The sequence below is a fragment of the Bombina bombina genome, chromosome 1 (genome assembly GCF_027579735.1).
Source record: "Bombina bombina isolate aBomBom1 chromosome 1, aBomBom1.pri, whole genome shotgun sequence".
In the NCBI taxonomy this organism is placed as follows: Eukaryota; Metazoa; Chordata; class Amphibia; order Anura; family Bombinatoridae; genus Bombina; species Bombina bombina.
This window is the reverse complement of record NC_069499.1, coordinates 1,507,663,621-1,507,807,799: the sequence shown is the minus strand read 5'-3', so window position 1 is coordinate 1,507,807,799 and position 144,179 is coordinate 1,507,663,621. Positions and strand designations below refer to the sequence as shown.

Genomic DNA, 144,179 nt, shown 5'->3' with positions numbered 1-144,179 from the left:
ACATCTTCAGCCCCCGCTTGGATGAAGACTTCAGCCGGATGATGGACCTCTTCAGCCTCCGCTTGGATGAAGACTTCAGCCGGATGATGGATCTCTTCAGCCCCCGCTTGGATGAAGACATCGCCCGGATTGGATGAATAATTCGGCTCGGCTGAGTGAAGACGACTCAAGGTAGGAAGATCTTCAGGGGGTAGTGTTAGGTTTATTTAAAGGGGTTTTTGGTTAGATTAGGGGTATGTGGGTGGTGGGTTGTAATGTTGGGGGGGTATTGTATGTTTTTTTTTACAGGCAAAAGAGCAGAATTCTCTTTTGCCCCGCAAAAGGCCCTTTTAAGGGCTGGTAAGGTAAAAGATCTTTACAATTTTTATTGTAGAATAGGGTAGGGCATTTTTTTATTTTGGGGGGCTTTGTTATTTTATTAGGGGGCTTAGAGTAGGTGTAATTAGCTTAAAACTGTTGTAATATTTTTATAATGTTTGTAAATTATTTTTTTATTTTTTGTAACTTAGTTCTTTTTTTTATTTTTTGTACTTTAGTTAGTGTATTTATTTGTATTTATTTGTAGGTATTTGTATTTAATTTATTTAATGATAGTGTAATGTTAGGTTTAATTGTAACTTAGGTTAGGATTTATTTTACAGGTAATTTGGTAATTATTTTAACTAGGTAGCTATTAAATAGTTATTAACTATTTAATAGCTATTGTACCTGGTTAAAATAAATACAAAGTTGCCTGTAAAATAAATATTAATCCTAAAATAGCTACAATATAATTATTATTTATATTGTAGCTATATTAGGGTTTATTTTACAGGTAAGTATTTAGCTTTAAATAGGAATAATTTATTTAATAAGATTTATTTTATTTCGTTAGATTTAAATTATATTTAACTTAGGGGGGTGTTAGTGTTAGGGTTAGACTTAGCTTTAGGGGTTAATACATTTATTAGAGTAGCGGTGAGGTCCGGTCGGCAGATTAGGGTTTAATAATTGTAAGTAGGTAGCGGCGACGTTGGGGGGGGGGCAGATTAGGGGGTAATAAATATAATATAGGGGTCGGCGGTGTTAGGGGCAGCATATTAGGGGTACAAAGGGATAACGTAGGTTGCGCCGGTGTACGGAGCGGCAGATTAGGGGTCAAAAATAATATGCAGGGGTCAGCGATAGCGGGGGCGGCAGATTAGGGGTTAATAAGTGTAAGGTTAGGGGTGTTTAGACTCGGGGTACATGTTAGGGTGTTAGGTGCAGACTTAGAAACTGTTTCCCCTTAGGAAACAATGGGGCTGCGTTAGGAGCTGAACGCTGCTTTTTTGCAGGTGTTAAGTTTTTTTTTCAGCTCAAACGGCCCCATTGTTTCCTATGGGGGAATCGTGCACGAGCACGTTTTTGAAGCTGGCCGCGTCCGTAAGCACCGCTGGTATTGAGAGTTGCAGTGGCGGTAAATTATGCTATACGCTCCCTTTTTGGCTTACACGCGTAGCTAACGCACCTTTGGCCGCAGAACTCTAAATCTAGCCGTAAGTTTTTATGTGTGTGTTTGTATATATGTGTGTGAGTGTATTTATTTGTATGTGTGTATATGTATTTTATGTCTTTATGTGTGTGTATATGTGTGTATTTGTAAGTGTGTGTGTTTGTATATAAGTACGCTTGTGTGTATTTGTATGTGTGTGAGTGAGTGTATATTGTATTTTTTTTTTATTGAACATTATATCACATCTCACACATGAAAAATGCATTCTCAGTATAGAGTTGAGTATCATAACAGCTTTTCAGATTCCAGTGTGTTTCCTATTTCACAGGTAGTTGTGGAACATTTAAAGGGACAATAAACCCCAAATTATTATTTCATGATTCAGGTAGAGAATACAATTTTAAACAACATTCCAATGTACTTCTATTATCTAATTTGCTTCCTTCTTTAGATATCCTTTGTTGAAGAAATAGCAATGCATATGGGTGAGCCAATCACACAAGACATCTATGTGCAGCCACCAATCAGCAGACACTGAGCCTATCTAGATATGCTTCTCAGCAAAGGATATAAAGTGAATGAAGCTAATTAGATAATAGAAGTCAATTAGAAAGTTGTTTAAAATGGCATGTTCTTTCTAAATCGGGAAAGAAAATAATTGGGTTTCATGTCCCTTTAACTTATATAAAAAAAACTAAATCAAAACAAAATCAAAATTTTGCTTGCTCTCTCTGATAATTGTATTACAAAACTATGTTCTAAGGCAGACCTTTACATTGTTGTTCTTTTAGCGGATCTGTCTTGCTCTATTATTGAGTGTCTTTTGGTTTTCATTGTGAGGCTTGATAGGGGTTGGTACCTGTTAAACAGTCCTAGGCGCTTCTCTAAAGTTAGACCACTCATAATGAACAGTTGTAACCTGCATCTCTCTTCACATAAGAAAGGAAAGTTTAGACGTTAGGGTAAGAGAGGGGAAGTATGGAAATTGGTGGCCCCCATATGGGAGGATTAGATGTAGGAAAGGGTTGGGGAGGACCACTCAGGGCTATATGGGTTTTCATGGTGATTCCAAACTGTTTCTCTCTTTGTGTGTGTATTATGAGGTTTGAATGGATTCTTCCCATATAAATTTTATATCATGAAGGGTGTTCACTTTCTGTTGCATGAGGGAACCATGTTCCTCCAGTGTTAATAAGTCAGATACCTTTTCAGTCCATGATGGGGTGATGGGGTAATTTGTATGTTGTGTATGTATTTTTATGTCTTTATGTGTGTGGGTGTTTGTATGTATTTGTATGTATTTGTATGTGTGCGTGTTTGTATATACAGCATGTGTGTATTTCTTTGTGTGTGAGTGTATAGGTATTAATATTTGTATATTTTTATGTGTGTATTTGTATCAGGCGCTGGACTGGGGAGGACTTAAAGGTGTATTTGTGTGTTTACATAAGTGTATATATGTGTACTTATATATCTATATGTGTGTGTGTATTTGTATGTGTGTGTGCAAGTGTGTATGTGTGTTTATATGAGTGTTTGTGTATACATATATACTGTATATATACAGTATATGTATATATATATATATATATATATATATATATGTGTGTGTGTGTATTTGTATATGTGTGTATGTTTATTTGTATGCTTTTATCTGTGTGTTTGTATATATGTGCCTACAATCAATAAGCTTCTGTACTGTCAGTACTAACTGTTATATCCCTTTATATGCTGTTATCAGCAAGCTGCTGTACTGTCAGTAGTAACGGTTATATCCCTGTATACGCTGATATGAACAAGCTGCTGTACTGTCAGTAGTAACGGTTATATCCCTGTATACGCTGATATGAACAAGTTGCTGTACTGTCAGTAGTAACGGTTATATCCCTTAAGGGTCAAATCACCATGACTTCATTCCCATCTTACCCAATAAAGACAAAGACACATATTTGGAGGTATAAGACCGTGAAGCAAGGTCGCGTTTATGAAACAGAACCAGGCAAACTAAACTTATTAACTTGAGAAGCTTAAGGCTTATATATATAGGTGGCGGCATCTGAGGCTAAACTATATTCTAAGCCTAACCATAATTTAGTATATATATATACAACCAGCATAGTGAGGTCACCGGCCCGGATTGGTTGTTGCAATGCTCCTGCCGAGCATTGCCCTTCAGAGGCTGGCATCATCCACAAGGGGTTTCTAGGTCAGCAGGCCCGCGGGGAGAGGCGTTACAAGCTGCGACTTGCAACATCATGCCCCTCCCATTAGCTCGACCACACCCTCGCGGAAACCATAAAAATTATTCGGCCGGGACCCCGCCAAGCCAGCCGATGATTTCTACTCTTATACTAGCAAATTGCTCCGTACCCATAAAGGTCATCATTTAGACGTAAGACGCACAACATACGCCCATGATGTGGAGCTAAAAATTACCACTTTGGACTTAAGATCAGCTAGCCTGAGTAGGCATGCCCCTGCCAAAGTCCTAACAAAACCACCCTAATGGCAGCTGTTCCCTCAGTGCCGCCCCCCTTCCTGCAACAAAATATCAAACATGTTAACAACAAGGGAGGGATGGGCGGGGAAAAAACCTTTCTCCAGCAGTTGCAGACAAGAAAGAGGAAGTGTTCCAGCATCCATGCACTTTTATAACAGGTAAGAGTCCCCACCCCACATATTGCAACAATTGTTGCAAACTCACACACTGCACAGCTTCACATTTCAGTCAGGCAGCATAACCCTTAAGACGCTACATGCACAAATATGCCTTCCACTACCATAAGGGTCAAATCGCCATGACTTCATTCCCATCTTACCCAATAAAGACACAGACACATATTTGGAGGTATAAGACCGTGAAGCAAGGTCGCATTTATTAAACAGAACCAGGCAAGCTAAACTTATTAACTTGAGAAGCTTAAGGCTTATATATAGGTGGCGGCATCTGAGGCTAAACTATATTCTAAGCCTAACCATAATTTAGTATATATATATACAACCAGCGTAGTGAGGTCACCGGCCCGGATTGGTTGTTGCAATGCTCCTGCCGAGCATTGCCCTTCAGAGGCATCATCCACAAGGGGTTTCTAGGTCAGCAGGCCCGCGGGGAGAGGCGTTACAAGCTGCGACTTGCAACATCATGCCCCTCCCATTAGCTCGACCACACCCTCGCGGAAACCATAAAAATTATTCGGCCGGGACCCCGCCACAAGAGATACCACCCGACTCCCATAATGGAGCTCTTGCCGCCACACCTAGGGATATCTAACTGACATGCCGCCTCAACGCGCCAGCTAGATTAGCCAAAAATAGCTCCAAGCCCTCCTCTGTTAAATGAACCCCGTCCGGCCTGTACAGCCGCTTGCAGTCCCCCAAGATGTTATCGTGCCTGATTACAAAACCACCTTCCTCCACGATCAACCTCCCCACATCCCTGTTCAACTTCTTCCGAATACGGTAGGCTGAACGGTGCACTCTCACATTCCGCCACTGCAAGCGCGCAATCACATTTGACCAGCCCACTCGCACTCCCGGGAAACGCACTTTCAACCAACGTACATCCGATTGAATGATGTTCACCAACTCCAACACAGGCAAACTCCCCACATCCTTTCCTCCCAGCCCCCGCCATTGTCCCCATCTGCCAAGTGCCTGTCCCCTCGAGACCGCTCGGCGCGCAGCCTGTCCGGTGCTGCCCCTCCCGGATCCCCGGGCTCCCAACTCACCTCCCGCGCCGCCATCCGTCGCCTGCACTCTGCCGCGCCCAAAACCGGAAATGACGTCACATGCGCGACGACCGGAAGTGACGTCACCAGCGCGACTACCGAAAGTGATGTCACCCACGTCTACCACCGACCAGAGGACTCCGCCGAGGGATGAACCACCGCCCGCCGCTCCAGCCTGAACCACGCCGCCGGCCGCCGGAACACCCGCCGGACCACCCGCCGGACCACCAGAAATGATGCCGGACTGCTCCACACCCGCCACGACGCCCGGGCCCGCTCCCGCCGAAAGGGCCTGGATTAAGGCCACGACCGCCGCCCGTGCCGCCTCAGGGACAGGTAAGTTAGGTAAGTACCCGTCCCAAGGAGGGGCCGCAGACCCACCGATACCACCACCGACAAAGGGGGCACCATGCGGGCCGCGATCACCGCCGCCTAAAGCCACCGGGGTTGGGGAGGGACCCACTAGGCCACCAGGCGCAACCACGCGGTGTAGGCCTGAAGGCCCCCCGCTCAAATTCAGGCCCACCCGCTCCCCCTGCAAATCAAGGCCCTCACGTTCCCGGGCAACTAGCGAACCTGCAGGCCCAACACACGGCCCGCCTAATTGCCCACGGCCCTGCGACACGCGCCCCCGCTCGGGGCCTACCCACCCCGATACCGCCAGAGGACCCAAGCTAGGCTCCCCGCCCGACGCAAGCTGCTCGGCCCTAAACACCTCCGGGAGGCCGATTGAGCCAACCGGAGCCACTTCCACCCCCCCATCGCTTCCGCCACCCCCTGAGACCAACCCCGAATCCTCCAAATCCTCCCCCTGGGACCCAGGGAAAAGGGAAGGGGAGGAAGACACTCCAGAGGGCTCCCCAGAATCCCGGGAAGGGGTGAGGCCTACCCCTTGAGAAGGGCTAGGGCCTACTACCTCACTGCCTAAACTGCCACCTCTCCCCCTCACAGATACTCGCCGTGCCACTGGCAAAGACTCCCTCATCCGCTTTGGAGGAACCAACTGACGCCTAGGCTGCACCATCTTGCAAGCAAAACAGAAAAAACCTTTCTCCAGCAGTTGCAGACAAGAAAGAGGAAGTGTTCCAGCATCCATGCACTTTTATAACAGGTAAGAGTCCCCACCCCACATATTGCAACAATTGTTGCAAACTCACACACTGCACAGCTTCACATTTCAGTCAGGCAGCATAACCCTTAAGACGCTACATGCACAAATAGGCCTTACACTACCAGTATACGCTGATATGAACAAGCTGCTACTGTACTGTCAGTAGTAACTGTTATATCCCTGTATATGCTGTTATTAACAAGCTGTTGTACTGTTAGCACTAACTTTTATATCCCTTTATATGCTGTTATCAACACGCTGCTGTACTGTCAGCACTAACTTTTATATCCCTTTATATGCTGTTATCAACACGCTGCTGTACTGTCAGTAGTAACTGTTATATCCCTTTATATGCTATCATCAACAAGCTGCTGTACTGTCAGTACTAACTGTTATATCCCTTCATATGCTATTATGAACAAGCTGCTGTACTGTGAGTAGTAACTGTTATATCCCTGTATACGCTGTTATGAACCAGCTGCTCCTGTACTGTTAGTAGTAACTGTTATATCCCTGTTTATGCTGTTATCAATAAGTTGCTGTTTTGTTAATAGTAACTGTTATTACAGCTTGTGCATAGGATAGGGCAAGGATGATAATGAAAGCAATGTAGTCTATGATCAGGAGCTGGGGGGAGGGCTAAAAGGTGTATTCGTGTGTGTACATATGTGTGTATCTATTTGTATATGTGTATGTGTGTATTTGTTTGAGTGTGTGTGTGCATGTGTGTGTATGTGTCTTTATTTGTGTGTTTTTATGTGTGTGTTAGTTTATATGTGTGTATTTGCATGTGTGTGTGTGTATTTGTATATGTGTCTTTATTTGTGTGTTTTTATGTGTGTGTTTGTATATATGTGTGTAAGTGTGTGAATTTTTTTGTGTGTGTGTGTGCATGTGTGTATTTGTATATGTGTGTATGTATGTCTATTTGTATGTTTTATGTGTGTGTTTGTATATATGTGTGTAAGTGTGTGAATATGTTTGTGTGTGTGTGCATGTGTGTATTTGTATATGTGTGAATGTGTGTTTATTTGTATGTTTTTATGTGTGTGTTTGTATATAATTGTGTATGTTTGTGAATGTATGCATGTATTTGTATGTGTGCATGTGTGTATGTGTCTTTGTGTGTTTTTATGTGTGTGTTTGTATATATTTGTGTATGTTTGTGAATGTATGCATATATTTGTATGTGTGTATTTGTGCATGTGTCTTTGTGTGTTTTTATGTGTGTGTTTGTATATATGTGTGTATGTGTTTGAATTTGTGCGTGTGTATGTGTATATTTGTATATGTGTGTATGTGTGTTTATTTGTATGTTTGTATTTATCTGTGCATGTGTGTGAGTGTATGTATCTATTTGTATATGTGTATGTGTGTTTATTTGTATTTTTTATGTGTGTGTTTGTATATATGTGTGTGAGTGTATGTATGTATTTGTATGTTTATGAGTGTATGTATTTGTATGTATTTGTATATTTGAATTAAGTGGTGGACTGGGGCGGGTTTTTTGTGTGTGTTTACATATGTATGTATTTGTATAAGTGTATATGTGTGTATTTATATATCTATATGTGTATGTGTGTATATGTTTTTATATATATATACATATATATATATATATATCCCTATATATTCTGTTATCAACACGCTGCTGTACTGTCAGCACTAACTGTTATATCCCTATATATGCTGCTTGGCTAAAAAGTCCAAACCCTTGATATTTTTAAAGATCCCCTATTGAAAATCATTTGCAATTAATACAATGTTATTTAGTTATTTTTATCAAATGTTTACAAATATGTTATTTTTACTACACATGTTGTCCCCAGCAGAAACTTACCCTAGAATCATATTAAAGACTGAGCAGATAATTATGTCACTGTCATTTATTTAAAATACAAAAATATATTACACTCACTTTCATTGTTAATTTAAAATAAAGGAATGCAACACAATTCTTATTAATTAATAAACAATTTTATTTAATATAATGCAAGTTTAACACAATATAAAACAATTATATTAATGACCCCTTTAGAATCATATTACAGACTGAGCAGATAATTATGTCACTGTCATTTATTCAAAATACAAAAATATATTACACTCACTGTCATTGTTAATTTAAAATAAAGGAATGCAACACAATTCTTATTAATTAATAAACAATTTTATTTAATATAATGCAAGTTTAAAAATTATAATTATGACCCCAAACACGTTTAAAAAAAAAAAAGTCTGTTGGTTCAAAGAAGGCGAAAAACCTTGGGCATAGCACCAAAAGGGAAAAATTCCTTCTTGACCCCCATAAAGAGCGATCGGTTGAAAACCTGAACCAATAGACAAGGATTTTGCATTGTATCCTCTCAACCCTCATTACTCTCTGTATTGAACCCACCTGCTCATCCCACCACCGCCACTGTCTCATCGCATCCCAGGATGGTGAACACGCCCGCCCACCAACCACCACCGCCGCTTTAAATTTGCATTTTATCCCCTCAACCCTCAAATATACAGATTCAGATTAGTCTCATTACGACCCTGTATAGAACCCAGCTACTCGTCCCACCACCACCACTGTATCATCGCATCCCAGAGTGGTGAACCTGCCAGCCAACTAACCACCACCGCCACTTTAAATTTGCATTGTATCCCCAAACCTCAAATATACATATTCAGATTTGTCTCATTGCGCCAAATTGAACCGAATTGCTTGTCCCACCACCAACACATCCCACCACCACTGTCTCATCGCATATTGGAGCATATGAATATTATGTCCCTTTAAAAGTAATTCATTTTTATTTTTGATCATTTCATTTTTTATATTTTGCAATTTAGTGTTTATTTTTTTTGTAATTTAGAAAAAAATTTTTAATTGTGTTAAAGTGGCAGTGCTTGCTTGATAACATACATACATTACAGTATATATATATATATATATATATATATATATTTGAAAGGAAGCTCTTATGTTAATTGGCTGCATTGGATGTCAATCATACTAATGGAGCAACAAGATCACAAAGGGGGGGTGTTAAGACCGGATAACTACTTAGAGCTAAAACTGAAAGTAAAAAGGAGAGGAATCACCCTCACTAATCTGTGTCACTAAAGAGGTGATGTTTTATGTATATGACAAATTATACATGGTCTTTACATAATGATATGAACTTATTTTTTGTTTTACTGAGCTAATTAAAAAAGGTGCTTTATAAAACTTGGGTTTCCACATACTAAGGAGCAGGTTTTCTGTTAAGGATTGTTGAATAAAAAATAAAATCTTTTTGACATTATGCTTTTTTTTGTATTTATTTACTTATTATTTAATAAAGGTTAAAGGGACAGTATACACTCATTTTCATATAACTGCATGTAGTAGACACTACTATAAAGAATAGGATGCACAGATACTGATATAAAAATCCAGTATAAAACTGTTAAAAAACTTACTTAGAAGCTCTCAGTTTAGCTCTGTTGAAAAGGTAGCTGGAAAGCCCACTGCAAGTGGCAAATAAGACACTCCCCCCCTCCCCCTTCTTTTGCATATGAAAAGACCCTTTACATAAACAGGAGCAAGCTGGAGAAGGTAGCTGACGGTATTCACATAAAACTTTGGGGCTTGGTTAGGAGTCTGAAAATCGGAGCAATGTTATTTAAAAATAAGCAAAACTATCGCCTAGATTACGAGTCTTACGTTAGCCTTAAAAGCAGCGTTGAGAGGTCCCAACGCTGCTTTTTAATGCCCGCTGGTATTACGCGTCTTGAATGTACAGGTGTACCGCTCACTTTTTTTTCGCGACTCGAAAATACCGCAAATCCACTTACGCCAATTGCGTATCCTATTTTTTCAATGGGATTTTCCTAACGCTGGTATTACGAGTCTTCCTCAAAGTGAGCGGTACACCCTCTACCTCCAAGATCCTTAACGCTTTTGAAAGTCAGTAGTTAAGAGTTTTATGGGCTAACGCTGTAGTATAAAACTCTTAACTAAAGTGCTAAAAAGTACACTAACACCCATAATCTACCTATTAACCCCTAAAAAATGTAACCCCTAATCTGCAAACCGGACATTGCCGCCACTTTAATAAATGTATTAACCAATAAACTGCCGCACTCCCGCCTCGCAAACACTAGTTAAATATTATTAACCCCTAATCTGCCGTCCCTAACATCGCCGACACCTACCTACATTTATTAACCCCTAATCTGCCGCCCCCAATGTTGCAGCCCCTATATTAAATTTATTAACCCATAGATCTAAGTCTAACCCTAACCCCCCTAACTTAAATATATTTTAAATAATTCTAAATAAAATTACTACAATTAAATAAATTATTTATATTTAAAACTAAATACTTACCTATAAAATAAACCCTAAGATAGCTACAATATAACTAGTAGTTACATTGTAGCTATCTTAGGGTTTATTTTTATTTTACAGGCAACTTTGTATTTATTTTAACTAGGTACAAAAGTTATTAAATAGTTATTAACTATTTAATAACTACCTAGTTAAAATAAAGACAAAAGTACCTGTAAAATAAAACATAAGCTAAGTTACACCTAACACTACACTATAATTAAATTAATTACCTACATTAAATAAAATAAAATAAAATAAAGTACAAAAAAAAACACTAAATTACAGAAAATAATAAAATAATTACAAGAATTTTAAACTAATTACACCTAATCTAATCCCCCTAATAAATAAAAAGCCCCCCAAAATAAAAAAGCCCTACCCTATACTAAATTACAAATAGCCCTTAAAAGGGCTTTTTGCGGGGCATTGCCCCAAAGGAATCAGCTCTTTTACCTGTAAAAAAAAGTACAATACCCCCCCAACATTAAAACCCACCACCACACACCCAACCCTACTCTAAACCCCACCCAATACTCCCTTAATAAAACCTAACACTAACCTCTTGAAGATCACCCTACCTTGAGAAGTTTTCACCCAACCGGGCCGAAGTCCTCAACAAAGCCAGGCGAAGTGGTCCTCCAGACGGGCAGAAGTCTTTATTGAAGTCGGACAGAAGAGGTCCTCCAGATGGGCAGAAGTCTTCATCCAGACGGCATCTTCTATCTTCATCCATCTGGCGCGGAGCGGGTCCATCTTCAAGCCATCCGACGCAGAGCATCCTCTTCATCCGGAATCTTCTTGCAGAATGACGGGTCCTTTAAATTATGTCATCCTTTATTTTAACTAGGTACAATAGGTATTATATAGTTATTAACTATTTAATAGCTACCTAGTTAAAATAAAGACAAAAGTACCTGTAAAATAAAACCTAACCTAAGTTACAATTACACCTAACACTACACTATAATTAAATTAATTACCTAAATTAAATTAAATTAATTAAAATTAAATAAAATAAACCCCCCACTAAATTACAGAAAATAATAAAATAATTACCAGAATTTTAAACTAATTACAACTAATCTAATCCCCCTAATAAAATATAAAAAAAAAAACAACATTAAAACCCACCACCACACACCCGTCCTCCAGACGGGCAGAAGTCTTCATTGAAGCCGGGCAGAAGAGGTCCTCCAGATAGACAGAAGTCTTCTTATCCAGATGGCATCTTCTATCTTCATCCATCCGGCGCGGAGTGGGTGCATCTTCAAGCCATCCGACGCAGAGCATCCTCTTCATCCGGAGTCTTCTTGCAGAATGACGGGTCCTTTAAATTACGTCATCCAAGATGGCGTCCCTTGAATTCCGATTGGCTGATAGGATTCTATCAGCCAATCAGAATTAAGGTAGGAAAAATCCTATTGGCTGATCCAATCAGCCAATAGGATTGAGCTTGCATTCTATTGGCTGTTCCAATCAGCCAATAGAATGCGAGCTCAATCCTATTGGCTGATAGGGTTTATTTTATAGGTAAGTATTTAGTTTTAAATAGGAATAATTTATTTAATTGTGGAAATTTTATTTAGAATTATTTAAATTTTATTTAAGTTAGGGGAGTTAGGGTTAGACTTAGGTTTAGGGGTTAATAAATTTAGAATAGTGGCGGCGACGTTGGGGGCGGCAGATTAGGGGTTAATAAGTGTAGGTAGGTTGCGGCTACGTTGGGGGCAGCAGATTAGGGGTTAATAAATATAATGTAGGTGTTGGCGATGTTAGGGGCAGCAGATTAGGGGTTCATAGGTATAATGTACGTGACGGCGGTGTCCGGAGCGGTAATTTAGCGGTTAATAATATAATGTAGGTGTCGGCGATGTCGGGGGCGGCAGATTAGGGGTTAATAAGTGTAAGATTAGGGGTGTTTAAACTCGGGGTGCTAGGTGTGGACATAAAATGTATTTCCCCATAGGAATCAATGGGGCTGTGTTAGGAGCTGAACGCTGCTTTTTTGCAGGTGTTAGGTTTTTTTTCAGCTGGCTTTGTCCCATTGATTCAGCGCTGATATTACAGTGAGATGTGGAGCTAAATTTTGCTCAACGCTCACTTTTCTGCGGCTAACGCCGGGTTTGAAAAAACTTGTAATACCAGCGTTGTTTGTAGGTGAGCAGTGACTGAAAACTGCACGTTAGCACCGCACAGCTTTACCGACAAAACTCGTAATCTAGCCGTATACATTTAAAAAAAAAAAAAAACATAATTTATGCTTACCTGATAAATTCCTTTCTCCTGTAGTGTAGCCAGTCCACGGGTCATCCATTACTTATGGGATTATATCTCCTCCCCAACAGGAAGTGCAAGAGGATCACCCAAGCAGAGCTGCTATATAGCTCCTCCCCTCTACGTCATACCCAGTCATTCGACCGAAACCAAACGAGAAAGGAGAAACTATAGGGTGCAGTGGTGACTGGAGTTTAATTTAAAAATTTAGACCTGCCGTAAACAACAGGGGCGGGCCGTGGACTGACTACACAACAGGAGAAAGGAATTTATCAGGTAAGCATAAATTATGTTTTCTCCTGTTAAGTGTAGTCAGTCCACGGGTCATCCATTACTTATGGGATACCAATACCAAAGCTAAAAGTACACGGATGACGGGAGGGAAAGGCAGGATCTTTACACGGAAGGAACCACTGCCTGTAGAACCTTTCTCCCAAAAACAGCCTCTGAAGAAGCAAAAGTGTCAAATTTGTAAAATTTTGAAAAAGTGTGAAGTGAAGACCAAGTTGCAGCCTTGCAAATCTGTTCAACAGAGGCCTCATTCTTAAAGGCCCAAGTGGAAGCCACAGCTCTAGTAGAATGAGCTGTAATCCTTTCAGGAGGCTGCTGTCCAGCAGTCTCATATGCTAAACGTATTATGCTACGAAGCCAAAAAGAGAGAGAGGTAGCCAAAGCTTTTTGACCTCTCCTCTGTCCAGAATAAACGACAAACAGGGAAGAAGTTTGACGAAAATCCTTAGTTGCCTGCAAATAAAATTTCAGGGCACGGACGACGTCCAGATTGTGCAGAAGTCGTTCCTTCTTTGAAGAAGGGTTAGGGCACAATGATGGAACAACAATCTCTTGATTGATATTCTTGTTAGTGACTACCTTAGGTAAGAACCCAGGTTTAGTACGCAAAACTACCTTGTCTGAATGAAAAATCAGATAAGGAGAATCACAATGTAAGGCCGATAACTCAGAGACTCTTCGAGCCGAGGAAATAGCCATTAAAAACAGAACTTTCCAAGATAACAGCTTGATATCAATGGAATGAAGGGGTTCAAACGGAACACCTTGCAGAACGTTAAGAACTAAGTTTAAGCTCCACGGCGGAGCAACAGTTTTAAACACAGGCTTAATCCTAGCCAAAGCCTGACAAAAAGCCTGAACGTCTGGAACTTCTGACAGACGTTTGTGTAAAAGGATAGACAGAGCTGAGATCTGTCCCTTTAACGAACTAGCAGATAAACCCTTTTCTAAACCTTCTTGTAGAAAAGACAATATCCTAGGAATCCTAACCTTACTCCATGAGTAACTCTTGGATTCGCACCAATATAAGTATTTACGCCATATTTTATGGTAAATTTTCCTGGTAACAGGTTTCCTAGCCTGTATTAAGGTATCAATCACTGACTCCGAGAATCCCCGCTTTGATAGAATCAAGCGTTCAATCTCCATGCAGTCAGCCTCAGAGAAATTAGATTTGGATGTTTGAAAGGACCCTGAATCAGAAGGTCCTGTCTCAGAGGCAGAGACCATGGTGGACAGGACGACATGTCCACTAGATCTGCATACCAGGTCCTGAATGGCCACACAGGCGCTATTAGAATCATCGATGCTCTCTCCTGTTTGATCCTGGCAATCAATCGAGGAAGCATCAGGAAGGGTGGAAACACATAAGCCATGTTGAAAACCCAAGGTGCTGTCAGAGCATCTATCAGTACCGCTCCCGGGTCCCTGGACCTGGATCCGTAACAAGGAAGCTTGGCGTTCTGGCGAGACGCCATGAGATCTAGATCTGGTTTGCTCCAATGATGAAGCAGTCTGGCGACTTAGGAAATCCGCCTCCCAGTTCTCCACGCCTGGGATGTGGATCGCTGACAGGTGGCAAGAGTGAGACTCTGCCCAGCGAATTATCTTTGAGACTTCCATCATCGCTAGGGAACTCCTTGTCCCTCCCTGATGGTTGATGTAAGCCACAGTCGTGATGTTGTCCGACTGAAACCTGATGAACCTCAGAGTTGCTAACTGAGGCCAAGCCAGAAGAGCATTTAAAACTGCTCTTAATTCCAGAATGTTTATTGGAAGGAGTCTCTCCTCCTGAGTCCATGATCCCTGAGCCTTCAGGGAATTCCAGACAGCGCCCCAACCTAGCAGGCTGGCGTCTGTTGTTACAATCGTCCAATCTGGCCTGCTGAAGGGCATCCCCCTGGACAGATGTGGCCGAGAAAGCCACCATAGAAGAGAATCTCTGGTCTCTTGATCCAGATTTAGCATAGGGGACAAATCTGAGTAATCCCCATTCCACTGACTTAGCATGCACAATTGCAGCGGTCTGAGATGCAGGCGTGCAAAAGGTACTATGTCCATTGCTGCTACCATTAAGCCGATTACCTCCATGCATTGAGCCACTGACGGGTGTTGAATGGAATGAAGGACACGGCATGCATTTAGAAGTTTTGATAACCTGTCCTCTGTCAGGTAAATTTTCATTTCTACAGAATCTATAAGAGTCCCCAAGAAGGGAACTCTTGTGAGTGGCAATAGAGAACTCTTTCTACGTTCACCTTCCACCCATGCGACCTTAGAAATGCCAGAACTAACTCTGTATGAGACTTGGCAGTTTGGAAATTTGACGCTTGTATCAGAATGTCGTCTAGGTACGGAGCTACCGCTATTCCTCGCGGTCTTAGTACCGCCAGAAGAGAGCCCAGAACCTTTGTAAAGATTCTTGGAGCTGTAGCTAACCCGAAGGGAAGAGCTACAAACTGGTAATGCCTGTTTAGGAAGGCAAACCTTAGATACCGGAAATGATCCTTGTGAATCGGTATGTGAAGGTAGGCATCCTTTAAATCCACTGTGGTCATGTACTGACCCTTTTGGATCATAGGTAAGATGGTCCGAATAGTTTCCATTTTGAACGATGGAACTCTTAGGAATTTGTTTAGGATCTTTAAGTCCAAGATTGGTCTGAAGGTTCCCTCTTTTTTGGGAACCACAAACAGATTTGAGTAAAACCCTTGTCCGTGTTCCGACCGCGGAACTGGGTGGATCACTCCCATTAGTAAAAGGTCTTGTACACAGCGTAGAAACGCCTCTTTCTTTATCTGGTTTGTTGACAACCTTGAAAGATGAAATCTCCCTTTTGGAGGAGAAGCTTTGAAGTCCAGAAGATATCCCTGAGATATGATCTCTAACGCCCAGGGATCCTGGATATCTCTTGCCCAAGCCTGGGCGAAGAGAGAAAGTCTGCCCCCCACTAGATCCGTTTCCGGATCGGGGGCCCTCACTTCATGCTGTCTTAGGGGCAGCAGCAGGTTTTCTGGCCTGCTTGCCCTTGTTCCAGGACTGGTTAGGTTTCCAGCCCTGTCTGTAGCGAGCAACAGTTCCTTCCTGTCTTGGAGCGGAGGAAGTTGATGCTGCTCCTGCCTTGAAGTTACGAAAGGCACGAAAATTAGACTGTTTGGCCCTTGGTTTGGCCCTGTCTTGTGGCAGGGCATGGCCCTTACCTCCAGTAATGTCAGCGATAATTTCTTTCAAACCGGGCCCGAATAATGTCTGCCCTTTGAAAGGGATGTTAAGCAATTTAGATTTAGAAGTCACATCGGCTGACCAGGATTTAAGCCACAGCGCTCTACGCGCTTGAATGGCGAATCCGGAGTTCTTAGCCGTAAGTTTAGTTAAGTGTACTACGGCATCAGAAATAAATGAATTAGCTAGCTTAAGGACTTTAAGCTTGTCTATAATCTCATCCAATGGAGCTGTGCTAAGGGTCTCTTCCAGAGACTCAAACCAGAATGCCGCCGCAGCCGTGACAGGCGCAATGCATGCAAGGGGGTTGTAATATAAAACCTTGCTGAACAAACATTTTCTTAAGGTAACCCTCTAACTTTTTATCCATTGGATCTGAAAAAGCACAGCTATCCTCCACCGGGATAGTGGTGCGCTTAGCCAGAGTAGAAACTGCTCCCTCCACCTTAGGGATCGTCTGCCATAAGTCCCGTGTGGTGGTGTCTATTGGAAACATTTTTCTAAATATAGGAGGGGTTGAAAAAGGCACACCGGGTCTATCCCACTCCTTGTTAACAATTTCTGTAAGCCTTTTAGGTATAGGAAAAACGTCAGTACACGCCGGTTACCCGCAAAATATTTATCCAACCTACATATTTTCTCTGGAATTGCAACCGTGTTACAATCATTCAGAGCCGCTAATACCTCCCCTAGTAATACACGGAGGTTCTCAAGCTTAAATTTAAAATTTGAAATGTCTGAGTCCAGTTTACTTGGATCAGATCCGTCACCCACAGAATGAAGCTCTCCGTCCTCATGTTCTGCAAATTGTGACGCAGTATCAGACATGGCTCTATTATTATCAGCACACTCTGTTCTTACCCCAGAGTGATCGCGTTTACCCCTAAATTCTGGCAATTTAGATAGTACTTCAGTCATAACATTAGCCATGTCTTGCAAAGTGATTTGTATGGGCCGCCCTGATGTACTTGGCGCCACAATATCACGCACCTCCTGAGCGGGAGGCAAAGGTACTGACACGTGAGGAGAGTTAGTCGGCATAACTTCCCCCTCGTTGTCTGGTGAAATTTTCTTTACATGTACAGATTGGCTTTTATTTAAAGTAGCATCAATGCAATTAGTACACAAATTTCTATTGGGCTCCACATTGGCCTTTAAACATATTGAACAAAGAGATTCATCTGTGTCAGACATGTTTAAACAGACTAGCAATGAGACTAGCAAGCTTGGAAAATACTTTTCAAATAAATTTACAAGCAATATAAAAAACGCTACTGTGCCTTTAAGAAGCACAAAAAAAACTGTCACAGTTGAAATAACAATGAACCAAATTAGTTATAGCAACCAAATTTTCACAGTAAATGCATTAAGTTAGCAAAGGATTGCACCCACCAGCAAATGGATGATTAACCCCTTAGTACCCAAAAAACGGATAACAATTTAATATTAACGTTTTTATCACAGTCAAAACACACTCTCACAGGTCTGCTGTGAGTGATTACCTCCCTCAAAACTAGTTTTGGAGACCCCTGGGCTCTGTAGAGACGTCCTGGATCATGGAGGAAGAAATAGGAAGACTGTGACTAAATTTTTACTGCGCAATAAAGCGCTAAAATAGGCCCCTCCCACTCATATTACAACAGTGGGGAAGCTCAGTAAACTGATTTTATTCAGAAACAAACGACAGCCATGTGGTAAAAATCATGCCCATAAAGTTTTATCACCAAGTACCTCAGAAAAAAATCGATTAACATGCCAGTAAACGTTTTAAAAATAAAATTATGAAATGTTATTAATAAGCCTGCTGCTAGTCGCTTTCACTGCAGTGGAGGCTCAAATATTACTTAAATTTATACAGTATTTTCTTAGTGAAATTCCATTCCCCAGAAATACCTCAGTGTATACATACATACATATCAGCCTGATACCAGTCGCTACTACTGCATTTAAGGCTGCACTTACATTACATCGGTATTAGCAGTATTTTCTCAGTCATACAACAAAAGAAAAGGGGGCGCCCTTGAGAGTATCTATAAATGGTAATATGTAGTATATGAGGTAGCTTATATGTTACCAATAGAAATGCACTTTCAGTATAAATGATGATACACTGATTCAGTAGTAACTAGTATATATGTTGTGGACAGAGTAAATAGATGTTAACCTATACAATTTGATAATCACAATGTTTAATAGGACAGTTGTATCTCACTCAAAACTAGTATATACGTTTGTGAACAGAGTAAATAGATGTTAGCCTAAACAATTTGATAATCACAATGTTAATAGGATAGTTATATCTCACTCAAAGATAGTGGTTAATGGGTGACAATGATCACTATATTGTCCTTTATAAAGGTCTTGATAGTAGAATACCAAGGCAGCAATCTGTAGTGGTCCAGACCAGGATCCAATTAAGCAATCTAAAATATCAAACAGAGACAGATGCGCCACATGGCCCAATATTGTAGTTTCCAAATTTATGTAGATTTTACTATATAGTTGAACTCACATGTATTGGAGCACCTCAATTGGTGCAAATGACACAGTCTGGGATCTATAACAGTCACCCAGCAGACCGGCCTCTCGAGTTGTTCAGGGTCTGTGTAAAATAGAAAACACAAAAAAGCCTATATGGCCTAGTATTGTATGACTAGAGTGATTTCACACCAGATAGTAGTATAAGATTTTGAACTCACATTTGGTGAAGCATCCCCAATGATGCTATAGAGACAAGCTGGGATTAATTCAGTCACCCAACAGACTTAGCTCGTGGCATACAGCATGCAATAGTCCTCTCAGTGGTCTTTAGGTCAGTGATATCCTCAGATAAAAACCAGTTCATAGGCAGCAAGTGTTTATAGTAAAAGTTAAAATCACTTTAATAAAATAATATTAAATTGCGACGCGTTTCTCAGTCTCAGACTGTTTCCTCAGGCATAATAAAATGGTTTACAAACCCTTGCTATATATTCCTAAACAAACCACTTAACATAATTGGTAACACTTGTTGTGGGTGTGGTTTATGACATCATCAGTATCCTAGCTACTGATATATTTTAGCAACAAATGTGACACAGTATTGTATACTTAAACAATGTACATCAGAGTTTACATTTTATGAGTCAAGTGAAACAATCTACCTCATACTTTGCAGTATGAGGTATTGCTACAATATTATAATATTGATGTGTTTTATGTATTATGATTAATATTTGCACTGCAAAGTATGAGGTAGATTGTTTCACTTGACTCATAAAATGTAAACTCTGATGTACATTGTTTAAGTATACAATACTGTGTCACATTTGTTTCTAAAATATATCAGTAGCTAGGATACTGATGATGTCATAAACCACACCCACAACAAGTGTTACCAATTATGTTAAGTGGTTTGTTTAGGAATATATAGCAAGTGTTTGTAAACCATTTTATTATGCCTGAGGAAACAGTCTGAGACTGAGAAACGCGTCGCAATTTAATATTATTTTATTAAAGTGATTTTAACTTTTACTATAAACACTTGCTGCCTATGAACTGGTTTTTATCTGAGGATATCACTGACCTAAAGACCACTGAGAGGGACTATTGCATGCTGTATGCCACGAGCTAAGTCTGTTGGGTGACTGAATTAATCCCAGCTTGTCTCTATAGCATCATTGGGGATGCTTCACCAAATGTGAGTTCAAAATCTTATACTACTATCTGGTGTGAAATCACTCTAGTCATACAATACTAGGCCATATAGGCTTTTTTGTGTTTTCTATTTTACACAGACCCTGAACAACTCGAGAGGCCGGTCTGCTGGGTGACTGTTATAGATCCCAGACTGTGTCATTTGCACCAATTGAGGTGCTCCAATACATGTGAGTTCAACTATATAGTAAAATCTACATAAATTTGGAAACTACAATATTGGGCCATGTGGCGCATCTGTCTCTGTTTGATATTTTCTCAGTCAATTCCATTCCTTAGAAAATAATATACTGCAACATACCTCCTTGCAGGTGAGCCCTGCCTGCTATCCCCTGTTCTGAAGTTACCTCACTCCTCAGAATGGCCGAGAACAGCAAGTGGATCTTAGTTACGACCGCTAAGATCATACACAAACTCAGGTAGATTCTTCTTCTAATGCTGCCTGAGAAGAAACAACACACTCCGGTGCCGTTTAAAATAACAAACTTTTGATTGAAGAAATAAAAACTAAGTTTAACAACCACAGTCCTCTCACACGTCCTATCTATTAGTTAGGTGCAAGAGAATGACTGGGTATGACGTAGAGTGGAGGAGTTATATAGCAGCTCTGCTTGGGTGATCCTCTTGCACTTCCTGTTGGGGAGGAGATATAATCCCATAAGTAATGGATGACCCGTGGACTGACTACACTTAACAGGAGAAAGAAACTTTATGGGCTATATAATTAGATAATCTACAAAACATTTATGCAATGAAAAAATGAGTGTATGATGTCCCTTTAATAATGATGGGTATGTGTATTTGTCATTTACTCCATAATGCCAGTGGCAAGTTTTCACAAACTCACATGTGAGTGCTTGTGTCTGCTATTACTGCCTGAGTGTGTGTGTGTGCCTATCTATCCCTGCCTGTGTGTGTGTGTCTGCTATTACTGCCTGAGTGTGTGTATGCCTATCTATCCCTGCCTGTGTGTGTGTGTCTGCTATTACTGCCTGAGTGTGTGTGTGTGTATGCCTATCTATTCCTGCCTGTGTGTATGCCTATCTATCCCTGCCTGTGTGTGCATGTCTCTGTCTATTACTGCCTTACCTAATGACTTCTTTGCAAAGTTCAACTTTAAAGTCTATTGGACGTTTTGTAGATACATTTTGGATAAGAATTTAAAGGGATTGATTTGCATTAAACAAATAAATATGCATAGCTATGAGAAAAGTATACATATAATGGCAATTAGTAAAAGATATAAAGATATTTTTAGATAATATCAATATATTTGGAAAAATATTGTAGTAGAAAAAGGGACATATTTAAAGGGATAGGAAAGTCAAAATTAAACTTTCATTAATTCGGGATACACCAACAAAAATTAAGGCAATTCTATTATTCTTGTTCTCTTGGTATCCATTGTTGAAAAGCAAATGTACATATCCTTAGCAGCAGCAATGCACTACTAGGAGCTAACTGGTGGTTGGCCGCAACACACATTTGTCTCTTATCATTTGTTCACCAGATGTGTTCCGCTAGGTCCCAGTAGTGCACTGCTGCTTTGGAGTTGACCTCTAAAGGACAGAGTGACATGCAAGGTCTAGGAGGGGGACTTTAGAATCTTTGAGGGGGGGCACATTTTTTAAATTTTGCCCTGGGAGCCAGATTATCTAGAAACCACCCTGAAATTTGTAATAGCAGTGCTATAGGGAGGTTAAATAACGACACTTTTGTGGCGGTCGTTAATTTCCCTATAGCACTCAAAACTCGTAATCTAGCTGTATGTCTGCAATAAAGTTTTTCTTTCCTAAGAAGGTGTAGTGTATTTTTTCCAGAGAGAGAACAAAGTCAACCTCTCTAATCCATGATAAATATGTGGGGACTTTAGATTGCTTCCAATGTCTTGGAATAAGCCGTTTTGCACAATTTAACATATATTGTATGTGGGTGTGTGTGTGTATTTGTACGTGTGTGTGTGTGTGTGCGTGCGTGCATGTGTATATGTGTGTTTATTTTTTATCGCCTAGATTTAGAGTTCTGCGTTAGCCGTCAAAACCAGCGTTAGGGGGTCCTAACGCTGGTTTTGGCCGCCCGCTGGTATTTAGAGTCAGTCAGGAAAGGGTCTAACGCTCACTTTCCAGCCGCAACTTTTCCATACCGCAGATCCCCCTACGCCAATTGCGTATCCTATCTTTTCAATGGGATCTTTCTAACGCTGGTATTTAGAGTCTTGGCTGAAGTGAGCGTTAGAACTCTAACGACAAGACTCCAGCCGCAGAGAAAAGCCAGGAGTTAAGAACTTTCTGGGCTAACGCCGGTTCATAAAGCTCTTAACTACTGTTCTCTAAAGTACACTAACAACCATAAACTACCTATGTACCCCTAAAACGAGGCCCCCCCCACATCGCCGCCACTCTATTAAATTTTTTTAACCCCTAATCTGCCGACCGCACACCGCCGCCACCTACATTATCCCTATGTACCCCTAATCTGCTGCCCCTAACACCGCCGACACCTACATAATATTTATTAACCCCTAATCTGCCCCCCCCAACGTCGCCGCTACCTATCTACAATTATTAACCCCTAATCTGCCGACCGGACCTCACCGCTACTCTAATGTATTAACCACTAAAGCTAAGTCTAACACTAACACCCCCTAAGTTAAATATAATTTTTATCTAACAAAATGAAATAAATCTTATTAAATAAATTAATCCTATTTAAAGCTAAATACTTACCTGTAAAATAAACCCTAATATAGCTACAATATAAATAATAATTATATTGTAGCTATTTTAGGATTAATATTTATTTTACAGGCAACTTTGTATTTATTTTAACCAGGTACAATAGCTATTAAATAGTTAATAACTATTTAATAGCTACCTAGTTAAAATAATTACCAAATTACCTGTAAAATAAATCCTAACCTAAGTTACAATTAAACCTAACATTACACTATCATTAAATAAATTAAATACAAATACCTACAAATAAATACAAATAAATACACTAACTAAAGTACAAAAAATAAAAAAAGAACTAAGTTACAAAAAATAAAAAAATAATTTACAAACATTATAAAAATATTACAACAATTTTAAGCTAATTACACCTACTCTAAGCCCCCTAATAAAATAACAAAGCCCCCCAAAATAAAAAAATGCCCTACCCTATTCTACAATAAAAATTGTAAAGCTCTTTTACCTTATCAGCCCTTAAAAGGGCCTTTTGCAGGGCATGTCCCAAAGAATTCTGCTCTTTTGCCTGTAAAAAAACCCATACAATACCCCCCCAACATTACAACCCACCACCCACATACCCCTACTCTAACCGAAACCCCCCTTAAATAAACCTAACACTACCCCCCTGAAGATCTTCCTACCTTGAGTTGTCTTCACTCAGCCGAGCCGAATTCTTCATCCAATCCGGGCGATGTCTTCATCCAAGCGGGGGCTGAAGAGGTCCATCATCCGGCTGAAGTCTTCATCCAAGCGGGGGCTGAAGAGGTCCATCATCCGGCTGAAGTCTTCATCCAAGCGGGGGCTGAAGAGGTCCATCATCCGGCTGAAGTCTTCTTCAAGCGGCATCTTCAATCTTCTTTCTTCCGGCTCCATCTTCATCCCGCTGACGCGGAACATCCTTCCTCCATGACGAAGTCCCGACGAATGAAGGTTCCTTTAAGGGACGTCATCCAAGATGGCATCCCTCGAATTCCGATTGGCTGATAGGATTCTATCAGCCAATCAGAATTAAGGTAGGAATAATCTGATTGGCTGATGGAATCAGCCAATCAGATTCAAGTTCAATCCGATTGGCTGATCCAATCAGCCAATCAGATTGAGCTCGCATTCTATTGGCTGTTCTGATCACATTTGACCAGGCCACTCGCACTCCCGGGAAACGCACTTTCAACCAACGTACATCCGATTGAATGATGTTCACCAACTCCAACACAGGCAAACTCCCCACATCATTTCCTCCCAGATGCAGCACTATCAATGAAGGCCGCCCCCAACGACGGAAGGCCTCCTCCAGGAGACCCGACAAATCACTCCACAACATTCCCCTTTTTCCCAGCCATCTAATTGAAACCGCATCTGGACGAAATCCCAGCTGCTGGCCGCCCGGGCGCTTCAAAGCGTGAATGGCCGCCCAGTGAACGTACGAGTGGCCGACTATACACGCTCTACAAGGAGGGGCTCTTACACCTAAAATCAACAAAAATCCACATTACTAAGTCCCCATCCACTTGTCCATACCCCCCCCATTTTCAACTATCTACACTTTACTCTGAAGGGGTCTAATGTATGACCTATACCGCTTGGAACTCCACCTTCCCAATTTCTTAATCTCTCGCTCCGACGCCCCAGCCGCAGCTGCGCTGGTGGCCGCTCCAATGCGAAAGGAGTGGGGGGCGATGAGCCCAGGGTCCAAGCCGACCCTCTTAGCCGCTTCCTCCAACACCCTCCGAAACTGGAATCTGGACAAGTTAGACCCATCCGCATGAATAAAAAACTGCCCTGAACTCCCTGGCCTCTTAACCGAAAATTCAGAAGCGAGCCGGACGGGGCAACACTCCCCAGAGTCCTGCTGCTGTATGGATAACCACACACCTTTCCTTTCTTGATCTGTCTTAGATCTGGGGATGAACAACAATAGCGCCTGCATGTCAAACCTGACATGCTGCGCTTGGACACCACAACCTACCGCCGACCTGGTTGGACTAAATATCTCGCCTACTCTCAAAGCCCCAAAGAAAGCAACCGCAAACGCCGCCCTAAACAAAGCAACCTCATACTCATCCGCGCACACTTCTGGCAGGGCTGCCAATAACGCCCCCAGCCGCTGAATTGTAATGGGCTCATGCCGATCCGCTGACTTAGCCTCTATCCTACCCCAACCTTTCATTACCTGCCTAACCAGGAAAGCATTCGTCCCATCCTGGATACCCCTCCATTTGGCAAAAAAGGATAAAGCAGCTAGCCTTCCCTGCATGGATCCTTTCCTACAGCCACTTTCCTTCAAACACACCATCCACTCAAGCAACAAAGCTGGCGATCCGGATTCCACCGGGACACCCTTACCCTTGAGGAAGACTTCCCATTCCGCCCAGTACTTGCCGTAGGCCTTCCAGGTAGCAGGTGCCAGTGACGCCTGAACCATCGAAGTCAGCACGTCCCCCCTTCCACCACCTGCCAAAGAAAGGAAGGACAAGGAGTACCAACCTTTGCTGCCCTTGGTGCCAATTTTCTGAATGCCTCCCATTGGCCTCGCGACAACGCGTCTGCCAATACGTTATCAACCCCAGGCACATGCCGCGCCATAAAGTCAATGTTGTGCTGCAAACACCGCAGCACCACCCAATGAAGGTAACGCACCACAATAGGGGAAGAGGCTGAAAGATTGTTGATAGCAAACACGACGCTCAGATTGTCGCACCAGAATATTACATTCTGGTTTGCTAATTGCCGCCCCCATAACTCAATGGCTACGACAATAGGAAACAACTCCAGGAGTGTAAGGTTCCTGGTCCATCCCCTCTCAATCCAGGCCCCAGGCCACTCCCCGGCACTCCAGGCACCGTTGAAGTAAGCCCCATAACCCTTTGCTCCCGCCGCATCCGTGAACAGATGCAGAGCCTGGCTAGATGTCCTCACTTGCCTCCATAACAAGACCCCATTGAAATCCTCCAGGAACAACTCCCAGATTCTCAAATCCTCCTTCATATCTGAAGACACCGGACACGACTTGCGGCCTCTGCTATCCCCTCCAACCTCCTGTTGAATATTCTGCCCATCGGGATAACTTTGCACGCGAAATTGAGCAAACCCAGTAAACACTGCAACTCTTTTATCGAGAGCCGGTCAGCCACCGCGGCCGAAGAAACCGTGGCCAGCATTCGAACCACCTTATCCTTTGGCAACCTGCACTGCCTTTCTACAGTATCGATCTCGATACCCAGAAACGTCAGGCAAGTGCATGGCCCCTGGGTCTTGTCCTCCGCCAATGGGACCCCAAAATGTGCAAATAGGGCTCTCATCACTGACATGAGCCGCGCACACTCAGACGACCCAGCTCTGCCGATTAGCAGAAAATCGTCCAAGTAATGGGCTATAAGCCCACCCTGCACTTCCGAAAACACAGCCCAGTGCAGGAATGTGCTGAACATCTCGAAAAATGCGCATGAGACCGAGCAACCCATCGGGAGACAACGATCTACATAGTAAGCACCCTCGAACCAGCATCCCATCCACCGAAAGGATGCTGGATGAATAGGCAACAAGCGAAAGGCCGACTCAATATCGAGCTTCGCCAAGAGTGCCCCAACACCAGCCTGTTGCACCAAAACCATTGCTTGGTCAAACGACTGATAAAAAACTGAGCTATCCTCCGGGTTGATTGCATCATTGACCGAATTACCTTTTGGGTATGATAAATGCTGAATCAACCGGAATTTCCCTGCTTCCTTCTTCGGAACAACCCCCAGTGGGGAGACCACCAAACCCTCAATGGGTGGCTCCCGAAAGGGGCCCACCATACGACCTAAACTCAGTTCTTTGCCCAGTTTATCCCTCACTACGTCAGGATAGTCATACGCTGACTTGAGGTTCTGCTTCTGACGCGCCCCAATCACTGGACCTACCACCGGAATGAGGAAACCCTCGCGCAGCCCGGCCAGGAGGAGCTCCCCGCCCTCCTGTCCGGGTATGCCCTGAGCCATAGCTCAAGGGCGGCCACCCTCAACGGCGTTGGTGCCCTTCGCCCCAGCAGCCCCCCTGCCGGCTCCGCGGCCCCCTGTCTCTTTTCGTCTAGCACATTCAGTCCCTGGGTGACCAGCTCCGCAGTATATGCAGGAGTGTCGAAAGGAGCAGTTCGCTCCTCGGTCACACTTCCCGTCATTAAACTTCCAACACTCCCGCCCTTTTCTCTTGACTCCTCCCATCTGCTTACTCCCCCCGGCCCTTGCACCTGAAGGGGGGGAGGGGGAGCACTCCGAACCCAAACGCTGCCATAAATGCACATCCGTGGTGCCAAAGGTCAGCAAAGGGTTCCCCACCATCTTACATCTATAATCCGCGTCATAAGACCGCCACACCCCCTCCTTATACGTCTTATGGACAAACTCAATAGTTTCCATATATTTTAACACGTCAACACGCAGCTCCGGCTTCGCCTCTACCAGGCAAGAAGCCAAAACCCTAAAGCACGTGCACCACTCGTCCATTGTCTCCGGTCTCTTGACTTTTTTTGGACCGGAGCCGTCCTCGCTCCGCTCCTTGGCCTGATGGGCCTCCAGCGACAAATCGAAAATGTGCACATATTTGCCATCTCTAATTTTTTGATCGTCTTAGCTTTAAGGTGAGAATGCAATGAATGCCCATTGCAGGGGTAAGCATCCCCTTGCAGCGCCATATTCCTGTCTGCCACCGCCAAGCTGACAGCCCCTGACCCTACCTGCTGACCAACACTCACTGAGTCCCCCATCTGCACTCCCCCACCCGGAGCTAGCCTCAATTCCTGCCTCTGTTGCCCGGCTACCAACCTACGCAGATACTTCAATACCCGTTTTTGAGGTTTAGACACTGGCCCTAAGGAGTCGTCACTCTCAGAGCCAGTGTCACTAGATGACCCACCCGCACCCTCCCCCAGCACCCCACTCAATTCAATCTCACCTGCTCCTGTCGCCCTCGGGGGAAGAACCTCCTGGCTTGGTCCGGTCCTCTGAGTCACCTCTCGCCTAGCATCCTGTCCAACTGCCACCACAGCGTCCCCGCTCACCTGGGGAAACAAAACAGAATTGGGAGCACCAGGGATCAAGGAACGGGCACCACCCCCTCCCGCTACAGAACTACCTTGCTGACCACCCACCGGGACCCCAACTCCCAACTGCACCGTTCCACCCGCCCCTGTGTTTACAACCGCTGCCCCATGACCACCCGCCCGCCCCCTGCGCCCAATTCCAACATAACCAGGGTCCAACCCCCCAGCGCTGACCGGCACTGTATGCTGATGCCCCCCACCCCAGAGGGGCCCCCGTGCGCCCCTTGGGCCAAAATTTATGCCAACCTAAAAATTTCCCCCATCACATCCTGCTGTCCTCTCCCTAGAGACTCATGCCCAACTTGCAGCCCGCCAACCATCTGATTACTGCCCACAGCAGGGCCAAACTCCAGTCCACCACTTCCACTCAAACCCGGCACTGCCATAGCTGCCCGACCCTCCCCGCCCCAGTGCCCCGCACCAACAGGTCCCGTGTTACCAGAAACACCAAGACCCACGGAAGCCCCAAGAAAAAGGGTGGGTATGTGGTGTGCAAATCTGCCCCTTGCAATACACACTAATCTGCTCCCATAAAGCAGATAATAAAGGAACTGGTGCAAAGAAAAAAGAGAGAAGTTGTGTGTATGCGCTAAACAGCTATGGGGATGGAATATAATCTGTAAATGATATAATAGTTGGTAGATGTGTTATAAAATTACTTGGTGTGGCATACAAATATTGTATAAGTGTTATAAGGAATAACTTAGCAACTATAATATATAAATATATATCAAAGCAACTGAAATGAATAAAATATCAAAGCAATAAGTATATCAAAATAAAATTTATTTATCACATTTGAAATAACATGGAAATAACTGAATAATGTCTAATAATGATATGACCGGTCATATATAGTAAAAAACTCTACGCTAAAAGTAGGTAAAATATGTTAAAAGTAGCTAAAAAATAGCTGGATATTGCTTGAGACCTTTAGGTCTAAAAAGATATTGGGATGGTTACCCTATATAAAAGTGTAAATCGACCTATGGAATACTGGCTCTTGTGAGATTATATCACAGTAAAAGTTCCGTTTGGAATCAGGTAGGTAATAGAAAGTTCTGCCTGGGGTTGAGATAATGTTAAAGCTCCGTTATAGGAATAAATGGGTGTAAAAACATCGTATGAAGATATTTGTAGTTCCATTATGTTTACATTATATTAACCCCACCGACCGGAGGACTCCGCCGAAGGATGAATCACCGCCCGCCGCTCCAGCCTGAACCACGCCGCCGGCCGCCGGAACAACGGGGTTGGGGAGGGACCCACTAGGCCACCAGGCGCAACCACGCGGTGTAGGCCCGAAGGCCCCCCGCTCAAATTCAGGCCCACCCGCTAGCCCCGGCAAATCAAGGCCCTCACGTTCCCGGGCAACTAGCGAACCTGCAGGCCCAACACACGGCCCGCCTAATTGCCCACGGCCCTGCGACACGCGCCCCCGCTCGGGGCCTACCCATCCCGATACCGCCAGAGGACCCAAGCTAGGCTCCCCGCCCGACGCAAACTGCTCGGCCCTAAACACCTCCGGGAGGCTGATTGAACCAACCGGAGCCACTTTCACCCCCCCATCGCTTCCGCCACCCCCTGAGACCAACCCCGAATCCTCCAAATCCTCCCCCTGGGACCCAGGGAAAGGGGAAGGGGAGGAAGACACTCCAGAGGGCTCCCCAGAATCCCGGGAAGGGGTGAGGCCTACCCCTTGAGAAGGGCTAGGGCCTACTACCTCACTGCCTAAACTGCCACCTCTCCCCCTCACAGATACTCGCCGTGCCACTGGCGAAGACTCCCTCATCCGCTTTGGAGGAACCGATTGACGCCTAGGCCGCACCATCTTGCAAGCAAAACAGAAAAAACCTTTCTCCAGCAGTTGCAGACAAGAAAGAGGAAGTGTTCCAGCATCCATGCACTTTTATAACAGGTAAGAGTCCCCACCCCACATATTGCAACAATTGTTGCAAACTCACACACTGCACAGCTTCACATTTCAGTCAGGCAGCATAACCCTTAAGACGCTACATGCACAAATATGCCTTCCACTACCAGTATACGCTGATATGAACAAGCTGCTACTGCACTGTCAGTAGTAACTGTTATATCCCTGTATATGCTGTTATTAACAAGCTGTTGTACTGTTAGCACTAACTTTTATATCCCTTTATATGCTGTTATCAACACGCTGCTGTACTGTCAGCACTAACTTTTATATCCCTTTATATGCTGTTATCAACACGCTGCTGTACTGTCAGTAATAACTGTTATATCCCTTTATATGCTATCATCAACAAGCTGCTGTACTGTCAGTACTAACTGTTATATCCCTTCATATGCTATTATGAACAAGCTGCTGTACTGTGAGTAGTAACTGTTATATCCCTGTATACGCTGTTATGAACAAGCTGCTCCTGTACTGTTAGTAGTAACTGTTATATCCCTGTTTATGCTGTTATCAATAAGTTGCTGTTTTGTTAATAGTAACTGTTATTACAGCTTGTGCATAGGATAGGGCAAGGATGATAATGAAAGCAATGTAGTCTATGATCAGGAGCTGGGGGGAGGGCTAAAAGGTGTATTTGTGTGTGTACATATGTGTGTATCTATTTTTATATGTGTATGTGTGTATTTGTTTGAGTGTGTGTGTGCATGTGTGTGTATGTGTCTTTATTTGTGTGTTTTTATGTGTGTGTTAGTTTATATGTGTGTATTTGCATGTGTGTGTGTGTATTTGTATATGTGTCTTTATTTGTGTGTTTTTATGTGTGTGTTTGTATATATGTGTGTAAGTGTGTGAATTTATTTGTTTGTGTGTGTGCATGTGTGTATTTGTATATGTGTGTATGTATGTTTATTTGTATGTTTTATGTGTGTGTTTGTATATATGTGTGTAAGTGTGTGAATATGTTTGTGTGTGTGTATGTGTGTATTTGTATATGTGTGAATGTGTGTTTATTTGTATGTTTTTATGTGTGTGTTTGTATATAATTGTGTATGTTTGTGAATGTATGCATGTATTTGTATGTGTGCATGTGTGTATGTGTCTTTGTGTGTTTTTATGTGTGTGTTTGTATATATTTGTGTATGTTTGTGAATGTATGCATGTATTTGTATGTGTGTATTTGTGCATGTGTCTTTGTGTGTTTTTATGTGTGTGTTTGTATATATGTGTGTATGTGTTTGAATTTGTGTGTGTGTATGTGTATATTTGTATATGTGTGTATGTGTGTTTATTTGTATGTTTGCATTTATCTGTGCATGTGTGTGAGTGTATGTATCTATTTGTATATGTGTATGTGTGTTTATTTGTATGTTTGTATTTATCTGTGCATGTGTGTGAGTGTATGTATCTATTTGTGATCCTTACCTTTAATTTAGTACTAGAATTTTCAATACATGACTGACAGGCAATGATTATCTATATATAGAGCTGTCTATTATTGTAATGGTACAATTGCACAAAATGCTGTTAAAACAAGCAGATGTATATGATTTATGTTAAATTCGTTATGTTTTCACATGAAGAAGTGCATAATAAGATATGTATTGTACTAATCTTATGTAGGCTCTACGGTTATGGTTAAAATCAGTAAGCTGTCCTGCATGTGTTCTAGTGGATTATAAGGAGTTAATTTCCAAACAGGGCAATGTAAATATACAAATTGACCCATAGGTGGAGGTGTGTATCAACCACGTAACAATTTTGTTTTTAACCTATCACAGGTGAACTGTTCTTTTAAAAGGCAGGCATAATTCTTACTCTTTAGCTATGATTACGGCTTTTGCCGAAACATGTCAGCATTAGGGTACGTGGGTGACCACTTCTCCACCTAAGCCCTGAGGTTTATGCTTTTCCTAGCATCCATTGTTGTATTGCATTTTAAACACCTGAATAAAGGACATTTGCATTTTGGAAAATCATGCGGTGCCTACGCTTTCTTTCTTTCTTTCTCATTGATACCTTTTGGATATGGTTAAGGCACGGATGGTATTTTGGCAGTAGAACATTCTCCCTACAAGGTGCTACAACACTTTGAAATCTTTTCGTGAAGCTGTGGACTCTCCCCGGTTCTGTCTGGTTCACCTGCTCTACATCGTGACGTCACGCTTCCCCGGATCAGCCGCTCAGACGCTGACACACTGTAGGGATCCACACGGCTGCTCGACCTCCAGGACACTGTTAAACGCACAGATACCTTCGTGAGAGGATCCGGAGCAGGATATTAGAGGTGGGTCCCCAGAATCAGCTGTTGTCAGTAGCGTGCACACCGGAGGTTTATATCATAGACCACACGGATCTCATTAATGGTGGGAGAGATACTTCAAGGCACCTTATATATATGTGGGACTAACGTGAGTTTATAATAACAATACCTTAGCATTGTGACAACAGGTGCTGCATTAACTTTGTTGTGATATATATATATATATATATATATATATATATATATATATATATATATATATATATATAAATAAAAAAAAACATTGTGCTCACTCCCGTGGAGTTATTTAGGAGTCAGCACTGATTGGCTAAAATGCAAGTCTGGCAAAAGAACTGAAATAAGGAAGCAGTCTGCAGAGACTTAGATACAAAAGTATATTAAAGGGACACTGAACCCACATTTTTTTCTTCCGCGATTCAGACAGAGCATGCAATTTTAAGCAACTTTGTAATTTACTCCTATTATCAATTTTTCTTCGTTCTCTTGCTATCTTTATTTGAAAAAGAAAGCATCTAAGCTAAGAAGCTAGACAATTTTTGGTTTAGATCCTGGACAGCACTTGTTTATTGGTAAGTGAATTTATCCACCAATCAGCAAGAACAACCCAGGTTGTTCACCAAAATAGGGCCGGCATCTAAACTTACATTCTTGCTTTTCAAATAAAGAAATTAGAAAGTTGCTTAAAATTGCATGCTCTATCTGAATCAAAAAAGAAAAAAATTGGGTTCAGTGTCCCTTTAATATAACCATGCTGGTTATGCAAAACTGAGGAATTTGTAATAAAGTGATTATCTTTTTCAACAATAACAATTCTAGAGTAGACTGTCACTTTAAGAGTCTTACTAATTGACATTAGTAGCCATAAGCTGATACAAATTGCCACAATCAATACTTTTTCAAAATGATGGGGGCGATTATAGACTCACTCCTTTACAAGATACAAAAATAACAGGCAAGTTATTGCTGTGTTTACTTAGGGCAGGGGTGTATTTTGGCCTAGGTAAACAAGGCACTTGCCTGGGGCAGCAGATTGGAGCACATTTTTGTGGCTATATTTATAAGAAACTTAAAGTTATTTTAGAAGTATTAGACAGACATATAATAGGAGATTTTGTCCAAGGAGCTTACATTCTAGGGGGTATAATAAGTGTCCATGGAGCTTACAGTTTAGAGGTAACTCTGAACCTTTCATATTTTGTTTATGCAAGTGGTTTTCAAGCTTTGGTTGACAATTACTTTGGAAATGCCCTAAAAAATAAATAAAAAAGTCACATTACTCCCTTAGCAAAAAGTATTATAACCAAAAAATACCTAAACCCTTTGCGGGGGGGGGGGGGGGGGAGGCAGCAGTCTTGAGTGCTTAGGGAAACACAAAACCTATATACGCCACTGACTTAGGGCGGAGATCGTACTTGTTAAGGTACTAAAAGGATACTGTCCTCTAAAATGCCTGTCACATATAAAACAGCAATATCTAAATATGTTGGATTACATTTTATTTGCATTAAAAAAGTGTAGCAAAAATGCTATCATGCATAAGAAAGAGCAGAAATTTAATATATTTAAATATTTTATTATTATTTTTGCATGAAAAAGCTCAAGTAAAATCTTCTAATGTTTGAAGTGAAACTAACCGGAAGTTGATGACTGTGTAAAACTAGGAATCTCTTGCTCACTGGCTGACAGAGACAACTCCCCCCCCCCCCTCAAAAAAAAATAAAATAAAGTTGGTTTATTCCATGTATGGTTTCCAATTTAAAAACCCCTGAAAACATTGTGATACATTTTGAAACAGTTGCTTTATGATCGCACAGAGAACATTTTTAATAACATTTATCATATCACTTTAAAGTGGAACTAATACATGAATAATAATTGTATAGTTCTTACTAATTCCCACTGGCTGATAGGAAACTCCTGATAATGCTCATTGGCTGATAGGAACATTCTGCTAATGCTCATTGGCTGATAGGCACATCCTGCTAATGGTTATTAACTGATAGGCACTTTCCGCTAATGCTCATTGGCTGATAGGCACTTCCTGCTAATGGTTATTGGCTGATAGGCACATCCTGCTAATAGTTATTAGCTGATAGGCACATCCTGCTAATGGTTATTGTCTGATAGGCACTTCTTGCTAATGGTTATTGGCTGATAGGCACATCCTGCTAATGATTATTGGCTGATAGGCACATCCTGCTAATGGTTATTAGCTGATAGGCACTTCATGATAATGGTTTTTAGCTGATAGACACATCCTGCTAATGGTTATTGGCTGATAGGCACATCCTGCTAATGGTTATTGGCTGATAGGCACTTCCTGTTAATGGTTATTGGCTGATAGGCACATCCTGCTAATGGTTATTGGCTGATAGGCACTTCCTGCTTATGGTTATTGGCTGATAGGCACTTGGTGCTAATTGTTATTGGCTGATAGGCACATCCTGCTAATGGTTATTGGCTGATAGGCACTTCCTGCTAATGGTTATTAGCTGATAGGTAGTTCCTAATATTACTTATTAAACATTAATAGGAAATGCACAATGATAAATTAAAGGAACATAATACTCATATGCTAAATCACTTGAAAGCAATGCAGCATAACTGTAAAAAGCTGACAAGAAAATATTACTTTATTACTTACTAATAATACTTTATTAAATTACTCCTTCCCCCTCACCACCTGCACTGTTCATCAGCCCATCTCTCTTAATCTCATCTTACTTTTGTATTCATGAACTTCACACATTCCTAAACACTCTCTCTCCCCCTTGCACCACCTCTTATTACTGCAAATCAGCATCTACAGGGAGTGCAGAATTATTAGGCAAGTTGAATTTTTGAGGATTAATTTTATTATTGAACAACAACCATGTTCTCAATGAACCCAAAAAACTCATTAATATCAAAGCTGAATAGTTTTGGAAGTAGTTTTTAGTTTGTTTTTAGTTATAGCTATTTTAGGGGGATATCTGTGTGTGCAGGTGACTATTACTGTGCATAATTATTAGGCAACTTAACAAAAAACAAATATATACCCATTTCAATTATTTATTTTTACCAGTGAAACCAATATAACATCTCAACATTCACAAATATACATTTCTGACATTCAAAAACAAAACAAAAACAAATCAGTGACCAATATAGCCACCTTTCTTTGCAAGGACACTCAAAAGCCTGCCATCCATGGATTCTGTCAGTGTTTTGATCTGTTCACCATCAACATTGCGTGCAGCAGCAACCACAGCCTCCCAGACACTGTTCAGAGAGGTGTACTGTTTTCCCTCCTTGTAAATCTCACATTTGATGATGGACCACAGGTTCTCAATGGGGTTCAGATCAGGTGAACAAGGAGGCCATGTCATTAGATTTTCTTCTTTTATACCCTTTCTTGCCAGCCACGCTGTGGAGTACTTGGACGCGTGTGATGGAGCATTGTCCTGCATGAAAATCATGTTTTTCTTGAAGGATGCAGACTTCTTCCTGTACCACTGCTTGAAGAAGGTGTCTTCCAGAAACTGGCAGTAGGACTGGGAGTTGAGCTTGACTCCATCCTCAACCCGAAAAGGCCCCACAAGCTCATCTTTGATGATACCAGCCCAAACCAGTACTCCACCTCCACCTTGCTGGCGTCTGAGTCGGACTGGAGCTCTCTGCCCTTTACCAATCCAGCCACGGGCCCATCCATCTGGCCCATCAAGACTCACTCTCATTTCATCAGTCCATAAAACCTTAGAAAAATCAGTCTTGAGATATTTCTTGGCCCAGTCTTGACGTTTCAGCTTGTGTGTCTTGTTCAGTGGTGGTCGTCTTTCAGCCTTTCTTACCTTGGCCATGTCTCTGAGTATTGCACACCTTGTGCTTTTGGGCACTCCAGTGATGTTGCAGCTCTGAAATATGGCCAAACTGGTGGCAAGTGGCATCTTGGCAGCTGCACGCTTGACTTTTCTCAGTTCATGGGCAGTTATTTTGCGCCTTGGTTTTTCCACACGCTTCTTGCGACTCTGTTGACTATTTTGAATGAAACGCTTGATTGTTCGATGATCACGCTTCAGAAGCTTTGCAATTTTAAGAGTGTTGTATCCCTCTGCAAGATATCTCACTATTTTTTACTTTTCTGAGCCTGTCAAGTCCTTCTTTTGACCCATTTTGCCAAAGGAAAGGAAGTTGTCTAATAATTATGCACACCTGATATAGGGTGTTGATGTCATTAGACCACACCCCTTCTCATTACAGAGATGCACATCACCTAATATGCTTAATTGGTAGTAGGCTTTCGAGCCTATACAGCTTGGAGTAAGACAACATGCATAAAGAGGATGATGTGGTCAAAATACTCATTTGCCTAATAATTCTGCACTCCCTTTAATCTCATGTCACTCACCCTTTTGCTCATACTAGCTACTGGTGACATCTCCCCTAATCCTGGTCCCCCACAACTTCCTAGCAATGCACAACCATGTGTGCCTTTTAATAGACTTCAAAAACAAAACTCTGGTGACCTTAATCTCATTCCTCTTGCATCTGAAGCCACCACCCCCTTTGCAACAAGCTCACTTATATCCAAGACCTCTTTATCTCCCACTCTCTCAACCTTCTGGCTCTCACATAAACCTGGCTCTCTGCTTCAGACACAGAATCCACTGCTGCACTGTCATATGGGTGTCTCCACTTCAGCCACACTCCTAGGTCTGGTAATAGACAGGGAGGTGGTGTTGATATTTTACTTTCCTCTTGTTGCACCTTTCAACAAATACAGCCCTTCTCTTTCCTCACATTTTCTTCATTTGAAGAACACATGATTCGCTTATTCTCTCCCCTCTCTATACGTGTGGCAGTCATATACCGCCCCCTGGCTCCTTAACTCAATTTCTAGATCCCTTTGCTGCCTGGCTACCTTATTTCCTTTCTTCAGACACCCCTGCTGTAATTCTTGTCAACTTCAACATCCCTCTTGACAATCCCACTGTCTACTCTGCAAAACAACTTCTGCAACTCACTTCCTCTTTCGGCCTGTCAGAATGGACTGACTCTCCCACTCATAAAGATGGTCACTCCCTTGATCTGATTTTCAGCTATCGATGCACTATCTCAAATTTTACAAACTCTCCTTTTCCTCTTTCTGACCATCATCTCCTCACTTGCAACATCACATCCCTCCCTACAACTCTCCCTCCTTCTACCCCTTACACCAAACTTCACATAAGCATTAAGTCATTAGACCAGCAACAGCTCTCTAGCTCTCAAACCTCTCCTCTCTTCCATCCCCTCCTTTTCCTGCCCTGACCAATCTATCTGCCACTATAACTCACCCTTACATCGGTCCTTGATAATCTGGTCCCACCTACCATAGCTCGGAAACCACACTCTCATCCTCAGCCCTGGCATACTCCTCTGACACGGTACCTGAGCAGATGTTCCCGTACTGCTGAGCGACACTGGAGAAAATCTAGGAGTTCAGCTGACTTTCTTCACTACAAGTTCATCTTGAACTCCTAATATTCTGCCCTTAATCTTTATAAGCAACATTACTTCTCTACTCTTTCCTCAAACCCAAAAGTCTTTTCTTCACGTTTAATACTCTTCTCTGCCAACCCCCACCTCCTAATACAACTTTTCTCTCAGCTCAAGATTTCGCCAGCTACTTCAATAACAAAATTGACTCTATCAGAAATTAAATCAGCTCTCAACATACTACCAATCTCCCACCCCCTCAAAAGCTCACAATCATACAAAACCCAAATAGCCATAAATTTGGCTCTTTCGCCCCTGTTACTGAGGAAGAAGTTTCTGCCCTTATACTATCCTCTCACCTCACTACCTGTCCCTTCAACCCCATCCCCTCACAGCTACTCCCCTCCCTCTCTTCTACCCTTACCCCTATACTCACACACATCTTCAACCTCTCCCTCAGTACTGGTATATTTCCCTCATCTCTAAAACATGCACTGGTCATACCTATCCTCAAAAAACCTTCTCTCGATCCAACCTCCCCTTCCAACTACCGCCCTATTTCCCTACTTCCTCTTGCCTCAAAGCTTCTTGAAAATCTTGTATATACACATCTATCTGATTTCCTTACATTAAACTCCCTCCTTGACCCACTGTAATCTGGATTTTGTCTCCATCACTCCACAAAGACAGCAATTGTTTATGGTTACCAACAACCTACTTACAGCAAAATCCAAAGGCCACTTCTCTCTGCTTATCCTCCTTGATCTGTCTGCAGCTTTTAATACTCTCGACCACCCTCTTTTACTCCAAAACCTCCAATCCTTCAGCATTTGAGACACAGCTCTCTTGTGGTTCTCTTCCTATCTATCTAACCATACCTTTAGTGTAGCCTTCGCTGGGGCATCCTATGCCCCTGTAGAGAAACAAATAAATCTGGCACTGTGAAAGTAATATGATAGGAAAAAAGGGATGTAATATTCCCTGGTGCTAACCCTTGTTATAGATACTCGAAGTAGGGATAAGGGGGAGACTGGACAAGAAGGGGTTAATAAGCACTCATTCCTATGATTATTAATAACTTTGTTGAAGTATTCAACTACTGTGAGAGAATATAATTAAGTTAAAACTTATATTTTATTAAACCACTGTTTAAAAAAAGAGAGTGTTGATAACACTCCACCACAACTAGGTTGCCCCACACTACCACTCCACACTATTACCAATGAATGGGCAACCTAGTTGTGGTGGAGTGTTATCAACACTCTCTTTTTTTAAACAGTGGTTTAATAAAATATAAGTTTTAACTTAATTATATTCTCTCACAGTAGTTGAATACTTCAACATAGTTATTAATAATCATAGGAATGAGTGCTTATTAACCCCTTCTTGTCCAGTCTCCCCCTTATCCCTACTTCGAGCATCCTATGCCCCGTCACCACTTTCTGTTGGGGTACCGCAAGGCTCTGTCCTTGGTCCCTATGAGTTTCAATATAATTTGTATGCCGATGACACCCAAATCTATCTCTCTGCACCAGACCTATCTTCTTCCTTGCTAACCCGGGTCACTAATTGGCTCATATTTCATCTTGAATGTCCTCTCACTACCTTAAACTAAATCTCTCCAAAACTGAGCTCCTTATTTTTCCCACTTCTTTCAAAATCTACACCCCCCATTTCTCTATAACTTTTGATAACTCCATCATTACCACGCATGCCCAATGTCTTGAAGTCACACTTGACTAATTTCTTTCTTTCACTCCTCACATTCAGTCCTTGGCTAAAGCCTGCTGCTTCCACCTTAAAAACATCTCTAAAATTAGACATTTCCTTACACAAGACACATCTAAGATTTTAACTCTCTCTCTCATCCTTTCATGCCTCGACTACTGCAACTCCATCCTCTCTGGTCTCCCTAGATGTTGCCTAGCTCTTTCACAATCCATAATGAATGCCTCTGCCAGGCTCATCTTCCTTACACGTCACTCTTCATCTGCTGCACCTCTCTGCCAATCCCTTCACTGGCTTCCTCTTGCCTCAAGGATTAAACACAACATTCTCACTATGACATACAAAGCCCTCAACTGCACTGCCCGCCCCTACATCTCAGATCTTGTCTCCAGATACTCTCCCTCCAGTTAGTTAGTAGGTCTTTTTCAGAGCAATCGGTTGATTAGGTTTTACTTTATTTTTATTTTGTGGATTTGGGGGGTAGGGGTTTGTATACTGTTAGGGGGTGTTTGTTTTTCTTTTGTAGGGAAAGAACTCTTTAGGGTAATGCCCTATAAAAGACCCTTTTAAGGCCCTTTTAAGGGCCCTTGGTAGTTTATTATAGATTAGGGTTTTTTATTTTGGGGTAGGATTTTTATTTTTTTAAAAGGGTATTAGAATAGGAATAATTTTTATTAATTTGTAAAATTTCGTTTGTTATTTTTTGTAATGGTAGGTTTTTAATTTTTTTTAATTTTAGTGTTTTTTATTTTTTGCAATTGTAGGTTTTAATGTAAGTCAGCTTAGGTTTTATTTCACAGGTAAGTTTGTATTTATTTTAACTAGGTAGTTAGTAAATAGTTAATAACTATTTACTAACTAGTCTACCTAATTAAAATAAATACAAACTTACCTGTGAAATAAAAATAAAACCTAAGCTAGCTACAATATAACTATTAGTTATATAGTATCTAGCTTAGGCTTTATTTTACAGGTAAGTATGTATTTAGTTTTCAATAGATATTATTTAGTTAATAATTGTAACTTTAATTTAGCGACAGAGATTGACAAATCTTCTTTTTTGTTTAAAATTGAATTTATTTGTCCTCTTTTTAAGGAAGTATTATTTACTTTAGGGACTGAGGAGCCTAAAACTCCTGATGTTAGACCTAGTAATTGTTTAAATTATGTATTAAAGACTACTGTTATTACTCCTAAAGTATTTCCTATTCCAGATGCTATCTCTAATCTCATTGTAAAACAATGGTCTAAGCCTGGTACTTATTTTAAATATTCTTCTAGGTTTTAAAAATTGTATCCTTTACCTATTGCTAATTTGGAACTTTGGGAAACAGTCCCTTAAGTCGATGGGGCTATTTTCACCCTTGCTAAATGTACTACTATTCCTACAGAAGACAGCACTTCTTTTGTTTCCCCTTTAGATAGAAAACTTGAATCTTATCTTAGAAGGGCATATTTGCATACTGGCTATATTCTTAGACCAGTTATATCTATCGCTGATGTTGCTGCTGCCTCTATATTTTGGTTCGACAGTTTAGCTCAGCAGTTGTCTTTAGACCCAGAATTATCTAACATTATTCTCTGACTTCAACATGCAACTCATTTTATTTTTGATGCTATCTTTTGATGTTGTAAAACATAACATAAAATCTTTGTCTTTAGCTATTCTTACTAGAAGAGCTTTATGGCTTAAATCTTGGAATGCTGACATGGTATCTAAACAAGATTGCCATCTCTTTCTTTTCAAAGTAAATAATCTTTTTGGATCTCAATTGGATTCTATTATTTCCACTATCACTAGGGGAAGGGAGGTTTTCTGCCCCAAGACAAGAATCTAAGGGTAAATTTAAAGCTCCCAATCGTTTTTGTTCCTTTCGTCAGATTATAGAACAGACAACCACTCCTTCCCCTAAAGCCTTTGGCTCTAATTGGAGACCATCTCCGAATTAGAATAAATCCAAGCCTTATAAGAAACCAAATCCTGCCCCTAAACCTCTATGAAGGTGCGGGCCTCAAGCCAGTTCTTCTGGTAGGGGGCAGACGTAAGCTATTTCACAGAGTTTGGACAGACTCTATCCAAAATCAGGGGATTCAGAATATAATTTCTCAGGGATATTGAATAGGATTCAGAATAAGACCTCCCTTCTTCTTTCTTACCCATGTACCAAAAAACCCAGTAAAAGCTCAAGCCTTTCTGAAATGTGTTTCAGATTTAGAACTTTCAGGAGTAATTGTCCCAGTTCCACAGCAGGAACAAGGATTGGGGTTTTATTCAAATCTATTCATTGTACCAAAGAAGGAAAATTCTTTCAGACCAATTTTAGATCTGAAAACTTTAAATCGTTTTGTAAGAGTCCCAACTTTCAAGATGGTTACTATAAGGACTATTCTGCCTTTTGTTCAGCAAGGTCACTTCATGTCCACAATAGACTTACAGGCCGCTTACCTTTACATTCCGATTCATTCAGATCACTATCGATTTCTAAAATACTCTTTTTTAAACAAGCATTACCAATTTGTCGCTCTTCCGTTTGGCCTTGCAACAGCACCAAGAATATTCTCAAGAGTTCTAGGTGACCAAATATCTGTAATCAGAGAGCAGGGTATTGAGGTGTTTCCTTATTTGTACGATTTATTGGTACTTGCTCAATCTTTTCATTTGGCAGAATCTCTTTGTTTCTTCAAAGACATGGTTGGAGGATTGATTTACCAAAGAATTTCTTGATTCCTCAGACAAAGGTCACCTTTTTAGGTTTCCAGATAGATTCATTGTCCATGACTCTGTCCCTAATAGAAAAGAGATGTTTGAGATTGGATCAGCTTGTCTAAACCTTCAGTCTCTATCATTCCCTTCAATGGCTATGTGCATGGAAGTTTTAGGCCTCATGATTGCAGCATCGAACGTGATCCCTTTTGATCGTTTTCATATGAGACCTCTACAACTTTGCATGTTGCACCAATGGTGCAGGGATTATACTCAGATATCACAACTGATATACTTAAATCCCAACACTAAACTCCCTCTGACTTGAGTCACCTTATTGTTCAAGGGGCCTCCTATGTTCGTCCTACCTGGACTGTGATCACAACAGATGCAAGTCTCACAGGTTGGGGAGCTGTTTGGGGGTCTCTGACAGCACAAGGAGTTTGGAATCCTCGAGAGGTGAGGTTACCAATCAATATCTTAGAACTCTGTGCTATTTTCAGAGCTCTTCAGGCTTGGCCTCTATTAAAGAGAGAATTGTATATTCGGTTTCAAACAGACAATGTCACAACAGTGGCATATGTCAATCATAAAGGGGGGACTCGCAGTCCCCTAGCAATGAAAAAAATATCTCTAATACTTTCTTGGGTGGAATCCAACTTTTGTCTAATCACTGTAATTCATATACCAGGTGTAGACAATTGGGAAGTGCATTATCTCAGCCATCAGACTCTACATCCGGGGGAGTGGTCTCTCCATCCAGATGTGTTCTATCAGATTGTGCAGATGTGGGGTCTTCCCGACATAGATCTGATGACCTGTCATCTAAACAAGAAACTTCCCAGATACCTCTCCAGTTCCAGGGATCCTCAGGCGGAATTGATGGATGCTCTAGTAGTTCCATGGTTTTACCAACCTGCTTAAATTCTTCCACCTCTTGTTCTTCTTCTAAGAGTGCTCTTAAAGATTATAATTAAACAATCTTATGTTTTTCTGATAGCACCAGCATGGCCTCACAGGTTCTGGTATGCAGAACTTGTCTGAATGTCCAGTTGCCAACCTTGGTCACTTCCTTTAAGACCAGACCTTCTGTCTCAAGGCCCGTTTTTCCATCTGGATCTCAAATCTCTAAATTTTAAGGCATGGAAATTGAACGCTTGGTCTTTAGTTATAGAAGTTTCTCTGACTCTGTGATTAACACTATGATACAGGCTTGTAAGCCTATTTCAAGGAAAATATATCACAAGGTTTGGAAAACCTATATTTCATGGTGTTCCACTCATGATTATTCTTGGCATTGTTTTATAATTCCTAGGATTCTACCGTTTCTTCAGGATTGTTTGGATAAAGGTTTGTCTGCCAATACTTTGAAAGAACAAATCTCTGCTTTTTCTGTTTTATTTCACAGAAAGATTGCTAATCTTCCTGATGTTTACTGTTTCATACAGGCTTTGACTTGTATCAAACCAGTTATTAAAACTATGACTATCTCTCCTCCTTGGAGTCTAAATATGGTATTAAAGACTTTGCAGGCTCCTCCTTTTGAGCCTATGCATTCTTTGGACATTAAACTACTTTCTTGGAAAGTGTTATTTCTCTTGGCTATCTCTTCTAGAAGAGTTTCTGAATTGTCTGCTCTCTCTTGCGAGTCTCCTTATCTGATTTTTCGATCAAGATATAGCTGTTTTGCTGGACTTCCTTTAAATAAATTTTTGCCTAAAGTTGTGAATTCTAATAGGGAACTTATTGTTCCTTCCTTGTGGATGTGGTAAGAGCTTTGAAATATTATGTTGAGGCTACTAAAGATTTCACAAAGACTATTTGTTATTTTTTCTGGTTCCAGAAAAGGTCAGAAAGCCTCTGCATTTCTTTGGTATCTTGGTTGAAACTTCTGATTAACAAAGCTTATTTGGAGGTGGGGCAGTCTCCGCCTCAGAGAATAACAGCTCATTCTACAAGATCAGTTGCCACATCTTGGGCTTTTAAGAATAAAGCTTCAGTTGATCAAATCTGCAAAGCAGCCACTTGGTCTTCTTTGCATACATTTACAACATTTTACCATTTTGATGTTTTTGCTTCTTCAAAAGCAGCTTTTGGTAGAAAAGTTCTTCAGGCAGCTGTCTCAGTTTAATTCTAATGCCTATGATTTAAGTTTTTTTGAATTTTTAAGGAAACATCATTATTTTTTGGATTTCATTTTTCAGCGGAAATAGCTGTTTTTATTTTATCCCACCCTCTATACTCTATAGTTACTTGTGGACTTCCATATTTTGGGTATTATATCTCATCAGTAACTAGCTTGTGGACTCTCGCCACCTATATGAAAGAAAACATAATTTATGTAAGAACTTACCTGATAAATTAATTTCTTTCATGGTGGCGAGAGTCCACGGGACCCACCCATTTTTGCGGGTTATGATTTTTTGTATAAAGCACATTATTTATCCTGTTCCTCTTTTTTATGCTTTTTACTTTTATACACCTCACTAACTTGGCTATACGTTAAACTGAGGTATGAGTGAGGAGGGAGGTGTATTTATAGGCATTCGAGGTTTGGGAAACTCCTGGTAGGAATGTATATCCCATCAGTAACTAGCTCGTGGACTCTCGCCACCATGAAATAAATGAATTTATCAGGTAAGTTCTTACATAAATTATGTTTTTGAAAAAAATGCACTTTTCTGGGATTTTTTTGTGCTTTTACTCATTGGAATTCCTTTGACTGATTTTATATTGTGTATACATTACATACATTTTTATATACATATTTATCCTGTTGTACCTGTTATGTGGTGCTCTTCTGCTACACCACCCCAATATTAGATCACCAATTTTCCAACGCAAATGGTTTAGATGATATGGACAGTACAGCCCCCCTATTCCCCCTTCTTTTTTTCTCTCTTCTCCACCTCTCTTTTTCTACCTGCTATAAACTTTCAGTTTATTTTTTTTTATTAATGACAAATGGATATGTTATATATTATATTTCTTACTGTATAGTTACTGTTTGATTTAGTTAATATTAAAAATTGCAAGCTCATTAAGGGAATACAAATCATTGGATTAATGGAAACTGAGAAGATTTCTGTTTCCACAGAAAGATTGTTTAAGACAAATTGTTGGGTGCAGAATCCCAACTTCATGTTTGTTTTTCATTTCTTTTTCTTTTTATAATGTACTGATTGGAATTGGGCCTATATATGTGTTTGGCTCATATTTCTGTGCATTATTTCTTGTTACTGTACATTTACAATTCTTAATTTATAAAGCTTGTTAACAAAAAAAAAAAGTATTAATTTATTGGGAATAGTCCTGCTAGTGGACAGTAACTTACAAGATATATAAAATTGCTAGCCGAAATACAAATATAAAACATGTCAGTAGTAGGCACTTGGTACTCTCCTACCGGTCCCTTCCTGGGTAAAGCCTTCACCCACTCGGCTGTCTGCTATTCCTGGTGGTCATCCCCAAAACTATCAAGTGGAATGCCAGTACATTCAAAGAGAGCCGCCAAGATGCCAGCTCACAGTTGCTACAGAAGCCTGGGATGAACAGATTTTCTCTACGTGTTTCGTTCCGCTGAGAGGGAACTTTCTCAAGAGTCTGATAGTGTCAGGGTTTCACCATGACCTCAATAGTTTTTTGCTGCTTTTTTATCTTGGCTGCCATTTTAGACTTACCTGGGTGTGCAAAATATGCAGTTAAGTAAAAAAAAAACTGATGCCGATTAAGTGGTGTCTCAGTTGTTTAGTAAGGGATCTGGGAGGGGGAGGTATGTAGATTGTTCAGGGGGGGCCTGCTACACTACAGAAAGCACAATTTTTAATATAAAAAAGTAAAATAAAACAATTTTTGGGGGCAAATTGGGTACTGGCAGACAGCTGCCAGTACCCAAGATGGCGGCAAATAGGTAGATGGGGATGGTTAGGGAAATGTATGGGGGGGGATCAGGGCGGTTGTGGGGTAAGGGGGATCAATCACTGCACACTGTATAAAAATAAATTAAAGACTTTCTGCCAGTACTTAAGATGGCGATGGCAATTGTGAGGTGGGGGAGGGAAGAGAGCTGTTTGAGGGGGGTCATGGGGGGATCAGGGGGTGGGATGTGTCAGGTGGGAGGCTGATCTCTACACTAAAGCTAAAAATTAACCCTACAAGCTACCTAATTAACCCCTTAACTGCTGGGCATATTACAAGTGTGGTGCGCAGCAGCATTTAACGGCCTTATTATTACCAAAAAGCAAAGCCAAAGCCATATATGTCTGCTATTTCTGAAGAAAGGGGATCCTAGAGAAGCATTTACAACCATTTGTGCCATAATTGCACAAGCTGTTTGTAAATAATTTCAGTGAGAAACCTAAAATTGTGAAAAATGTAACAGTTTTTTTTATTTGATCGTATTTGGCGGTGAAATGGTGGCATGAAATATACCAAAATGGGCCTAGATCAATACTTGGGGTTGTCTACTACACTAAACTGAAGCTAAAATTAAACCTAAAAGCTCCCTACAAGCTCCCTAATTAACCCCTTCACTGCTGGGCATAATACACGTGTGGTGTGCAGCGGCATTTAGCGGCCTTCTAATTACCAAAAAGCAACGCCAAAGCCATATATGTCTGCTATTTCTGAACAAAGGGAATCCCAGAGAAGAATTTACAACCATTTATGCCATAATTGCATAAGTTGTTTGTAAATAAATTCAGAGAGAAACCTAAAGTTTGTGAAAAAAATTGTGAAAAAATCAACAATTTCTTTTATTTGATCGCATTTGGTGGTGAAATGGTGGCATGAAATATACCAAAATTGGCCTAGATCAATACTTTGGGATGTCTTCTAAATAAAAATATATACATGTCAAGGGATATTCAGGGATTCCTGAAAGATATCAGTGTTCCAATGTAACTAGCGCTAATTTTAAAAAAAAGTGGTTTGGAAATAGCAAAGTGCTACTTGTATTTTTTGCCCTATAACTTGCAAAAAAAAGCAAAGAACATGCAGACATTGGGTATTTCTAAACTCGGGACAAAATTTAGAAACTATTTAGAATGGATGTTTTTTGGTGGTTGTAGATGTGTAACAGATTTTGGGGGTCAAAGTTAGAAAAAGTGTGTTTTTTTCCATTTTTTCCTCATATTTTATATTTATTTTTATAGTAAATTATAAGATATGATGAAAATAATGGTATCTTTAGAAAGTCCATTTAATGGTGAGAAAAACGGTATATAATATGTGTGGGTACAGTAAATGATTAAGAGGGAAATTACAGCTAAACACAAACATTGCAGAAATGTAAAAATAGCCATTGTCATTAAGGGTAAGAAAATTGAAAAATGGTCCGGTCATTAAGGGGTTAAATAAAGGTGTGATTAATTTAGGATTTTATATCTCTGTCTGGTTCCTGGTACCCTTAGAGATAGTCCCTGTGGTGTCCTGTTATTTGTACACCAAACAACTCAAATGGGAACCTAGCCCTTAAAGTGGTAAAGTTCCGTGTAAAGTAGCTATAAGTACGTAAAAGTATATAAATATATAAAAATGCAAATGGATTAAAAATGGTATGAATACAAAATATGGATAATACAAACCCTTTCATAAAAGACACACAAATATAATCTAATGTAGTTAAAATTATGTAAAACTTCACATCACAGAAAAATATTTGATAGGGTGTTCACCCTTTACTCTCAGATACTAATGTGAAGGAAACATACTTCTTGCTAACTTAAAACAATATATACATTCATATTGTACAAATGGAAACATCATAAATATACAAAGATACACTATTGTCTGCTGATGAAACATCCTATATCAGAAAAGCCTGGATATCTAGATCTATATTTAGCCCCTGTGGTTGTAAACTACCAAACTGTTTAATCCAATAGGTTTCCCATTCTCTAGGTCTAAGTAATCTATTTGTATCCCATACTGGGTTCAATCTCCATTCAACTATTTTTATTTCCAGACCTGCTGTTTAACTGTTATGTACGGTCTTGAAATGATCAGATACGCTATGCTTCTCAAATGAACATACGGACACATGCAGCATAGTGTTTGCACTTGTACAAACCTGGTACAATCTATGTTAACCATGTAGTTGCTGGTTTATTCATTACTGGTCTCAATGTTGTAGGAGCTTAATTATTTTTCAAATCCTTATTTTTCCTGAAAACAATGTCTGGTTTATTACCTATCCACTTGCTGAAACCGAGCTCTGAAGCCAAGATCTTCCAATGTATAGTAAAGACCTTCTTAATGCTGTGATGTTTCTCACTATAAATGGTAATAAACTTAGTATACTGTTCTTTGGGTGATTTAGATGCTAATATTTTTCTTTCTTTTGTATTGCTTATATCTCAAAGTTCACCTATATCTAGATTCTTTACTTACTTGTATATAACAGAGCTGGATCATATCCCTTTTCCATAAAACATTCTGTAAATAGCGATGATGTTTTACATTCAAATTTACCCAGGTCAGTACAATTACGTCTTATGTGTTGGAATTGATCCAACGGATATTGTTTAATCCAGCATTTAAGATGACCACTCTTAGCATTCAATAAATTTTTTATATCTGTCTACTTTCTAAAACTTCTTACAGACACCTTATTGATGTTGGTGTTGTGGTATAGAATTAGATCTAAAAAATGAATTAATTCATTAGATGAAAATTTCAATTTCAAGTCATTGTTGTTAATATAATTTACAGATTCACCCACTTCATAAATATTACCCCGCCAAATGATAATAATATCATCTATGTATTAATAATACCTAATTAGTGAATCCTTAAAGGGACATAAAACAAGTTGGGATAGAGACAAAATATAATAATATGTACTTTAATTACTTTACCTGCAAATTTATACTACAGTGCCTCACCATTAACCCTTTCTTTTAAGTTTCTGAATTGTACAGCTCTAACTCCCCCACACAATTCCTTCTATTGCTGTATCTATATCCTCCTTTGTTTTGGTAGAATGCAAGACTTTAACATTCATTATCTGCTGGAGTAGGCCTAGAAGCAATTAAGCTACTGTGAACTCAGTTGAAATATAATGCCTGTGTTTCTGATGCTAAACACTGAAAAGGAAGGTTGATCAGACTACTCCAGACAGCATGGCTATGTAACTAATTTTGCTTAGTTTTTAAAATTATTTTAAAATACTTGCCAGCAATTTTTAAACATTTTTTTTAAAAAGATTTCTGGAAAAGGAACATTATACAGCTCTGTTATATACCACAAAGGAACAAGTTAAGAATCTAGATAGATGCAAGTTTTTAGATATTAGCAATAAAAGCTTAGACAATGGGAATCCTTTTGGAATAAACGGGTAGTTTACAACCATAGGGGCTAAACTTAGATCCAGATATATTTAGGCTCTTCTGATATAGGATGTTTTATCACCAGACAGTAGTGTATCTTTGTATATTTATGATGTTTCCATTTGTCCAATATGAATGTATATATTTTTTAAAGTTTGCAAGATGTATGTTTCTTTCACATAAATAGAGAGTAGAGGGTGTACATTTCTATCAATTATGGTTATGTGATGTGAAATTTTACATAATTTTAACTACATTAGAATATATCTGTGTTTCTTTTATATAGGGATTTTTATTACCCATATTGTGTATTTATTCTGTTTCGAATCCGTTTGTATTTTTACATACAGATACATATTCAGACTCTTGAGAAAGTTCTGATGTAGTGGAACAAAACGCGTAGAGGAAGTCTTTTAACCCTAGGCTTCTGTATTAACTGTGACCTTGGTGGCTCTCTTTAAACATACTGGCATTCCACTCGATTGTTTTGAGGATGACCACCAGGAATAGCAGATAGCTTAGCTGCTGGAGGCTTTCCCCAGGGAGAATGGTGAGCAGCTGGAGGCCTGTTCCAAGGAGACTGGTAGGAGAGAAGCAAGTGTCTACTACTGACCTATTTTATATTTATTTTTCGGTTATCAATTTTACATAACTTCTAAGTTACAGTCCACTATTCCCCAAAAGATTTATACTTTTAACTTGAGTCGTGCTCTTCTATTTGATATCATTTTCTAGATTTGATTGATGTTACGGGACATTATATACAGAAAGAGCTGCAACACTTATTTCTCACATTGAGAATTTGAGGAAATTGTATCTACACCTGTGGAATTTATAGTTTGTGATTTGATTGTATTGCTCTTTATCCTTGTTGGCAAGAATCAAAGATACTCTTTTATAAAGATCATCCAAGAAGGACTTTTTTTTTATCTTTTACAGCAAACATTTATATGTTATATGATATTTTTGGGATATAATTAATTTTGTACTTTATATTTATTGGCTAGAGGGTATTAGTGCTGTATTTTTGTTAGTTTTTGCTCTTCGTTAATTATTTCCATCAGTTTTCTTGTAATTCAAGTTTGGAAATTGTGGGTTTTCCAAGTCTGAGAATTGGAAGTGAACAGAAAATGACAGTTGCAGCAAACAAAATGTTATGTATTCGAAACATTTTTATACTTGCCTAGTATGTTAATTTATTGCGAGACTGTAGAAAAATAGTGGCCTAGATTACGAGTTGTGCGTTAGGGTTAAAAAGCAGCGTTAAGAGGTCCTAACGCTGCTTTTTAACGCCCGCTGGTATTACGAGTCTTGCAGGTACAGGTGTACCACCCACTTTTTTGGCCAGACTCGGAAATACCGCAAATCCACTTACGTCAATTGCGTATCCTATATTTTCAATGGGACTTGCATAGCGCCGGTATTACGAGTCTGACCGAAAGTGAGCGGTAGACCCTCTCCTGTCAAGACTGGTACCGTATTTAAAAGTCAGTAGTTAAAAGTTTTACACTACAACGCCATAGCATAAAACTCTTAACTAAAGTGCTAAAAAGTACACTAACACCCATAAACTACCTATTAACTCCGAAACCGAGGCCCCCTCCACATCGCAAACACTAAAATCAATATTTTAACCCCTAATCTGCCAAACCGGACATCGCCGCCACTATAATAAATATATTAACCCCTAAACCGCCACACTCCCGCATCGCAAACACTAGTTAAATATTATTATCCCCTAATCTGCTGTCCCTAACATCGCCGCCACCTACCTACATTTATTAACCCCTAATCTGCCGCCCCTAACGTCGCCACCACTCTATTAAATGTATTAACCCCTTAACCTAAGTTTAACCCTAACCCTAACCCCCCCTAACTTAAATATAATTACAATAAATATAAATAAAATCACTACAATTAACTAAATAATTCCTATTTAAAACTAAATACTTACCTGTAAAATAAACCCTAAGCTAGCTACAATATAACTAATAGTTACATTGTAGCTAGCTTAGGGTTCATTTTTTTTTTACAGGCAAATTATTTACCAGGTATTTATTTTAACTAGGTAGAATAGTTATTAAATAGTTATTAACTATTTAATAACTACCTAATTAAAATAAAGACAAATTTACCTGTAAAATAAAACCTAACCTAAGTTACACTAACACCTAACACTACACTATAATTAAATAAATTAACTAAATTAAATACAATTAATTACAATTAAATAAAATTATCTAAAGTACAAAACCCCCCCCACTAAATTACAGAAAATAACAAAGAAATTACAAGATTTTTAAACTAATTACACCTACTCTAATCCCCCTAACAAAATAAAAAACACTAACCCCCTGAAGATCACCTTACCGTGAGACATCTTCACCAAACCAGGCCGAAGTCCTCAACAAAGCCAGGCGAAGTGGTCCTCCAGACGGGCAGAAGTCTTCATCCAGACGGCATCTTCTATCTTCATCCATCCGGCGCGGAGCGGGTCCATCTTCAAGACATCTGACGCGGAGCATCCCCTTCTTTCCACGGCCGACGACTGAATGAAGGTTCCTTTAAATGATGTCATCCAAGATGGCGTCCCTTCAATTCCGATTGGCTGATAGAATTCAGCCAATCGGAATTAAGGTAGAAAAAATCCTATTGGTTGATGCAATCAGCCAATAGGATTGAAGTTCAATCCTATTGGCTGATCCAATCAGCCAATAGGATTGAGCTGGCATTCTATTGGCTGTTCCAATCAGCCAATATAATGCCAGTTCAATCCTATTGGCTGATTGCATCAGCCAATAGGATTTTTTCTACCTTAATTCCGATTGCCTGATAGAATTCTATCAGCCAATCGGAATTGAAGGGACGCCATCTTGGATGACGTCATTTAAAGGAACCTTCATTCAGTCGTCGGCCGTGAAAAGAAGAGGATGCTCCGCGTCAGATGTCTTGAAGATGGACCCGCTCGGCGCTGGATGGATGAAGATAGAAGATACCATCTGGATAAAGACTTCTGCCCGTCTGGAGGACCACTTCTGCCCGGTTGGATGAAGACTTCTGCCCGTCTGGAGGACCACTTCTGCCCGGTTGGGTGAAGACGTCTCCCGGTAAGGTGATCTTCAAGGGGTTAGTGTTAGGTTTTTTTAAGGGGGTATTGGTTGGGTTTTAGAGTAGGGTTGGTTGTGTTGGTGGTGTGTTTTAATGTTGGGGGGGAGAATTGTACTCTTTTTTCAGGTAAAAGAGCTGATTACTTTGGGGCAATGCCCCGCAAAAGGCCCTTTTAAGGACTATTTGTAATGTAGTGTAGGGTAGGGCTTTTTTTATTTTGGGGGGGCTTTTTTATTTTGTTAGGGGGATTAGATTAGGTGTAATTAGTTTAAAAATCTTGTAATTTCTTTATTATTTTCTGTAATTTAGTGGGGGTTTTTTGTACTTTAGATTTAATAGTAATTAATTGTATTTAATTTAGGTAATTAATTTAATTGTAGTGTAGTGTTAGTTGCAATTGTAACTTAGGTTAGGTTTTATTTTACAGGTAAATTTGTCTTTATTTTAACTAGGTAGTTATTAAATAGTTAATAACTATTTAATAACTATTCTACCTAGTTAAAATAAATATAAAGTTGCCTGTAAAATAAAAATAAACCCTAAGCTAGCTACAATGTAACTATTAGTTATATTGTAGCTAGTTTAGGGTTTATTTTATTGGTAAGTATTTAGTTTTAACCCCTTAATGACAAGTGACGTACCAGGTACGTCCTGCAAAAACTTGCAGTTAGTGACAATGGACGTACCTGGTACGTCACTTGTCTAAGAGAGTGCTGGAAGCGATCGCAATCGCTTCCAGCAGCTCTCAGGGTATTGCAGTGATGCCTCGATATTGAGGCATCCTGCAATACCCTTAGAAAGCATCCGATGCAGAGAGAGCCACTCTGTGGCCCTCTCTGCACCGGTAGCGATGCGGCCGGTTCGTTGGTGGGTGGGAGCGCAACTGGGAGGCGGGTGGGCGGCCCATCGCTACCCGGCATCCGGCTCCTGTTAGTGCAATGTGCACGCCGGGTGCCGGGAGCGTGCGGGGGCGCGCATGCGCGTGCGCGTGCGCGCGCGGGTGCGCGCGCACGCCCGCGATCACCTACTGACACCAATGACACCAATGAGTGGGAAGAGGGGGGGAAATACTGACACTGACACCAATGAGTGGGAAGAGGGGGGGAAATACTGACACTGACACCAATGAGTGGGAAGAGGGGGGGAAATATATATATATGAGGATCTGGGAGGGGGAGGGGGTTGGGGTATTGTGGGGGGCTGCTACACTACAGAAAAAAATAAATTAGTAATAAAAAATAATTAAAAACACTTTTTTGGGGGGCAAATTGGGTACTGGCAGACAGCTGCCAGTACCCAAGATGGCGGCAATTAGGTAGGGGAGAGGGTTAGATTGCTGGGGGGGGGGATCATGGAGGTTGGGGCTAAGGCAGGAGTCCATCACAGCTAAAACATTTTATTTTTTTTTATTAAAAAAAATAAAAACTACTTTTATTTAGTACTGGCAGACTTTCTGCCAGTACTTAAGATGGCGGGGACAATTGTGGGGTGGGGGAGGGAAGAGAACTGTTTGGGAGGGATCAGGGGGTGGGATGTGTCAGGTGGGAGGCTGATCTCTACCCTAAAGCTAAAATTAACCCTGCAAGCTCCCTACAAGCTACCTAATTTAACCCCTTAACTGCTGGGCATAATTTACGTGTGGTGCGCAGCAGCATTTAGCGGCCTTCTACTTACCAAAAAGCAACCACAAAGCCATATAAGTCTGCTATTTCTGAACAAAGGGGATCCCAAAGAAGCATTTACAACCATTTGTGCCTTAATTGCAGAAGCTGTTTGTAAATAATTTCAGTGGGAAACCTAAAGTTTGTGACAAAATTTGTGAAAAAGTGAACTTTTTTTTTATTTGATGACATTTGGCGGTGAAATGGTGGCATGAAATATACCAAAATGGGCCTAGATCAATACTTTGGGTTGTCTTCTAAAAAAAAATATATACATGTCAAGGGATATTCAGGTATTCCTGACAGATATCAGGGTTCCAATGTAACTAGCGCTAATTTTGAAAAAAAGTTGTTTGGAAATAGCAAAGTGCTACTTGTATTTATGGCCCTATAACTTGCAAAAAAAGTAAAGAACATGTAAACATTGGGTATTTCTAAACTCAGGACAAAATTTAGAAACTATTTAGCATAGGTGTTTTTTGGTGATTGTAGATGTGTAACAGATTTTGGGGGTCAAAGTTAGAAAAAGTGTGTTTTTTTCAATTTTTTCCTCATATTTTATATTTTTTTTTATAGGAAATTATAAGATATGATGAAAATAATGGTATCCTTAGAAAGTCCATTTAATGGCGAGAAAAACGGTATATAATATGTATGGGTACAGTAAATGAGTAAGAGGAAAATTACAGCTAAACACAAACACTGCAGAAATGTAAAAATAGCCATTGTCATTAAGGGTAAGAAAATTGAAAAATGGTCCGGTCATTAAGGGGTTAAATAGGAATTATTTAGTTAATTGTAGTAATTTTATTTATATTTATTTTAATTATATTTAAGTTAGGGGGTGTTAGGGTTAGGGTTAGTCTTAGCTTTAGAGGTTAATAAATTTATTATAGTGGCGGCGACGTTGGGGGTGGCAGATTAGGGGTTAATAAATGTAGGTAGGTTGCAGCGACATTGGGGGCGGCAGAGTAGGGGTTAATAAATAAAATGTAGGTGTTGGCGATGTTGGGGGCGGCAGATTAGGGGTTCATAAGTATAATGTAGGTGGCGGCGGTGTCCGGAGCGTCAGATTAGGGGTTAATAATATAATGCAGGTGTCGGCGATGTCGGAGGGCAGCAGATTAGGGGTTAATAAGTGTAAGATTAGGGGTGTTTAGACTCGCGGTTCATGTTAGGGTGTTAGGTGTAGACATAAATGTATTTTCCCCATAGGAATCAATGGGGCTGCGTTAGGAGCTTTAGGCTGCTTTTTTGCAGGTGTTAGTTTTTTTTTCAGCCGGCTCTCCCCCATTGATACCGATGGGGAAATCGTGCACAAGAACATTTTACCAGCTTACCGCTAACGTAAGCAGCGCTGGTATTGAGGTGAGATGTGGAGCAAAATTTTGCTCTTCGCTCACTTTTTTGCGGTTAACGCCGGGTTTGTAAAAACCCATAATACCAGCGCTGTCTGTAAGTGAGCGGTGAGCATAAACTGCTCGTTAGCACCGCACAGCCTCTAACGCAAAACACATAATCTAGGCTAGTGTTATTACAGGGTTTGATATGTTTAAATATTTAAATAATGATCTTTTATATGTATGAAGTTCACATTACCATTAATAACAACTATTATCATCTACTGTTAAGTTAAAGGAACATGAAACCCAAATATTGTTCCTCATGATTCAGATCAATCAACTTTCCTATTTATTTCTATTATCTTATTGGCTTAATTCTCGTGATATCCTTTGTTCAAAAGTATACCTAGGTAGGCTCAGGAGGTGAAAGCTAGCTGCTAATTTGTGGCTGCACATGTATAACTCTTGTCATTGGCTTGCCAATGTGTTCAGCTAGCTCCCAATAGTGCATTGCTGCTCCTTCAACAAAGGATACCAAGTGAATGAGAAAAAAATTTACAACAGAAGTAAATTGGAAAGTTGTTTAAAAATGTGTGCTCTGTCTGAATTATGAAAGAATATTTTTGAGTTTCATGTCCCTTTAAACAGATTTAAAAACAAATTTCAAGTGCAAAGTAGTGCAATTCCAGATTTGCATAGAAGTAATTTAGTGATTACTGAGCATGCAAACTATCATGCACTCACATTCACATCTTGCCTATGCTTTGAGGGTCAATAGTGAGGCATAATCAGATAATGCATTAGAAAGTAATGTGACACACACACACATATACTTGGTGCAACTTGCGCTCAGTAAGAGTTGTGATAACCTTTGATAGAAGCATTTTTGCAAATTAAATGGACACTGTACTGTAAACCTGGTTTCCCCTTGATATGAATTGTTATACCAGCTTCAAGGTATTAAATGTATGGGAAATTCTTCTAGATTTTGTATTTGGAAAATGCTAGTTTTGCTTGTTGAATCCACAATCCATTGTTTTCAATAACATGCGCACAAGTAGTGTGCTCTTCTATGGGGGAATACGTTATGGCGCGCGTGATATTGTAAGGTCGGCTTTTTACGTGCTTTTGGTTAGCGTTAAATAGCGCTCCACTTGTAATCCGGCCCAAAGTCTGATGCTGTGTGGTACAGTGATTTAATTCTTCATTTGAAAAGAATATTATATGCACAATAACTCTGTACTACTTTGGTAAATAAGCGATAAAACCAGTGTAAATGGTCTAAGAATAAAAAGTGATTGCACAGGGTATTTACGCTGTCATAAAACAAATTTAAGGGGAGCAAACATCTATACAAAGGGACTTGAATTCATGAGAATGTTTGTGGATGCCCTGTAGGCTATTAAGAAAGGTTAACAAGAATTTGTGCAGTTTTGTCCTGCTTCACTGGCTTGTCCAGTGATTCATTCATGCTTCCCCAAAGGCTGCCCCTCATTAGCATGTAGAAAGAAAAGCCCTGAACAAATCAAATCTGCATCCCAGTTACTGAACGCTGCTAAAATGATAACACCTTCCCTTTGGCTCCTACTCTTTTGTGCGGTCCCATCCAGAGCTGTAGCAGAAGGTGAGTATATTCCTAGATATTGTTCCTGCTGTAATATAAAAAATATATATGGTATTATAATCCCTTTATTAAAGATAAATCATTTGGGGCATAATGTTCTGCATTCTTTTTAAAGTGAGTGTGATTAAAGTAAAATGACCAAACAACCATTGTTTTAATTCAATTCTATATATTATAAGGTTGTACAATACTAACACTATATGTATATGTGCATAAATATATATACACACATAGTATATTTCTAGAAATTGTTGCTGCTCCAATTTATAAATATATATTTATTTAAGTTTACTTTGTAAAGCTGGTATTTCATATATATTTCATAAGGTTCTATAATATTTACTAAAACTATAGGTTTATGTGCATGTTGTGTGTGTGCATATATATATATATATATATATATATATATACTGTATATAGACACATGTATACATTTTTATTTTATATATATATATATATATATATATATATATATATATACTTACATACATACTGTAAGTGTGTGTTGTCTGTGCTTCTCTGTGATCCCCTTAGTCCAGAAATAGCAGATATATATTCATATAATGTGGATACAATGTAAAATGTGTTTTTTTTAAAACTATGAGATAAAAGTTAAAACTTCTTTTCTGCCTGATTTCTTGTCAATACTTCAGTAGTTTAAATGCAGGTTACCTAATTAAAGTAGATCACTTTTATAAATTATTATCAGTTATTTGAACAGCACCAACTGATAGATAAATGTATAAGTAGGTGAAAAATGAATTCACTGAAGCAGACTAAAAATAGACATACAGGTAGCCCTCAGTTTACGCCGGGGTTAGGTTCCAGAAGGAATGGTTGTAAATCGAATGGTTGTAAACCGTTGTAAATTGAAACCCAGTTTATAATGTAAGTCAATGGGAAGTGGGGGAGATAGGTTCCAGGCCCCTCTCAAAATTGTCATAAGTAACACCTAATACATTATTTTTAAAGCTTTGAAATGAAGACTTTAAATGCTAAACAGCATTATAAACCTAATAAAATAATCACACAACACAGAATATATAATTAAACTAAGTTAAATGAACAAAAACTTTTGCTAAACAGCATTATAAACCTAATAAAAAAATCACACAACACAGACTTCACTTGCATTTTTCTGCAAACAGTTCTTTCTATGCATTCCAATCTGGACTGATTTATAGACACAAAGATCTTGTTCCTTTGAAATCTGCTCGATAGCTCAGGTCTGGTTAAACTGATTAATTTCAGCTTGCTTGGCTTTGCTGCAACACAAGCGGACAGCTCCACCTACTGGCTATTTTAATCAATGCACTGCTTCTCAATGCTTTTCAATAGCAGTCACATGACTGGAAAAAAAGGTTGTTATTCAGAAACGGTGTAAATTGAACCGTTGTAAAACGAGGGCCACCTGTATTCATATAATTTATAGTTAGATCCTGACCATTTCGCATGATTATTATAAAGTTTATAATAATTTTTGTTGTTGTTGCAGTTAAACATTTCCATTAAGGAAAATTAATATTATTCATATTTATTTAATGAGATCTTCCTATAGAATATGTATGAAATATGGAGGTTCCAAAATCGAATTCCATCCAGGTTTCTGGTTCTCCTACACGCACATCAGAGAAAATTATATTATGAAGAGCTAAGTATTAAAGGGAGAGTGTACTGTAAAATTGTTTTTCTCTTAGCCCCTTAAGCACCGGGCATTTCAGACTAAAACTTCCCCAAAAGACCAGAGCATTTTTAGCATTTTTGCCATCACTTCATTTAAGAAATAGATCCTTGTTTTTTTTATTTACCTTTCAAAACTATATATATATTTTTTTTTTAGTAGACAACCCAAAGTATTGATCTAGGCCCATTTTGGCATATTTCATGCCACCATTTCACTGCCCAAAGTGATCAAATAAAAAAATCGTTAACTTTTTAACAAACTTTAGGTATCATGGCACAAATTGTTGTAAAAGCTTCTCTGTGATCCCCTTAGTTCAGAAATAGCAGATATATATGGATTTTCCATTGCTTTTTGGTAATTAGGAGACCGCACATTGCAGCTGCACACTACACTTTTATTATTCCCAACAGTGAATGGGGTTAATCAGGTAGCTTGTAAAGTTAATTTTAGCTTTAGTGTAGAGATTACCCTCCCACCAGACACTTCCCACCCCCTGATCCCTACGTGATTCCTCTCAAACAGCTCTCTTCCCTCCCTCACCCCCCACCGGTCACAGTCTGCTAGAAAGCAGTTTTAGACCTTTTTTTTTTTTATTATTATTAATATTTACTTCAGTGTATGATTACCCCCTTACCTTCCCACCTCCCTGATCCCTCCCAAAAGCTCTCTAACCCTCCCCCCTCTACCGAGTTTCCACCATATTAGGTACTGGCGGCTGTCTGCCAGTACCCAGTTTTCTATCATTTTTCCCCAACATTACAGATTCAAGTTCAATCTGATTGGCTGATTGGTTCAGCCAATCGGATTGAACTTGAATCTGATTGGCTGATTCAATCAGCCCATCAGATTTTTCTACCTTAATTCCGATTGGCTGATAGAATCCTATCAGCCAATCGGAATTCGACGGACGCCATCTTGGATGACGTCATTTAAAGGAACCTCATTCGTCGGGAAGTCGTCGTGCCGGAAGGATGCTCCGCGGCGGAGGAGCGAAGTAAGAAGATTGAAGATGCCGATTTGCTTGAAGACGTCGCCGATGGAAGAAGACTCTCTGCCGCTTGCTTCAAGACATCGCCCGGATGGAAGAAGACTTCACTGCCGTTTGCTGGAACACATCGCCCGGATCGGATCAGGAGTTCTGCCCGGCGGGGTGAATACAAGGTAGGGAGATCTTCAGGGGGGGTAGTGTTAGGTTTATTTAAGGGGGGTTTGGGTTAGATTAGGGGTATGTGGGTGGTGGGTTGTAATGTTGGGGGGTGGTATTGTGTTTTTTTTTGCAGGCAAAAGAGCAGTTTTCTTTGGGGCATGCCCCCACAAAAGTCCCTTTTAAGGGCTGGTAAGGTAAAAGAGCTTTGAACTTGTTTTAATTTAGAATAGGGTAGGGAATTTTTTTATTTTGGGGGGCTTTATTATTTTATTAGGGGGCTTAGAATAGGGGTAATTAGCTTAAAAATCTTGTAATTTTTTTTATTTTTTGTAATTTAGTGTTTGTTTGTTTTTGTAATTTAGTTTAGTTTATTTAATTGTATTTTTAGATAGATATTTGTAGTTTATTTAATTTATTGATAGTGTAGGTGTATTTGTAACTTAGGTTAGGATTTGTTTTACAGGTAATTGGGTAATTAATAATAGCTATTATACCTAGTTAAATAATTAACAATTTACCTGTAAAATAAATATAAACCCTAACATAGCTATAATGTAATTATTAATTACATTGTAGCTATCTTAGGGTTTATTTTATAGGTAAGTATTTAGATTTAAATAGGAATATTTTAGTTTATAATATGAATTAGATTTATTTAATAAGAATTTAGTTAGGGGTGTTAGGGTTAGATAGAGTTAATATAGTTTATATAAATACTATAGTAACTATATTAACCTTAATATAATTAGGGTTAATATAGTTAATATATATAATGTAATAACTATATTAACTATAATATACTTAGGGTTAATATAGATAATATAGCTGGCGGCGGGGTAGGTAGATTAAATTAGGGGTTAATAATTTTAATATAGATGGCGGCGGTGTAAGGGGTTCACATTAGGGGATAGATCAGTTAGATGGTGGCGGTTTTAGGGGTTCACATTAGGGGATAGATCAGTTAGATGGTGGCGGTTTTAGGGGCTCACAGTAGGGGGTTAGTTTATGTAGATGGCGGAGGTTTAGGGGTTAAATACTTTATTAGGGATTGCGGCGGGGGATCGCGGTTGACAGGGAGATAGACATTGCGCATGCGTTAGGTGTTAGGTTTATTTTAGAAGATCGCGGTTGACAGGGAGATAGACATTGCGCATGCGTTAGGTGTTAGGTTTATTTTAGCAGCCAGTTTAGGGAGTTACGGGGCTCCAATAGTCAGCGTAAGGCTTCTTACGGCTGCTTTTTGTGGCGAGGTGAAAATGGAGTAAGATTTCTCCATTTTCGCCACGTAAGTCCTTACGCTGTATATTGGATACCAAATTGCGCGGGTTTGGTATACCTGCCTTTGGCCCAAAAAACTTCGGGCGACGGCAGAAATATACGCGCTTAACTTCTAGGTTACGCCGTATATAGGATACCAAACCCGCGCAAATATTGGCGTCGCCGACTTTTGCGGGGGACGATTTTTATCGGATCGACCCCTAGGAGTGTAATTACTTCTGCTGGCTATGTTTACGCAGGGTCTCTAAAACTAATACTTAAGTATAGTAATATTCAGAATAGGTATGAATACCACAGGCAAAATCAGCTATTTCAAAGGCTTTAATAAAGGTAAAGGAGTTATTTGTAAAATATGTAATACACTCCAACAGGTAAAATTGGTCACTGGGAACAAATTAAAGGGGAGAAAAAAATAGGGTACACTATCCCTTTAACTTCAGCCTAAAGAACATTGATATACGGCTGCAACAACTAATCGGTAAGTTTGATCATAAAAATAGTTGTCAACAAATCTCATTATCAATTAGGTGGTCAGCGATTAGTTGGTCAGTTGCACAGCACCAGCTGCTTTAATCTGATGATCTACTGCAACTAAGATTGTGCAAAAAAAATTGAATTTATTTATTTTTTTTATCTTTTTTTCTATCCGATTAAACGGACAATAATCATCCGATTAATCGGATAGAAAAAAAAATAAATACATAAAAATGTTTGCACAATACCATGTGCAGGAATTCATCCGTTTGAAGCAGCTGCTGCTGTGCAATTAACCAACTAATCGCTGACCACTTAATTGATAATGAGATTCTTTGACAACTATTTTTATGATCAATCTTACTGATTAGTTGTTGCAGCCTACCAGCCCATGATCCTTTGTTTTCTCCAGTTCTTAAAGGGACACTGAACCCACATTTTTTCTTTCGTGATTCAGATAGAGCATGAAATTTTAAACAACTTTCTAATTTACTCCTATTATCAATTTTTCTTCATTCTCTTGCTTTCTTTATTTGAAAAAGAAGGCATCTAAGCTTTTTTTTTTTGGTTCAGGACCATGGAAAGCACTTGTTTATTGGTGGATGAATTTACCCACCAATCAGCAAGAACAACACAGTGTGTTGACCAAAAATGGGCCGGCATCTAAACTTACATTCTTGCATTTCAAATAAAGATACCAAGAGAATGAAAAGAATTTGATAATAGGAGTAAATTAGAAAGTTGCTTAAAATTGCACGATCTATTTGAATCACGATAGAAAAAAATTTGGGTTCAGTGTCCCTTTAAATATAATTTAGGATATTTTAGAAAAAAATGGCTTCACAGATCCATGTAACATGATGTCTGGTAAAATTGTCTTCTGCCTTAAACGGGCCATCATTTTTCAAAACATATACATAATTGAGGACAGCCAAATGGTTCTTTATAGAACACCACTTGATACATAATATTCTAACTTATTTTTGCAGTTGTAATGTATTTGAAAGCTCTCAATTCTTCTACCTTATCAGGAACAGAATGTTTCAATGAAAATACTCAGTCACTGTCTTCCTCTTCTTCTATGTAACATTTAAATGTTGGTTATAATAGATCATTCTACAAGAATCAGCATTTGAATGTTATATTTAACTTCTTCATATATGTTATTGTAAATTAATGGCTAGATTACAAGGGAAGCACTAATTTATAACGCACCCGTAAACGGGCAAATTCACCCATTTGCAGGAGCACAATAAACAACCAGCCATTACAAGAGGCTGCTTAATGCTACGACGGGCTCGTGGTAGCAATTAGCACTCCAAGAATTAACCAGAGATCAGATCTCTGGTTCATTTTAAAATGTCCCCCAAAATAAAGTGTGATGTTGTTTTTTTTTTAAATTAAGTGAGCAGCTGTGGGGTGTAAGAAAAAAACAGCACTGAAAAGTGCATTTACATTGCGATCTATGGGGACTGTGTTAATCCTGTAAATATATATGTATATCTTATATACATATTTATTTACACTTCCCGACTTACCCCCTTTCCTGGCCAAGTTCTCTGCCGTGTATGACGACTGGAAGCTCGCTCTCATGAGCACAAAGCTTCCATGCAATGAGAACGCTTAACTTGTAATATGCGCGCTGGTATTACTAAGTGGAGTGCAAATATCGTGCTTGCGAAAGCTTTCCACTTGCCCTAAATGTTATATTCAAATTAGAAACAGAAATAGGTAACAGTTTTTGTGGCAGATGACTAATAGCAGGCCCATTAAGTTTGCCCATATTTCTGTTTGAAATGTAAGCATAATTATTTTTTTTAGAAAACTGAATGCATATCGCAGGCATTCTTATATTTCCTTACAAAATGTAAAAATCTTTTGGAATCTATTTAAATAAACTTGTTTTTTTGTTTTTTCAAATGCTTATGGAGATATGGTCTACAGAAATGTAAACAACATTCAAGATGAGATCTAAATAGATTCCATTTTCTATACTGTGTGCAGTTCTGGAAACCATATATCTAGAAATATACAATTATAATTAGAAATTGATTAATGGAGGGCTACTAATTAACAGATACATTGTATACAAAATAAAATTTATAAGGAAAAACGATACGGTCTTAAAGGAACAGTCTACACCTTAGTCATTTTAAAGTCTCATCTTAGATTAAGCTGCATATAGCCTCCTGCACATTTTATATATCATGCAGCCGGAACAGTAAAAAAGTTATTTTAGAATGAATATTGTTTCTGGCCACTATAAAATATGTCTGTCAAGCTCCGTCCACTGATGGCATCCCGATCCGGGCTGCATCTAAGCACTCTGCTGAATAGAGTTGACAGTCTGTTAAATCCAACTAGTGAGCCTTTTGTGATTGGATGTCATATGCAGCCCAGATCATGATGTCCTCAGTGGGCGGAGCTTGGCAACCATTTCTATGTGGCCAGAAACAATATTCATTTTAAAATATCTTTCTTACTATTCCTGCTGCATGATATAGAAAAGGTGCAGGAGCCTAATTGCAACTTAATCTAAAGTAAGGCTTTAAGATGACTAAGGTGTAGACTGTCCCTTGAGAGGAAATAATGATGAGAGATAAAATTTAAGTATTTGAAAGGATTTAATAAATCTGAGCCTAAAGACATTTTTAACTAAAAAAAGATAAACTTAAAATATCAAGATCTCATAAACATAAAATATCAAGAAAATGTGAAAAAACAAACATTTGGCCATCCTTGGTAATAAGCTACATATCAATGTTGCTAAGTGCCCCTCTCCCTCATTACTTCCGTCTCCTGTGCCTATACAGCTACTTGTCACATGAGCCAGAACAACAAAACAGCAATGAAATGCTCATGGGAACCTGCCCCTGATCTGAGGTCTCATATTTTGGTTATGTATCTTCTTAAAGTGCTTAGGGTATGGAGCTAATCTGAGGTCTAATATGTAGGAGGTTTAATGGGTCAGGCATCCAATCTAAGGCCATATTGGATTCATTATAAAGAACGTCCTTAAATTAACACAGTATTTAACTAATCAGTCCACAACTTAGTGTTATTTTATTGTACAGGAGACAATTTTGGAATATGCATGGCAACAGGGCTGTGAGTATGTGTGCACAACATTATTGCAATGGGTCACGCAAGAAAATCTGAACATTTGAACACTAGTCTATAACATATGAAGTTGCCTTCAACCTATTTAGTACAGATGATGCAGGTGGGATATCCTTGGCTTTATTACCAAGTCCAGTGGTTCCTCGTTAGTATTTATGTTGCAAGGCATCATTGTTTTATGATGACATTATCATGCGTGAGCAGCTTGTAAATGTTTAATACTTCTGGCTTCTGCTGTGAGGCAGATGAGCTCTGTATCTTGACCTTCACAACACCTAGAGGTGTGGGCAGGGGAGGAACTAGAGGGGGTGCAGAGGTCGCAACTGCAACCAGGCCCCCCGAGGGTGGGGGCCAAGCTAAAAAAAATAAAAAATTGTTTCAATAAAAAACCTTGACCTGCCACTGCCTGCACTGATATCATGTGAGTGTGACGTGATGCCTAACTAGTGTCTCTGTCTCTGACTACAGGAGTTAGTGTTTCTGTTTTACTCATTGGTGTTTATGTGTGTGTGTGTATGTATGTATGTATGTATGTGACTCTGTGTGTATTTATGCATGTATGTGTGGGTGTGTATATTTGTGGAACCAGCAAATTACAGACCTTGTTACTACAGCATGGGGGGGGGGGCGGGGGGTAAACAGTGTCACTATACAGTACCACTATATACAGTACGGGGGGTCTAGACCATGTCATAGACTACTGTGGTCACTTTATAAAGTACTGGGGCGAGTAGGGTCAAGCCAGCGATCTCACCGGCAGATTACAGACTGTGTCACTAACTCACTATATACATTACTGGTGGGTTAAACAGTGTCACTATATACAGTAATATGGGGTCAGACCATCTAACAGACTGTGGGCACAGGGTACCTCCTTTTGCAGACATGTAATTTGATTCACATTCTGTGTTAAATGATAAAAAAAGATATGTATCAAATTCACCTTTTTTGGGGGGGGGCCCTTCGTAGATTCTTGCACCTGGGCCCTGTGGTTTCTAGTTACGCCACTGGGTGTGGGCTTCTGTCTTTTCAATTGAAAGGTCACATGTTGCTATAGGACGTAGGTGACCATCTGCAGCTCCATGCACCAGGGCCAGGAAAGGGAAGAAGAGGGTGGCTCTAATGTAGCTTATATCTGCCCACCTGTACCCCCTAGAGGGACAAGTGCACCATCATCAAATAGAAAGAATGGCCCTTTCAGTATGCAAGAGATCACCATAAGAAATGTCAGTTACCTCTAGGGTTGCCACCTCGGCCATGTTTTCCTGGACACTTATGAGTTACACATGCTGCAGGGTGTGCAGGGAGGAACATGTATTGTGTTTCTAGACAGTACTACTCATATTCCTCCCTGCACACCCCGCAGCCTGTGTAACTTATAAGTGTTCTGTATTTTAAGGGACGGGTGGCAACCCTAGTTACCTCCTTCAGAAAAAGTGCTGTCAACAATGTTAAAGGGAAAATATAACTTCAGCAAAAGAATGTGAAATAGCCAAACAGAGAATGTGTTAAATCAGCATTACAAGCACTAGAACCAGTTGTAGAAATGTAGTAAGTGTTAGTTTTAAAGGAATATGAACCCCAAAACCGCTGCCAGATAGTGCTCCAGACACATGCATGCTCTGGTTCTTATGTTCCGTCTGCTTTTCAACAAAAGATAGCAAGAGAATGAAGAAAATTACATAATAGAAGTACAATAGAGAGTTGTTTAAAATTGCCTGCTCTATCTGAATCATGAAAGGAAAAGTTTAGATGTAATATCCCTTTAAGATTACTTACAGATGAGGCAAAAATAAAAGTGTACTAAATAGTCATTTTTCCTATAATTTACTTGCCATGATTTAAATTCTTTAGGGATTATTTCTGTGGAGATGTTGGTTCCTATATTGCAGTGTTCTGCTTTAAATACCTCACTGGGTGGCTGGCATTGTGGTGTTGAGATTTAAAATATTGACTGTAGCTTTGTTTAGACTGGGTATTGGGTTGTAGGATATACATGCCCCTTACAGTCAGAAGCCACTACTCCCATATGGCAGAGTTGTAGACATGAGATTTGCCACTACTCCCATATGGCAGAGTTGTAGATATGAGATTTGCCACTACTCCCATATGGCAGAGTTGTAGACATGAGATTTGCCACTACTCCCATATGGCAGAGTTGTAGACATGAGATTTGCCACTACTCCCATATGGCAGAGTTGTAGATATGAGATTTGCCACTACTCCCATATGGCAGAGTTGTAGACATGATATTTGCCACTACTCCCATATGGCAGAGTTGTAGACATGAGATTTGCCACTACTCCCATATGGCAGAGTTGTAGACATGAGATTTGCCACTACTCCCATATGGCAGAGTTGTAGACATGAGATTTTTTATTTTAGGTCTTTAATTCAAACCTAGTACTGGTTTCAAAATTTAATATTTTGGTGGCTAAGGACATAGCATACATAACATATGGAGCACTTTGCAGCTCAGTGGGGGTGTTACATGTACGTTTGGAGGTGCAGAGCCCAGCACCCCCATAAAACCGAACTGTTCAAGCGCCTACATTCAGCTGTGACTCACAACATGATCCAAATGTAGCTATAACATTAAGCAGCATTTTCTCTGGACATTATTACAAAAGATGAAACCCAGGGGGCTAAAAACTGTATAATATGAATTATAGCTAACATTGTGATTAATGAGAGAATGTTAAAAACACTATATTTACTTTATAACTACATTATAAAGGCCCTCGATTTTATTTAATCCCCATTCTGATATATAAAACAGTTCTGCACACAGCTTCAGCATCATCTTTTGTAAACACTATAAGATGGAATTTTGACAATCGAGTTATGATTTCCTTAGTATAATACTGTGCAGGAGTTCTCTGTTTACAATGAGACATACAGAAAGCTTTATATCTAAATGCAGGACATCATTAGTTATGTTAGATATAAACAATGGAGCAAGCAGTCTGGTTAAATGCAGTTATGTATGTACACAACATTTTAAACATGTTGCCATATGATTCAATTTTACGTAATAAATCCAGTTAGTTATTCTAGAGCTATTTCAGGGTTTTTTTTCTTACCAGTAGACCTCAAATAGCTCCCTTTTAAAATATTTCTCTGCTCAGTGTTAGAATATCAAAACTGTACACACAGAACAAAAAGCTAATTTATAATATGTACTTTTCAGTTTGCTGAATGTGTGGTTTGTTTCCATGAGCAATGAAACCTCTTCAATGTGTGAACAATGGCAGCTGTAACGCAGAGTTTTCTTAGAAATCAGAAATAATTGCAGCTACTGCATGGTAACATTAGGATGTTAAGCGTCTCATTAACCCCTTTAGTGTCAGAGAGTTGAGTGACCCATCTAAGTCTGATGTCTGTTCCCCCATACCAACCTGACAGTCAAGGAGTGAAAATATCCAAGTTTGGAAAGAGGGTTAAAAAGGATGTTTATAAAGGACTCTTTTACAGTGGCGCATAATGCTAGAGAATCGCTCATTCTAAATTTTGGTGTTAGTGAGATATCCAGCTGAGAGCTTTTGGGAAGAATTGTTTTTCTAATGTTGCAAAGCCATAGGGGTTTTAAAGCAATCTAGAATACATTTGGAATATTTAAAAAAATAAAAATAAAATTGTATCAATTCATTCATTAAATAGGAAGCAAAACATGTTGCAGATTTCCACAAAAAAACAAAGATTTCTATAAAGGGGTTACTTTCTAATCCATTAGACTGATTTTTACATTCAAAGACATTTCAGTCCATTTGAAAACTCTGTTTTTGTTTTGTGTATGCACCATTCCCAATAAAACACTTTCCCAACAGTTATGGACATTTTTATTTGAGAACCATTTGCCTCTTAAAAGTTCACTGTGTTCTGTTTCAGTTGATTTATCTTGGATGGCTGTACGACATTTTTTTCATGCATGCTCAGTTCACATAATAATAAATATGGTTGTTTCCTGCTATGCTGAACAGATACAAATCTAGCTCAAATCTAAAGTTACCTTGTATTTAGTATTGAACATTCAGGTATTTCAACCAACTTTTAAACAGTAAAATCTAACAGTAAACAGTAAAAACACAAATATAAAAACATCACAGTTTTATGTACCTGTGTACCTATATCACATTTATAAATGATGAAATTTATGAATAAAAAATTAGGATTAAATTGATAATTGCTCACATCTTGATTTGTTACTAGTTAAAGGACCAGTCAACACAGTAGATTTGCATAATCAACAAATGCAAGATAACAAGACAATGCAATAGCACTTAGTCTGAACTTCAAATGAGTAGTAGATTTTTTTTTCTGACAATTTTATAAGTTATGTCTTTTTCCACTCCCCTTGTACCATGTGACAGCCATCAACCAATCACAAATGCATACACGTACCATGTGACAGCCATCAGCCATTCACAAATGCATACACACTTATTCTTGCACATGCTCAGTAGGAGTTGGTGAATCATAAAGTTTCAATATAAAAAGACTGTGCACATTTAGTTAATGGAAGTAAATTAGAAAGTTGTTGAAAATGGCATGCTCTATCTGAATAATGAAATTTTAATTTTGATTTGAGTGTCCCTTTAATAAGAAAATCTGAATTCAAATGCATCCATTATAAAAAATGAATTGGCTATCATGTTCTCCTTTCAAACAGGCCTTGTATATTTTGCTTACATATAGACATGAACCCCACAAAAACCCTGTGAAAAGCTTAAGAAAAGCCTGCTCATTACAGGTTTTGTTTTCATGTTTATCTAATTTGTGTGCATTAAAACAAGACTGAGATATATAAAATAAATCTAAATAAAACCAATTCAAAGTTGTAAGCTCACATGGGCCACTCTCCAGTATACAAATCTATTTTATTTATTGTACTGTTGTATAGCTCTGAAGAATATAATACAGGTACAAATTTCCAAATCCAGAATTCCAAAATCCAAACTTATTCTGAAATCCAAACTTTTTAAATTAATATTTAAAAAAAAAAAAAAAAACTACAGTTAGGTCCGTAAATAATTGGACACTGACACAATTTTCATAATTCTGGCTCTGTACGCCATGACAATGGATTCAAAACCAAGATGCAATTGAAGTGCAGACTTTCATCTATAATTCAAGGGGTTGAACAAAAATATTGTATGAAATATTTAGGAATTTTAACTCTTTTCATAAACAGTCCCCTTATTTCAGGGGTTCAAATGTAATTGGACAAATTAACACAATCATAAATAAAATGTTTAATACTTTGTTGAGAATCCTTTGCAAGCAATGACTGCTTGAAGTCTGGAATGCAGGGACATCACCAAACGCTAGGTTTCCTCCATTGTGATGCTTTGCTAGGCCTTTACTGCAGCTGTCTTTAGTTGTTGTTTGTTCGTGAGTCTTTCTGCCTTACGCTTCGTCTTTAGCAAGTTAAATGCATGCTTGATCAGGTTGAGATCAGGTGATTTACTGGGTCATTGCAGAAAATTCCACTTCTTTGCTTTTGCAGTATGTTTTGGGTCATTGTCCATCTGTAAAATGAAGAGCTGTCCAATCAACTACACTGAATTTGGCTGAATCTGAGCAGACAATATTCAGAATTCATCCGGCTGCTTCTGTCTTCTGTCATCAATAAACACTAGTGACACAGTGCCATTTGAAGCCATGCATGCCTATGCCATCACACTGCCTCCACCGTGTTTTACAGATGATGTGGTATGCTTCGGATCATGAGCCGTTCCAAGCCTTCTCCATACTTTTTTCTTCCCATCTTTCTGGTGCAGGTTGATCTTAGTTTTATCTGTCCAAAGAATGCTGTTCCAGAACTGGGCTGGCTTTTTAAGATATTTTTTGGCAAAGTGTAATCTGGCCTTTCTATTCTTGAGACTTATGAATGGTTTGCACCATGTGGTGAACCTTCTGTATTTGCTCTTGTGAAGTCTTCTCTTTATGGTAAAATTGTATAATAATATGCCTATTTCCTGGAGTGTGTTCTTCACTCAGCTGGATGTTCTGAAGGGTTATTTCTTTACCATGGAAAGGATCCTACGATCATCCACCATTGTTGTCTTCCGTGGACGTCCAGGCCTTTTTGTGTTGCAGAGGTGACCACTTTTTTCTCATAATGTATCAAATTGTTGATTTGGCCACTCCTAATGTTCCTTCTAACTCTCTGATGAATTTCTTGCTTTGCATTGAGAGCTCCTTTGAATGCATGTTGTGGGTTCACAGCAACAGTTTCCAAATGCGAATGCCACACCTGGAATAAACTCCAGACCTTTTAACTGCTTAATTGATGTTGAAATAATGAAGGAATCCTGTCCATGAAACAGCTTTTGAGTCAATTGTTTAATTAGTTTTGGTCTCTTGAAAAAGAGGGGGCTACATTTTAAAAGCTGTAATTCCTAAACCCTTCCTCCAATTTGAATGTGAATACCCTTGAATTAATGCCGAGAGGCTGCACTTTAATATTCATTATTTAACTGTAACTTGAATTTATTTTGGTAAACAGCCAAAATAACAAAACTTGTGTCAGTGTCCAATTCTTTACGGACCTAACTGTTAAACAATTACTTTTCTTCCAAGCCTGTAAGTCACTATTTTCTCTGCCTTTGTCTTTGGTTTGGTTTTTGTGATCTAAAATGCAAATGATAGTCTATATTTATTTAAAACAATGACTATTACCTTTCTGATTACAGTATCTTTCTGATGGTAATATGTATACAATAGTTATAAAAATTATATAAAACTACCTTTAGGTTTCATATATAAGCTGTGTTATGACATGTAAATATTGCCTAAATTACATGTTACTTATTACTGAAATAATAATAATTTCCCAATCATCTGTTATAGTCACTATAGTAGACCTATTGTAGGGTTTATAGTCTGCTCACAGGTCCTGCTCAAGTTCACATTGATGCTGGTGCTATCACCTCCTTTCACATAATATAATTACTGAACTCCTTATAAGTGATTTCATGATCCCTATTTCTAATGTTTTGTAGCCCTTAATATTTACTAAGCACCAGTCATTTAGAAACCTGGGCAACGCATTGGATGAAAAAAATGTTTGGGTATGTTTGCTGAATTCAGTATTCTTGGCACCTTTAAGTGCCTTAAAACTGTCATGGGCATGCAATATTTTATTTGTTCTACTTTTTTATAGCTTAGATCTGTAGAAATAAAGACATGATTTGCCTCTGTACCGTCCTGGTTTAACATTCCACAGCTTTTCCTTAGTTCTGGATGAAGATACATCTGAAACAGAAGAATGAGCAGTAACTCCCAAGGACTCCAAAATATGTCCTCCATCAGTTGTCTTCTCCAGAGAGTTAACTAGGACTTTAGTGACAGAAAAGTAGCTCTATAAATGTGGAGAGACAGTATCTAGAAGGTTTGCCCTTCCATTTACTATCATTATAAATATTTCCAATAAGCAAAAAAGTACTTTGTCCCATACAGTCTCACAGTGTTTTGTTCCTTGCATGTTTCTTTATTTATATATTTTCTGTTTCAAACAATGGCAAAGTTATTTCATCTCATTATGATAACATATACACTTCTCCCAGCTCTATTACAGCTCATCTAAATTTAATCTCAAGACTTATCTCAATCAACTTGTAAATGCCAGGAGTTCCATCCTAGTGGCCTACGTCGGGGTTATTACCATTTACTGTATTATAGATTTGATGTAGTTCAGTCATGGTGATGAATATATGTAGTATGTTTGTAATGCTTATCACCTCTTCCTCAAGCAGATACATCAACTAGCCCTTGTGTACTCTATACATTTGCTACCCTTCTGCCCTTTACAATGATATATATATATATATATATATATATATAACTCTATCTATCTATCTATCTATCTATCTATCTATCTATCTATCTATCTATCTATCTATCTGCAAGAATGAGCTTGTACACCCTTTGTAATTACCTGGATTTCTGCATTGATTACTCATACATTGTCACAATTACAGTCAAAAACAATCAAACTAAACTGAACACACAAACAGTTATAGTTTTCAAATTTTATTTAAGACATTGAGTAATCATTCACAGTACAGGTGGGAAAAAGTTAATGAACCTCTGTGTTAATAACTTCCCCAAAAGCTTTTTGCAGTTAGGTGTTTCAATTAAAGGGACAGTGAACCCAATTTATTTATTTTGTGATTCAGATACAGCATGCAATTTTAAGCAACTTTCTAATTTTCTTCATTCTCTTGCTTTATTTGAAAAAGAAGGCATCTAAGCTTTATTTTTGGTACAGAACTGTGGACAGAACTTTTTTTATTGGTGGATGAATTTATCCACCAATCAGCAAGAACAACCCAGGTTGTTCACCAAAAATGGGCCGGCATCTAAACATTCTTCCATTTCAAATAAAGATACCAAGAGAATGAAGAAAATTTGATAATAGGAGTAAATTAGAAAGTTGCTTAAAATTGCATGCTTTATCTGAATCACAAATGAAAAAAGTTGGGTTCAGTGTCCCTTTAAGGAGATTAGATTGGAAGTGTGGGTTGCACAGGTACTCTTTCACTAAAGGAAGATAATATCTGGTTACTGACAAACCTGTTCTTCTCAAGAAAGATTGGTTAGTGTGAACCACGTCTCAATCCCAACAACTTTCACAGGACCTTAGAAGAAGCATTATAGTGATGCATTCAGCTGGAAAAGGTTACAAAAGCACTGCTAAAGATGTGTTCTTAAATCCATGGTAAGACAAATTGTCTAAAAATAGAGAAAATTCAGCACTGTGGCTACTCTCCCTAGGGTGGGTGTCCTGTAAAGGTCACGCCGAGAGCACAACTGACAATCCTGAAAGAGGTGAGAAAGAACCCAAGGTTAACAGCAAAACAGCCCCAGAAATCTCTACAAACTGTGAAAGATTTTTTTCAATGGTCCACAGAAAATCATTGAACAAGAATGGTGTTCTTGAAAGGACACCGTGTAGGAAACCACTGCTGTCTAAAAAAAACCATTGCTGCACGACTTTAAAGTTTGCCAAAGACCACCTGAATGCTCTGTAAAGCTTCTGGAAAAATGTGCTGTGAATAGATGAGACAAATGTTAAATTTATTAGCAAAAATTCACAATACTGTGTGCGAAAGAGAAAGGGCACTGCACACCAAACACCAAAACCTCATCCCAACTGGGAGGAATGGTGGAATGAGCATCATGTTTTGGCGCTGCTTAACTGTCCCATGTCCTGGCCACCTTGTAGTCATTGAGTAACATTAAATTTAAAAGTGTATCAAGATTTTTTTTTACAGGGCAGTAGTGTTTGACTTCATATTTAAGGAAGGTTGCGTGATACAACAAGACAGTGATCCAAACCACACAGATAAATCAACCCAGAAATATTGTTAAACTGAAAAAATTTGTAGGGAGGAATGGTTCAAAATTCACCCTCAACATGTTGGAAGATTTATAAGCAGCTAGAGGAATCTACAGTAAAATGTACCAAAGGGCTACTTTTTCCAGCCTGCACTGTGAATGATTAAACAATGTCTACAATAAAATTTTGAAAATAACAACTGTTTGTGTGTTAGTAGTTTATTAGATTTTGTCTATAATTCTGATTTGGATGAATATCAGGCCACATTTTATAAGTAATTATCACAGAAATCCAGGTAATTCTAAAGCCTTTGCAAACTTGTTCTTGTAGCTGTATTTTCTGAAAAGGTATAAAGTACTGTACCTGACAAATAATTCTCAAATATCTGCCATGGTTTTTGGCCATTCTAGTCTTTGTTTCCACTAAAACCTCTATAATTAACATAGTAACATCCTGTGTGTCAAGGGATCCTGCATGTCAAAGTCCATACTTTCTACAGACAGCCCTGATGGAGGTTAGGAGTGGGGAGGCCCTTTCAAACAACAGTAAATTGTACTTTAAGGTATTTGCATATGTGTGTGCCCTTCACAAGACACCTTAATAAAGATGTTTTTTTTTTCTTAGTGTCTCCACTGATATTATCATCTGCTGAAGTCCAACATATTCTTCAGAATACAACGTTAAACTTTGAGAAGAGTTTTTCTAAAGGAGCATCCACCAGCCTTGTGGTTTCACCTTGGAGCTTATCTTTTGATAGTTCCACCAGCTATGGACATTTCCCTATGGAGCACCAAACAAGGCCAATAGATGAACGGAAATTTATATTGCCACCTGATAAGAGGAAGAAGAATAAAATAATCGTGGACAATAATACAGGGATGAGAAGGACAAAACTGCAGCAAACTGATATGTTAACAGGAAGTACCAATACAAATGTTCATCTCACTTCTCAAGCTTTCCATGGAAATTCTCGCATATTTCAGCAGAGCAGGTTGCAGCTCGGCAGCACTTCAGTTTCCACATATTTTTACCAAGGAAGTCAACAAAATAAAAAAGCTAGTATAAGGGCTGGGTCCCAGCGTCTGAAAGATCCTATAAATAGCAGGACCAACAGCGATGTAACAGATTATGAGAGCAACAGGCCTGGGAAGGTAAACTCTTATAAATATTTAGAAATTGTCCAAAACTTCAGCATACCTTCCAGGATATCCAACAGGAACCCATCAAGTCTGCTTTATCAGTTTAACGCATTTAAAAAAGGTAAGCTATATATACAGTATATATATATATATATATATATATATATATATATACACACACACACAGGACACAGTGGTGAAAAGAAAGAAGATATGAGAAATTATAAAAAAAATATTTACTAAAGAATGTAGAGATGAGTTAGGAATAATGAACTGACTGCATAGAAAAACATAGGAACTGGGGAAGCTAGAGAGGTCTCTTAGTGAATTTTACCCATAATCTTATCTTCCTTAAAGTGAAGGTAAACTTGCGCATAGGGGCGAAACTACAGGGAGTGCAGAGGACGCAATTGCTTAATTTTTTTTTTTTTAATGAAAAACGTTGACCTGCCACTGCCTGCACTATTATGTGAGTGTGACATGATGCTTCACTAGTGTCTCTGACTACAGGGGTTAGTCTTTCTGTTTTACCCATTGGTGTTTATGTGTGTGTGTGTATGTGTGTATGTATGTATGTGACTGTGTGTGTATTTATGCATGTATGTGTGTGTGTGTGTATGTTTGTGGAACCAGCAAATTACAGACCTTGTTACTACAGCATGGGGGGAGGGGGTAAACAGTGTCACTGCTATTTGTAACTGGCCCTTTAAATGGAAAATTGCCCTGCTTCCCTGGATTTTGGAGAAGCCTATTTGCCAGCCTTCTTCCTCATGACTATGGCCCCTGGAAGATTGTGCCCCTGAAAACCTATTAACTTTTATTGGGTGTGTATGGCCCTTTAAGAACCGTCTGGGGATATATTGTGACTTTGGTGAACAATGCCCCTTTAAGACTATGTCCCCAGACCTGTAAAATAGCTTGTCCCTGGCTTTCTCCCACTTGGTTCAGTGAATGGGACTTGCTGAGCCAGGTGCCACACAGGCAGAGTGTTCCACAGAGGGGGAGCACTGTTACAGAGGCATTGGTTTTCATTGTGTGCCATTAAGTGCTATGTGACAGACCCTTCGGTCAGAACTAAAGAGATAACTTTGTTGAGCTTCAAGAACCTATTCTAAATACAAGTTTGCTGGGATCAGCTCTAATTAAGTTTTGTGAAAAACAATCCCATTGTCTAATCAGACTGCTAGTTGATAAGGTGGACTGCATTGTTTTATTGTGTGTAACTTGTTATCTGCTGAAGTAATGTTGTGGCCTGTCAAAGGGCGTTGCCTCTCTATCTAAATATATCAAATGTGTGATTGGGGATTTTATGCCTCCCCCTGAGAGTGTCCTGTTTGCATGTAACCTCAATAAAAACCAGGTTGTGTGTTCCAGCACATCAGACCTATTTTGTACCTCTAACTTGCAGCTTTGACTCATGTTTGTAGGGGACAGCTTCAGCTATAATCACTACAGGGATTGCTATGCTCTATATACTCCCTTAGCTACAGGGATTGCTACAGAAGGAAGAGGTTCACCTACTGGAGCCTGGTCGTAGGTCCAGGGGGCAGAGCAGACGGTGAGATACCAGCCCAGCAGCGGTGGTTCGTAGAGTCTGCATTACTGATGGTGACTACGGTGCTGATGCTCCTTTGGTGAGCGCTAGGAGCATCCTTTTCTACGGTCCAACTTCCAGCCAGCCTGGAGGCAACCGTAACATTTGGCGGGAGCGGTGGGATCGCGTCCTAGCGCAAGGAGCAGCACCCCAACAGCACTGGTATCGTAGGAGAGTTATTGAGGGCAACGCTAGCCACTGCGCAGTGTCCCTACCTACAGCAGCATGGAGCTGACAAGATACTGGTCAGAACCCTGTGAAGAGCACCTCAACCGGATCCGTCTCTATGAGGGCGCGGATTTCGTTCCAGAGGTAAAGAGGCGGCTAGTCCGATATGGTCCAGACCCTGCGCAGGAGGTAGTCAGTCGCATCATCCGGGAATTGGACACGGAGAACGAAGCGGCACAAGCCTTTGAGCGCCAACGGTGGAGTTTGAGGGTATGGACACCTGGTCTCTCTCCCCAGCCGCAGCATGTTCCACAGGGAGAGGAGAGCAGCGACCTCCCTCCCCAGCGGCAGTATACCGTGCAGAGGGAAGAGACAACCGGTCTCCTTCCCCAACCCCAACCAGAGATACCCGAGGCAGCAGGCCTCATAGACTGGTCCTGGGTGGACCCCCAGCAGGCAGGTGGAGATGGGACCGCAGTCTCTCTACCAGCCCTACAGGGATGCTGGGCAGGCGGCCCAGATCCCCAGCGACAGACCCAGCTACAGGGAGGGGAGAGCATCGACCTCCCTCCCCAGCCGGAGTGTGCCTTCCAGGGAGAGGAGACAACTGGTCTCTCTCCCCAGCTGCATCATGTTCCACAGGAAGCGGAGAGATCGACCTCCCTTCCCAACGGCCACCGGAGTATCAGGAGGAGGAGGTAAGCCAATCTCCCCCTCCCCAGCTAACTCCTAACTTGGGCCCAGGGTTAACAGTGGAGATGTTAACCCCCACTGACCCCCACATTCCCTTTGCCACCGGGCAGGACTATGCCCCAATTCCCCCAGCAGAAGAACTGGCATCAGGACAGAGCACTGCTGGCCTCTGCCCTACAGACCCCCTTGTTAAAGGACTGGCCTGCAAACCCCTCACCCCAGTAGAAGCGCTGGCACCAGGGCAGAGTGTCGCTGGCCTCTGCCCCCCAAGTACCACCAGCTATTTGCCCAGCTGCGCCAGGAAGGCCGAGGATGCTACACTTTCATCCTACAACCTGGAACCTACAGGCCAGTACTACTTATTGTGGGGGGGCTACTTTGCTGCTGATGTTTATTTGTGGGTGGGTTGCGAGACTAACTTAGGCACTGACCGACAGAAGGTCAGGTGCCTGGGTAGTCTCCCTCCAAAAGTGGAGATATGTTACAAACTGCTATTTGTAACTGGCCCTTTAAATGGAAAATTGCCCTGCTTCCCTGGATTTTGGAGAATCCTATTTGCCAGCCTCCTTCCTCTTGACTATGGCCCCTGGAAGATTGTGCCCCTGAAATCCTATTAACTTTTATTGGGTGTGTATGGCCCTTTAAGAACCGTCTGGGGACATATTGTGACTTTGGTGAACAATGCCCCTTTAAGACTATGTCCCCAGACCTGTAAAATAGCTTGTCCCTGGCTTTCTCCCACTTGGTTCAGTGAATGGGACTTGCTGAGCCAGGTGCCACACAGGCAGAGTGTTCCACAGAGGGGGAGCACTGTTACAGAGGCATTGGTTTTCATTGTGTGCCATTAAGTGCTATGTGACAGACCCTTCGGTCAGAACTAAAGAGATAACTTTGTTGAGCTTCAAGAACCTATTCTAAATACAAGTTTGCTGGGATCAGCTCTAATTAAGTTTTGTGAAAAACAATCCCATTGTCTAATCAGACTGCTAGTTGATAAGGTGGACTGCATTGTTTTATTGTGTGTAACTTGTTATCTGCTGAAGTAATGTTGTGGCCTGTCAAAGGGCGTTGTCTCTCTATCTAAATATATCAAATGTGTGATTGGGGATTTTATGCCTCCCCCTGAGAGTGTCCTGTTTGCATGTAACCTCAATAAAAACCAGGCTGTGTGTTCCAGCACATCAGACCTATTTTGTCCCTCTAACTTGCAGCTTTGACTCATGTTTGTAGGGGACAGCTTCAGCTATAATCACTACAGGGATTGCTATGCTCTATATACTCCCTTAGCTACAGGGATTGCTACAGAAGGAAGAGGTTCACCTACTGGAGCCTGGTTGTAGGTCCAGGGGGCAGAGCAGACGGCGAGATACCAGCCCAGCAGCGGTGGTTCGTAGAGTCTGCATTACTGATGGTGACTACGGTGCTGATGCTCCTTTGGTGAGCGCTAGGAGCATCCTTTTCTACGGTCCAACTTCCAGCCAGCCTGGAGGCAACCGTAACATTTGCAGTTTGTAACAATACAGTACCACTATATAAAGTATGGGGGGCTGGACTATGTCACAGACTACTGTGGTCACTTTATAAAGTACTGGGGTGGGTAGGGTCAGGCCAACCATCTCATTGGCAGATTACAGACTGTGTCACTGACTCACTATATACAGTACTGGTGGGTTAAACAGTGTAACTATATACAGTAATAGGGGTCAGACCATCTCACAGACTGTGGGCACAGGGTACCTCCTTTTGCAGACATGTAATCTGATTCACATTTTTTTCTGTGTAAAAAAAAAAAAAAAAAGATATGTATCAAATTCAATTTTTTTTTGTGTGGGTGGGGGGTCCCTTCTTAGATTCTTGCACCTGGGCCCTGTAGTTTCTAGTTACACATCTGTTTGAGCATACTCGCTCAAGTCATAGGATATAATTTATAAAATGAGCTAGACTTTACAGATTTTCTTAGATATTTACATTTTAATGCAGGAACGATAACCGCAGTTCCTCCGCCCACCATAGTTTTCAGTTGATTGACAGATGACTCATCTGCAATCAACTAATCGTTGTTTCTCACAGTGATGTTTGTGCAAAGGGGCTGAACACCCTGGGGGGGGGGCAGCGATTAGTTGATTGCAGATGAGTCATCTGTCGATCAACTGTAGACTATGGTGGGCGGAGGAACGGCAGTTGTCATTCCTGCATTAAAATGTAACTATCCAAGAAGATCAACAGATTTCATTAATTAAAGCCTAGCTAATTTTTAAAATTATATCCTATTACTTGAGCGAATACGCTCAAGTTTACCTTTACTATAATACAAGCTTGTTTTAAAATCTTCCTTCATATCATGACTTTCATGCATATAATACGTTGGTCAAATATGCAGACCTTTTGAAAAATAAAATAGAGATTATTCTATTAAAAAAAAAGAAAAACACCAAAAAAAATAGGTGGACTATCACCAGCATTAAATGAATTAATATATTAGGTAGCATAATGTTTTATTTCATACAGGTGGTAAGGGTCCAGGATCCATTACTACTGGGAACTAATAGTAATGAGAAATAAGGGCAGGATAAAACGAAAATCTTTTTTCAAAGAGAAACTAAATCCACAACCAAAATAGAACCCCCCAAAAAAGGGTAAATATTTTCTTCTTTTTTTCTTTCATGCAAATAAAATGACCACAAGGAAAAATAAAAATTAACCTGAGACAACTGCCTGAAGGACTTGCCTGCAAAAGGCTGCCTGAGTAGCACCAAAAAATTCAAAATGGTAGAATTTAGCAAAAGTATGCAAAGAAGACCAAGTAGCTGCCCGGCAAATTTGGGCAACAGAAGCTTTATTCTTAAATGCCCAAAATGATGCAACTAATCTGGTAGAATGGGCAGTAATCCGTTTAAGTTGAGGCTGTCTCACCTCCAAGTAAGCCTTGTAAATCAAAAGTTTCAACCAAGAAGCCAAAGAAACAAGCCAATGCTTTTTGCCCCTTCCTGGAACAAGAAAAGTGGACAAAGACTAGAAGTTTGTCTCAAATCCTTAGTAGTATCTACATAGTTCTTCAAGGCTCTTAAAACATCCAAGTTATAAAGAAGCCTCTGAAGAACTTTTAGGACTAGGACATAAAGAAGGGACACCAATCCTGACTTATATTATCCAAAGACACAACCTTAGGTAAAAAGTCAAATTTAGTGCTCAAAATTGCCTTCTCCTAATGAAAAATAAGATATGGAGGATCACATGAAAGAGCAGATAACTCAGAAACTCTTCTAGCAGAAGAGATAGCCAAAAGAAACAAAACCTTCCAATAAAGAAGCTTAATATCCACCTTATGCATAATCTTAAAAGGAGGAGCCTGCAAAACTTTCAATACCAAATTAAGATTCCAAGGAGGAGAAATTGGCTAGGGTTAATTATATTCAAAGGTTGAACAAAAACATGAATGTCAGAAATATTAGCAATCTTCTTGTGGAACCAAACTGAAAGAGCAGAGATCTGACCTTTCAAAGTGCTGGCAGATATTAGGATGTTTATGAATAATAATAATTAATGATAATAAAAATTATTATTAAATATTAGTAATGCTAGTAATAATAACTAATTTCTGAAAGGTGTAGTATAATGAACACAACAAATATATTATGCAGTAACAAGGGTTTAATTATGATAAAATATCAAATCTCCAAATCAAGGTGGTTTATTTGCACAGTTAAAGTGAATGTAACAGAACAGCCTTACGGCATTGTATAGACATAAAAATGAGCAGGAGTTTAATTCATGACATTTTTTAAATGTATTTATTTTCTTAACTTTTTACCTTTTTACTGCCCAACCGATAAGCGCAGCACTCCCGCCCGCCATCTTGTCTAATTGATTGACAGATGACGATTCTTAAACCAACTAATCCTCTAATACTCGTTTCCCCCCCCCCCCCCGGGGCGTTCATTCCCTTTGCATAAACGTCAAGGATTAGTTGGTTTAAGATTTTCATCTATCAATCAATTAGACAAGATGGCGGGCAGGAGTGCTGCGCTTATCGGCTGAGCAGTAAAAGTTAGAAATTTTATAAAATAAATACATTTAAAAATTTTTAGGAATTAAACTCCTGGTCATTTTTATAAGTGTATACAATGCCATGAGGCTGTCCTGTTAAGTTTACATTCACTTTAAACATGCATAAAATAAATGCAAATGCTAGAAGTTGCTAAATGCCTAAATGTAAAAACATGCAGTCCGGAATTGGATTTCAGTTAGATCCACAGTCCGTTACACAGTCTGTAGCATACTGCATTGCTACTACTCTATTCCTCCACACAGTAGCTCCAGTACAATGACAGAGACGGGGAGCTGCTATAGAAACCTGGAGTTGCCAAAATAGCTCAACGCATTTTGACCAGTATACATCCAGGCTTTCTCAAGAGCAGTAACCGAATGGGAATCATGAAATTATTATGTGTAAATATGTGCACACACATATATCCATATATATATGTATTTGTAAGTCTTTGGTAACTGTTTAATTCAAATGAAATTTAGCAGCTTACATAATTATGTTTTATATTTTCTGACCTTTTAACTTTGTGTCATGTTTATGTGTACGACTTAATTCAGAATGCATAGTTTATAAGATACCATGTGTTTCTTAATCCGGTGTTGAGTATAATTCAGATTATCCTAATTTGTGAAGGAATAATCTAGATTTTATTAAAGACACAGAGACAAATATTTTGCTATCTCTTTCTTTACTGTTCAATGCAGCCTTTAAAAGTTCATAACATATAAAATCAATAAATACAGATATTTTTTATAACAGATAAACAAGTTAAAAAAAATTGAAATGTAAACAGTATAACCAGTAGAGCAAAGGAGAGACTGGCCAATAAGGATACAAGTGACAATCACCAACTGACCAATACAAAATATAACGTCCTCTTTCTTGCCGATGCTGGTGAATTGGAGGAAAAAGGAGCAAATTTCGAAAATGCACCAAAAACAACAACAATAGAACAAAATCCAGAAAAAGAGTCTCAAAAACAGGAAAACAACTCTTGATGGAAGAAATTCGTCCAGACGAAGCCAAGAAGAAACTTTTCTCATCCAATATGAAAAGGCTTTGAAAGATGACTAATGAGTGGAAGGAAGAAAGCCTTCATTTCGTAAAACATCTTCATTGATTTGGAGCTATAAGAAAAAATAAAGGTAAGTAATAACATATGAGAGGGAAAATATTCGTCTCTGTGTCTTTAATAAAATCTAGATTATTCCTTCACAAATTAGGATAATCGGAATTTTATTACAAGCACAGAGACTTCATATTTTGCTAGTTTAAAGCTTATTAAGAAAATAAATTTAATGAGGCGTGTTGAATGGGTTTGAAATAAAACTAGCAGTCAGATGACCAATCGGCAGCGTTTAAAATTTGTTGGAGAGAGGCAGATTTCAAAAATGCTTTAGAAGCTGCTGAACCTCTTACTGAATGAGCTGAAAAAGACATGTCAATACCAGCTTCTTTCATAACCCATTTAACCCACCTTGCAATAGTGGTAGAAGTATCAGGAGAGAAAGGGGAAACAAAAGAGATTAACAATTGAGAGGAAGAAGAGAGTCTAAAGGATGAGGTTCTAGATTCATATTCTTTCAAACATTTAACCACACATAAAGCAGGTTCAGAAGGAAGATAAGGATAGAAAATAGATGAAGAAAAGGTTTTAGTCCTACGAGAAAGAATAAAAGTGACTCCTTCAGGAGAGAAACGTTTAGAGTTAAAATCTTTAACGTCAGAAACTCTACGAAAATAAATAATACATAAAAGTGTAGCAAGTTTAGCTGATAATTGTTTCAAAGATAAAGAACCATTAGAAGGCCATTTCTTAAACAGAGAAAAGATTAAATCAATGTCCCAAAAGAAATTATATTTAGGAGTTGGAGGACGTTGAAGTCTTATTGCTTTTAATAATTTACAGATTAACGGATGTTGACCTATAGGAGAATTGTTAACCAAAGAATGGAATGCTGAAATTGCCGAACGAGAAACATTAATAGAACAATAAGCTAAACCAGAGTCAAAAAGAGAAGAAAGAAAATTAATTACTTGATTGACATTAGCTGAAAAGGGATCCATGTCTCTTTGTAGACACCAGCTAGACCATTTAGACCATGCTGCATGGTAGCATTTTTTAGTACCTGGTGCAATGGAATTTTGAATGAGGAGTTTAGCTCCTTCCAAAAGTCTGTTGAGAGAATACGGTTCCCTGATATCGTCTAAGCTACAAGAATTAGAGTTTGGGACAAAACGAGATCGTGAAAGTTCCCATCGGGATCTGTAAGAAGGTCCTGAGAGTGGGGAAGAAGGAGAGGAGGAAAGTAAGACATTTCTAGAAGGGAAGGATACCAGGGTTGAGTTGGCCAAAGGGGGGTGATTATCAGTAATGATAGTTGATCCCTCTGAATAATCAAAATGGTTCTTGCAATCATTGAAAAAGGAGGGAAAGCATACGCGCCTAGAGGGGGCCAATTCTGAAGGAAGGCATCTGTCGCTTTGGCCTCTGGATCTGGATGCCAACTGAAAAATGGGAGCAATTGGAAGTTCAAAGTAGAGACAAATAAATCCATAGAAAAAGGACCTCTCAAATTTTGAAGAGAAAGAAAAATATTTTGATCCAGTTTCCAATCGCTCGCATCCCTCAGAAAACAAGATCCCCAATCTGCCGAAGTGTTGGAAAGGCCTGTGATATATTCCGCTCTGATAGATATATTTTTGTCTAAGCAGAGGTGAATAAATTCCTTGGTGATGTTTAAAAGATCTCTGGATTTGGTACGTCCTAGGTGATTTAAATAACGAACTGCGGATACGTTGTCCATACGAAGGAGAATGGATATTGGGGCAGAAGTATTTGAAAAACTTTTGACTGCAAAGGAACCTGCAAAAAGTTCCAGACAATTTATATGTAGATTCTTTTCCCCAAGAGACCATTTTCCTCCGGTGATACAAGGTCCGCAACGGGCACCCCAACCAGAACCCCTTGCATCAGATTCAATAACTATATCTGGAGAACTCCCGAAGATGGCTCTTCCATTCCAGGCTTCTATGTTTGCTAACCACCATAGAAGCTCTTCTTTTGCTTCTGATGATAGGGGAATAAAATGATTGTAAGAAAGGCCTTTTTGTAAATGAAATATTTTTAGACGTTGAAGTTCTCGGTAATGTAAGGGAGCAGGAAAAATAGCCTGAATAGAGAATGAGAGTAACCCCACTATTCTGGCTATTGACCTGATGAAGACTAATTGTTTTGTTAATAATTTGGCTATTTCTTTTTTGATAGCCTTCAATTTTTGAATTGGAAGGCTGAGAGTTGAATTCAATGTGTTTATTTGGAAACCCAAAAAGATAAGGGAATTTGAGGGAATTAGTACCGATTTTTCTTTGTTGATTAAAAATCCTAAATTTTCTAAAAGAGAAATGGTTGTTTTTAGTTGTTCTTTTAAAAGAACAGGATTCTGGTTCATTATGAGAATGTCATCCAGATAGATAATAATCAGAATTCCTCTCATTCTCAACCAAGAAACAACTGGTTTCAGGAGTTTGGTAAATATCCAAGGTGCAGAGGAAAGGCCGAAAGGGAGGCAGGTGAAACTCTAGAATTGGTCTTTCCAACTGAAGGTTAGATATTTCCAATGGGATTGATTTATAGGAACAGTTAGGTAAGTGTCTGATAGGTCTAATCTTATTAACCAATCATTGTCTACTAAACATTCCCTGAGAAGATGGATACCTTCCATTTTGAAATGATGGTAAACAACAAAAGAATTCAGGGTTTTTAAATTTATTACAGGACGAAATTGACCTTTTTTCTTTTTTACCAGAAACAAATTGCTTAGAAAAAGATCTGGAGAAAAGGGAACTTGAACTATGGCTTTTTTGTCTGCCAAATTTGTTATTTCTTTTTGAATGAGATTCCTGTCTTGAATTGAAAAACAAATTGGATTTGGATAAGTAATTTGGATTGGAATGGAATTGAACTCTCTGGGAACTCCCTGAACCGACTGAATCACCTATTGATCCTGAGTGATAAAAGTCCAATTCTGGGAGAACTGAAGAAGTCTTCCCCCAATTATATGAGGGAAAAAAGGAAAAATCAGAAAATTTGGAAATATTACCTTGTGGGAAATGGGATCTCCCTCTTGAGCAGAAATTCCTCTGATTCCAAGAACGTGATCTTGAAGGGAAGAACTGATTTGAAGAGTCTTGGAAAGGACGTTGTTTTCCATAGTATGGTCTTGAGAATGAGCTGCGGCCGGGAAAACAACCTCTACTTCTCCCGGCCCTGTCAGAGAAATTATTATTTTGAAATATTTTCTTAAAAGAAGATTTTACTTTGCTAAGTGTAGTAAAGGTACTAGCATATTTATTTAGGTCTTTCAAGAAAGAAACTCCAAAAAGAAGACCATCTTCGTCAGAATGGAGTTCATTAGTGGCTGAATCAACCATTTTTACATCGATTTTCCTAAGAATATTTTCGCATCTTTCAATGGTCATAGAGACATTTGTATTGTCAACTAAACATAAAATCCTGTAAACCCACTCTCTGACTGTGGCAGGATCAATGAGTTCGTTATCAGTGACTTCATTATCTGATAATTCTAATAACTTTGTTATGGGGCCAATAGAGTCTAATAATTTATCTTGGCAAGATTTCCAAGATTTATCTATACCTTTTTTAAGCTTATAGCCAGGGGTACCAATAAATTGAAGTATTTTTGGGTTAATTTCTGGGGTTAAATTACTATTTTTGGGTAACAAAGGTCTAGGACATTCTGCATCCTCATTTTACTCCTTGATTTAGGTTTTAGAGGAACTCTAATATGATGTTCCACAAACTTTGCCATATCCAAATCTGGCCCCCATTCAGCTGATCTGGGGGGGGGGTGTAATGAGTCCGGATCAAACCGGATGTCTCCAAGTGCATCTTTAAATACAGGCTCATCTTCCTCTAAATGTTTTCATTTTTGTAAACATTTTCTTGGTTTTTGATTTATAGGGGAATTTTTAGATGAAACGGAATTCTAATCATTATTTGAATCATTAGAAGACACATCAGAGTAGGAAGATGAGGAATCTTTGATCATAAATTGTAGATTTAGATACTCCCAATTTTGCCCTTTTGGGATTAAGGGTCCTTCTTCCCCTGCCCGTGGTACGGTGAGATTCAGATCATTTTTGTTTAGATTTGGAAATTAATTTTTTGCTAACTTAGATGTGTGTCCTCTTTTAACTGCTTTTTCAGTATTGGTAGTTCTATCTGCTAAAAGCACAGTTATTTTTTACATCCACTTAGACATGGATTAATTAATCATGGATTGAACTTTGTTCTCATCAAGATCATTGTTATCTGCTTTTTGAGACATTTTTTATATAGATATATATTAAGAATATAAATAATTAAATATAACTTCTCTGACAGAAATTTTTTAAAAACACAATTAGATACAATATATGTAATGTTAATATTTAACTAGATCGTTATGTATTAATTCAACAAATAGTTAACTAAACCAAAAAGGAACACTAGATGGCAGGCAAAGGCTTAAACTAAGGCAGACAACAAATAAAAGGAGATTTGTGGCAGACAATCGCATGAAGAGGAGCCTCCACGTCAGATTCCGGCGCAGTCACCGATCCTGCTTCGTGCCGCTTCAGCTCCGCAACCCCTGGATGAAGATGGAAGATGGTGCCACGACACCGGGATGACGATTGAAAATGGAGCCGCCTGGAAGAAGACCTTCACTGCTGGACTTCAGGAATGGTGAGTACCTATGTCAGGGTTTAGTGTTAGTTGTTTTGTTTTTTTGGTGTTATTTTTTTGTTTCTTTTTTAGATTAGGGCTTTTTTTAAAAAAAAAAATAAAAAAAATCCAAAACTTTTATTGAAATAAATTGAAGGTATACAATGTAAGATTGATATAAAACATTATAAATAGGTTTACATTTGTGGGTAATGTTACAGATATAGAAATTGAAATTAGGTGTGCAACAGCTATACATGCAAATGATAAATACTTTTGCATAAATGGAGACATAAACAGAAATTTGTATAGAAAAAATTCCAGAAACTCCTTTCTGCTGAAGATTGTAAGCGAACGTTTGGTTAATAATAGTTAACTATACACAAAAACAAAAATGAAGTCTTCAACTTCATTCAATCGTATAGTTATGGTGGCAGAGTATAAGTGTACTCCTTAATTCTTTGTTTAGGTATTCTTCCCATATAAAGCATATATTGTGGTAATCTTCTTTTCGTTTAGTATGTGTGAAATGATATTTCTCTAATTAGAGTGAGTGGTTTTCAGTGGATTTCCATATTGCTTTGGATGGAAGAGCATTTATTTTCCAATTTTTTTGATGAGTTAACCATTATCGTGAGGACAGTTAGTTAGTCTTAATTTGAATTTAATATTGGGAAATTTGTTAAATAAAAATAGCCAAATATCAAAAGGGAGAGTCGTGTCTTAAACTATTTCAATTTCCTTTTTTATGGAGAGCTATTATGTCTTGACAATGGGGCATGTCCACCAAATGTGTAGGGGAGTATCTATCTCTGTACAGTTTCTATAGCATTCTGCTGTCGTGTTAGGGAACAATTGATGCAGTCTAGCAGGGGTATAATACCACCTGCTCAGCAGTTTAGTATTCATTTCTAACACTGAGATAGAGGATGAGGCTTTAGCCATTTTCTTCAAAATGGTATCCCATTCAGTGTGAGGTAGGTGAGTACCAATTTCAAGCTCCCATTTAGCTACATATGTAGGGGGGATGTATACAGGGATGCTGACATCTGTTTGTATATTAGTGATAGTATCCCTTTGTTAGGCTGAGGATGAAAACAGAGGGCCTCAAAGCCTGTTAGTGGACGTCTTAATTGGGATCTGAAGGGGTGTGAAAAAAAGTAGTGTGTTAGTTGTATATATATACATATATATATATATATATATATATATATATATATATATATATATATATATATATATATATACATATATATGAAGCAATTTTGGAATTTTGGCCCTATTAGTGTGCCTAGGTCAGCATGAGATTTGAGTTTACCATCTTGGTGTAAAAGACAATATGGTAAAGAGTTTCGTAGATTGGGCTGTGCAGGTACCGGGATTAAGGTATGTAGATTAGGGCTTTTTATTTTTTTTAAATAGGCAGTAAAAGAGCTGATTGCCCTTTAAGGGCAATGCACGTACAAATGCCCCTTATGGGGCAATGGGTAGATTAGTATTTTTTATAGTTAGGTCTTTTTTATTTTGGGGGGTTGGGTGGGTGGGGGGGTTGTAATGTTAGGGGGTAATTTGTATGTTTTTAATGTAAAATAGCTGTTAAACTTAGGGCAATGCCCTACAAAAGGCCCTTTTAAGGGCTATTGGTAGTTTAGTGTTAGATTAGGGGGTGTTTTTATTTTGGGGTGGTTTTTTTGTTTTTATAGGGGTATTAGACTAGGTTTACATTTTTTATATACAGAGACCATTAGACATTGTCACATTTGCCATCTAATAAGGTGCTCATTATCATCAGGGTGTGAACATACCCGAGATCCCAATATTACATTTTATAGTATTTAACAAGATTACAGAAAAATTATATTAGTAATCATAACTTTTAAACAGGAATAACTTGGTCTCCTGAGGTGTGCTTACATTCATACTCCACGTCAAGAGCATTCTGGAATGTGTATTAGAATAATTAGTGAAGGAAGATAATAAGAAAAGAAAAGATAATAGAAGGGGAAGAGGGGAGGTGGGAAGGGTGGGACCAGATGGGCTCCTCATTCATGGGACCCCGTAGGATCGTATGGGAGTAATGTATTTCTAATATTGGACGTCTATCTATGTGTTAGGTTCTAAGTTAGGGGGATGGGGCCTCCAAAGCTCCAACCTGTATTCATGAATCTCTATTTTGTCGTCTCTCATGTATCGGAATCTCTCAAGCTGCAAATGCCTGTCAAGGGTGTGACCAGTCAGCTATAGATGGGACATCAACCTTCCTCCACCTCTTGGGAATAAGGGATTTAGCGCTGTTGAGCATGATAAAGAAAAGCTGTTTTGTGGGTTTGTCTTTTAGTTTGGGAAGGCCGTGGAACAGGAGGAGGCCCAGTGATCTATTTAGGGAGACAGTGAGTTTGGTTTCCATGATGTCTAGGATTGAATGCCAGAAGGGCCTAATTAGCCCGCAATCCCACCAAATGTGGAGAAGAGTACCCTGCTCCCCGCATCCCCGCCAGCACCGCCCATCTGTTTGTTTGTAAATTCTTTTTATTCTGTCTGGCGTGAGATACCAGCAGGACAGAAATTTATAATTAGTCTCCAATATCCTTGCTGATACCAAAGCTCTTGTGTGGGTGCTTAAAATTTTAAACCATTCCTTATCAGACGGGGCAGGTATGATCTCTCGATTCCACTGTCTCACATAACCCGGCAGTGGTGCGTCCTTTTGGGAGAGGAGTAGACAATAAGCTATTGAAATCATGCGTCTAGGTGTATAAGGCAGCAGGCACAAAGATTCAAGTAGCGTTGGTTGTCTGGTTATGTTACTCGATTTTTAATGTGTTATGAGGTAGTGTTGGAGTTGTATATGGAAGTACCAGGAAAGCTCAAGCCCAGTTCACTCCAAGTCTTCCCTTTTCTTGAGTTTGTGGTCCGTTAACAGTCGGTGAAAAGTCAATTGTGTTATTTGGGTCCTGTCTACCCTCACTTGTTGTGTGTTTGTAAAGGGTATGTCTGGGTTGTCCACAAAGGATGTGAGTGGTGATAGATTTGAGGAGATGTGGGGATGCTCCACTAAGGTTTTATCCCATCTAGTAAAGAATTGCCTAAGAAAAGGATAAAGTTCAAGTGAGTGGGGCCTAGATCTGGCGGGGATCCAACCTAGGGTTCCCGGGTTCATCGTCCCCAGAATCTCTCTGCCAATTTGAACCACATTTCTTATTCTTTGAGTTATGGCACCATTCTACCTGGTGCTGAAGATTGATAGCCTTACGGCAAGCCAATAAGTTAGGAGCACCAAGCCCTCCCCCCTCTTTTGTCATATATAGGGTCTGTTTTGCTATTCGCGGCCTTTCTCCTCTACAAATAAACCCTTCAATCACGCTCTGCAATTTACGTAGGTAACCCGTGGGCAGTGGGACCGGGAGAGTCTGAAGGAAATACAGCACTCGGGGAAGGACATTCATCTTTACTATGCTTATTCTTCTGAGCCAGAAAACCGGTTTATTTCTCCAGGAGGAAAGATCTCTGGTAATTGTGTTGAGTAAGTCTGTGTAGTTGGTTTTGAAGAGGGTCTCTATGGTCGGAGTAAGGTTAACCCCCAAGTATCTAAGGGCATGGGTTTGGATACGTAAGGGGCACATGGAAGAGAGCCGGCTAAAATCCGCCTGAGGGAGACTGACATTGAGAATCTCCAATTTAGATTTATTTAGATGAAAGTTTGAGAATCTACCATACTCCTCAAATACCCTCAGGGCATCTGGGAGAGAAATTAATGGGTTTGTTAGCAAAAGCAGCACATTGTCTGCATATAATGATAGTTTATGTTCTTGGGCACCTATTCTTAGTCCTGTAATTGTCTCATTATCCCTAATCTTCTGGGCTAGGACCTCCATAACCAGGGCAAATAAGCAGCAGCGACAGCGGACACCCCTGCCTGGTGCCATTAGATATACTAAAGGGGCTAGAGAGTATGTTTACTTTCACCTGCGCTGAGGGGGCTGTGTAAAGGGAAAAAATCCTTTGTGGGAACAAATGACCAAACCCCATCTTCAACAGAACTGCCTTCAAAAATTTCCAGCTGATCATGTAGAAGGCCTTTTCGGCGTCTATAGAGGACAGGACCAGCGGAATCTTATTGACCTGTGCATAATTTCCAAGTAGGGTAGCTTTTATGGTATTGTCCCTGGCCTCCCGGCCAGGCACAAATCCAACCTGATCTGGTGAGATCAGGGTGAGTAAAAATGTATTCAGTCTGTTGGAGAGGATCTTAGCAAAGATCTTTATGTCCACGTTAAGGAGGGAGATCGGACGAAAGTTTTCTGGGTGGTTTGCTGGCTTACCTGGCTTTGGGATGGTAGTAATGTGTGCTGCTAACATGGTGGAAGGAAAACCTGGGGAAGTGTCCAGTGTGTTGAATAAGGAAGCTAAATGTGGGGACAAAATAGTTTTATAAAGCTTGTAATATTTAGCACTAAAGCCATCTGGGCCCTGGCTCTTCCCCAACAGGAGGCTGTCAATCGTACGTAACACCTCTTCTGTGGATATAGGAGCTTCTAATTTCTCCATATCTGCCTGTGATAGTGAGGGGAGCGTGACAGAGTTCAAGTAGGAGTCCATATCTAGGGGGGTTGACCGTTCGCTCCCTTCTGACAAAGAGGGAATGGGGTTCTGTAAGTTGTATAACTCATGGTAGTAAGTTTGCAGGGCTTCTGCAATATCTGGGCTTTTTGAGTGTTTAGAGTCATGTCTGTCCATCAAGGAGTGAATGTGCATTTTTAAACGTTTCCTTTTAAGGGCTCTTGCCAAAAGCTTCCCTGGCTTATCTCTAAATTCATAGAATTTCTGTTGGCTCCTTAAGGCCATTTTTTGGTACTCCAATGTGTGTAAGTCCTGAATCTATGTTCTAGCCTGTGTGAGTTCTGCTTTGACTGATGTGTCTGATTTATTTCTTTTGTGTTTGATTTCTAGATCGCGTATGTTTGTTAGGAGTGTGGTAAATTTAATCCTGCTTTGTTTAGCCAATAGGGCCTTTTGTTTGATAAGTTCACCCCGTAGTACGCACTTGTGAGCCTCCCAGTTTACATGTTTGGATGTCTCTGCTATGTCGTTTATATTAAAATAGTCGGTAAGTGTAGTTTCTATTTTCCCCTTAATCAGTTGGTTATTAAGGAGAAAGTCATCAAACCGCCATATGAAAGGGTGGTCTGGTACTGAGGGCCATCTCAATTTGCATAATACTGGGGCATGGTCAGACCATGTCATGGGAAGGATCTGTGTGTTCACTACAAAGGCCAGGGTTGATTGGTCAGTGAAGATATAATTCATTCTTTTGTATAAGTCATGAGGATGGGAAAAAAGTATAGTCACATCTCGTAGGGTATAGTGTTCTCCAGATATCATGCACAGTTAATTACTCCAACCTAGTGGTACATTGTTTAATGATTCTTTTTGGGGTGGAGGCTGATCCTCTAGAATTGTCAATTTGGGGATCAAGGGGCAGATTAAAGTCACCTGCAAAAATCAAAGCTCCTTTTTGCAGCTCGAGTATTTTATTTGTGAGTACTGTCATTAATCTATGCTGTAGTTGGTTAGGGAAGTATGCATTAACTAATGTAACTGGTCTGTGGTATAAAGTGCCTACAATAATCAGGTAACGGCCCTCTGGGACTTTCTCCTCATGCATCAGAGTAAAAGGAGATGAGTGTTTGATAAGAATGCCCACTCCATTTCTTTTAGTAGGGCCTGATGCAAAAAAGTATGTTGGGAATTTGGTGTTTGGCCATTTCGGTTCCCTACCCTTCTTAAAATGGGTTTCCTGCAAACATATTGCAATGAAGTCTGACTGCATCCCTCAGTAAGTGGGATCTCTTCTTTGGTGTATTAAGACATTTTACATTTAATGTCATAACTGTCAAATTGTGTCTGTTCTGAGGCTCCATTGTGCCCAATAGGGGAGGGGGGGAGAAGCAAAAGGAGGGGAGGGAGTTAGGAGAGATATGAAATATAAGGAAGTGTGAACTAGTTAAGGAAAGCAAGAGTTAGGAAGTGGATAGTGAAAATCCCAGTTAGGCTGGGAGTCAGTGAAGTTGAAGAAGATGCAGTGAAATAATTCTGTTTCTCTCAGTTATCCAGGAAAGAGAGAAGGAAAAGTAAAGTAAAGTAAGCTTGGGTTCAGTATCTCCACACCCGATTAATTTATAATAATAAAAAACCCCGTAATATTTAATATTTGGGGGTCATACTATTAATGATTATATGTTGGCATTGGGTTTACTTAGGTATAATAGCGGGGGGGGGGGGGGGTATCAACCCGGGTCCCACTCTCCCTAAATAAAATAGTAGTCCCATATTTATGCACTAGGAGGGTGAGGGTCCCCATGATCAGTATTTTCTAGTCACTCATTATAATTATGACCCGACAATGATCTATCTACTGATCAAAATTATAATAGTATAGGCCTACGTTGTAAGACTGGGGTACGATGCAGCCCCCCTTCCGACACTTTTTATGCAAGATATGGGGTAGCTCTCTTTCTTTCGGACTCTGTGCTGCCTGTATATGCGGTGGCTGTTCTGAAGTGAGGCCGACGTCTAGAGTAGGCCTCGAGATCCAAGTTGGTTGCGTTCAGCGGATGTTTGCCAGCAGCTGTCTCCTCTCCCTCTCAGTAGGTGCTGTGTATTGTAGGTTGTCTGCGCCTGCGATGGTATTCAAGTTTTTGCAGCATTAACCCCTTTATTTAGGTATTAATCGGGCATGGAGCTTAGGAGCCAAGATTTAAGCAGCCATCACCCTGCGTGGCTAGGCTCCGCCACTTTAGTAGTGTTTTTTAATTTTGTAATTTAGGTTTTTTATTTTTGATATCTTTATAGACTTCAATGGGGAAGGCGTTAATGCGATCGCCATTTCGCAATCGCAGGTGCTAGGTTTTTTCTAACACTTTTTTTCCACTGATCTCTATGGGGGAAAACGTGCACGAGCACGCAAAGCCAAAACTTTTTTTTGGTGCAGTATGGGGCTTACCGTACAATAACGCAAAACAAAAGAGAGTTTTTTGTAACTTGTAATGGCTGCGGTATAGAAATATCGGTACGGACCCATTTCACACTGTGTTTATGCTATGGCTATACCACACAACTTGTAATCTCACTCTATGTGAATTATGGTGATTTTCAACACAGCAGAAGCAAAACACAGAGATGCATTGACACAAACCCCTTTGGTTTCCTAACCAGTCTCTAGTCCTCATCGTAAAAATGTTTCGTGTAGCAAAAAGGTTCAGAAATATTTAAATAGTAAAAGAAAAATGTGGAAAATAAAACAAATATACTTGTAATGCTTTAATAAAAAAAAAATCAGAAAATTGCAGAGAATTTTAATTAAATTATAATAATATTAATAAAAAACAAAAAACAAGGGTATTAGTTGTAATCTTAAGCAACTATAGTTTCATAGGGAAGACAGATGGTTTTTTTATCATGTAACAGTGTCACTGAAATAAAAAAAAACTTTTTTGTTTATATTTTCTGAATTATTATGAGAGCAACTTTCTCTATGCATAGATCTGAAGGGCAGAGGAATTTGTTTTGTAGCTATCTTGTCTGACTGGGAAAAGAAGCTGGCCCGAACTCTGATTGCTCACCATCCACTAATGCCAGCTAATATATGTAATTTTCTCCTGCTTTTCCTTTTGGTATTTAGACTACATCTGCTCTTGTCCTAGGCCCCAATTTATCAAAGGTCTTGCGGACCTGATCCGACACTGCGGATCAGGTCCGCAAGACCTCGCTAAATGCGGAGAGCAATACGCTCTCCGCATTTAACATTGCACCAGCAGCTCGAAAGAGCAGCTGGTGCAACACCGCCCCCTGCTGACTCGCAGCCAATCGGCCGCCAGCAGGGAGGTATCAATCAACCCAATCGTATTCGATCGGGTTGATTTCCGGCGATTCCTGTTCGCCTGCTCAGAGCAGGCGGACAGGGTTATGGAGCAGCGGTCTTTAGACCGCTGCTTCATAAGTTGTGTTTCTGGCGATTCTGAAGACTCGCCAGAAACACGGCCCTTCAAGCTCCGTACGGAGCTTGATAAATGGGCCTGTTAATGTTAAGTATGAATTTAAATTACAAGAAGAGGAATGACTTAAAATAATTTTGTAGCTCAGTGCAATTTAAAATATACCTATACAAGGGAAGGGATTAATGTACAGGCAAATAAGAGGTGTTATGTAAGTAAGGTATTTCAAGAATAAATTAAACAATATGGAAAAAAAATAAGAAAATAAAAAATATTAATAAAAAATTAAAAGATTAGAAATTAGAATTAAAAACATACAACTTATATTCAATATTTTTTTTTAATAAAGGATGTTTTGGAGGTGGGATGCATTGTGGGGTCTTTACCCTCATTGTCCCAAAGAACAAGCCAAGATTAGTATTAGCAGTTTAATTTGCTAGCATTTTAAAGTACATATCTTCGTTTATACTAAATACATCTTTTTTTCTTAGACTCAGACAGCAAAGAGAAGGATTGTTTGACAGAGTGTAATAAGGAAAAGGACGAGAGAGAATCGTATTGCAACAGTGAATTTGGTATGTATTGTGGTTATATTACTGCATTTTAAATTTATTAATGATTAGGCTCAACTGCTGAGACTATGGAGTTGTATATTTTAAACTGTTTGGTGATAGAGAATAAAGCAGAACTGATTTGAGTGTATTTTTCTCTCCCTATAAAATACTGCTGTTGGCACAATGATCTAGATTCATAAACGTCAGGTTGCAGAGGGCCCAAGTTATAAAAATGAGATCATGTTCATTTCATTAGTGGGCGTTCCTCCTATTAACATACATACGGATAGATTACGCGTAGAGCACTACTTAGAGCTCCCTATCGCACGTTAACTTTGCTAGAAAAATACTTTTTTGTGTAAATGTAAATGAGTCATCTGAAACAATTGACAAAGGTTCCTGTATCATTGGAAAAAGACATAAATCTGAAGAGGAATCATATGGAAGGGAGCCCATGGAATAGCAACCAAGGCCAAAAACATGAGAGCTTACTCCTCCATGCAAAGAGCAATTGAAGCAAAACATATAGACTGAAACCCCAGCTTTAACTGTCTTTCCTCTGCCAAAGAAAGTCTCATAGAAACTCAATCTATAAAACCCCCAGAAAATCAACCTTTATCTGAGGAACCAGTAAACTGTTTGGAAAAATGACTTTGCAACCATGTTGTTGAAGAAACAATAACAGTCTGCAGGAAAGAAATACTTACTGCCAAATGGAAAGATGGAGCTTGAACCAAGATATCATCCAGGCCAGGAAACACTGCAATACCTTGAAAACTGCTTACAGATAAGAGGGTATCCAGAACCTTAGAGATTATACTGAGAGCCAGACCAAATGGAAGAGCAACAAACTGAAAAAGCTTGTCCAAAAAAAACAATTCTCAGAAACCATCCTTAAATTTATTGAGGAGATAAGCTGACCTCACAGAAAAGTCAAAATAGTTTCCATTTCAAAAGTAGGCACTTGAGAAACGTGTTCAAAGTTTCTAGATCAGAATAAATCTGAAAGTTCCTTCCTATTTATGGAACAATAAATAGGTTGGAGTTCGAATCTACATGACCCTACAGAGTTTGTAGGAACCTAGAACAGAAAAAACCCTCCCTTGGGAGGCTTTGATCTGAAACCAATTCAATATCCTTGAGACTATAATAAGAATTTAAAGAATCTGAACAGACTAAAACCAAGCTTCCTGTAAAAGGTGTAACCTACCCTTTAGCGAAGCTTCTCGTTAGAGGGCTGCACCCACATGCAAAATTGGATGGTGTATAAGATCTTAAACTGCTTAGGCCTGTTCCATTTCAACTAATGGGCCCTGTCAGCATTACCCAGAGCAGATAAATTGGCCTGGTATCTTGCTTTGCAGCATTGCAAGCAGAGGCTATAGTGCTCAAATCCAGTAAAAGGCACTGAAACATTTAGCAAATACCATTCTATTATTTTCAGACTAAACCGGAAGAGCTCTGATACTAGGTGGAAAAAAAGGTTTTTGAGCCGTGTTCTGATGAAAGAGAGAAAACACAAATCGGAGCTTAAAATATACCCTTGGACTACTAGTCCTGAGGAATAAAAAGTTCCTTCAACTCAGACATCGTAGAAATAATGGAAATCCAAACCAGAACCAAATAAAATGTTTCCCTATAAAGATAGAGATAAAAGTCAGCAGACAAGATTCTGATTATAATGCGCTTCAACTTCTAGAAAGAAAAGCTAAGGACATATTCTAGCAGCAAAAGAAAGCTTTTGCACATTTAAAACAAGATAGAAGGTTTAAAAAATCTCTCTGGCAGAATCAAAAGAAAACTGCCCAGAAAGACAAAGATCAAGCAACAACCATATAAGCAATAGATATCACTGGACTGAAGATATGACTTGCTTGCAAATAAGCGCTCCTAAGAATAGAAATAAACATCCTTACTAAAGGAACTATAAAGGAAGAACTATCTTCCAAAAGGAATACTAGAATGCTCTGCTTCCTCCCGGAATGCCGTAGCAACGGTGAACCAAATCCGCAAAGTCAGTGCAAAGTAAAAGAAGTAGTAGGGACTTCACGAAGGTGTAAATAAAATATTGAAAATTTATTTAAAAAATTTAAAGAAACTTCCAAAACAGTACAAAAAAAGACTACACACACAATGACAGTGGACACAGACGGACGTCTGATGCATTTTGCGCCCCCTACAGGCGCTTACTCATAGACATGTTACATTTAAAGTAAGTAAGAAAGCAAAAATTGCCTTGACAAGAGAATGAATATGCTTAACAGTAAAATGATCAGATTAAGACTCTTAATCAACTAAGCAAAACTACCCCCTTTGAGGATACAGCAGCCTCTTAGCTAGAAATATAAACCTTAGCAGGCTAAGAACTAGAAGAAGGTAAATTCTGAACTGACCTTTTATGCTTAGTTGAAAGAGGCATGGCCACCATTTTCCGCACTAAAATTCATAATTTCAGGAGAAAAGTAGCATATTCTTCCTGTAAAGAACAAACAGAAGGAGCAATAATACCCCTTTACGCAAGAACAGTAGTAGTAATGGTCAGAATGCATTAAATTATTAATACATTTATTGCATAAGATTGCTGAAGGAAATACCTTAGCATATAATATAAACATTTAATATAGGTGGTAAAATGTTCAAATGACCCAGCTTCAAAGGCAGTTGTAGGGACAGAACTACAATGCTCCATAACTGCAAAAAATAATAATAATAAAGTTAAATGCATAAAACAAAGTTAAATGATAATATCCCCATTAAAAGAGCTCTTAAAGAAAGGGAGACACTTACCCCATATGAAAAAAAATCTAAAAACTTTGAAAAATAATACTAATAACTAATACATGACAAGTACATCTCACATCCAGACAACACACTTGTAAAGGGAGGTGTGCATCACACACACACATATATATATATATATATATATATATATATATATATATATATATATATATATATAGATAAAATGGTGCCAAAAAGTATCACGCCAATGCATGCAGACCTGAAGGCCAGCATGTATCAATATGTATCAAAAAAATTACGTGTGGGAAATAAATCAGCATGGGACAAAATACACGTGTGAATACACAGAAGTGTTAAAAAATGTACGTGAGTGAAAAAAAACTAAAATTAAATATATTAACACTTAAAAAGGGGAAATATCAAATAACAACATATATATATAACTGCAACAAGACTATGTATATATATGTATATATATATATATATATATATATATATAAAACATTTAAATATAGTGATAACCTAAACGGGTTATAGAGTGCCAAGTAAATAAAAATATAATACTTACCGAAAGGCACTCTTCTACTGGAGGAAACCAGTAGGGAGCTAAGACCAGTGCTGAAACATAACAACAGAGGAACTGGAATCGGAGTATAATGACAAAACAACAGGCAGAGGCAAAGGACAAGTCCCTGATACCCCCATGGCATGACTAAATCCCCACTGTTGCAATATATGTCACTTTTAATACTCCAAATACATCCCTCCACCAAGCAACTGGTACTCTGAGGGGAAACGGGCCTCAACTTCATCTGAGAACCACTCTCAAATGCACATCTTCATTCTTCGACCACCTTCAGTGGAGGAAAAGACAAGACTGTGGTACTGGTGAGTTGGTAGGGGTTTGGGAATTTTTGCTTCCTCCTAGTGGTAGGGAAAGTAATTCCCAGGAATAATGGATTGTGGACTCTTACCACCTGTATGAAAGGAATATGAATATTTTACATTATAATGTCCTTCACATAGAATAATATGCTCTATTTATTATTAAATAAATAATAAAATATTTCTATATATAGCTGATGATTTTTTTAAAAAATGTATATCTATACCTATATCTATCTAGCTATCTATCTATCTCATTATATATAATTATAGATATATACAGATATAGATATAAATCTAATTATATATATATATATATATATATATATATATATTTAAAGGGACAGTCAAGTCCAAAAAAAACTTTCATGATTCAGATAGGACATATAATTTAAACAACTTTTCAATTTACTTTTATCACCAATTTTGCTTTGTTCACTTGGTATTCTTAGTTGAAAGCTAAACCTAGGAGGTTCATATGCTAATTTCTTAGACCTTGAAGGCTGCCTCTGCATTTGAAAAATTTTCACCACTAGAGGGTATTAGTTTGTAAGGATTCCGCTCCTGGTTTTCCTTTTTTTTTCTACAGCTCACCTTCCACCTCTATTTAAGTCATGTCTCCGCCCCAAACAAGTGCTTAGTTATTAAGTTCATATCAGCTAAGCTCTATGCATCCATTTCTTATCCTGTGTATTAATTCATGAATTGAAGATATATGCTAGTACAAGTTATTGGATTTACAATTACCAGCAGGAACTGCTCCTATAAACAACTTTCCCAGTGAACGGAATTAATTCATCTAAGTTACTTATTGTTTGCTCTACAGCCAACACAAGCTTTTACCCTGAGGATTGGATCTGTTTCATCAGACACCTGCAAGCAGGACAAACCGGGACTTTCAAGGAGTAACCGCAAGTAAAATAAAACCTTAAGTTGCTTCCACACAGTTAACTGATCTATTTACTGCAAATACTAGCATATCGCTACTTTTGTTTCAATATAACATTTGTAACAAGCCGGTTTCACTGTAACGCTACGGAACAGCTCTGACGTCATCAGCTGGGGAACTCCTGTGTACCTGACACGCCCCTGTCAGCAGCTGCAAGTTTCTGTGTTCTCTCTCACTACATAATAGACGGTTACTATTACTATCAGCCTTTACAGTGGCTAGTCCACATTTCACTTGCTCCCTATCTAAACCTAAGTCTCAATACTGAAATTCACTGATTATCATTTCTGAATACTAATTCAAAGTTATTGAACTTCCTTTGCAGTTATTGATTGGAATATTGCTACACATTAATAGTAGCTTATTACTATATATATATTCTCAGACTTCAATTCATCATAAATTAAAACTCACTCTGAATCATCACAGCCTATGCTTAAATAATAGTCTGTATTTTAGAGTGAAACATTCATACTTTTACGGCAGTTGAGATCCAACATTATAAAACACATTGCAAAATAACTAAGCCATTATTATGGATCCAGCCGAGCTCCCACAAATTGTCTTTAACCTGTCACAAATGGTAGACCAACTCAGCCAGGGTCTAAGAGAATTACAATTGGAGAATGAGACTTTGAGAAACGTTATAAAAGATTCCATCAATCCTAAGCTACCAGCCCAAGAGACCTCTCCTGAACCCTTTGTTGCTCCTCCAGAATGTTTTCAAGGAGACAGAAATCAATACCGCCACTTTAAGAATGCTTGCCTTCATAATTTTTCTCTCAAGCCTAGGACCTATCCAAATGATAGGGGGAAAGTTCTCAGCATGATAAGTTACTTAAGGGGAGAACCCCGTATATGGGCTGACACACTATTCGAGACTAATAATCCGGTCCAATCATCCTTTTCGGCATTTCTTGACGTCATGGATGAATTGTATAATGATACCAACCTCCAAATTACAGCTGAGAGCAAAATGAGGAAATTGAAGCAAGGATCCAGACCTGTGGAATATTACATAACGGAGTTCAAACAGTACTCCATTGACTCCCAATGGAATGCCATAGCCCTCAGAAATCAATTTAGGCTTGGTCTTTCTGATGCAGTCAAGGATGAATTAGCCAGAACAGAATTGCCAGAGACACTTGAGGCTCTTATGAAATTAAGTAGCCATATTGATAGAAGATTAAGGGAGAGAAGATCCGAACGACAATACTCAGACCAGCCATACAAAAAGTTTTCCAGTCCTAACCAACCTACTCTTAGGTCTACTAGTCCCAGCGGAGCTGAAGCTATGGACATCAGCATCTTCAGGGGACCTCTATCACCGGATGAACGTATGAGAAGAAAGACCCGGGGCCTTTGCATGTATTGTGGTAATCCAGCTCACAGTCTTAAGGACTGCCCTATCATACCTCAGAAAAAGAACAGTAAGTGTAGCACTAACTTCACCTCTCAAGTAGTACTTAACAAACCACTTCACTGTTCTCTACTTTTGTCTTTACAGTGGGCAAGTAAACAGATCTCCGTCCCTGCTATCGTTGACACCGGAGCTCAAGGCAACTACATCGACAGCTCATTAGTGTCTATCAATAAAATACCCCTGATTAAGAAATTGTCTCCTATTTCACTTCGTGTTGTTGATGGCTCTGAGATTTCTTCTGGACCTATTACACATCATACCATTCCTCTTTCTGTCACTACATTAAACAATCATCATGAACATCTCTCTTTTGATGTGATTACATCTCCCTTATTTCCAATTGTTCTTGGGTTGGCTTGGCTACAACTACATGAACCTCAGATCAGTTGGAAATCTTTAAACATACATTTAAACTCACAATATTGCCAACAAACCTGTATTAGGCAGTCATTACTTTCTCTGAACCCCACATCTGACACTCTTGTACCAATTGAATACAGTCACTTCGCTGAGGTTTTCAGTAAAAAAGAGGCTGAAACACTTCCTCCCCATCGATCCTATGACTGCCCCATAGAGTTAAAACCAGGTACAACTCCACCCATAGGACATTTATATCCTCTATGTCAATCCGAATTAGACCACCTGAAAAGCTACTTAGATGAGAACTTGAAGAAAGGATTCATTCGTCCTTCTGTCTCACCAGCCGGTGCTGGTATGTTTTTTGTTCGAAACAAGGACAACTCTTTACGCCCTATTATCGATTTTAGACAACTAAATAAGATCACCATAAAAAATCGCTACCCACTTCCACTCATTCCGGAACTCATAGAGAGACTAAGACATGCTACTATCTATACTAAATTGTATCTGAGGGGAGCATACAACCTTGTACGCATCAGAGAGGGGGATGAATGGCTCACGGCTTTTAGAACAAGATATGGGTTGTATGAATACCTAGTTATGCCTTTCGGACTCACCAATGCACCAGCAACCTTCCAATTCTTTATAAATGACATTTTTCATGATTTACTCGATATTTGTGTCATAGTTTATTTAGATGACATTTTGATTTATTCCTCCAATACTACTGACCACATCAAACACGTTAGTTGGGTTTTATCTCGTCTCCAGGTTCACCGACTCTATGCCAAACTGGAAAAATGCATTTTTCATACTACAACGATAGATTTCCTGGGTTATTCCATCAGCCCTGAAGGCATTCAAATGCAAGAGGGAAAAGTTGAGGCAGTAAAATCATGGCCAACTCCTCTGAACAGAAAGGATCTACAAAAATTCCTCGGATTCAGTAATTATTACAGGAAATTCATCCGAAATTTCTCGAGTATTTCGAAACCTCTTACCAAACTTACCAGCTCCAATTGCGTGTTCCGATGGTCGAAAGAAGCTGCTGATGCCTTCAGTTTCCTCAAGGAGTCTTTTTCCTCAGCTCCTATTTTAAAGTATCCTGATCCCGACCTGCAATATATATTGGAAGTGGATTCTTCAGACTATGCGCTCGGTGCAGTCTTATCACAACGTAAGACACTCAAAGAACCTCTATTCCCTATCGGCTTCTTCTCAAAAATTATGTCCTCTGCAGAAATGAATTACTCCATAGGGGATAAAGAATTACTGGCCATCAAAAGAGCTTTGGAATTTTGGAGACATCTCCTGGAAAGTACATCTCATCCCATCATAATATATACAGACCATCGTAACCTTGAATTTCTACAGAACAACAAAACTTTATCTGGAAGACAGGTTAGATGGAGCCTCTTCTTCAGTCGTTTTGACTTCCAGATTTTGTATAGACCTGGATCGAAAAATGGAAAGGCAGATGCCCTCTCCCGCAGAGATCCTAGACCTATTCCTGAATATACACCTAGTTGTATCCTCCCACCTACTAAATTTCTCGCTTCACTATCTATATCAGTTCCAGACTATGAAGCCGCCTTAGGTTTGGAAAAACAAACACTTCTGAACTCCCTAATTAAGAAAGATGGGTTATATTTTCATGGTTCTCAGATTTACGTACCTGAACCACTCAGAGCACAAATAATTAAAGAACACCATGATCCTCCCTTACTTGGTCATGTAGGTATCAGACGCACTAAGGAATTAGTAAGCAGAACTTACTGGTGGCCATCCATGGAAAATTCTATCAAGCTTTATATTCAGCAGTGTAATACTTGCTCAGTATCCAAACCCGAGAGAAGACCTCCGTACGGACTCCTCATGCCTTTGGACATACCCAATTCACCCTGGGCTCACATTGGCATGGATTTTATCGTAGAACTACCGCCAAGCTCTGGTTTCACCACCATTTTAGTCGTTACTGACCACTTTACTAAAATGGCACATTTCATTGCTTACCACAAGTTACCTACTTCCTCAGAAACTGCACATTTGTTTCTAAACAACGTTGTAAGGCATCATGGTTTACCGACTGTTTTGTTCACAGACAGAGGTAGCCAATTTACCTCAAGGTTTTGGAAAACACTCACTACAACTCTACAAATTGAACAAAGGCTAAGTACTGCCTTCCACCCGCAAACGAACGGACAAACTGAAAGATTGAACCAATGGCTCGAACAATACTTACGTTGTTACTGTTCATACCATCAACATAAATGGTCATCTTTTCTTGCTATGGCAGAATTTTCCTACAATAACACTATCAACAGTACCACCAATTACTCTCCCTTCTTTGCTAACTACGGTTTCAATCCTAGATTCAATTTTCAGCACTCCTCTTCTGAAAATACACCATCTGTTGACAAATTATTACAACGCCTATCAGAAAACTTCCATCATTTATGTACAAACATACAGCATGCACAAGCATCTCAGAAAAAGTATTATGACTTACGACGAAGAGTTGCTCCAAAGTATGAAATAGGGGACTTTGTATGGTTGTCAACAAAAAATATCAAGTTACATCTTCCCAAGAAGAAATTGGCTAGTCTATTCATAGGCCCATTCAAGATCACTCACATAGTAAATGAGAATGCAGTTACCTTGGATCTACCTGATACTTTGGTAATACACCCCACCTTCCATGTCTCTTTGCTTAAGCCTTATACAGGTCAACACCCTCCTACACCTCTCCTTCCTCCTGATCCGGTATGCCTGGACACAAACATGTATGAAGTTCAGGATCTCCTGGATTCAAGATATTGTAATGGTGAACTTCAGTATCTTGTAAGATGGAAAGGGTTTTCATCTGACGAAGACTCCTGGGAACCTCATACCCATATTGATGCTACGAGGCTTGTTGCACGTTTCCATAGACGTTTTCCACACAGACCTAAACATCCAGCCGTGGTCGGCTTGCTTGAGGGGGGGGACGTGTAAGGATTCCGCTCCTGGTTTTCCTTTTTTTTTCTACAGCTCACCTTCCACCTCTATTTAAGTCATGTCTCCGCCCCAAACAAGTGCTTAGTTATTAAGTTCATATCAGCTAAGCTCTATGCATCCATTTCTTATCCTGTGTATTAATTCATGAATTGAAGATATATGCTAGTACAAGTTATTGGATTTACAATTACCAGCAGGAACTGCTCCTATAAACAACTTTCCCAGTGAACGGAATTAATTCATCTAAGTTACTTATTGTTTGCTCTACAGCCAACACAAGCTTTTACCCTGAGGATTGGATCTGTTTCATCAGACACCTGCAAGCAGGACAAACCGGGACTTTCAAGGAGTAACCGCAAGTAAAATAAAACCTTAAGTTGCTTCCACACAGTTAACTGATCTATTTACTGCAAATACTAGCATATCGCTACTTTTGTTTCAATATAACATTTGTAACAAGCCGGTTTCACTGTAACGCTACGGAACAGCTCTGACGTCATCAGCTGGGGAACTCCTGTGTACCTGACACGCCCCTGTCAGCAGCTGCAAGTTTCTGTGTTCTCTCTCACTACATACTAGACGGTTACTATTACTATCAGCCTTTACAGTGGCTAGTCCACATTTCACTTGCTCCCTATCTAAACCTAAGTCTCAATACTGAAATTCACTGATTATCATTTCTGAATACTAATTCAAAGTTATTGAACTTCCTTTGCAGTTATTGATTGGAATATTGCTACACATTAATAGTAGCTTATTACTATATATATATTCTCAGACTTCAATTCATCATAAATTAAAACTCACTCTGAATCATCACAGCCTATGCTTAAATAATAGTCTGTATTTTAGAGTGAAACATTCATACTTTTACGGCAGTTGAGATCCAACATTATAAAACACATTGCATAGTTCATGTGTTTCCTATAGATAACATTGAGCTCATGCACGTGAATTTACCAAGGAGTGAGCACTGATTGGCTAAAAATGCAAGTCTGTTATAAGAACTGAAATAAGCGGGCAGTCTTCAGAGGCTGCAGATACAATGTAATCACAGGTAATCACAAGGTAATCACAGAGGTAAAACGTGTATTATTATAACTGTGTTTGTTATGCAAAACTGGGCAATGGGTAATTAAGGGATTATCTATCTTTTAAAACAAAAAAATTCTGGTGTTGACTGTCCCTTTAAAATATTTAGAACATATTCCCCTATGTGAAGAACAGTGGAATGTGAAAAATTTACAGTACACAGTTAAAACCATTATTAAATATTAATATTGAATTAATATGCTTTTTCACGTTTTTTTTTAGGTATTTGACTGCAAATGGCTCCAATGCACATATAGCAAATGGCTCCAATGCACATATATTTATACTGTATACGTATTTATGTTTTTATATGTGTATATATAGATACCATGGGAACGAAACAAAATAGATAAGAGAAATAAATTGGAAAGTTGTTACAGGTTGCTCGATCTGAATCATAAAGAAAGTGGTACACTTTTGTCATCAATTTTCTATATACAGGGAGTGCAGAATTATTAGGCAAGTTGTATTTTTGAGGATTAATTTTATTATTGAACAACAACCATGTTCTCAATGAACCCAAAAAACTCATTAATATCAAAGCTGAATAGTTTTGGAAGTAGTTTTTAGTTTGTTTTTAGTTATAGCTATTTTAGGGGGATATCTGTGTGTGCAGGTGACTATTACTGTGCATAATAATTAGGCAACTTAACAAAAAACAAATATATACCCAATTCAATTATTTATTTTTACCAGTGAAACCAATATAACATCTCAACATTCACAAATATACATTTCTGACATTCAAAAACAAAACAAAAACAAATCAGTGACCAATATAGCCACCTTTCTTTGCAAGGACACTCAAAAGCCTGCCATCCATGGATTCTGTCAGTGTTTTGATCTGTTCACCATCAACATTGCGTGCAGCAGCAACCACAGCCTCCCAGACACTGTTCAGAGAGGTGTACTGTTTTCCCTCCTTGTAAATCTCACATTTGATGATGGACCACAGGTTCTCAATGGGGTTAAGATCAGGTGAACAAGGAGGCCATGTCATTAGATTTTCTTCTTTCATACCCTTTCTTGCCAGCCACGCTGTGGAGTACTTGGACGCGTGTGATGGAGCATTGTCCTGCATGAAAATCATGTTTTTCTTGAAGGATGCAGACTTCTTCCTGTACCACTGCTTGAAGAAGGTGTCTTCCAGAAACTGGCAGTAGGACTGGGAGTTGAGCTTGACTCCATCCTCAACCCGAAAAGGCCCCACAAGCTCATCTTTGATGATACCAGCCCAAACCAGTACTCCACCTCCACCTTGCTGGCGTCTGAGTCGGACTGGAGCTCTCTGCCCTTTACCAATCCAGCCACGGGCCCATCCATCTGGCCCATCAAGACTCACTCTCATTTCATCAGTCCATAAAACCTTAGAAAAATCAGTCTTGAGATATTTCTTGGCCCAGTCTTGACGTTTCAGCTTGTGTGTCTTGTTCAGTGGTGGTCGTCTTTCAGCCTTTCTTACCTTGGCCATGTCTCTGAGTATTGCACACCTTGTGCTTTTGGGCACTCCAGTGATGTTGCAGCTCTGAAATATGGCCAAACTGGTGGCAAGTGGCATCTTGGCAGCTGCACGCTTGACTTTTCTCAGTTCATGGGCAGTTATTTTGCGCCTTGGTTTTTCCACACGCTTCTTGCGACCCTGTTGACTATTTTGAATGAAACGCTTGATTGTTCGATGATCACGCTTCAGAAGCTTTGCAATTTTAAGAGTGCTGCATCCCTCTGCAAGATATCTCACTATTTTTGACTTTTCTGAGCCTGTCAAGTCCTTCTTTTGACCCATTTTGCCAAAGGAAAGGAAGTTGCCTAATAATTATGCACACCTGATATAGGGTGTTGATGTCATTAAACCACACCCCTTCTCATTACAGAGATGCACATCACCTAATATGCTTAATTGGTAGTAGGCTTTCAAGCCTATACAGCTTGGAGTAAGACAACATGCATAAAGAGGATGATGTGGTCAAAATACTCATTTGCCTAATAATTCTGCACTCCCTGTATGTCTTGAGAATCTTTTACAATTCCTTTTCATATGGTTTACAATTTGAGGCATTTGCAGAGTGATATAAAATTAGAAACCCAGGTAATAGCACCACATAAATTTCACCTACACATTGCACTGTTTGAATTTAGTTCAGTCCATTAGAAGTTTTTTTGACCACTTGTGAACCTTTTGCTGCATCTTTTGAACAGCATACGTTATCTGTTCATGCAGCTTATTAGTTTACCCATGTTCGGTTTAGATATTAAACACAACTGTTTCATGGTTTAATAATAAGGCTCACAATTTTAAACTATCAAACTTCTAGTCACCAGAATTGATACAAATAAGAATTTGGAGAGTTTAAAAATGTTAATTCTAAACTTAACCAAATAATTATTTGTGGCAAAAGTTCATTGGTTTATACATGCACTTTATGTAAACAAACACAAAAAAAATCCTGGTGGGCCGGCAGGGGCAGCTGCAGTGTGTAGAGAGCAACAAAGCACAGTTGTGAGGGAGTGCAGCAGCAGAGCTGCTAGCAAGCAGCAAACAGACTGACAGGCTTAGCCACTCATTCAGGCATGTGAGCAGGTGAGGGTCGGGAGCGGCCACCGCAGCCTGCAGTGCTTTGCTTACATAGGTGATGCCGCAGTGCCGCAGACGCTCACGCACCAATAGAGGCAATTTGAGAGGGACGGGAATCGGCCGGGGGCAGACCGACTAGAACATCACACACAGTCACGTGACAAGGTCAGGAGGGAGCCTTGTGGGAGCGGAGGCCACGTGGGACAGCAGTCACCGGTAATAGGGTGTCAGGTTTTTTTCCCTGCTTTGTTTGCCATGTGCTGGCAGCCATTTTACTCACCTCTCTTGTTGACTCTGGTGCATAGTGTGTGATGCTGCTCATTACCTGCATGCCCTTTTATGGCCAGACTGGTGTACATCATCCATGTGAGACAGGTTGCAGTTTCAGAATTGTGATGTCATCACTTATTATTTAAAGGGCCACTGTTCAGTATGCTTTGCCCTTGCGTTGTCTCAGACCTGTTTGTGAGAGTTCCTGTGTATTATGTCTGATGTCCGAAATTTTGTTATGGTCTCCGCAATGTATTTCTACTTGTCTTCGGAAACCAGTTAAAGTCTTGTGCATTTCTTCAGTATCTCAATTGCCAGAGGAGTACCTGAGAGTTCCTAGACGTTTTTTGACAAGGTGCGTACCGGCCTCCTCACCGGTCTTACGATTGTGCCATAGACCTGCAACCCGGAGCTATTCCTCCTCGGGGCCGGGTTTACCCTCTGTCTGTTGCGGAGAATTGTGCTATGGAGGAGTATGTTGCCGATGCTCTGTTGTGGGGGATAATTTGCAAAAACAAGAAGCGGTTAGGCAGGTACTACTCCAAGCATATAATGCGTAAAAAATACTCCTGTAAGACACTTGTTCTTGTGTTTCTACGGATTGATCCACCGCTTTTGGCTACGGTACTCCAGGGGAAGGTAAAGATTCACTAGCCCGTTTGGGCTTCCAGTGTTGTCAGCTGAACGCCTAGGTTGCGGCACTACTTTTCTTCTGATAATATGCAAACCCTGCTCTCCTGCAGGGGCTGACTTCTTCTTTGTGAAGAAAAAGGGTGGCGAGTTAAGACCATGCATCAATTATAGGGGTCCTAATCATCTTACCATTAAGAATGCTTACCCTATTCCGCTCATTACGGAACTCTTTGACCACCTCATGGGAGCTACGGTCTTTACTACACTTGATTTGAGAGGAGCGTACAATCTCGTTAGGATCAAGGAGGGCCACAAATGGAAAACAGCATTTAACACCAGGAGCGGGCATTATGAGTATCTTGTAATGCCCTTTGGCCTATGTAATGCTCCTGCTGTTTTCCAGGAATTTATTAATGATGTCCTATGAGATATGTTGCAACAGTGTGTTGTGGTGTATTTAGACGACATCCTCATACACTCACCCACGCTTGAGGCTCATCGTTCTGATACACAGGTTCTTCAGAGACTACGTGAGAACGGCCTGTTTTGTAAACTCGAGAAATGTGAGTTCCATCAGACTCCAGTAACCTTCCTAGGTTATGTTATCTCAGTTGCAGGGTTCTCCATGGATCCTGACAAGCTGTCTGCAGTTCTGCAGTGGCCTCGCCCAGTTGGTCTTCGGTCTATTCAATGATTTTTGGGGTTCGCCAGTTACTATATAAAGTTTATTAAAAACTTTTCTTCCTTGGTCAAACCTATCACAGACATGACCTGTAAAGAGAATGATCCACTCCATTGGTCACCTACTGCCATTAAGGCCTTTTATAGTCTTAAGACTGCCTTTGCTGCTGCTCCAGTTCTGGCTCATCCTAACCCTGCCCTGCCTTTCGTTCTTGAGGTCGATGCGTCTGAGACTGGAGTAGGTGCCCTCTTGTCTCAATGTCCTACGCCTGACAGTTACTTGCATCCGTGCGGTTTCTTCTCTAAGAAATTGTCTCCAGCAAAGTGCAATTATGAAATTGGTGACAGGGAATTACTGGCCATAATTTTGGCACTCAAGGAATGGAGGCATCTTCTCAAGGGTACTAGCGTACCAGTGCTCATTCTTATTGACCACAAGAATTTAACTTATCTATCTGAAGCAAAACATTTGTCGCCCTGACAGGCCAGATGGGCGCTATTTTTGTCTCGGTTTAATTATGTGGTCTCCTACCTGCCTGGTAGTAAGAATGTTAGGGCTGATGCCCTCTCTCAACAATTTTCGCCTCTGTCCAAGGAGGAGTCTGTTCCTACTCCAGTTATACCTCCTGACCATATTTTGGCTACCATACGTACTAATTTGACTTCTCCCTTGGGGGAGGAGATCCTGGCTGCACAAACCAATGCACCTCCTGATAAACCTAGTGGTAAGTGTTTTGTTCCTGAGAATCTTCAAACTAAACTTTTGCAAACTTACCACTATCCTAAAGCCGCAGGTCACCCAGGCAAGAGCCAAGTAATTTGGTCTGTCACGCGACAATTCTTGTGGCCAGGTCTTCGTTCTGATGTTGCTCCGTATGTTGCCTCCTGCTCAGTTTGTGCACAGAATAAGACTCCTCGACGTCTTCCTGTGTGTCTTCTTCAACCTATTGTTAATGGTGAGCGTCCTTGGACACATCTTTCGATGGACTTCATTGTCGAGCTCCCTGTTTCCAATGGCAATACTGTTATCCTAATGGTGGTTGACCGTTTTTCTAAAATGTCACATTGCATTCCCTTGAAGAGGCTGCCTACCTCTCAGGAGCTTGCTTCAATTTTTGCCTAGGAGGTCTTCGGTTTACATGGGTTAACCAAGGAGATGAGGCGGACCGGGGTAGCCAGTTTGTCTCCAGATTTTGGCGTTCCTTTTGTGCTCAAATGGGGATCCAGCTTTCATTCTCTTCGTCATATCACCCTCAAACCAATGGGGCTGCGGAATGGTTATCCCCGTTCATGGCGAATTATGGGTTTCAACCATCCTTGTTGCCCGATTCATTCATGTCTCAGGGTATTCCGGCTTTGGAGGAGCATCTCCGGCAACTCCATTCCATATGGGTGTAGATTCAGGATTGCCTTCATCGTTCTATGCAGCACCAAAAGTTCCAGGCTGATCGTAGGTGTCTGCCTGCGCCTTCCTACCAGGTTGGTGACAGGGTTTGGCTGTCCTCCCGCAACTTGAACCTTTGTGTGCCTTTCAATAAACTCACTCCCTGTTATGTTGGTCCTTTTCGAATACTCCAACGGGTCAATTCTGTGGCCTATGACCTTCCTCCTGCAACGCGCATCTCCAATGTTTTTCATGTCTCCCTCTTGAAACCATTGGTTTGTAATCAGTTAACCACCGTGTTGCCTCGTCCCCGTCCTATCTTTGTTGACAACCATGAAGAATATAAGGTCAGCAGCATTATTGACGTATGTCCAGGGGCCGCGTACAGTATTTGGTTCACTGGAGGGGTTATGGTCCAGAGGAGCGTTCATGGGTTCCCTCCTCTGATGTTTATGCTCCCACCCTCCTCCATGCCTTCAATGCCTGTTTCCCCAATAAGCCTTTTGTCCTCCCGCGGCGGAGGGGTCGTTGAGGGGGGGGTACTCTCAGGGTTTTTTCCCTGCTTTGTTTGCCATGTGCTGCTGGCAGCCATTTTACTCACCTTTTTTGCTGACTCTGGTGCATAGTGTGTGATGCTGCTCATTTCCTGCATGCCCTTTTATGGCCAGACTGGTGTACATCATCCATGTGAGACAGGTTGTAGTCTCAGAATTGTGATGTCATCACTTATTATTTAAAGGGCCTCTGTTCAGTATGCTTTGCCCTTGCGTTGTCTCAGATCTGTTTGTGAGAGTTCCTGTGTATTACCTGGCTGTCTGACATCCCTCCTGGTTCCTGATCCCTGGCTTGTTCCTGACTCCAGTGTTTTCCTTGTTCCTGATTCCGGCTCGTCTGACTACTCCCTTTGGCTCCTGACTCGGCTCGTCTGACTATTCGCTTTGGCTCCTGACTCGGCTCATCTGACTACCAGCTCTGGTTTTGCTCCTGGCTTGTTATTTGACTTGTGGATTTTTTATTATTTTTTGCTATTAATAAAGGTGTGATTATTTTTGCACTTCTCGTCTCAGTCTGATTCCTGGCACCCTGACATAGGGATCATGACACAGATGAGTGCACTACCGCTGCTGACAAGGGTATGGGGGCCTCAGGTGGCAAAAAAAAAAAAACGACTGCCAAGGACTGCTCCTAATGAAGATGTGGGGGTCTGTTCCAGAGGAAAATTGGCCCTAGGCAAGATAGGGGGTGGGGGCTTGGGCTGGGAGGGGGGTGCAGGGGCTGGGGGGCTGGTCTTCTAACAGTCCGGCCCTGTTTGTACAGTGTCCATTACTTCCTGTCATAGCCCTAAGGATGCTGGGGCCTCTACTGAAAGGCATTTATAGCCTGATGATATTAAACTTCTAAAGTAATATGAGCTTGTTTAGTATTAAGTGAATACTAGATAAACGGGGGTCAGATTTGCCCATGCTCAGAACAGGCAGAATGCAACCTAAGTTGCCAAGATGTCTGCTCCCTTATCTAGTGCTCATTTTGCAAGAAAACAAGTAAGCTATTTTGTACACAATCTGTTTCATGTTATGCTTACTTTGATTTAACATATTTGTTTTAACTAAAGAAGCACTGTTTAATATTCCTTTAATAACTCTGCCCAGCTGTCATTTCAGTCATTTCCCCTTATTAATGTCACAGTTGATGGAACTGAAACCAGGGAATTCTTAACCACACCCCCTATACCATAATGTCCCCACCCACAACTCTTCAACACCAACCACAAAAAACTTGCAACTATGTTTACACTGAACACAACATTCTTCCATCTGTCTCTCTGACTCAGATTAAGCCTTCCATCCTTGATCAAACCGGGGAAATGTTGGTAGCTATACAAACAGAACATTACTGATACAGAGCCTTTCCTGTAATTGTAAGCACTTGGAATACAATTCGCAATACCGTCTTCTAGATGTAATCAAAATATGTTCCTTTAAGTGAATATTTACCTATCTCCTGCCACAACCACTATGAACACTAGACATTAATACAGCTTACAATAGTTTGTGGACAATACAACTGCTCTAACAAACTAGACTATCACAAACTATTAATGTTGAGAAAGCAAATTCTTTAAATGATTATATTTGACGTGCAGCTATGCAGTTTAAAATTTATTTGCTTTTATCTTTACAGCGTTGAATGGGATTGTTCATGACTTGGAAACTCTCAGTAAAGGTACCCAGCTGATTACTCTGCTTGTAAACAGTGCCGGCTTATACAAGATGAATCGACTTTATATAACCCCAGATGGATTTTTCTTTAGGGTAAAGATACTGGCTGTAGATACTTCAAACTGCAATAAATCCTGCTTGGATTTTAAATTAGGTAAATATAACCCAACTGGAGACAGTTAAAAAGTAATCTGTAATTTATGTATTTATTTTGAATCTAGAAGTGATCTCTTTGAAAAATTCTAAATTTTGCTAGATTTATGTATTATTTTGGTTTCATTGCGCTTCTATTAAAAGTTGTCAGTTAAAGACACAGCCTACTCCATATTTTGTTTTTGGTTAAAAAGATAGATAATCCCTTTATTACCCATTCCACAGTTTTGCATAACCAACATGGTTATATTAATATACTTTTTACCTCTGTGATTACCTTGTATCTAAGCCTCTGCAGACTGCCCCTTATTTCAGTTCTTTTGACAGACTTGCATTTTAGCCAATCAGTGCCTATTCATAAATAACTCCACCGGAGTGAGCACAATGTTATCTATATGGCACACATGAACTAGTGCTGTATAGCTGTGAAAAACTGTCAAAATGCACTGAGATAAGAGACAGCCTTCAAGGGCTTAGAAATTAGCATATGACCCTACCTAGGTTTATCTTTTAACAAATACTACCAAGAGAACAAAGCAAATTTTATGATAAAAGTAAATTAGAAAGTTGTTTAAAATGGCATGCCCTATCTGAATTATGAAAGTTTAATTTTGACTAGACTGACCCTTTAAGTGTTGCACGCAATCAGACATACCTTAGTGCTTTTTAAAATCACTTGTTATTGTGGTTTAAAAACATGGAAGATATAAAGCAAATCATTTTTGTGCTCCATCAGCTTAGCACACAAGCATTATCCAACATGAATTTTAGTGCGGCCCTTAGCAAAATATTGGAAATTTCTATATCTTGGATCATATCCCTGAGTAACACTTTACAGTAAGAACCGTATGTAAGCTGCATGGACAGAATTAACCACTCCCTTAATTAACACTAAAAGATGTTGCCTAAACCTCTAACCCTTTGTACACCTAGTGATGACCATCCAAACAGTGGATAAATAAAAGCAGTGGGAGTCTGGTATTATTACTGAGAAATATGATATAGACATTTCCTGTGTTCCGCTGATCATTTCTGATACTTTTATCATGTTACAATATCCAAGTGGAATATTTGTTTCATATCTGATAGTATACAGAAGAAGTCGATCTCTTCAGGGTTTGAAGTAAAGTTTGAATGACAGTGGGAGAGATGTTCAATTTTTTTAACCTGATGATACCAGCAGCATTGTTGTCAACTGTAGTTTGTGGGGATCTAGATAATAAACAGGACCTTAAATCAACATATCTGAAGACACAGGCAGACTCCAATGAGTAGAAACCAAGGTCTCATGGTCAATAGGGTATTATGGCAATCACTGTCACCAGATCTTGCTGAATTCTTTTCAAAAGATAAAGGTTTCGAGGAATTGTAGAAAACACATGCAACAGGTGAACTTCCATGGTTGTGCCATACAGGCCCATTTATCAAGCTCCGTATGGAGCTTGAAGGGCCGTGTTTCTGGCGAGTCTTCAGACTCGCCAGAAACACAACTTATGAAGCAGCGGTCAAAAGACCGCTGCTCCATAACCCTGTCCGCCTGCTCTGAACAGGCGGACAGGAATCGCCAGACATCAACCCGATCGAATACGATCGGGTTGATTGACAGCTCCCTGCTGGCGGCCGATTGGCCGCGAGTCAGCAGGGGGCGGCGTTGCACCAGCAGCTCTTGTGAGCTGCTGGTGCAATGTTAAATGCGGAGAGCGTATTGCTCTCCGCATTTAGCGAGGTCTTGCGGACCTGATCCGCAGTGTCGGATCAGGTCCGCAAGACCTTTGATAAATGGGCCTGTTAGTATCTATCCCAGGCTCTTATTTGGGCCTTGCTGCTATATAGAAGCCCCACCATCTCTTAATATAGGTAACAATGGGAAAACTGTAACGGTCTGCCTGTTTTGTAAAGCAGAAAGTACATTTTCTGTTGGGCTGTTAAACAGAGGGGCTGCAGGACAAGAGAACTAGTCTAATATGGGTACCTAGCTGACAGAAGTCTAACTGATGTGGGCTGATTTTTCTTTAAATACCCGGCCTATTTTGTTCCAAATCCAGTCCTGATCTACCCCTCTACTTGGGTGTAGGAAAATGGCTGTGAAAGAGGTGGTATTTGATGATTGTAACTGGTTTCCAATTAGGTCTATATCTGAAAGACAACACCTGTCTACTATGTTCTGAAAGACTGGGATTCAATTTCCATTCCATTAGAGATAATGGTATACTTATGAGATATTCTGCTTCTGTATTTATGATTCCTGTCAGGTGCACTGCTGATAGATTTTGGACTTGTTACTGTGCCCAAACAAATGTTGTTGAAATTTATCTTAAAGGGACAGTATATTTTTTTTAATTGCATGTAATAGACACTACTATAAAGAATAATATGCACAGATACTGATATAAAAAAACCAGTGTAAAAACATTTCAAAACTTACTTAGAAGCTCCCAATTTAACACTGTAAATGAGATAAGCCTGGGACACCCACTGAAAGGGGCTGATAGCAGAATATCCCCCTCCCCTGCATATGAAAAGACCCATTACACAAACAGAAGCAGTCTTAAATCTGTATACATCAGTATACATCTAAAACTTTGGGGCTTGGTTAGGAGTCTACAAATCAGCACAATGTTATTTAAAAATAAGCAAAACTATAATTTTTTTCAAAAACACACCTAGATGGGCTATATAAATGGATCATCTACAAAACATGTATGCAAAGAAAAATCTAATGTATAATGTCCCTTAAAGGCTGAAAGATTTCTGGTTCCCCTTGGAAATGAATATAGGCCCTTGTTGTCTGGATTCTGCCAGGGAACCAGGAATTAGACTGAGACATGAACTGCTAAATTAATCACATCTTTATTAAAAAAATAACAAAAAAAAATAACAAAAAAATAATAGAGAGTCCAAAAGACAAAGTCAAAGCCAGTACTGGTATTCAGACGAGCCAGGTCAGGAGCCAAAGCGAGTAGTCAGACAAGCCAGGGTCAAGAACGCAAAGATCGGAGTACGGAACAAGCCAGGGATATGGGACCAGAAGGGACATCAAACAAGCCAGGTTATACAAAGAATCAGGAACACAGGAACTCACAGAAAAGTCAGAGACAACACAAGGGCAAAGGCAGACTGAACTGACTGAGGCACCTTAAATAGTAAGTGATGACATCATCATTCTGGGACTGCAATCTGTCTCTCACTGATAATGTTCTCCAGTTTGGCCATAGGAGGGAGCGTGGGTGTAGTGAGCAGCGTTACACACTCTGCAGCAGGCGAGGAGAGAGACAGGTGAGTAAAAATGGCAGCCAAGATAAAAAGCAGCAAATAACAAATTAAATCAGGGTGAAACCCTCACAGATTCATGCCATTCTATATCTACCTCATTTTACTAAGTGAATCACAGAGACATCAGTGGCCTTAAAAGAAAAGCAGAAAAAAAATCTCTTTGAACGCAAACTTCTTAAAAGGACCTTGCTACAACAAGGATATTGTCCAGATAATGTATGACAAAATGTCTTAAATCTGCTATTGGAGGGCCCAGTTCATGAAAACCTGTGGGGCTGTAGAAACTCTGGAAAAACTGGAAATGATTGAGGATGTGTCCAAACAGCGATCCTGAGCAGTCGCACATTGCAGGAGCTCTAGTTGAACATCCAACTATCCGTCGATTTTTGGAGATATCCTACAGCTATAGTACTGCATTTAAACATTATAATATTACACTACCCAATAGTGCACCAACTATCCCAATTGTAGCTGTATTCCTCACACTAGAGCACTGGATCGGACAGAGGAGGCTTAGGGCAGCGGCCAACAACAGGCAACGCTACCCCCTCAGTGTTCTGAGTTATCTTATCCAAACTGATCACAAGTGCACCTTCAGATTCCGATAACCTTATCCCAAATAACTTTGCTTCAATAATATAGAGGAGACTGGGAGTGGACCATACAAGAGAGGTAAAGCAGCGCTAATGGATTATAAACATCACATCCAAAATGGCCACCACATGGCAGATGAGCCGACAACAAAGCTTTAACCAGCTATTTGAGAAATTTGAGAAATCTATGCTACAACTAATCTAAGCACCACTAGATTTCATGCTGAGTCAGTTTCTCATGGGGAATATAGGGCTTATACCTTATGGAGCCTCAGGCAACAATTCTTTAAACGGTGCCAATACAAATTTGACCGCATTTACAACAAGCCATCAGCAAAAGAGACCTCAACACCGTTTGTTTTATTATAGCTTTGCTTTAATGCTGATACTGTACCCAAGACTGGTTGGTCACATTTTGTCTTGTTTTTTTTTTGTGTGTATCACTCTTCGTTTGTTTATATAGCGACATACATTAGCATGCTTTCTCTTTAAAACTATGTTGTAGTAATAGATATGTTACGGAGAAAACAGAGTTCAAAACCTTCCCACTCTTATCACTCCTAACGCTTACAACCTTCGACTTAACTCAATGTGAACAGTAAATATAGCTTAGCCTTCTAAATGTAATTTTTCTCTTGCCTGCTCTATACCTTATGTCTTAGATGGCACATAACTTTAAGGAACAATTTGGTCTTCGCCTTAGGGCTGGCGGCCAGTGCCGCGAGGGGTGCTTAATTTACATACTACGATTACGAGGAGCCATCGTGTAGCAGAGGCTATGGATGATGCAATGATGAGTACACTTTTGATTTGCAATAACGGACCTACCCGACCTAGTACAGGTTAGGTCATATTGTTACCATTTAGGGAAGAGATGGTTATTCTTACCATACCTATATTGCCACAACATTATACATCACTTATAGCAATACTAGCTCCTGTTCTATATCACATAAAACATGTTCTCTTCACTTTTGCAGAAGACATTTATATACACGGTGCTACGTATAACCTAAGACCCCAAATCTTAGTTCAGTTTGGATCTTTAATTTCTCTTTAGATATAATTGTTTGGTAATAGAATGTTACCTCTGTATTACTGAGTATAACCAAGTCCTTCAAGGACTTATTCCTTTTATTATCCCTATAATACTTTTACCACATAACCACAACGGACCCATGAGCGGTCTGATTAGATTATTTATTTGTTGTTTAAAAAAAAAATAGATAATCCCTTTATTACCCATTCCCCAGTTTTGTATAACCAACACTGTTATAGAAATACTCTTTTTACCTCTGTGATTACTTTGCATCTATGCCTATGCAAACTGCCCCCTTATTTCAGTTCTTTTGACAGACTTGCTTTTTAGCCAATCAGTGCTCACTCCAGGGTAACTTCACATGCATGAGCTCAATGTTATTTATATGAAACACATGAACTAATGCCCTCTAGTGGTCAAAATGCATTCAAATTAGAGGCAGTCTTCAAGGTCTTAGAAATTTGCATATGAACCCCATAGGTTTAGCTTTCAATTAAGAATACCAAGAGAACAAAGCAAAACTGGTGATAAAAGTAAATTGGAAAGTTGTTTAAAATTGCATTCCCTATTTAAATCATAAAAGTTTTTTTTTTACTTGACTGTCCCTTTAAGAGACAAAAAAAGAGGATTTTTTTAGTTTTCTAATGTATATTTGGCACATCTTGTAACCTGGACATCTGTAAACTAACTGTATGATTGTTTGCCTTTATATGTTCATGTATATACTTAATTTAAAAAAAATAAAAACTGGAAATGATGATTTCCTATGAAAAATGTCAGCAATCATCTGTGAAAACAGGCATGGATGTTTGAGAACGAAAAATGAAAACATGTGCTTAAAGACATAGGGTTATATTTATGTAAGTGAGAGCGGACATGATACGATGTAGCGTATTATGTCCGCAGCACATCGATAAATGCTGACAGCATACGCTGTCGGCATTTATGATTGCACCAGCAGTTCTTGTGAACTGCTGGTGCAATGCCGCCCCCTGCAGATTTGCAGCATTGCAGGGGGTGTCAATCAACCTGATCGTATTTGATCGGGTTGATTTCTGTCCGCCGCATCAGAGCAGGCGGACAAGTTATGGAGCAGCGGTCTTTAGACAAGGGGCATCAAGCTCCATACGGAGATTAATAAATTGACCCCATAGGATGGATTTTTGTGATGCTTTGGGGCCTGTGGAGGTAAAGAGCTCCAGATTGCTTCTCTATAAGGTCTTTATAAGGTCTTCAAATTTCCTACCAAATAGCATATCACCTTCAAAAGGCAAAACATAATTTATGTTAGAACTTACCTGATAAATTCATTTCTTTCATATTGGCAAGAGTCCATGAGCTAGTGATGTATGGGATATACAATCCTACCAGGAGGGGCAAAGTTTCCCAAACCTCAAAATGCCTATAAATACACCCTTCATTACACCCACAATTCAGTTTAACGAATAGCCAAGAAGTGGGGTGATAAAGAAAGGAGTAAAAAGCATCAACAACATAACCACCATAAAAAAGGGGGTGGGCCTCATGGACTCTTGCCAATACCTATATTGCCACAACATTATACATCACTTATAGCAATACTAGCTCCTGTTCTATATCACATAAAACATGTTCTCTTCACTTTTGCAGAAGACATTTATATATACGGTGCTACGTATAACCTAAGACCCCAAATCTTAGTTCAGTTTGGATCTTTAATTTCTCTTTAGATATAATTGTTTGGTAATAGAATGTTACCTCTGTATTACTGAGTATAACCAAGTCCTTCAAGGACTTATTCCTTTTATTATCCCTATAATACTTTTACCACATAACCACAACGGACCCATGAGCGGTCTGATTAGATTATTTATTTGTTGTTTAAAAAAAAATAGATAATCCCTTTATTACCCATTCCCCAGTTTTGTATAACCAACACTGTTATAGAAATACTCTTTTTACCTCTGTGATTACTTTGCATCTATGCCTATGCAAACTGCCCCCTTATTTCAGTTCTTTTGACAGACTTGCTTTTTAGCCAATCAGTGCTCACTCCAGGGTAACTTCACATGCATGAGCTCAATGTTATTTATATGAAACACATGAACTAATGCCCTCTAGTGGTCAAAATGCATTCAAATTAGAGGCAGTCTTCAAGGTCTTAGAAATTTGCATATGAACCCCATAGGTTTAGCTTTCAATTAAGAATACCAAGAGAACAAAGCAAAACTGGTGATAAAAGTAAATTGGAAAGTTGTTTAAAATTGCATTCCCTATTTAAATCATAAAAGTTTTTTTTTTACTTGACTGTCCCTTTAAGAGACAAAAAAAGAGGATTTTTTTAGTTTTCTAATGTATATTTGGCACATCTTGTAACCTGGACATCTGTAAACTAACTGTATGATTGTTTGCCTTTATATGTTCATGTATATACTTAATTTAAAAAAAATAAAAACTGGAAATGATGATTTCCTATGAAAAATGTCAGCAATCATCTGTGAAAACAGGCATGGATGTTTGAGAACGAAAAATGAAAACATGTGCTTAAAGACATAGGGTTATATTTATGTAAGTGAGAGCGGACATGATACGATGTAGCGTATTATGTCCGCAGCACATCGATAAATGCTGACAGCATACGCTGTCGGCATTTATGATTGCACCAGCAGTTCTTGTGAACTGCTGGTGCAATGCCGCCCCCTGCAGATTTGCAGCATTGCAGGGGGTGTCAATCAACCTGATCGTATTTGATCGGGTTGATTTCTGTCCGCCGCATCAGAGCAGGCGGACAAGTTATGGAGCAGCGGTCTTTAGACAAGGGGCATCAAGCTCCATACGGAGATTAATAAATTGACCCCATAGGATGGATTTTTGTGATGCTTTGGGGCCTGTGGAGGTAAAGAGCTCCAGATTGCTTCTCTATAAGGTCTTTATAAGGTCTTCAAATTTCCTACCAAATAGCATATCACCTTCAAAAGGCAAAACATAATTTATGTTAGAACTTACCTGATAAATTCATTTCTTTCATATTGGCAAGAGTCCATGAGCTAGTGATGTATGGGATATACAATCCTACCAGGAGGGGCAAAGTTTCCCAAACCTCAAAATGCCTATAAATACACCCTTCATTACACCCACAATTCAGTTTAACGAATAGCCAAGAAGTGGGGTGATAAAGAAAGGAGTAAAAAGCATCAACAACATAACCACCATAAAAAAGGGGGTGGGCCTCATGGACTCTTGCCAATATGAAAGAAATGAATTTATCAGGTAAGTTCTTACATAAATTATGTTTTCTTTCATGTAATTGGCAAGAGTCCATGAGCTAGTGACATATGGGATAGCAATACCCAAGATGTGGAACTCCATACAAGAGTCACTAGAGAGGGAGGGATAAAAATAAAAACAGCCATTTTCCGTTGAAAAAATTAATCCACAACCCAAAATATAAGTTAATTCGCATAAACTTTTCTACCAAAAACTGCTTCCGAAGAAGCAAATACATCAAAATGGTAGAATTTACTAAATGTATGCAAAGAAGACCAAGTTGCTGCTTTGCAAATATGATCAACTGAAGCTTCATTCTTAAAAGCCCACGAAGTGGAAACTGATCTAGTAGAATGAGCTGTAATTCTCTGAGGCAGGGCTTGACCCGACTCCAAATAGGCTTGATGAATCAAAAGTTTTAACCATGAGGCCAAGGAAACGGCAGAAGCCTTCTGACCTTTCCTAGAACCAGAAAAGATAACAAATAGACTAGAAGTCTTCCTGAAATCTTTAGTACCTTCAACATAATATTTCAGAGCTCTCACCACATCCAAATAATGTAAAGATCTCTCCAAAGAATTCTTAGGATTAGGACACAAGGAAGGAACAAGAATTTCTCTATTAATGTTGTTAGAATTCACAACCTTAGGTAAAAATTTAAATGAAGTCTGCAAAACTGCCTTATCCTGATGAAAAATCAGAAAAGGAGATTCACAAGAGAGAGCAGATAATTCAGAAACTCTTCTAGCAGAAGAGATGGCCAAAATAAACAACACTTTCCAAGAAAGTAGTTTAATGTCCAAAGAATGCATAGGCTCAAATGGAGGAGTTCCAAAATATTGATTGGTAATCTCACCTCTTGAGATTTCCAAACCCCTCGTGCTGTCAGAGATCCCCAAACAGCTCCCCAACCTGAAAGATTTGCATCTGTTGTGATCACAGTCCAGGTTGGACAAACGAAAGAGGCCCCTAGAATTATACGATGGTGATCTAACCACCAAGTCAGAGAAAGACGAACATTGGGATTTAAAGATATTAATTGTGATATCCTTGTATAATCCCTGCACCATTGGTTCAGCATACAAAGCTGGAGAGGTCTCATATGAAAACGAGCAAAGGGGATCGCGTCGGATGCTGCAGTCATGAGACCTAAAACTTCCATGTACATAGCTACTGAAGAGAATGACTGAGACTGAAGGTTCCGACAGGCTGCAATCAATTTCAAACGTCTATTGTCTGTTAGAGACAAAGTCATGGGCACTGAATCTATCTGGAAACCTAAAAAGGTTACCTTTGTCTGAGGAATCAATGAACTTTTTGGTAAATTGATCCTCCAACCATGTCTTCGAAGAAACAACACTAGTTGATTCGTGTGAGCAAGTACCAAGATATAGTCCAAATAAGGAAACACAGAGAGTAGGGCACCTAGAACCTTTGAAAAGATCCTTGGAGCTGTCACTAGGCCAAAAGGAAGAGCAACAAATTGGTAATGCTTGTCTAGAAAAGAGAATCTCAGGGACTGATAGTGATCCAGATGAATCTGAATATGTAGATATGCATCCTGTAAGTCTATCGTGGACATATAATGCCCTTGCTGAACAAAAGGCAGAATAGTCCTTATAGTCACCATTTTGAAAGTCGGTACTCTTACATATCGATTCAAAATCTTTAGATCCAGAACTGGTCTGAATGAATTTTCTTTCTTTGGGACAATGAATAGATTTGAATAAAACCCCAGACCCTGTTCCTGAAATGGAACTGGCATGATAACATGTGTTTCAGACCTGATAACTCCAGGTCTGAAACACACTTCAGAAAAGCCTGAGCCTTTACTGGGTTTGCTGGAATGCGTGAGAGAAAAAATCTTCTCACAGGCGGTCTTACTCTGAATCCAATGATTTTGTTACCGAATTGGTCCAAACATCTTTGAAAAGTTTTAATCTGCCCCCTACCAGCTGAGCTGGAATGAGGGCCGCACCTTCATGCAGACTTGGGGGCTGGCTTTGATCTCTTAAATGGCTTGGATTTATTCCAATTTGAAGAAGGCTTCCAATTGGAAACAGATTCCTTGGGGGAAGGATTAGGTTTCTGTTCCTTACTATGTTGAAAGGAACGAAAACGGTTAAAAGCTTTAGATTTACCCTTAGGTCTTTTATCCTGAGGCAAAAAACTCCCTTCTTCCCAGTGACAGTTGAAATTATTGAATCCAACTGAGAACCAAATAATTTATTACCTTGGAAAGAAAGAGATAGCAATCTGGACTTAGAAGTCATATCAGCATTCCAAGATTTGAGCCACAAAGCTCTTCAAGCTAAAATAGCTAAAGACATAGATTTAACATCAATTTTGATGATATCAAAAAGGGCATCACAAATGAAATTATTAGCATGTTGAATCAACTTAACAATGCTAGATAAATCATGATCCGATACTTGTTGCGCTAAAGTTTCCAACCAAAAAGTTGAAGCAGCTGCAACATCAGCCAAAGAAATTGCAGGCCTAAGAAGATGACCTGAATATAAATAAGCTTTCCTTAGATAAGATTCAAGTTTCCTATCTAAAGGATCTTTAAAAGAAGTACTATCTTCTGTAGGAATAGTAGTACGTTTAGCAAGAGTAGAGTTAGCCCCATCAACTTTGGGGATCTTTTCCCAAAACTCCAATGTAACTGCTGGCAAAGGATACAAAGTACCAGGCCTGTTCCATTCTTTAGAAATCATATCAGAAATAGCATCAGGAACTGGAAAAACTGGAAATAACCGCAGGAGGTTTATAAACAGAATTAAAACGTTTACTAGTTTTAATATCAAGAGGACTAGTTTCCTCCATATCCAATGTAATCAACACTTCTTTTAACAAAGAACAAATATACTACATTTTAAATAAATTAGAGGATTTGTCAGTGTCAATATCTGAGGCAGGATCTTCTGAATCAGATAGATCCTCATCAGAGAAGGATAATTCAGTATGTTGCCGGTCATTTGAAATTTCATCAACTTTATGAGAAGTTTTAAAAGACCTTTTACATTTATTAGAAGGCGGAATGGCAGACAAAGCCTTCTGAATAGAATCAGAAATAAATTCTCTTAAATTTACAGGTATATCTTGTGCATTAGATGTTGAGGGAACAGCAACAGGTAATGAATTACTACTGATAGATACGTTCTCTGCATGTAAAAGTTTATCATGCCAACTATTACAAACCACAGCTGGAGGCATAACCTCCACAAGTTTACAACAAATGCACTTAGCTTTGGTAGAACTGTTATGAGGCAGCAGGGTTCCAACAGTGAATTCTGAGACAGGATCAGATTGAGACATCTTGCAAATGTAATTGTAAAAAACAACATATAAAGCAAAATTATCAATTTCCTTATATGGCAGTTTCAGGAATGGGAAAAAAATGCAAACAGTATAGCCCTCTGACATAGAAAAAGGCAAGAGGCAAATAGAAATGGGGTCTCAAATAATGAAAATATTAGGCGCCAAGTATGACGCACAACAAACAGAAAAATATTTTTTGGCGCCAAAAACGCCAGAAAACGACACACTCACGTCATAGATGACGTAACGCCGTGAAGGACTCGGCATCAACTAAGACGCCGGAAATGATGAATTTGCGTCAACGAACGTAACTTCGCGCCAAAAAAATGACGCAATAAACTTTGGTATTTTGCGCCCTCGCAAGCCTAATTCTGCCCGCGAATTTAAAAGACAGTCAATTTGAAAAAGAGACTATACCCCAGGTAAGAAATACATTTTTCATAAAAAAACATTTCCCAGATATGAATCTGATAGTCTGCAAAAGGAAATATACTGAAAACCTGAATTATGGCAAATATAAGTACAATACATATATTTAGAACTTTATATAAATACATAAAGTGCCAAACCATAGCTTAGAGTGTCTTAAGTAATGAAAACATACTTACCAAAAGACACCCATCCACATATAGCAGATAGCCAAACCAATACTGAAACGGTTATCAGTAGAGGTAATGGAATATGAGAGTATATCGTCGATCTGAAAAGGGAGGTAGGAGATAAATCTCTACGACCGATAACAGAGAACCTATGAAATAGATCCCCCATGAGGAAAACCATTGCATTCAATAGGTGATACTCCCTTCACGTCCCTCTGACATTCGCTGTACTCTGAGAGGAATCGGGCTTCAAAATGCTGAGAAGCGCATATCAACGTAGAAATCTTAGCACAAACTTACTTCACCACCTCCATAGGAGGCAAAGTTTCTAAAAACTGAATTGTGGGTGTGGTGAGGGGTGTATTTATAGGCATTTTGAGGCTTGGGAAACTTTGCCCCTCCTGGTAGGATTGTATATCCCATACGTCACTAGCTCATGGACTCTTGCCAATTACATGAAATAAATTAAGATGTTAACCTTATTATTATTATTATACTTTATTTATTAAGTGCCAACATATTCCGCAGCGCTGTCCATGGATACAATTCATTTAAATAAAACAATACAAGACTTGTAAGATACAGGACAAAATTTACAAACACATACAGGAGGGATTGAGGGCCCTATTCCCGTAGGAACTTACAATCTAGAAACCTTACAACTGGAGTCTGCTTCCCATTGGTTTAACCAAATGGACCTCTTGGTAAAATTGGCTGTAGCCATAGATCTTGCATTAAGGTTAAGCTTGTTAACAGCTGCAGAAGCCTAAAAATTAGTCACTGCTTTCAAATCTTTAAGGAAAGGCAAGACAAGTTTATTTTATTTCTAAAAGCCACTGAATTATTCATAAGAAAAAGCATATTCTTAGACAATTTAGAAATAGTTTCATCAACTATAGGAGGTTGAGAAAATGACCCATGTAAAGCTCTGTGTAAGAGGTAACACTTAAATAACTTGTTCTGGATGGAACATTCTCTCTCAATTTAAAGGTAATAAAGATTACAGCATGGCACCCCAGCCAGAGACCAAAGGTACAGTCCTGCAACCAAACCAGGAAAGAGATAGAGAGAGTTGCTAGATCTGTCTACATTGAAGGATAGACAGAACTAGGAGTATGAGGGGTTGGACGTTCAGGGAACATTTTATAGAGTTAGAGTGGTTAATTCTGTAAGTAGTACCAGGGAGAACCAAGATATACAAACTAGGGAAAAGAACATGAATGATGTAGCATGTGTTATACTACAGTGCACACATTATATTAACCATAGGCTTGAATACCAGTGCTAGTGCTCCATACTGCTTGCATTTTTGTGCTTTTTTCACCAGGTTGTATCCTTGATGAAAAAGACTTGTTCTTCTTATCTGTCTTTTACAACAAACAAATTCTAGATTTACATAAATTATCAATAATTTATTGCATTGTTTTGTAACGTGGTAAATGGTCTGCTCTAATATTAGTCATTTAATTTCTTCCAGGAAGTCGCTATATTGTAATGGGACAAATATACCACAAATGGATGGAATTGCCACTAACCACACAACAATTGATCAGTGGACGTTTGAGATCTGGAGATGGACTTGTGAGAAGCAGCAGTTATATTAAAAGATTTAATAGGAAAAAAGACAGCAAAGTGCTTATGGCCATTCACGCCAAGTGTAGATAATGCTACCGACTTTTTACCCATAATGCACTAAAACCAGGAAAATTACATATCGTATAATACAATGTGACAATGTACAAACACTTGGTTTGTTTTTGTCCAAATTCATTATCCTGTGAATCAATTTACTTACAAACAAGGAACATTAAATAACAAATTAGCTGCCAAGAGAGTTACTGAAGTTCAGTTTGCAAATAATAACAGTTTTGTGTTGTAACATTCTTATATTCATGTAAAAAAAAATATAGAAATTATTAGCAACCAAGATCATAATAAATATTTTTTAAACGTTTTTTTTAGAATATGATTAAGTGTTTATATACATAGAATAAAACTTTATATTATATATTAATCTATTTGGCCTACACTAAAATATTTTACAGTAATGTTAAGAGAATAGCAATATAAGAATGCAGAATGCATTGGAGATTATTCACTTTTATGTGCTTCTGGTTTTGGGAAAACTCAACGGAAAAGGAAATAAAAAGAAAAAACGAAAATGTAAAATTGTATTTTTACTTTCAATGGAAAGATTTTCCCCCCCACAAAGTTTATACAATATATAACATATATACTTAGATATCTTATTACATATTCAGTGAGAATAAACAAATATTGAACTTCAAAAACAAATTCTTTGTTAACTCGTCTAACATAATTCTTATAAGTCCTCATTGTTTGGTGTAAGTCCATATATTTCCAGTCCTCACATTATCCACAAAAAAAGATACATCTGACTATATATAAAGGTGAAAGATTATACTTAGTTACAATATTGTGTACAACCATCTTTGTATCCGAATATAACCCACAAAAATACATAAATACAACATTTAGTTAGAATTGCCTGACTTTAAGTGTTGAATTTATTCTCCACATAGTCCTCCAAAACAGTTTTCATCTGAATATAAGTGTCTACACATCTAAGTTTTAGGAAATTATATTCTTCTACCCTAATCAGATTATGACATTCTTGTAACCATTGTGTGAGTGAGTGGACAGAAGTACTCTTCCATTGTCGTGCAATAATGATTTTTATGCCATTGCTGACTATATTGAATATTTTGTTTGTATTGTGGTAAACTTCTTTGGGACCTTGTTAAATAACTATAGACATGGGTCAAGAGGTATGGGGAGTCCAAGCAATTTTGCTACTTCGTTTGAGCATAGCCACCAAATATGGGCCATGTGACCTATGGATCCACTATATCTCCAGCATTGTTCATTGAAAAGATTGTAGATTTTTTTGCATCTAGCTGGGGGGTCAAGTACCACCTTTGTAACATTTTTAGGTTCTACTCTATAAACCTGCTGGAAGATGAGAATTTTTTTTACTGCTTTAAAGATTAATGACAAATCTATTTGAGAAATATCTATATTTAATTCGGAACTCCAACTATCTATAACGTATGGGACATGTCCTGGGTTAGCCTGTTGTAAAAGTGAATATGTTAGAGAAAGGGCATGTTGTATTGGTGTTGGTTTTTTTTGTCACATGCTCTCAAAAGAGGTAAGTGGTCTCATCATGTTCTTATTTTGTGGATGGGACATTATATAGGAATGACATTGGCGATATAGTAACCAGTTTTGGAAAGCGAAGAATCCCTTTTCCACTAATTCTTTCTCCCGTAACATATTGTGTTCATTCCCAAAATGGCACATCATAAATGATCTGTTGTTAGTGCCCAGTAATCTAAAAGGATCGTGGAGACCAGGTTGGAATTTGGTGTTGTTTACTAGTTGTAGGGGCTAATGGTTTTTATTGGTCAATTTTTATATTTATAAACTATCATAAAATATAGCATTATGAACAAAAAATAGAAAGACAAAATCATCAGTGACAAACTAATAATATATCATCCCATATGCCTTGTTGTCCTTTAGATTTCCGGCTGCTCTGAGGCCGCGGACAGAAATCAACCCGATCGCATACAATCTGGTTGATTGACACCCCCTGCTAACGGCCGCGAATCTGCAGGGGGCGGCATTGCACCAGCAGTTCACAAGAACTGCTGGTGCAATGATAAATGCTGACAGCGTATGCTGTCGGCATTTATCGATGTGCAGTGGACATGATACGCTATTTCGTATCATGTCCGCTCGCAAATTGATAAATATGCCCCTAAGAATCGTTAGAAGTAACGGAATTAGCTCTTTTTTTATCTAGCTACCAATATCATGGGATACGATCCCAGTGTTACAATTCTGTTTCTGGAGGAAGTTGAAAACAAGGTTTCATTACATAGAATGGGCTTATTATCTAATTACTGAACATGACAGCGAACGGGAAAATCGCCCAAAGGTTTGCACTGATAGAGCATGAAAGGCTTATCTAACAGAAAAATTCTTAAACCACAAAAAAGTTTTCACAAAAAAGAAAAAAGTGTCATGAAATCATGGTGTTAAAATCACTTTCTAGCATTGCTCTTATTATACATTTGCAATCCCCTAGTATCTTTAGCTTAGACAGAATTATAAAACAGATTTGGTGGTACATTTATGTATATTATATTGAGTTGTGGTTCTGAGCATTATTAATGATCCAATAAAAACATAATTTATGTAAGAACTTACCCGATACATTAATTTCTTTCATATTGGCAAGAGTCCATGAGCTAGTGACATATGGGATATACAATCCTACCAGGAGGGGCAAAGTTTCCCAAACCTCAAAATGCCTATAAATACACCCCCCACCACACCCACAATTCAGTTTAACGAATAGCCAAGAAGTGGGGTGATAAGAAAGGAGTGAAAGCATCAACAAGGAATTGGAATAATTGTAATTATAACCACCACAAAAAGGGTGGGCCTCATGGACTCTTGCCAATATGAAAGAAATTAATTTATAAGGTAAGTTCTTACATAAATTATGTTTTCTTTCATGTAATTGGCAAGAGTCCATGAGCTAGTGACGTATGGGATAGCAAATACCCAAGATGTGGAACTCCACGCAAGAGTCACTAGAGAGGGAGGGATAAAAATAAAGACAGCCAATTCCGCTGAAAATAGAATCCACAACCCAAATCAAAAAGTTTTAATCTTTATAATGAAAAAAAAACTGAAATTATAAGCAGAAGAATCAAACTGAAACAGCTGCCTGAAGAACTTTTCTACCAAAAACTGCTTCTGAAGAAGAGAAAACATCAAAATGGTAGAATTTAGTAAAAGTATGCAAAGAAGACCAAGTTGCTGCTTTGCAAATCTGATCAACAGAAGCCTCATTCTTAAAAGCCCAGGAAGTAGAAACTGACCTAGTAGAATGAGCCGTAATCCTCTGAGGCGGGGATTTACCCGACTCCAAATAAGCATGATGAATCAAAAGCTTTAACCAAGACGCCAAAGAAAAGGCAGAAGCCTTCTGACCTTTCCTGGAACCAGAAAAGATAACAAATATACTAGAAGTCTTTCTGAAATCTTTAGTAGCTTCAACATAATATTTCAAAGCTTTAACCACATCCAAAGAATGCAAAGATCTTTCCAAAGAATTCTTAGGATTAGGACATAACGAAGGAACAACAATTTCTCTACTAATGTTGTTGGAATTCACAACTTTAGGTAAAAATTTAAATGAAGTCCGCAAAACCGCCTTATCCTGATGAAAAATCAGAAAAGGAGACTCACAAGAAAGAGCAGATAATTCAGAAACTCTTCTAGCAGAAGAGATGGCCAAAAGAAACAATACTTTCCAAGAAAGTAATTTAATGTCCAGAGAATGCATAGGCTCAAACGGAGGAGCCTGTAAAGCCCTCAAAACCAAATTAAGACTCCAAGGAGGAGAAATTGGCTTAATGACAGGCTTGATATGAACCAAAGCCTGTACAAAACAATGAATGTCAGGAAGATTAGCAATTTTTCTGTGAAACAGAAGAGAAAGAGCAGAGATTTGTCCTTTCAAGGAACTTGAAGACAAACCCTTATCTAAACCATCCTGAAGAAACTGTAAAATTCTAGGAATTCTAAAATAATGCCAAGAGAATTTATGAGAAGAACACCATGAAATGTAAGTCTTCCAAACTTGGTAATAAATCTTTCTAGACACAGATTTGTGAGCCTGCAACATAGTATTAATCACTGAGTCAGAGAAACTTCTATGACTAAGCACTAAACGTTCAATCTCCATACCTTCAAATTTAATGATTTGAGATCCTGATGGAAAAATGGACCTGGAGATAGAAGGTCTGGCCTTAACGGAAGTGGCCAAGGTTGGCAACTGGACATCTGAACGAGATCCGCATACCAAAACCTGTGTGGCCATGCTGGAGCCACCAGCAGTACAAATGAATGCTCCATTATGATTTTGGAAATCACTCTTGGAAGAAGAACTAGAGGCGGAAAGATATAAGCAGGTTGATAATTCCAAGGAAGTGACAACGCATCCACTGCTTCCGCCTGAGGATCCCTGGACCTGGACAGATACCTGGGAAGTTTCCTGTTTAGATGAGAAGCCATCAGATCTATTTCCGGAAGCCCCCACATCTGAACAATCTGAAGAAACACATCTGGGTGAAGAGACCATTCTCCCGGATGTAAAGTCTGGCGACCGAGATAATCCGCTTCCCAATTGTCTATACCTGGGATATGGACCGCAGAGATTAGACAAGAGCTGGATTCCGCCCATGCAAGTATCCGAGATACTTCTTTCATAGCTTGAGGACTGTGAGTCCCACCTTGATGATTGACATACGCCATGGTTGTGACATTGTCTGTCTGAAGACAAATAAACGGTTCTCTCTTCAGAAGAGGCCAAAACTGAAGAGCTCTGAAAATCGCACAGAGTTCCAAAATATTGATTGGTAATCTCGCCGCTTGAGATTTCCAAACCCCCTGCGCTGTCAGAGATCCCCAGACAGCTCCCCAACCTGAAAGACTTGCATCTGTTGAAATCACAGTCCAGGTTGGACGAACAAAAGAGGCCCCCTGGACCAAACGGTGGTGATCTAAGTCAGAGATAGTAGAATATTGGGATTTAAGGATATTAATTGTGATATATTTGTATAATCCCTGCACCATTGGTTCAGCATACAAAGCTGAAGAGGTCTCATGTGAAAATGAGCAAAGGGGATCGCGTCCGATGCTGCAGTCATGAGACCTAAAACCTCCATGCACATAGGGAATGACTGAGACTGAAGGTTCCGACAAGCTGAAACCAATTTCAGACGTCTTTTGTCTGTTAGAGACAGAGTCATGGATACTGAATCTATTTGGAATCCTAAAAAGGTTACCCTTGTCTGAGGAATCAAGGAACTTTTTGGTAAATTGATCCTCCAACCATGTCTTTGAAGAAACAACACTAGTTGATTTGTGTGAGATTCTGCAGAATGTAAAGACTGAGCAAGTACCAAGATATCGTCCAAATAAGGAAACACTGCAATACCCCGCTCTCTGATTACAGAGAGTAGGGCACCGAGAACCTTTGAAAAAATCCTTGGAGCTGTTGCTAGGCCAAAAGGAAGAGCAAAAATTGGTAATGCTTGTCTAGAAAAGAGAATCTCAGGAACTGATAATGATCTGGATGAATCGGAATATGAAGATAAGCATCCTGTAAGTCTATTGTGGACATATAATGTCTTTGCTGAACAAAAGGCAGAATAGTCCTTATAGTCACCATTTTGAATGTTGGTATTCTTACATAACGATTCAACATTTTTAGATCCAGAACTGGTCTGAAAGAATTCTCTTTCTTTGGAACAATGAATAGATTTGAATAAAACCCCAGACCCGTTCCAGATATGGAACCGGCACAATTACCCCAGATAACTCCAGGTCTGAAATACACTTCAGGAAAGCCTGACCCTTTACTGGGTTCACTGGAATGCGTGAGAGAAAGAAACTTCTCACAGGCGGTCTTACCTTGAAACCTATTCTGAAATGAGGGCCGCACCTTCATGCGGACTTGGGGGCTGGATTTGATTTTCTAAAAGGCTTGGATTTATTCCAGACTGGGGAAGGCTTCCAATTGGAAACCGTTCCTTTAGGGGAAGGATCAGGTTTCTGTTCCTTATTCTGACGAAAGGAACGAAAACGGTTAGCAGCCCTAAATTTACCCTTAGATTTTTTATCCTGAGGCAAAAAGGCTCCCTTCCTCCAGTGACAGTTGAAATTATAGAATCCAACTGAGAACCAAATAATTTATTACCTTGGAAAGATAGAGATAGCAATGTTGACTTAGAAGTCATATCCACATTCCAAGATTTAAGCCATAAAGCTCTTCTAGCTAAAATAGCTAAAGACATATACCTGACATCAATTCTAATGATATAAAAAATGGCATCACAAATGAAATTATTAGCATGTTGAATTAGCTTAACAATGCTATACACATTAGGATCTGGTACTTGTTGCGCTAAAGTTTCCAACCAAAAAGTTGAAGCTGCAGCAACATCAGCCAAAGAAATAGCAGGCCTAAGAAGATGACCTGAACATAAATAAGTCTTCCTTAGATAAGATTCAAGCTTCCTATCTAAAGGATCTTTAAAAGAAGTACTATCTGCCGTAGGAATAGTAGTACTCTTAGCAAGAGTAGAGATAGCCCCATCAACTTTGGGGATCTTTTCCCAAAACTCCAATCTATCAGTCGGCAAAGGGTACAGTCTCTTAAACCTTAAAGAAGGAGTAAATGAAGTACCCAGACTATTCCATTCCTTAGAAATTACCTCTGAAATAGCATCAGGAACTGGAAAAACCTCTGGAATAACTACATGAGGTTTAAAAAAAACGAATTTAAACGTTTACTGGTTTTAATATCAAGAGGACTAGTCTCCTCCATATCTAATGCAATCAACACCTCTTTTAATAAAGAACGAATATACTCCATTTTAAATAAATATAAGTTTTGTCAGTGTCAATATCTGAGGCAGAATCTTCTGAACCAGATAGATCTTCATCAGAGATAGATAAATCAGAATGCTGTCGGTCATTTAAAAATTCATCGAATTTATGAGAAGTTTTAAAAGACCTTTTACGTTTATTAGAAGGTGGTATAACAGACAGAGCCTTCTGAATAGAATTAGAAACAAATTCTCTCACATTAACAGGAATATCCTGAACATTAAATGTTGAAGGAACAACAACAGGTAATGGATTATTACTAATGGAAATATTGTCTGCATTTGAAAGTTTATCATGACAACTAACACAAACTACAGCCGGAGGAACAGTTACAACAAGTTTACAACAAATGCACTTAGCTTTGGTAGAACCGACATCAGGCAGCAGCATTCCAGAAGTAGATTCTGATACAGGGTCAGCTTGGGACATCTTGCAATATGTAATAGAAAAAAGAACATATAAAGCAAAATTATCAATTTCCTTATATGACAGTTTCAGGAATGGGAAAAAATGCAAACAGAATAAGCCTCTGGAAACCAGAAGCAAAAATACATGAAGACTTAAATAATGTCAAAAGTCTGGCGCCAAGTATGACGCCCACAACTGACAAAATATTTTTTGGCACCAAAAACGTCTGCAACAAACACGAGCGTCCTAGATGGCGCAACTACGTGAACATTTTCGGCGCCAAGTAAGATGCCGTAAATGACGAAAATACGTCAACAAACGTAATTCTCGTGCCAAAAAAGTCTCGCGCCAAAAATGACGCAATAAATTATAGCATTTTGCGCACCTGCGAGCCTAACAGCCCGGAATTTTGAAAAAAAGTCAATTTGAAAAATTTTAGGTAAGAATTTTTTTTTTTTTATATATGCATTTCCCAAAATGAAACTGACAGTCTGTAAAAAAGGAAATATACGGATACACCTGAATCATGGCAAATATAAGTACAAACATTATATTTAGAACTTTACATTTAAAGTGCCAAACCATAGCTAAGAGTGTCTTAAATAAAGGAAACATACTTACCAAAAGACACTCATCTACATAAAGTAGATAGCCAAACCAGTACTGAAACGAGAATCAGCAGAGGTAATGGTATTATAAGAGTATATCGTCGATCTGAAAAGGGAGGTAGGAGATTAATCTCTACGACCGATAACAGAGAACCTATGAAATAGATCCCCGTTAGGATGACCATTGCATTCAATAGGTAATACTCCCTTCACATCTCTCTGTCTTTCACTGCACTCTGAGAGGAACCGGGCTTCAGCATGCTGAGAAGCGCATATCAACGTAGAAATCTAGCACAAACTTACTTCACCACCTCCATAGGAGGCAAAGTTTGTAAAACTGAATTGTGGGTGTGGTGGGGGGTGTATTTATAGGCATTTTGAGGTTTGGGAAACTTTGCCCCTCCTGGTAGGAATGTATATCCCATACGTCACTAGCTCATGGACTCTTGCCAATTACATGAAAGAAACCAGATATTTTCAAAAGAATCTCTTGTGTCTAATATCATTGATGCTGATTCATACATCCTATAAGTGAATTTTATTTTATTCTGTATTTCCAGCCATGAGGGTACACCTGTCTTCTAGTAGCGTACAATACATGTTCTAGTTACTGTACAAAGTATCCTGACAAATGTGTTTATAGCTGAATTGTATTTCATGTCATGCGTGTGCAATAAAGCTTAGGCTACAGTAAGATGAATCTCTTCTTCCAAAAGAGTGCTAAGAATGGACGATAATGAGCGCCATATCTCTCTAACTCCCTCACAATCTCGCCACATATGTTTAAAGGTCCCCACCTCCCCACAGCCTCTATAAAAAAGATTGTGACATATGTGACGTTATTACTGGGGTTAGATACCAGCGAAATGCCGTTTTAAGGGAGTTTTCCCGTAGGTCTGCACTTAATAGACCTTTACTAATAGAGCTGAGAATCTCCTCTCATTTTTGTTTCTCAAAAGTGGTTCCTATATCATCTTCCCATTTAAGCATAAGTCGAGTTTTGGTGTTGCTAGTGTTTGTTTGAATAGAGATATATAGGGTTGATATGGTGTGTTTTGGTCTAAATTCCGAGGTGTACATTTTTTCAAATGGCGTGGAAGGTTGATTTGTGGTGCCAAGTAGATATTTTTGTATAGATGAGGAGAGTTGGAGGTATAGATACTATTGTAGCTTCAGAGGCATCAGTTTACTTTGAATCTGGTTATATGTCATAAGTTTCTTATTAAGTAGCACGTCTGCCACTCTATATAAACCCTTGTTAGCCCATTTGTTTATAGTGCTGTGTGTGTCCTCAGGTAGTAAGTTCCTACTTGGCCTCATTAATGAGTGTGGGGGTAATATTGTAGTGTATTTTATCATCCATTTCTCGGTTTGCATGGTAGATTTGTGTATCGGGGATCTATATGTAAGTGATTTACCAAGCCTGGTGTTCCAAACTATATCATCAGGATGTGGCAAGTCTTTAACCTGTGTCTCCAGTTTGTGCCAAGGAGTTTCTCCCTGTTGTCTTCCTAGTAACATTGGTTGAGAGATTCTCAAAGCTTTGTAATAATCAAGTAGATTAGGCATACCCCCCCCCCCCCCAATTTCTTGTGCCGTGTTAAGGTTATTAAAGGTATTCTAACTTTTTTTGTTTCCTCTAACATAGGCCACCAGTTCAACTTGTAATGTAGAAAGCTCTGCCAGTGGAAGTTTTAAGGATAAGGCTCTAAATAAGTACAGTAAGTGGAGGAAGATGTTCATTTTGACCGCCGATATGCTTCCATACCATGAAAAAGTATATTTCTTCCATTTGTAAAGGTCTTGTCTGATAGATTTAAAGAGTGGTATGTAATAATATTTATATAATTGATGAAATTGGGGTGTCAGCTGGATCCCCAGATATCTAATATGGTGTTTTGCTCATGTAAATTAAAAATTTATCTCAATGGTTTTTTTGGGTGAAAGGTGGTAGGGCTATTGGTAGTGCTTCACATTTGTCAAGGTTGATTGTATATCCTGATATCTTTGAGAATTTATCTAGGATGTTATATAGGTGTGGGAGAGATATTAGTGGTTTGGTGATCGTAAGGAGTATGTCATCTGCAAATAAAGTCAATTTGTAGTCTGAATTATAAATTTTGGCTCCAGAAATGTCTGGTTATAGTCGAATTCTTGCTGCCAACGGTTCAATACAGATCTCAAATATTAAAGGGGAAAGGGGGCAGCCCTGTCTTGTACCGTTTAAAATAGGAAATGGTTGTAAGGGAGAAGAGAGAATGGGAGGACTTATTGAGGGATGCAAGTAAAGGATTGCTTAGTGCAGACCTGAGAGAGAATGCTATCAAGGTGTCATTTAGATGGTACCTAACACCTACCAGAACGGCGCACTATGCGGTAACACATGATGGTAATTGCTACAGAGGATGTCGGGAGAAGGGGCCATTTAGACACATGTGGTGGGACTGCCCTATGGTTCAGACACTTTGGGGGAAACTTTCAACTTTGATAGGATTGCTTCTGAACGAAAGAATTACCCTCACAACATCAGAGGCACTGTTGCATGATACAGTAAGACCATTCAACAAACCGATTAATAATTTTATCAGAATCCTCTGTACGTGTCTGAGAATCTGTGTCGCTAGACATTGGAAAGTGGGGACGCCCACATGGCAGGAGGTGACAGATAAAATTGTAGATACCTTTCACTTATCAGAAGCGGCGGCATGGTCACAGGGCCAGCCAGAGCAATTTCAAAAGGTATGGTTTTATTGGATGCTAAGGAAGGAAGAGGTACAGAATCTTTTAGATCAGGATTGATAATGGGAGCAACTGTAGTAGGATGCAACATCCTTAAATAGAAATGAAGTCTTAGGTAGTGATGACATTTCCTGAATAATTAGGTTAAGTTTTGAGGAAGGATAGTTGTACATATTAATCCCCAAGAGGGTCGGAGACATGTTAATACAGCCTGGAAGAAGGAGGGTGGGGGGGAGAGTTTTATAAGTTGGGGAGTTGAATTTCTTATTTCACTTCGGTAACCTACCACAATGGCAGAGTATAGAGGGTGTATGGTTAGGCCATCAAACCATAATTATTGTCTTAATACGAATACATGACAGTATGTGTTTTATGTTTTCAAGAAGGTGAAAACCTGTGCATGTAAATTTTGAAACTCTGTATTTCTGCTTAAAATCAATAAAAACTATTTCAAATAAAATAGGAAATGGTTTAGATATATATCCTACTGATACTACTTGTGCTGTTGGCATAGAATAGATTGCTCGAATCACTGTGATGAAGGGGCCAATAAAACCCATATGATGTAGAACTGCTAGCATTTATTTCCAATCTATTCCATCTAGTGATAGAAGCAGAGAAGGCGTCCTCCCCCTATTAAGAAAGTCTATAATGCTCAGCATCTGTCTGATATTGTGGGGAGCTTCTTTATTTTGGATAAATCCAACCTGATCTAGATGTATAAGGGTTGGCAGTATTTTTTTTAAGCGGTTCGCCTGTATTTTGAAGTCTTGATTTATGAGCGAAATAGAGCGATTACTAGTACACATTTTAGGGTTCTTTCCTAATTTAGGGATGACTGCAATTTTGGCTCTGAGCAGTTCTTGAGAAATTTCATATCTCTCCAGAATGTGGTTACAGAATTTTGTTAGGTGGGGAAGTAGGGTTGTTTTAAATAATTTATAGTATTCCCCAGGGAAACTATCTGGGCCTGCTGCTTTGCTCGCTTTTAGGTCTTTAATGACTTGTGAGTTCTCTGTCGAAGTATTAGGGGCTTTAAGAGTCTGTCGCTCCTTATAAGATATGTTCGGTAGCTGGGCATCTAAGAGAAATGTATGTGTTGCTGTGTCTAATATTGGTGATAGAATAGTTTAATGACCGTCGTATAATTTTCCATAAGAGCGCAAATTCATCAACTATCATGATGTTAGTATACCATCAGCCCGTTGGATAAGGGGAATGGTTAGTGCTCTCTGTCTTTCCCTTATTTTATGTGCTAGAAATCTATCCGGCTTTTTAGCGAAAATATAATATTGAACTTTTAGTCTATGTATCGCTCTGGTAGCATTAGTGTTTAATAAGTTTGCTAGAACTGTTCTTTTATTCTGTAGTGTTTGTAGAGTGGAGTGGTTTTGTGTTAATTTATGGGCTTTCTCTAAGTGTGCTACTTCCTTGTGTAGATTAGTAATTTGTTGTTTTAGCCATCTAGAGTGTACCGTTTTGCCTTGAATTAGTAATCCCCTTAGGTCAGCTTTGTGGGCAGCATATGTGTATAGTGGGTTTGAGGTGGTGTCTATATTGATACTCCAGTATTCTCATAGGTGTTGGAGATTTTTATCTTGGGCTGAGTTGTGTTTAAAATATTGAGGGTCATATGTCCACAATCTCTCTCTTCTGATATCCTTAATCCCACCTAATAAGAGGGAGATCATGGAGTGGTCAGACCACACACAGGTATGGATTGTGGAAGATAATAACATCGGTTGGAGGATCTGACTAATATAAATGTAATCAAGCCGTGTGTATGTTTTATGAGCCGCCAAATAATAAGTAGAATCTGTGGTGGTGCCATAAAGTGTCTGCCACGTATCTATTAGGGAATGAGATGAAAGTTGTTCCCTTATACCCTTAACAGTGCGGTTATTTTGCATCTTTTTATTGGAGAGAGCACTGTGTCTGGGTGTTGGAATAGGTGGAATAGGTGACATGGTGATGTTAAAGTCTTCTGCTAGGAGTATTCTACTTTGAGACCATTGTGTTAGATTTTTTACCCAGGTTGCACATCTTGTTTGTCATTGGGGTGTGTATATATTGCAGAGAATAATATCTGTGTTATTGATTTGTCCCTTGACAATCAGGTATCTACCCTCATCATCAATAATCGTAGACTCATGTGTGAAGTTTAAAGCTGAGTGAATAAGGATGTATGTATGTATGTATTGGGTACTTGTAAAGTGGAGTGGATAAGGATAGATACTCCTCTTTTATTTTTGAAGATGTCGTGGCGTGGTAGTGTTGCATGAAGTGTCTGTACCAGTATTTATGTAATTGATGCTTGAGGAAGTGGGTTTCCTGAAGGAAAAGAATATTCTCTTTAAGGTGGGTGTATTGGTTCATGGCTACTCGTCTTTTGATGTCTGAATTCAGGCCTCTCACATTGTGAGAGAGCAAGTCAATTTTCTGGATCATGTTGTATACATATAACAGGATTGATATTGTTTGTAGCATCCAAGTGAGGAGATTCAGAACCATTTATAGTTATGTTTTTGGGGAGTAAGTTAGATACAGTCTTGCTGGACAAACTAGAAAGGGTAGAGCAATTATCACTAGGTGTGAAAAAACATAATTTATGTAAGAACTTACCTGATAAATTCATTTCTTTCATATTAGCAAGAGTCCATGAGCTAGTGACGTATGGGATATACATTCCTACCAGGAGGGGCAAAGTTTCCCAAACCTCAAAATGCCTACAAATACACCCCTCACCACACCCACAATTCAGTTTAACGAATAGCCAAGAAGTGGGGTGATAAGAAAAGAGCGAAAGCATCAAAAATAAGGAATTGGAATAATTGTGCTTTATATAAAAAAATCATAACCACCACAAAAAAAGGGTGGGCCTCATGGACTCTTGCTAATATGAAAGAAATGAATTTATCAGGTAAGTTCTTACATAAATTATGTTTTCTTTCATGTAATTAGCAAGAGTCCATGAGCTAGTGACGTATGGGATAATGAATACCCAAGATGTGGAACTTCCACGCAAGAGTCACTAGAGAGGGAGGGATAAAATAAAGACAGCCAATTCCGCTGAAAAATAATAATAATCCACAACCCAAAACAAAAGTTTTTAATCTCAAAATAATGAAATTATAAGCAGAAGAATCAAACTGAAACAGCTGCCTGAATTACTTTTCTACCAAAAACTGCTTCAGAAGAAGAAAACACATCAAAATGGTAGAATTTAGTAAAAGTATGCAAAGAAGACCAAGTTGCTGCTTTGCAAATCTGATCAACAGAAGCTTCATTCCTAAACGCCCAGGAAGTAGAAACTGACCTAGTAGAATGAGCCGTAATTCTTTGAGGCGGGGAATTACCCGACTCTACATAAGCATGATGAATCAAAGACTTTAACCAAGACGCCAAAGAAATGGCGGAGGCCTTCTGACCTTTTCTGGACCCAGAAAAGATAACAAATAGACTAGAAGTCTTTCTAAAATCCTTAGTAGCTTCAACATAATATTTCAAAGCTCTTACTACATCCAAAGAATGTAAAGATCTCTCCTTTGAATTCCTAGGATTAGGACATAATGAAGGAACAACAATCTCTCTACTAATGTTGTTAGAATTCACAACCTTAGGTAAAAATTTAAATGAGGTTCGCAACACTGCCTTATCCTGATGAAAAATCAGAAAAGGAGATTCACAAGAAAGAGCAGATAACTCAGAAACTCTTCTAGCAGAAGAGATGGCCAAAAGGAACAGAACTTTCCAAGAAAGTAATTTAATGTCCAGAGAATGCATAGGCTCAAACGGAGGAGCTTGTAAAGCCCTCAGAACCAAATTAAGACTCCAAGGAGGAGAAATTGACTTAATGACAGGTTTGATACGAACCAAAGCCTGTACAAAACAATGAATATCAGGAAGAATAGCAATCTTTCTGTGAAAAAGAACAGAAAGAGCAGAGATTTGTCCTTTCAAGGAACTTGCAGACAAACATTTATCCAAACCATCCTGAAGAAACTGTAAAATTCTAGGAATTCTGAACGAATGCCAGGAGAATTTATGAGATGAACACCAAGAAATGTAAGCCTTCCAGACTCGATAATAAATCTTCCTAGACACAGATTTACGAGCCTGTAACATAGTATTAATTACTGAGTCAGAGAAACCTCTATGACTAAGAATCAAGCGTTCAATTTCCATACCTTCAAATTTAATGATTTGAGATCCTGATGGAAAAAAGGGCCTTGAGATAGAAGGTCTGGTCTTAACGGAAGAGTCCAAGGTTGGCAACTGGCCATCCGAATGAGATCCGCATACCAAAACCTGTGAGGCCATGCTGGAGCCACCAGCAGCACAAACGAACGTTCCATTAGAATTTTGGAAATCACTTTTGGAAGAAGAACTAGAGGCGGAAAGATATAGGCAGGATGATAATTCCAAGGAAGCGACAACGCATCCACTGCCTCCGCCTGAGGGTCCCTGGATCTGGACAGATACCTGGGAAGTTTCTTGTTTAGATGAGAGGCCATCAGATCTATTTCTGGAAGACCCCAGATTTGAACAATCTGAAGAAATACCTCTGGGTGAAGGGACCATTCGCCCGGATGTAACGTCTGGCGACTGAGATAATCCGCTTCCCAATTCTCTACACCTGGGATGTGAACCGCAGAAATTAGACAGGAGCTGGATTCCGCCCATACAAGTATCCGAGATACTTCTTTCATAGCCTGAGGACTGTGAGTCCCACCCTGAATTGACATATGCCACGGTTGTGACATTGTCTGTCTGAAAGCAAATAAACGATTCTCTCTTCAGAAGAGGCCAGGACTGAAGAGCTCTGAAAATCTCACGGAGTTCCAAAATGTTGATTGGTAATCTCGCCTCCTGAGATTCCCAAACCCCCTGCGCTGTCAGAGATCCCCATACAGCTCCCCAACCTGACAGACTCGCATCTGTTGAGATCACAGTCCAGGTTGGGCGAACAAAGGAAGCCCCTTGAACTAAACGATGGTGATCTATCCACCACGTCAGAGAGTGTCGTACATTGGGATTTAAGGATATTAATTGTGATATCTTTGTATAATCCCTGCACCATTGGTTCAGCATACAAAGCTGAAGAGGTCGCATGTGAAAACGAGAAAAGGGGATCGCGTCCGATGCAGCAGTCATGAGACCTAGAATTTCCATGCACAAAGCTACCGACGGGAATGATAGAGACTGAAGGTTTCGACAGGCTGAAACCAATTTCAGACGTCTCTTTTCTGTTAGAGACAAGGTCATGGACACTGAATCTATCTGAAAACCCAAAAAGGTTACCTTTGTCTGAGGAATCAACGAACTCTTTGGTAAATTGATCCTCCAACCATGTTTTTGAAGAAACAACACAAGTTGATTCGTGTGAGAT

At 39.3% G+C, this 144,179-nt stretch overlaps 1 protein-coding gene across 2 annotated transcripts; it reads left to right on the top strand.

Moving 5' to 3' along the window:
• The first annotated feature begins 32,097 nt into the window (after positions 1-32,097).
• Positions 32,098-128,711, top strand: C1H17orf58 (chromosome 1 C17orf58 homolog). 2 transcript variants are annotated; one of them, XM_053696457.1, is made up of 5 exons: positions 32,098-32,194; positions 74,815-75,450; positions 96,046-96,129; positions 114,278-114,469; positions 128,020-128,711. In XM_053696457.1, the coding sequence occupies exons 2-5, from the start codon at positions 74,973-74,975 to the stop codon at positions 128,205-128,207; spliced, it is 942 nt and encodes a 313-aa protein (XP_053552432.1). In that variant the 5' UTR covers positions 32,098-32,194; positions 74,815-74,972; the 3' UTR covers positions 128,208-128,711. The 2 variants fall into 2 exon arrangements, with proteins under 2 accessions (XP_053552432.1, XP_053552429.1); XM_053696454.1 differs by lacking the exon at positions 32,098-32,194 and adding an exon at positions 56,972-57,144.
• Positions 128,712-144,179: the final 15,468 nt, after the last annotated feature.

Coding starts and splice junctions, on each gene's coding strand:
- C1H17orf58 (XM_053696454.1), top strand. CDS start 57,081: ATGATAACACCTTCCCTTTGGCTCCTACTCTTTTGTGCGGTCCCATCC. Junction 75,451..96,045: donor GTTTAACGCATTTAAAAAAG/GTAAGCTATATA, acceptor TTTTTTTCTTAG/ACTCAGACAGCAAAGAGAAG. Junction 114,470..128,019: donor CTGCTTGGATTTTAAATTAG/GTAAATATAACC, acceptor AATTTCTTCCAG/GAAGTCGCTATATTGTAATG.